The sequence below is a fragment of the Pteronotus mesoamericanus genome, unplaced genomic scaffold, assembly GCF_021234165.1.
Source record: "Pteronotus mesoamericanus isolate MK-2021 breed Mesoamerican mustached bat unplaced genomic scaffold, CSHL_Meso_final scaffold_36, whole genome shotgun sequence".
NCBI lineage: Eukaryota > Metazoa > Chordata > Mammalia > Chiroptera > Mormoopidae > Pteronotus > Pteronotus mesoamericanus.
Window position 1 is genome coordinate 6,737,126 of NW_026555313.1, and position 121,896 is coordinate 6,859,021.

The 121,896-nt window shown below is 35.9% G+C and overlaps 2 protein-coding genes and 2 pseudogenes across 2 annotated transcripts in view; 2 read left to right on the top strand and 2 right to left on the bottom strand.

Moving 5' to 3' along the window:
• ANGPTL5 (angiopoietin like 5) overlaps positions 1 to 2,592 on the bottom strand; it is a 20,229-nt gene extending 17,637 nt beyond the window's left edge. Inside the window, exons 1-2 of the mRNA XM_054592273.1 lie at positions 2,497 to 2,592; positions 429 to 573 (exon numbers count right to left, since the gene is read on the bottom strand). Coding sequence (XP_054448248.1) covers positions 429 to 573; positions 2,497 to 2,592 — 241 coding nt within the window. The remainder of the gene's footprint in view (positions 1 to 428; positions 574 to 2,496) is intronic.
• Positions 2,593 to 8,212: 5,620 nt separating this feature from the next.
• On the top strand, positions 8,213 to 96,542 carry CEP126 (centrosomal protein 126). The gene is made up of 11 exons (XM_054592607.1): positions 8,213 to 8,340; positions 14,704 to 14,823; positions 39,881 to 40,026; positions 50,501 to 50,612; positions 69,410 to 69,608; positions 73,367 to 75,521; positions 81,459 to 81,571; positions 83,934 to 84,009; positions 85,790 to 85,999; positions 91,880 to 91,944; positions 96,480 to 96,542. Exons 1-11 carry the CDS (start codon positions 8,213 to 8,215, stop codon positions 96,540 to 96,542), a joined length of 3,387 nt encoding a protein of 1,128 aa, XP_054448582.1.
• On the bottom strand, positions 34,352 to 34,450 carry LOC129086183 (uncharacterized; annotated as a pseudogene).
• Positions 96,543 to 105,396: 8,854 nt separating the features above from the next.
• On the top strand, positions 105,397 to 105,852 carry LOC129085892 (Golgi-associated plant pathogenesis-related protein 1-like; annotated as a pseudogene).
• Positions 105,853 to 121,896: the final 16,044 nt, after the last annotated feature.

Below are 121,896 nucleotides of genomic sequence, written 5' to 3' on the forward strand. Positions count from 1 at the left end.
ATTTTAAAACTTTTCATTTTTTTATGTTTTGTTACATAAGTTGTTGTGAATTTGTATTATACCTTGTAGCAGTTATTCAGTATTAATAAATTCCCCCATCAAAACTAAGATGAAATTTCCTATCGGCTCAAAAGGAAGTAAGAAAATAGCTCCAGGCAAATTGATACAATACTACTATCAGTGCTCTCTGGCTTGCCCTTTTTTTCTGTGGTCTCTTGATGCCATGGGGCTATATAGAGGGATTTGTTCATTTACCAAATATTTACTAAGTCCATACTATGCATCAAGCACATAAAACCTCTGGCCTAGGATGATCAGGATATATATAAAATGACCCAAACAAAAGTTAAGACATATTTTTTCTATGTCTACCCTAGAAATAATAAAATCATATACCTTTATAATTGTGGTTATTTTGTAATACTTACTACACATGACATGTTTTTCTTCTCGTGTAATTTTAGTTTTACTATCACTTGATTCCTCACAATCTTCCTTATAACTTGTATCATTACTTTTACTTTCATCTTTTGCATGAGACACATCTTCTACAACATTAACTACTGAAGAATCCTTTACATAAAACACAGAAATAAGAAAAATATATATGAATTATGATATATGGCTTAACAGACAATAAATAAAAAGACTAAATAGAAAAGATGAGATTTCATGACATAACAAGGATGATCATTCAGGAAAAAAAAAAGAATTGGTTAGTTCAAACTTCCACAGATAAACCCTATGGGCAGATTTTTGGGTATGAAAAATAGATATATGTTAGTTCAATATTTTTGCTTTCTTCTTTTCTTCTTAAATTCCAAAAGGGCTTGCAGTCATCCCTTGATATCCACAGAGATTGGTCCCCGGACACCTACAGATATCCAAATCCACAAATGCCCAACTACCTTATGTAAATGGCATAGTATTCGCATATAACTATAAATTTCTCCCTGTACACTTTAAATTATATCTAGATTACTTGTAATACCTAATACAATGTAAATGCTGTGTAAATAATTGTCATACTATATTGTTTGGAGAACAATGACCAAGAAAAGGTCTGTACCTGTTCAGTACAGGTGCAACCATCATAGACCTAACTACATGCTAAACGTCAGCAACAACATAACTTTTTCCAAATTTTTCTATCTGCAGTTAGTTGAATCTGTGGATACAGAACCCACAGATGCAGAAGGCCAACTGCATTTAGGCTCTGCTTTCTATAACTGTGGTTCTGTATGGCTTTAATTTTTGCACGTGTGTGTGTGACACAGTGCTAAGCCATCCATCTTCCGAGAATCTTGCAATTTGAAGCTCCTTGAAGATGGACTAAGAAGGTTCCCTGAGATATCTACAACATTGCTATGTCAAATGGACTTTTTGCCACTAATTATTAGGAATAATGTTCAGGGGTGGTGGGAGTGGAGAAATGTAGTAGAATTGTCACTTTTATATAAGCTAAACTATTTAGAGATTTAAAAGTAAAGCACTCATAGATTTGAAAGGTATCAGTAATAACAGGAAAAAAAGCATGGAATTTTGCTTTGCAAAATCAACAACAGATTTCACTTTACAAAGCCAGCTACAGCTGTCATTCCAACAGTATCTATTCTTGGTACTTTGGTTTCGTCAATGTTAAAATATTCTTTGATAGATCATATTGATTTAAATAACTTATTTTTTTAAAAATAATAATAAGCTTTGTCCTCCTTTGACCGGGATATTGAAAGGTAAAGAACTAATCATTTATAAAAGATACCCACCCAAAAAAGATAAACACATTTTGTTAGATAGATCTATTTTTAACTCTGGCTCTTTCTCTTCTACTATAAAACTGACATACCAGATGTTTTCAGAAACCTAGGTTACGAGTATGTTTTTTCAGATTGAAATAAGATTCTTAAATATTTAGTATTTTAGAGAGTTAAGTTATTAATATTTCTTTAGCTTCCCTAGAATTTATACTTCCTTAACTTTGGAACTTCAGAATTTGGTATCCATACAGTGGTAAATATTTAAATATGTAGCATACAAATCTCCATATACTTGTAGTATTGTATACAATATATTAGCTATTACTCTGACATTGCTTTGAATAAAAGTTTCTAATATCCTAGGTAATCACTCACAATACTATAGTTGAAATATGGAAGTTTATAGAATAGTTCTTTAGGTGAAGAGAATTTTTTAATTATCTACCAAATAGTTCATTATCAAAATTAATCAGGAAGTTGCTAGCTAATTTGTAAGTTAGGTCTGCAATTTATTTAAAATATTTTCACAAGAAACATATCGAGTCAATCTTCAATTTATGGTTTTCTAAATTTAAAAATAACATCATTTAAGCAAAGTTTCAGCATTTCTAAATAAACACCTTAATTTTTCTTAAATCATATTGGGTAGTATAATTAATCTTTTCAAACACCTAATATAAATCTTTAAAACCATATAATCATGCTTTCCTAGCTAAAATAATATTGCTAAAATTCTTACCGTAGATTGATGTACACAGTTAGCTTGTATAGTTTTTCCACAAATAAAAATACACATATATATGAACAAGAATGAGACTTGGGAAAGATACATCATATTTTTCTTGAAGAAATAAAAACTTCTTCAAATATCAGTCAGCTGTCTGTGGAAAGAACTACAGTGCATAGAGTCTTCAGTCAAAAACTTCTGGAAGGTGTACAACAAAAACAGAAGCTAATACTTACTGGTTTCCATGCCCTCATTTGAAACAACTCTCTTCATATGAAAAACAAGGTAGTCTCTAGAGATCCTGTCATTTGGAGTTATAAAAAGCCCCTTTTTTATCACTACATGCATTCATTATAAATATATGCCTTTGGAATATGGGCAATAAATAAATAGGTCATGAATTTACAAATCCATCTAGTTTTTATGTCAGAGTTTTTTTCATTTGAAAAATGCCTTTGATAATAAGTACCTCAATAATTATGAACTGGCTTGAATAAAAATAATAAGAAAGTAGAAATGAGTGATGTAGTGGGAATAGTACACATTGGAACTATTTCTACAAAATGGGAAGTAGAAATTTAATAAATGTGGACATCCACAACAGACAGATAATTCAGAGTTAAAATATGCATTTAACTGAACTTAGCTATCAATGATGGTCATGTTAACCTCTTAAATACCAAATTTCTAGTACTCTGATTTGTATGTTTTACACCTATATTTGTAAAAGTTAAAAATTTTTAAACATAAGGGAACTATTGTTACTGAAAATTACCACTTTCTGAAAGATGATAGTGTAACGGGACACAGGGCCCCGCAAAGGGTATTTGTAACAGGGTCTGGAGATGGGGGTGTCCAAGAAAAATATATTCTCCCCACCCCAGGGCAGGCCGCCATGGGGGATGGGAGCCTTGAGCAGAGCCATAGAGAGTCATTTTGTATGTCAATAACAGAATAGCTTCATTCCTCATATGCAAAGAGGGTTATTTTGCATATCACCAAAGCTAATCAGAAAGGTTTCAAAGACTTTATACAGAATGTAACTGGGAGAGAAAGAGGAGAGACAGGGGCCTGCAGGAGAGACAAAGGGACACAGACTCTGGGAAACTGTGTGAAGACCACGTGGGAAGAAAGAGGGGAGAAAGGACTCTTGCTAGTGGGCCAGGAGAAGGTGCCACATGGTTATGGATGAAGAGCTGGAGATCGTGGCGGCGCAGTGGATGGTGCTGAGACCTGCGAGAGGCCTGCCTAGCCGAGCCCTGGACTTCTGTTGTTTTTCTTGTGAAGGACGGTGCCCCTGACTGGCCTAACTGGGCAAAGCAGGGGAAGGCAGGACCGTGTGCATGCTGGTGATTGTTTTGAAGGGATTTTGAGGTTTAAGGGTGACATTTAGCCATTAATCAAACCTGTGAAACTTTTGAATAAATAGTTCCTTTTCCTTTTCACGAAACTCTGCCATTCAGAGCCATAATTCCAAAGGCGGCGGGCAAAGGACCCACAACCGAGGTGTCCCGGGAAAGGACGGTGTCGTTGTTTCGGTAATAGCATCTGTGCACCCCCTCCCCCCTGCAACGGGTCCTTTTGTTCAGTAACAATAGATCAATGTCTGTGACAGGTCTTCATTCTCCTATACAATGACTCTTTTTCTTCATTACATAAACATGCTAAGTCTTCACTACCTTAAAATTAAGAGTCAAAACAAAACTTTCCTGAGCCTTGCTTCCTATTCAAGGTATTATTTTCTCCATTTCCTTTTCTAGCCTGAGAACAGCAGGGCAGAGACCATAGTTTTTATAGAGTGATTGGTATACAATTGGCACTCAATAAATTAGTGAATATCCTAAATATTTTCTGACTTTATTTCTTCACTACCTATTACTTAAACCGAAATAACCTTTATCTCTTAACCTAGTGAAACTTTCTCAGTTTCTCCAATGAGGCAGTGTGGAGTGGTTTGGAGTGTTCTGGCACTGGGACCAGGCTGCCTGGCTTTGAATCTTGATTTTTCTCACTCTCTTGCTCTGGAAACCTGGGCAAAATTACCTAATATTACTGTAGCTTTATTCCTTTGCAGAATGGGAATGATTGTGTGGATTCAAATAGTGTAAGTCTTATGAAATTGAAATGAAGATGGCAGAACTTAAGCAATTTTTAAGCAGCCAGACATTAAAATTCTTTGTTCTTTCAGAGCTTGCCAAGAGACAAATTCAGAAGATTCTTACTTGAGGAAAAAAAAAAAAAAAAAAAAACTTCAGCAGAAGATGGAAAAAATAGTCTCCGCCAAGATGAAAGTGAATCCTCAATAAATTGTTCATCACAGGATGCCTTACTGTATAGCTCACAAGGTTATAGAAGTATTCAAATTAAATTATAGGACTATGCATTATAACAATACAGTACCATAAAGTGGGTACTATTAGGTTCTTTTATAAATAGAACATATTTAACAATTTATGTTAAATTGAGCATGTTAATAAAGTTGAGTGTCTAATAGACACCTCACATTTGTATTTGAAGCCTAAATGTTATTCCTTCTCTCACTTTCAGCCTATCCCTCCCTATCTTAGTAAAAGGCAATCAATACCTTTTATCCACTTGTTCGGTTCCAAATCTGAGAGTCACATTTGACTCTTTTTATTTCCCATTCATTTAACACATCTTATTGGCTCAAGGTTAAAATTTTGAATACTTCCTGCCACTCCCATTGCTACCATTGTAGTCCAAGTTTCCATAATCTCATCTAGCCAACTATAATAACATCCAAACTAGCCTTATTGTGTCTAGTCTTATCAACTGTAGTCTAAATTTCCCCACAGCAGCTAGAGTGACCCTTTTTAAAGGTTAAATTAGATCATATTACTCTCATTCAAAATTCTCCAATGACATTTGCTGCATTGGAAGTTGATTTTATATTAATTTCTTGCATACTCTGTAAATCCCCACTGAATCTGAAATACATCCCCCATGCACTTCTCCAATCTCATATACCAGTTACACTGCATATGTGCCTACCTCACTCTGTTCTAGATACAGTGGTCTTGTTGCTGTTCTTTAAACACATCAAATAACACTGCCCTCAAAGCCTTTTGCATTTGCAGCACTCTGCCTATAATATTCTTCATTCAGACATTTGAATGACAACCTTTCTTCATTCAGACTGCTGTCCTAATTTCCCTTTCTCAGAGGACTTCCCTGAGCACTCTACCTCAAATAGAACTGACATCAGTCTCTGTCCCCTTACACTATTCCATTTTTCCTCATAACAGTTTTCATTACATGATATATCCTAGTGGGGAAGAAAAGATAAATACAAGCTTCATGAGCATAGGGACTTGGAAGTTTTGTTCATCACTGTATCCTCAGCACCAAGGAAGTGCTTGGCACATGCTTAATGTATATTTCCTTAATTAAAAATTAATTATGGTTTTGGGAGTGTGAAAAATTAAGCATTATACTTCATTGGAATGTCACTTCTGAGAAAACAAAGATTTGATTATATTTTTTATTGCTTTAATCATATTTGCCTTTCAAGAGATAAATTTATGAATACTTCAAATTATCTTTTTATTATACAAATATCTAATCTTAAAGCCTTTTTTAGAATCAAGGACTATATAACATAAATAAAATGTGGAAAGCTTGCTAAATATTTTGAATAAAATAATTTAAAGGCCGAAAAATTAGTTCTTGTGATTTATTTAAAAAAAAAAAAGTTGGTAACATAGTGTTTAAAATTTTTGTTCTTGCCCTAGCTGGTGTGGCTCAGTGGACTGAGTGTTGGCCTGCGAACCAAAGGGTCGCGGGTTCGATTTCTGGTCGGGGCACATGCCTGCGTTGCAGGCCGGTCCCCGGTTGTGGGCAGGCAAGAAGCAACCACACATTGATGTTTCTCTCCCTCTCTTCCTCCCTCCCTCCTCTCTGGAGATAAATAAATAAAATCTTAAAAAGAATTTTGGTTCTTGCTAACATGAATGAAGAATGTTTATATGAGCAAATATTTGTAAGCAACCAAATCATTCCTCTTAATGCTAATATATCATGCAACAAAGCAGTAAGGTGCCTAGGAGTTATGAGATACAAACTAATAATATAGCAAAAGCTAGATTTTCAGGAAGCCTAAACATGCATGCCTAAATACTCCAAACAACCACAACCTTCTTCCCTTTTATTTTCACCTTGCACTGCCTCTCTCTCCCTCCCTCCCTCGCACCGCCCACCCCCGCCGCCCCCATTGCTCTAATTAGCCCTAGAGAAACAGATTTGTGATAATAGCTATGGGAATAGAATCAAGGTCAATGCTTGTGACCAGGCCAGTTAAAAACTTGTCAAGATAGTTAATCGTCCAAGTGCACACATTGAGCCTTTCTTTGCCAAAATTATATATTATGTCCTCTTGGCATAGACCTGAAGGGGGCTTATGTATTTCGTGTTCTAAATCAAACCTGATTTGTTGTTGCACTTTAAAATCTCGATTACCAGAGCACATTTCAATTTGTGTCATTGCATCCAACTTTTGCAAAAACTCCATTTTAAATAGTTTTAAATGAAAAAGCTTATTTGAACTCTAAAAATAAACAAATTGGTTCACAAAGGCAGAAACAGTTGAATGATGGGTGAGTGATCTTTATTTGGTTTGTACATTCGACTTCCAATTTGGGAATTTTTGCACCAAAACAAACAAACAAATAAAACCCCCTGACTGAAATAAAGTCAGAATTTATCTGTACTTTTACAACAGGCTCTCTCTGAAAGAAAGTTTCAGCCTTTTCAAATTTTCACTTGCGAAGTTATTAAACTGATGGCTCGAAATCCATTTAATTTTCCATACCTCCTGAAACAATTTCAATATGATTCCTTCTGGCATATCTTCCCAGGAGATTGCTAGGTTAAGTCTGGACGTCTTTCCAGGCCATCGATGCTGTGATGGTCTATTTCCAGAATCTGGCAGCAATGCAGGCACCATTAGGAGCCTCTGAAATATCAGGCTTTTTAAGTAGGAAATGTGCAGGAAGACGACTGCAGACGGAATGGCAGAAATATCATGGAATGGGTGAGAATGCAGAAAGGAAATTTCCACTTCAGAAGCAAGAGTGATGCCCCCAAAAGACAACTCAAACCCTACAGCAGGATTCTGTAGTTAAACTACAAACCCTACCCTGAATTATCCCCGAGACAATCGTTTCAGAATTCCCACGGCGGGTGTCTCTGAGGATTTCGCAACTCACTGTTTTCATCACTCTCAATACACCCACGAAAACATCAAAAAGGAAGGTAGAACTGAGTCCAGTTCTAGGCACAACTGAGCTCTCCATCGCTGCAAAGACTAAGTCCCTGGACACTCAGGGTTCCCACCCGTCACCGGCAGCGCACTTGGAGCAGTCGAGGGCCGCCAGAGCCTTCTATTGGCTGCCCCGCTCCGCCCCAATCCGACACCCTGGTTTCTGTTGCGAAGGACGCGGCGTCGGTTGGTTGTCAACATGGCGGCAGCGGGGTCGCTGCCACCACCTCTCCCATTGCCAGGCAAGCACGCCGCCGCACCTGCCGTTGCTACCGGAGCCGCCAGAGCCGCTGAGCGCGAATCTAAACTGCCGCGGTCCTTCTTTCCGCGCTCGTGAGTCGGCACGTGAGGGACGGAGTGTAGGGAGGGACCGAGGACCAAGACTAGGAAGCCGGAGCTGCTATGAGGGAGACGCTTGGGGCGAACCCGGAGGCGGCGCTGAGGTGAAGGATGCTGACCGGGAGGGCCGGAGCCCGGAGCGCCGTCGCGGGACTGGGCGCTGAATCCTCGGACACTCGCGACCAAGCCCCCCTCAACCCTAGGTTGAGCGGTGGGCGTCACCGACCTGGCGCTTACCTGTATCCTTCCTTCCAGGGGCAGCGTGTTGGAAGCAGGGCCCATCTTTTTTCTCATTAAATTCCCATTACCACTGACGGAAGGTAATAGAAACTAACCAGTCACCTTAGTGCGGATATTTGCTTTAGCACTGTTGTTGCTTCCCCTTAGAACTGGAATTATACCATTTTTCTCCTGTGACCGGTTCTCCCGCCACCTTGTTATCCCACCCACATTCTTCAACGTTCGTGTATCATTTTGGCGAATTTTAAAGTACATAAACTGTGTGTTCTACGGAGATGATTATCTTGCCTTCTAGAATTATGCCGTATGCCCTTCATATTATTCTCCTCCTGATAGATTATGCTACTTGGAGAAGAGAATTCCACAAATAAGTAAATCGTTTTGCTATCTTGAAAGAGTACATTTTAACAGTTAACCTAACACACCACTAATTCATTTAGCAGAGCTGCTAAAGCACAGTTGAGTATTTTGTTTTCCATCCTCTGACCAGTCTATTGTCAGACAGCAGAGAGAAAATTAGAAGCAAGGACATGGCTGCTTCATGCTGGATTATCTCTGACCTTTCCCTAAGAATTGGTGGAACCCACCGTTGGTGTAGCTGTTGGTTGCATTTAGGAAATTGAGTGTGGATTTTATTTTCACAATGTGTAAACCATGTTTATTTCTCCAGAAAATGTTTTGGTAATTAGCATTAACCTTTTTATTCTCAAAGGACTTGGTTGGCAGTGATGGTATTGTATATCACTTTCTTTATTCTTGTCAGAGAAGGGAGTTGTCTTTCCAAGTTAACACCATTTTATCCACATTGTGTCCCACATCTGGGACATTGCAATTTTAACAGCAAGTCAACAAATTTAATTTAGTGCCTGCTCTTTGGCAGACTCAGTTCTAGGTATTAGTGATAAAAATCTAGTGAGGAAGACATATATACAGAGCTTCATATCTGTTAAAATAGCCCTCCTCTGATCATGCTTTCCTCAAGTATTTAGCCCTTCTGTGTTTCCTTTCTATGACTAAGTTCTCAAAATGGTATCCTGCACTAGCATCTTCTGTTTCCTCTAATCAGTCCGCTGTGGCTTTTGCCTTTGCTACTTTCCCAAACCAGTCCTCTCAAAGTTGTGTTCTGAAATAAGCAATATTGTTCTTTGAATTGTTTTGATTCTGTTCCTTTAACATTATATTTTCTGGGACACTAAATGCCTATTACAGTGATGCTGATTTATCTCTAAATTAGAAAATAGGGAAACATTGTAAATGGCTCATTGACAGTGTATATTCTATCATTTTTATTAATGAAATGGTTGTAGACTGAATACTTTTATGTGGCTTGAATATTGATACAGATGTCAGAGAAATTCAGCAGTACCTTGAACAAACAAAATTAAAAAGACTTAATTCCAGAATTATAATAATGGCTTCCTGTAAAGACATAAATTACTAAAAATATGATTAAAACTTAAAAAGCTATAAATGGTCATTTCAATAGATGACCAAGAGGCTTTGATAAAACCTAACAACCTTTACTAGTATACAAACAAGTAAATATATATTTATATGTATATTTTTGCTAGTATACATAAAATATATAGAGTATATATATTTATATATTTTAGAAGAAAGGAATTCTTTTTTAATGTTATAAACACTGACTCTAAATCAAGAATATCATGTTACAAGTTAAAAAAACACTTTAAGCACCTTTTATAAATATTAATTTGGATTTTGTTAGTGTCTGTAATGCTTCCCATTGAATACCTGGTATAAAGTAGGTGTTCAAATTTATTTGAATTAATGACTAAAGGAGAAAAAAATGATGAAAGACCTGTAGTCTTAAAAAAAAAAAAAAGAAAGAAAAATCAAGTGGCCATGGCCAGGTAGCTCAGTTGGTTAGAGCATCGCCTGATATGCCAAGGTTGCAGGTTCAATCCCCAGTTAGGGCACATACAAGAATTAACCAATGGCCCTGGTTGGTGTGGCTCAGTGGATTGAGTGCTGGCCTGTGAACCAAAGGGTTACTAGTTCAGTGCCCAGCCAGGGCACATGTCTGGGTTGCAGGCCAAGTCCCCATTGGGGGCACTCAAGAGGCAACCACACAGTGATGTTTCTCTCCCTCTCTCTCTCTTCCCCTCTCTCTAAAAAAAAGAAAAAAACCTTAAAAAAATAAATATTTTAAAAAAGAATTTAACCAATGAATGAATAAATAAGAACAACAACAAATGGGGGTCTGTCTCTCTCTCTTTCCCGCTACTTCCCTCCCTCTCTCTAAAATCCTTTTTAAAAATTTTTAAAAGTTCAAGTGACTTGGTAAAATTTCTACATGTGGTTTTCAAATATTAATTCAATACTGAGAGACATCCAGCTTTCTACTTGAGTCAAAATTTCTTTTTTTAAGAATATTTTATTATTTATTGACAAAATCCACTAATTTATTTACTTTTTAAAGTATACTTTATTGGTTATGCTATTACAGTTCTCCCATTCTTTTTTCTTCCCTTTATACCCCTCCACCCAGTATCCCCATTCCCTCCAGCATTCACTTCCTTAGTTCATGTCCATGGATCATACATATAAGTTCTTTATCTTCTACGTTTCCTATACTATTCTTAACCTCCCCCTGTCTATTTTATACATACCAATTATGCTTCTTATTCTCTGTACCTTTTTCCCACATTCTCCCACTTCCCCATCCCTGCTGATATCCCTCCATGTGTTCTCCGTTTCTGTGGTTCTGTTCCTGTTGTAGTTGTTTGCTTAGTTTGTTTTTGGTTTTGGTTCAGTTGTTGATAGTTGTGAGTTTTCTTTCATTTTACTCTTCATAGTTTTGATCTTCTTTTTCTTAAATAAGTCTCTTTAACATTGTATATAATAAGGGCTTGGTGATGATGAACTCCTTTAACTTGACCGTACCTAGGAAACACTTTATCTGCCCTTCCATTCTAAATGATAGCTTTGCTGGATAGAGTAATCTTGGATGTAGGTCCTTGCCTTTCACGACTTTGAATATGTCTTTCCAGCCCCTTCTTGCCTGTGAGATTTCTGGAGAAATTGCTTGATAGTCTTGTGGGAACTCCTTTGTAGGTAACTCCTTTTCTCTTGCTGCTTTTAAGATTCTCTCTTTATCTTTAATCTTGGGTAATGTAATTATGATGTGTCTCAGTGTGTTCTTCCTTGGGTCCAACTTCTTTGGGGCTTCCTGGATCTCCTGGAAGTCTATTTCCTTTGCCAGATTAGGGAAGTTCTCCATTATTTTTTCAAATAAGTTTTTATTTCTTGCTCTTCCTCTTCTCTTTCCGGCACTCCTATGATTCAGATGTTGGAATATGTAAAGTTGTCCCAGAGGCTCCTAAACCTCTTCTCAGTTTTTTGAATTCTTCATTCTGTTCCGGTTGGATGTTTCGTTCTTCCTTTTGTTCCAAATTGTTGATTTGAGTCCTGGTTTCCTTCCCTTCACTGTTGGTTCCCTGTATATTTTTCTTTATTTCACTTTGTATAGCCTTTACTTCTTCCTTTATTTTCCAGTTGTACTCAATCATTTCTGTGAGTATCTTTATTACTAGTGTTTTGAACTCTGCCTCTTATAGGTTGGCTATCTCCTTATGGCTTAGTTCTTTTTCTAGAGTTTGGATCTATTCTCGCCCTTAGGCCTTATGTCTTCGTCTCAGTGCACCTGTTATAAGAGGCAGAGTCTTAGGTATTCACTGGGGGCGGGGGCAACCCATTTCACAGCGTTGTGCCATTGTACGTGGGGGAGGGGTCAGAGAGAACAATGCCACTTGCTTGGCTCACAGCATGCTTTTAAGAGACTGGCAGTTTCTCCTACTGCCACAACCTCCACAGGTCTTTACAGCCAGAGGTTCTGAGGCTTTATTTTGCCTGCACTGGGACCCTGGGTTGTGCGGTCTATCTCACTCCCTGGTTGTTCCTCCTGGTTTATCCTCACGTGAATGTGGGACCACCCAGTCCACCAGCCTCCATCTTGCCTACCCAATCTGCCAGCTGCGGCCTTGCTGCTTCCTCTCCACCCCCGCTGCCTGTCTCTGCCCCTCCTACCAGTCTGGATGAATGTTTCTTCTCTAGCTCCTTGGGCGTCGGACTTCCATACAGTTTGAACCTCTGGCAGTTCTGGTTGTGTTTTGTTCTTAAATTGGTGCTCCGTTCTTTTGGTTGTGAGGAGGCAAAGTGTATCTACCTACACCTCCATTTTGGCTAGTATTTGAGTCAAAATTTCTTGACTCTGCTATAAAAGAACAAAATTATATGAAGTTCACCTAATTAAAATCCGTTAAAGTGAATTGTCTCATCGCCCCTTCACACAATGCCTCTTTTTTTTCTCATTAATATCTCGTCCTTTCCCCTTTCATTTTTATCCCACCACTCACTTTGTCTGTCTTTCCTACCTAATTTATACCCTATTCTTGGTTACCTGCACGTATTTTCTCACTAACATTCTTAGTCTTTGCACCCTGAAAAGAGGAGTAGAGTTAGCCAAGCACATACCAAGAGATAATAGCATGTTCTGTTAACAAGTATCTTAATATGGTTGGGTAGAGGACTCATGCAGGGAAATGTTGAGAAATAATGTTGAAAATTATAGAAAGTATTATATTTCAAGAAATCTGTAATTTATAATAAAGATGATAGGAGCTTTTGGAGAACAACAGAAAATGAGAAAACCAATCAGATTTGCAATTAGCTGGCCTTATGGCGTTTCAAAAGAAAGTTGACAAGTTTAGAAGTAAACAAATGAGTTAGAAGACTACTGAGGGAGGTAGTCCAGGCAAGAGATTTAGAATGCCTGAGCCAAGGCCACCTGAGCCAAGGTGGTGGAACAGGTTACAGAAAAGAAAATGAATCAGGATAGCTCTAATAAAGTTGGCAGGAATATAGGGTATATGACACATAGTTGTTTATTATAGTAACATATTTAAAACAACAAATGAGCTCCAATTGGAGGACTAAACTGGGAGAGGGAGTGATAAGGATGAAGTGGAGTAGATTAGCCTATGCTTTTAAATTATAATCATTATGTGTTACTTATTCCTACAACCCATAGGGTTGGGTTTTTTATGTTAATTATATAAAAATTAGCTTTTTTTTTTTAACAGGTATTTAACAATGACCTTATGGAAATATCTTACTTCTACGGTACAGCTTATAAGAAAAACAAAAATTTAACCAACCATTAATATTTTTTAAACTTGAAGATGATACTTTGAAAAGATGCAGTGAAGAGGCATTCTTTGTAATTCAGCAGGAAAAATTGTGTATAATACACATTGTTATATTTAAATATATATTTATACATGTATATATGGAGCAGTTCATTTGATTAAGTTTAAGACTAATTGTCAGAACATTACAAACACTACATTTGTGATTTTCTTTATGTTCTTATGGTGAGATCTCAAACTTATTAAACAGAGAACAGAATTGACCCCACCTGCATCATAGTCCTGCATTCGTCTCACCTGAGCCAAATCAACTTCTCCTCCTACCACCCACCCCCACCCCCAGCCCATCAGTGTTGTTTTTGTGTACTCTGAAAGGAGCTATCACTTTCCTCCACTGCCACGTTGTGATTTTCAGTAGCTAGCTGGCTTGTTGAAGTCTGACTCCTAATAAAGTACTATATTAGACAAGAAAAAAGAGAGTCTTTAGCTAATTATGTGCAAGAAAACAACAAGAATTCCTTTTTGTTTCATTTTTATAAACCCTTCAAAAGAAACATTAAGTAAAAACATCTGTGTAAGCATGTGTAGGTGTATGTGTACACTGAGGTGGTGCAAAATTTTATAATAAAATAAATTATAGGCAATGATATAAAGATTGTTAAATAGCAATATAATTGAAAATGAATAAAGTCCCATTAGGAAAGTTTCAAACACCCAAAAATTCAAATAAACATGATTGTTTTGAAATATATAATAAAGTTTTTTTATAATGTCGATACTGAAAGGATCCTGAAATCCCCTGAAAAGTGTAATTCATCTACTGACTATTAGTGAACTAAACTATAACCTTCATTTTCCTATATATATATGCTTAATATGGTAATTCGTTCATCAGTACTCAAAATACCTTTGCAGTGACTAAAATGATAATGTGGTCTCCTTATCTGAGCTTATAATGTCTAAAAGTAATTTATATTTTTCCAGGGAAAATGTGATATATCTTAAGTTCTAATACCAAGTCAGACTTTTTTTTTTATGCTGATCATGTACTAACACTAATGTTTACACATACTAATTGTTCCACAAAAATCATTATGTCATTATTGTGAAGCTGTAATTTTATTTATCATATAACACTCACACTCATCCACTAAAAACAAACTATTGTCCTTAACTTTATGCTATCATTAGAGATATGAAAATCCATCTAGAGAAAAATTTAGAAGAAGAGCGCCAAATATTACTGCAGCAACAAAAAATATGTCGAAATCGAGCACGTAAATATTTTGTGGAGTCAAACCGGAGAAAAAAGTAAGTAACCGAATTTTATTCAGAGTGTAGAAATTCAAAGTCATAAATTAACACTTTCTCTACTTTGTAGCATTATGAACCTAAGTCATGCAAACGGTTTATCTGGTCAAGATTTATGTGGCTTTGTACATTTTATAACTGTTTTCTCTGCCTAAAGCACAAACATAGTGGTGTAGTGTCTAGATTATTGACTGTGACCATAATTATCTTTTCTTTTCATAGAACTCCTGATTACACTGTCATATACATTTCTTAAAATGACTATAAAATATATTATCTTTATTTTTTTTATCATTTCATGGTAAATTGAAAGATTACCAATTAGTATTTAGTCTCTAATAGAATATAATTTTAATATATTACTCATTTCTCTGTACTTTTCCATTATGTGCTATTCTCATCTATCTAGTCAGAAAAATGGAGGGAAATATGAATCATGGAAAGAATTTTATAAATGACTGCCATAAAAAAGTTTTCTAGGGAGTTCCAGCCAACATGAATCCAGCCAGAAACTCAAACTGAATAGAAGTCCAACAACCAAGGAGTTAAAGAAACATTCATCCAGGCTGGAAGGAGGGACAGAGACAGACAGAGAGGACACGCTGCAAGGCAAGGTGGTGGACCAGGAGCGATCCCACATTCATGCATGGGTATGCTGGGAGAAACAACAGGGGAGTGAGACGGGTCGAGAAACCCAGGGCTCTAGCACAGAAATCTAAAGACTCAAAACCTCTGGCTATAAAAATCTGTGGAGGTTGTGGTGATGGGAGAAACTCCCAGTCTCACAGGAGAGTCTGTTGGAAAGGCCCACATGGTCCTAGAACATACACAAACCCACCCACCTGCGAATCAGCATCTGAAAGGGCACAGTCCACTTGTGGGAAGCAAGGAAAGTGATGGAAAGTAGCGTGAGAGCCAAGCAATCAGCATTGTTCCTCCTCTGATCCCTCTCTCATAGACTGCACCACAACTCAGCAAGAGGGTTACCCAGCCCTGGCAAATACCTAAGGCTCCATCCCCTACAACATAACAGGTGTGCTGAGACAAAGAAATGTGGCCCAAATGAAAGAACAGATCAAAACTCCAGAAAAAGAGCTAAGCCACACGGAGATAGCCAACCTATCAGATGCAGAGTTCAAACACTAGTGATAAGGATGCTTACAGAATTGATTGAACTTGGTGGCAAAATGAAGGAAGAAATGAAGCTATACGAAGTTAAGTAAAGGAAAATAGGGAACCAACAGTGAAGGGAAGGAAACTGGGACTCAAATCAACAATTTGGAACAAAAGGAAGAAATAAACATCCAACTGGAACAGAATGAAGAAACAAGAATTCAAAAAAATGAGGAGAGGCTTAGGATCCCCTGGGATGACTTTAAACACTCCAACATCTGAATCACAGGGGTTCCAGAAAGAGAAGAGAAGAGCAAGAAATTGAAAACTTACTTAAACAAATAATGAAGGATAATTTCCCTAATCTGGCAAAGGAAATGGACTTCCAGGAAGTCCAGGAAACCAAGAGAGTCCCAAAGAAATTGGACCCAAGGAGGAACACACCAAGTCATACCATAATTAAATTGCCAAAGATTAAAGATAAGGAGAGAATCTCAAAAGCTGCAAGAGGAAAAGATAGAGTTACCTACAAAGGAGTTCCCATAAGACTATCAGCTGATTCTCAAAAGAAACCTTGCAGGCGAGAAGGGACTGAAAAGTATTCAAAGTCATGGAAGGCAAGGACCTACATCCAAGATTACTCTATCCAGCAAAGCTATCATTTAGAATGGAAGGGCAGATGAAGTGCTTCCTAAATAAGGTAAAGTTAAAGGAATTCATCATCACCAAGCCCTTATTATAGGAAATGTTAAAGGGACTTATCTAAAATATAGATCAAAAACTGTGAACTGTAGAATGACAACAAACACAACTATCAACAGCTGAACCTAAAAGACAAAAACTGAGCAAGCAACTATAACAGAAACAGAATCACAGAAATGGAGTTCATATGGAGGGTTATCAGCAGGGTAGGGGAGGGAGAGAATGGGGGAAAAGGTACAGGGAATAAGCATAAATGGAAGGCACAAAATAGGCAAGGGGAGGTTAAGAATAGTATAGGAATTGGGGAAGCCAAAGAACTTATATATATAACCCATGGACATGAACTAAGGGGTGGAGGATGCTAGAGGGTGGAGGGGTGCAGGGAGGAGGGGGATAAAGAGGAGAAAAGAACTGGGACAAGTATAATAGCATAATCAATAAAATATACTTTTAAAAAATAAATCTTTAAAAAAAAGTTTTCTAGTGTAAGCTAGAAACTAAAGTAAAAATGCAAACCATCTAATCACTGCTTAACATTTTTCAAGATTTGTTTGAATTATTAAATTTTTTTGTTAAACACAGTATAGTTATGCCATGTTAGCATTGTTGTTTTTGCTACCTTGTCCATATTCCTATAACATGCAAATGACAGAAAAGCCCTTGAGTTCATTAACTACATCATTGGGCTTATATTGCAAATCCCATTTAGGGAATACAAAATTGGTTGTGTATATATTTTTTTCTGGCATTATGTTTTGTTTTAGATTAACTTTCCCATTGCCTGGTGTACTTGGAATTATTCAATAAAACTTTTTTTTTGTTTTGTATTGTTTGCTTCTGTTTTTCTCCTACCTTTTGGCTTGTGAAACCTATAAAAAGGCACACAATAAATGTTCATTAAAGATGAGTAATCATGTTGAAAGGGTCATGGTCTTGGGGTCAGAGATCGAGAAAGTCCTAGCTTTATGAGCTAGAGCAAGTTATTTAATCTCTGAGTCTCAGCTTCTCACTTATGATTTGAATTAATACCACCTATTTTTAAGGGATAGGTAGAACCAAAAAAAAATGTAATTTTAGAAAGGGATAGTTGAGAACACATATAAAAATAATTATGGTGTTTGTCACATAGGCTTCTTTCCTATTAAGCTTATTTATTTTGTTGATTAATAAATTAGTACTTGTCCATTGTGTTTTCTGATAATTGACTTGCTCTCTGAAACAGCAGGCTGTGTATGTGGACTTGATATTTAAATTCCCTACCTGCCTTCTCTCATCAAACACTTACTGTATTTTACTTACTGTATATGTAATGTGCACCCATGTTTTTGTGCAAATTATACATGGGAACATGGTATGTAATCATTATACCCTTGTTTAATGTGCATCCTTGTTTATCCCTCAAAAATTTTGCTAAAAACTGTGCATTATACACAGCAAAATGCAGTATATGAATTTTGATTTAAGAAGTATAAAAAGAAAGTTTTGGTTCAAAATTCTAAAATTCTAAATTGTATTTTTCAATACAATTTCATTATGTTTCATTTTTCTGTTATCCTATAATGCTATGTAAGGACATAAACATTTTTTTAAACATCATTTTTCTCTATATTTCATCTTTTCTCTATATTTCATCTTTTATTAAGGGTCAAATTATACACTAATGAATTTTAAAATATGTATCATTATCTTCTTTTTGGCCTTACTAAATCTATATGCTTTATAGCATCTAAGTTTATACTACCTACTCTCATTATTGTCACAGATTTGTTGAATTTTTTAAAGTATTCTTTTTCCTAAAGGTATTGTTAGTGATATCTTTAGTAGTACTCAGAGTGCTACTAAATGAAATGGAAATGAAATAATTTCCATTGCTGAAAATCACACACATTTTTATTTTCTTTTTTACTTCCTTTTTGCTTTTCTATTTGCCAGTATTTTTCTCTTACGTTTTTATCACTTTCTAAAGTGTTCCATTCTCTCAAGCAGTGTCTATACAAGGGAATCCCCTTTGTTTGCCTCCAAGACCTCTTCCCATCATCAGTAGGTACTGGTTACATTTTAGGCCTAGTACACACTGGTATTCTGGGACTTGCCTTTATTACTATTAGAGGAGTTGGAGCCACAGTTTCTTGACTTCCATAGCATTCCTTTTTTCATTTTATCCTTTACCATTTGTCTTCAAGTAACTTTTCTAATACACTGCTTTGTAGACCAAGTAATTTTAAGATACACATGCATAAAATAAATAAACTTATTGCCTACATTTTTTCAATTTTAAAATTATCTTTTGATAAATAAATGAACAAGCATTTATTCATTCAACAAGCATAGTTGATTACCATTAATTAAACATTGTATCAGGAGAAAAAATTACGTTATTTTACCATTAAGCTTTAGAAATGGCAATAGATTAAATGTGACTTTATGAAGAAAAGAAATTGAGATAAATTTTTAATATGTTCCCAAAAGGAGCCTTCAGATACTTTTTAAACAATATGATATAAGCATATACAGGTGATTAGACAAAATTTCTGTTTAACTAACTTAAAGAATAAGAGAGGGGAAAAGACAGAATAAGGAAAATTGCCCAAATAAAGAGAAGAGGAAACACTACCAGATAACAGATGAGGGACAGGCACTTTGGAAAAATCACTAAAATCTATAATAAAAAAACCCATTCTTTTAAATGTTCTTAAGGCAGAAAAAAAATTACCCAGAGAATCATGGAATGAATTATTTGCTGAACATGAAATGGAGGGTAGCTACATTTTCTATTAGTGAGAATGATAGAGTTTGAAGTTAACCAGAAAGCAGAAAAAAATGTACCCTTTGAAAAAATAAGAAGGACTTATACTTTAAGCAATGTCATATTTATCAAACCTTCATATACGGAGATATGGTATAAGCTAAAAAATATAAATAGATTCAAATAAATTATATAAATATATATATCAGTAGGTTTAAATATTCATGAGTGTATTATTCATAGTACTCATGTATCAGAGGAAAATTTAAGAAACTTAGGATATTTGGAAGTTCTCTTTGACCATTTAAAATACTCAACTTTTACCGGGTTTACTATACTGGAAAATAAAAATAAAATGCAAGAGTTCTGCCTTCAAGCTGCTAATAGTGAAGTAATAAAAGATGGAAATGGTATGCAATGAATACTATGATAGAGTTGCCCACAAGGTACTATGGAATCATATTATATACACTAGAAGACAAGAAGGAGTAAAGGCTATTAGATAACCAAGAGTTAGCCAAGGAACGTGAGGAGTGTGTTGTAAGCAAAGGGAAGAATATGTGGGAAAGTTTAGTGTTACAAAATATAAAAGAAAAGTTTTCTGTGATTTAGGCACCAAAAAAAAAAAAAAAAAAAAAAAAACGTAGAAGAGCAACAGGAAGTAAAGCTATAAATTTGGTAGGAGACATTTCATAAAATAGCTTTTCTGTCAGTCTAAAGAAGTTAAGCTATGCTTAGGACTCTGAGATACTGTTAACAGAGTAAAATCACAGAGTGTGAGGTCATATTTATATTTTAGCTCATAGCAACAAGGTAGGTGATGAACTGAAGCACAGGCTGGAGGCAGAGAACAGGTAAAAAGCTGTTACACTGATCTGAGGTAGAGTTGGGTTTGAGTAGGCAGGGTCAGTAGAAGTCAAAGATCAATTATGGGTGATGTGTGAAAAGCATCATAAATGGAATACTTACAGATTGTGCAAACTTTAACATTTTAATATAAATCTTTCTAAATTACAGTATACATTTCTATAATCTTTCATACAAATTACTGTGATAAATGTAGTTTGATCTTTTCTCCGTGCTCTAAATCATTACTGTGAGAACCAAATATTCTACCCTGATATATTATTTTCTTGCCCTTGAGCTATTAAGCTTATTTAGTTTATAATAGCAGCCGATGACAGGTAAGCTTGGTGAATTCTTCTGTTAAAAATTTTCTTTCACCCAGGCCAGGTGGCTTAATTACTGAAGCATCATCCCCTGCACCAGTAGGTTGTGGGTTCGATCCTGGGTCAGGATGTGTAGACGAGGCAACCAATCAATGTTTCTGACATCAATGCATTTTTCTCTCCCCCTACCCCCTTTCCCCCAACCCTTTCTTTCTCTCTCTCTAAAAGTCAGTAAACATATCCTCAGATGAGGATTAAAAAAAAAAGTCTTCTCCCTCACTTTTAGTTGTTAGCTGTAGTTTCTCTTTTTTAAATTAAAGTCTTTATTTTGAGCTAATTCTGGATTCACATGCAGTTGTAAAAAATGACATGGTGAGATCTCCTAATACACTTTATTCAGTTTTTCAGAATGCTAACATCTTCCAAAACTAGTTCAGTCTCACAGTCAGAATGATGACATACATAGTCAAGATACAGAACTTTTCCATCATCACTAAGTTTCCTCAAATGGTCTTTTTATAGCCAAACCTACTTCCTTCCCACACCCACTCCTCTAGAAATCACTAATCTGTTCTCATTTCTATAATTTTTTAAAAATTTCTAGAGTATTATATAAATGGGATTATACTGTATGTGACCTTTCAGAATTGGCTTTTTTCATATAACACAATTCCCTGAGACTCATCCAGATTGTTATTTGCCTCAGTTTCATTCCATGATATTTATGCACCAGAGTTGGTATAAGCATTTACCCATTGAAGGACATCTGCATAATTCCCAGGAGGGGATTTCTGTGAATAAAGCTGCTATAAATATTCATGTATAGGTTTTTGAGTGAATATAAATTTTCATTTCTCTGGGATAAATGACCAGGAATACAGTTGCCAGGTCTTACAGTGGTTGTATATCTAGTGATGTAAGAAAATGTCAAATTGTTTTTTAGGTTGACTGAACCAACCAGCAGTATAAGAGTAATCCAGTTTTCTAATTTTTACTAGCATTGGTGTTGTCACTGTTTTTTATTTTAACCATTCTCATAAGTGTGCGGTAATATTTCACTGTGGTTTTAATGCTCATTTCTTGATGATTAATGAAGGAGAATATCTTTTCGTATACTTATTTGCCATATGCCTATCATCTTTTAATGAAATTTCTTTTAATGTCTTTTATCCATTTTCTACTCAGAGTTGTTTTGCTTTTTTACTATTGAATTTTTGATAGTTCTATATAATCTACTAACCCTGCGTCAGATATGTGGTTTGCAAATATTTTTCCTACTCTAGAGCTTATCTTTTCATCTTCTTAATTTGGTCTTTCCCAGAGCAAGTTTTTAATTTTTAGTAAGTCCAGTCTATTTGTTCTTTTTTTTTTTATGGATTGTACTTTTGGTGTCAAGTCTAAGAGCTCTTTGCTTAGCCCTGATACTGAAGATTTTCTCCTGTGATTTTTCCTAAATGTTTATAGTTTTATAAACTTTTTATTGCTAGCTTATAGGTTTATAAACTATATAAATTTATAGTCTTATAGTGATACTTTTTAAATTAATTTTTGTGTAAGATCTTAGACTTAGGTCAAGGTTTTTTCTTTTCCTTTTTTTTTTTTGCCTGTGGATATCCAATCAGTCCAGCATCATTTGTTAGAAAAGCTATGTTTCCTCCATGAATTGTTTTTACACCTTTTCAAAAATCAGTTGAGCATATTTGTGTGGGTCTAGTTCTGGGTTTTCTATTCTATTAATCTTTATGTCTCTCTCTCCCTCCACCAATACTACACAATTTTGATTACACAGGTATATAATAAATCTTCAAATACAATAGAATGATTCCTCCCACTTTATTTCTCTTTTTCAAAATTTATTCTAATTTGTTTTCTTCTACATATAAAATTTAGAATTATCTTTGTATGCAAACAGTATTACCTGGATGTTTATAGGAATTGCATTATTACCTGAATATCTTTGGGGTGTAGGGAGGACTGACATCTTTTCTATGTTGTTTCCTAATAAATCTACTTTTTTTAAAAAAGATTTTATTTATTTTTAGAGAGAGGAAGGAAAGGGAGAAAGAGAGGGAGAGAAGCATCCATGTATGGTTGCCACTTTAGCATCCCCTACTGGGGACCTGGCCTGCAACCCAGGCATGTGCCCTGACCGGGAATCGAACTGGTAACCACTTGGTTCACAGGCTGGCACTCAGTCCACTGAGCCACACCAGCCAGGGCTAAATCTACTTTTTAATTCCGTTTGTGTTTTTCAGTTCTAGAATTTCCATTTGGTTCTTTTTTATTTATTTTATTTATTTTTGAGACCTATTTTTTCATTTGCAGACATGTTCATAGTTGCTTATTAAAGCATTTTTATCATGGCTGCTTTAAAATCTTTGTCAGATAATTGTAACATCTCTGTCATCTTGATGTTGGCATTTTGGATTATTTTTTCATTCAGTTTCATATGTTCCTGGTTGTGGAATGACAAGTGGGTTTCTTTGGAAATCTGAACACTTTCATGTTATGTTATGAGACTCTGGAGCTTATTTCAACCTTCAGCTTTAGCTGGCTCTCTCTGGCACTGTCATCAGGGGGAAGGATTAGGAGGCAACACCTCATTACTGACAGATGGAGGTGGAAGTCTAGGTTAACTACTCAGCATCTGTTGACATCATGTTGGGGGAGGGGCTCTTTGTTACTGCTGGTCAGTAGTGGGAGTTCCAGCTCTTTACAGAGTCTGCATGGATACCCTGATGGGAGTAGCCTTATTTAAAAATGTTATATTTTACTCTTAAAAACAAATTTTTATCCAGTTGCATTTTTAATTTGAAAGAGTGATAGTTTATTGTATTTTTAAGTTTGCATAATTCTTCATTATCTCAAAAAATAGTTGAATTTTCAAGTTAAATATGATCATATGTCCAGGAAGTTATGACTACCTAAATCTGAAATATGGTTCAATCCACAAAAAAAGAAATTGCATCATAAAAGTCCAGTTTTCCAGTTCTGTCTATGTCTCCTGTGATCTCAGATACTCTTAAATCTACTGCTTGGATTCTATTGTTAAAGAAAGTTGTGGCCATAATGGTCATTAGTTCACTTCTTAAGAGTATTTCCAGCAGAAGAAAATGATACTTCATAGTTATGGATTCCTAGGAAACCAGAACAAACAATTTGGCATGTAGCCATTGTTTGATGAGATGATTCACTGTGAGCCAAGGTAGTTCTTATGTTTCATGAGGCAGAATTTAACATGTTAAACAGATCCTTCAAAAGTTGCTAAGGCACATTTTTCACAGTACCCAAGATATGGATACAACCTAAATGCCAACAAATGAATAAATAAAGAAAATATAATATATGTAATGGAATATTATTCAGCCTTTAAAAAGAAGGAAACCCTCCCTGGCCAGTGTGGCTTAGTTGGTTAGAGCATTGTCCCATAAACCAAAAGGTTGCAGGTTTGATTTCCAGTCAGGGCATGTGCCTAAATGGCAGGTTCATCCCCAGTCAGGGCACATACAGGAGGCAGCCAGTCAATATTTCACATCAATGATTCATTCTGTTCCTCTTTCTCTGATTCCCTCTCTCTCTCTCTCCCTGTCCCCCCACCCCTTTTCTCTCTGGAATTAAAATAAAAGGGAAGGAAATCCTTCCATTTGCAACAACAGCGATGAACCTGAAGGACGTTGCGCTAAATGAAACAAACCACACACAGAGAGACAAATATCACATGATCTCACTTATATGTAAAATCTTTAAAAAAAAGTTTAACTCATAGTAGCAGAGTAAGAATGGTGGCTACCAGAGGATGGTGGGGAAAGGGCAGGAGAAAAGGAGAGATATTGATCAAAGGGTATAAACTCAGTTATAAGATAAATATGTTCTGGAAACCTAACATACAGCATGGTATAATAACACTGTATTATACACTGGAAATTTGCTAAGAGGGTAGAGCCCAGTTATTCTCATCACACACACAAAAATAATAGTTACTATGGGAGGTGATGGACATATTCATTTCATTGGGGTACTCATTTCTCAATATATACAGATATCAAAATCATGTTATATACCTTGAGTATATACAATTTTTATTTATCAAAATAAATTTTTAAAAATTTTAAGTTGCTGGGGCAGACCATGTTTCTTCTAGGAAAAAGCTTAATTCCAGGATTAATGGAAAGGAGCAAAATACTCTTCTAACTCTGATTTCTATAATCGCAGAGAAGCTTTCTCATTTTTGTCATCAGAACCTTCTATTCCCACAGCACTTACTATAGTGCCTAGCACATAATAGTGACAAGTTAATAAGTGAATAAATGAGGAACTGTATTAGTCATACTACAATTGCCTTTAAAACTTTTTTACTATTGGGCCTATCATTGAGTTTAGGAGTGGGAACTTCTCATTTCTTGGTCACATTCCATCCCTGCCTTAATTTGATTCGGTCTAGCACAGGCTTTATTTCTTACGGTCTTGAAAAGTACTGTGTGAAAGTATTGTTACTACTGCATACATTTTTGATCAGAGAACAGGACCACTATGGAACAATATTAAATACTAGTGATGGTAATTCTGATTATATTAAGGAACATATTACCTTCTATCTTTTGGCAATTCATCGTTCCTGCTTGGCAAACTTTGCTGAATTGGTGGTATTTTCTCAATTTCTCAAACATGCTAATCTCTTTTCCTTTCTCCCAGCTCAGGACTTTTGCATGTTGTTTTTTCTGCCTAAAGTACTTCTCCTTTCCCCTTCATTTTTTTTTTAATGACTGGCATCCTTATTCTGAATATGTTAGCTTAAATATCATGTCTCCAGAGAAATATTCCCTGTTTACCTTATTTAATGTCAGTTGCCTGGGTTCTCTTTCTCAGACTAGAGTTTCTTCATGGAACTTATGACAATTAGTAATTCTTTTGTTTACTTACTTTTAGCTTGCCTTACTAGATTATAAATAACTGCATAGACATATCTGTTTTGCTTATTGTTATATTCCCAGAAGGTAAATCATTATTAATTCAAAGTAGTAGAAAACTGCTTTTAATAGTGCTCTGATCTGAACAGACACTTCCCCAAAGAGGACATATAGAGAGCCCATAGAAATATGAAAAAAATGCTCAACATCACTAGCCATCAGAAGATGCAAATTAAAACCACAATAATATATCACTTCACACCAGTCAGAAGGGCTTTCATTAACAAATCAACAAACAAGTGCTGGCAAGGTTGTGGAGAGAAGGGAACCAACCCTACTGCACTGTTGGAGGGAATGCAGACTGGTATAGCCACTGTGGAAAACAGTTTGGAATTTCCTCAGAAAACTAAAAATGAAAATGCATTTTGATCCAGTGATTACACTGCTGGGATTATACCCTAAATCCTGAAACACTAATACAGAAGAATCTACACACCCCAATGTTCATAGCAGCATTAATCACAGTAGCCAAGGGCTGGGAACAGCCTAAGTGCCCATTAGTAAATGAGTGGATAAAAAACTGTTGTACATTTACACAATGAAATACTACAGCAGAAAGAAGGGACCCCTACCCTTGTCAACAGAATGGATTGAGCTAGAGAGCATTATGCTATGGGAAATAAGCCAGGTGGTGAAAGACAAATACCATATAATCTCACCTATAAGAGGAACCTAATCAACGTAACAAACAAATGAGCAAAATAGAACCAGAGACATGGAAATAAAGAACAAACTGACAGTGAGGGAGGAAGCAGGGGTTGGGGAGAGGGGGATAACGGGGAAAGAAGGAGAAGGGGCAAGTCAAGGACATGTACAAAGGACCCATGGGCATGGTCAACGGGGTGGGGATTGACTGTGGGAGTTGGGAGGGGGGTGCAGTGTGTGGCAGGGGAGAGCAACAGGGGAAAAAGTGGGACAACTGTAATTGAAAAACAAAAAACAGTGCTCTGACCTATTTGAAGTTGACATATGGTCAAGAATCTATTCATCTGCTGTGTATTAAGCATCTCCCAAGTTCCAGGCTTTGAGTTAGGCCCAGGAATTCCACAAATTAAAAGTCCCTGCACTTAATGAACTTAGAGTCTATTGAGGGAAGAGACAGTTAAAGTGCAGTTAACTCTTTCGTTCATCAGTTCTTTGGAGTGCCTGCTGTGTTCCAAGCACTATGCTATGTGCTGACACAGACACCGTCATTCTTATGATACTTAGAGTCTAATGGGCAATACAGAAAAGTAAATAGAGAATTACAATTTGTCGAGATAAACATGATAAAGCTAAGCTTTATAATAATTGGGCTCCACAGGAAGATAAATTTTATATGTGGAGGTTGTGGATAGAAGTGCTTTGGAAAAAAAGAAAATCATTTTAAAAAGGCTGTTACATAGTGTATAATGTAGTGGTTAAAAACCTGGCAAAATCACACTTACTAGTTTAGACTCCCAGTTCTTCCCCTTAGCAATAAGGAGAGGTAGTGGTGAGTGGTATAAGTGGATGGTATGTGCTTTAACCACAATGAGACATCACCTCACGCCAGTCAGAATGGCTGTCATCTATAAATTCACAAACAGCAAGTGCTGGTGAGGATGTGGAAAAAGGGGAACCCTTTTGCACTGGTGGTGGGAATGCGGATTGGTGCAGTCACTGTGAAAAGCAGTATGGAGATAACCTCAAACAATTAAAAATGGAACTGCCCTATGACTCAGCATTTCCACTTCTGGGAATATATCTGAAGGAACCCAAAACATTAATTTGAAAGAACATAAGCGCCCCTAAGTTCATTGCAGTGTTATTTATAATCGCCAAGATATAGAAGCAGAACAAGTGTCCATCAGTGTATAAGTGGATAAAATAACTGTGGGACAATTACACAATGGAATACTCCTTGGCTGTAAAAAAGAAAATTTTACCCTTTGCAACAGCATGGATGGACAAGGGGAACATTATGCTAAGTGAGATAAGCCAGTCAGAGAAAGACAAATACCAGATGATTTCACTCATGTGGAATCTAATGAACAAAGTGAACTAACAAGCAAAATAGAGACAGACTCAGAGAGCAGGCTGATAGTTCTGCAGGGCAGGGAAGATTAGGGGATAGAGGAATTGAGCAAGAAGAAAATAGAACTCATGGACAACAGAGTGGTGATTGTGGGGGTAGGGAGTTGTAAGGGGGATAAATCGTAATGGAGAAAATACAATAAAAAATATTTGTCTTTCTCTGACTTATTTCACTTAGCATAATATCTCTGCTTCCATCCAGGTTATTGTGAATGGTAAGACTGCATTCTATTTTATGGCCAAGTAATATTACATTGTATATTCGAGGTCTGTCCGGAAAATGTCCACCCATTGTTAATATAATGAGAGTGGTTTGTGCAACATCAATGTAACCTGGCAGCCAAGGAGAGTGGACTGGAATGTGCATGCGTGAATAATGACGACTTCACTGTACTAGATAGACAGTGAGGGCAGTAGATGCCATTCAGTGAACGTGTGTACTGTGTGGCCATCATATTCAAAATGACTGAGCAAGTAGAGCAATGAATCTGCAACAAATTTTGCATTATGCTTGAACATTCCTCCAAGGAAACTATTCGGGTGAATCAGAAGGCCGCTGCTATGGGCAGCTGGTGATTGGCAGCATTATCGTGAAAACACATCTGCTCATGCATCACATCTCATGCAGAGAACTAAAATCACCTTTGAAAGAGAAGAAATTTCAGACCGTTGATGAGATTAAGGAAAATACAATGGGGCAGCTGATAGAGTTTGAGAGAACTGTGTGAGGTCCCAGGGTGCCTACTTGGAAGGGGACTGAGGCGTCACTGTACTATGTACAACGTGTTTTGTATCTTGTATCTTCTTAAATAAATGTCTCTTTTTCATAGCACATGGCTGTATACTTTCTGGACAGACCTCATATGTACCACAGCTCTTTAACCACTCATCTATTAATGGGCACTTGGGTTGCTTCCATGTCTTGGTTATTGTAAATAACACTGACATGGTGAACAAAGTGAACAAAGTGGTGCATTTCTCTTTTTGGATTAGTGTTTTAGGTTTCTTAGGATGTATACCCAGGAGAAGAATTGCTGGGTTATAAGGCAGTCTACTTTTCATTTTTTGAGGAACCTCCACACTGTTTTTCATGTAGATGCACCAATTTTTATTCCCAGAAACAGTACGAGTGAGTTTTCTTTTCTCCACATCCTCACTAGCATGTCCAGCATGTTGTTTGTTGATTTGTTGACAGGTGTGAGGTGATATCTCATTGTGGTTTTAATATGTATATCTCTGATAATTATGACATTGAGCATCTTTTCATATGTCCATTGGCCATCTGTTTGTCCTCCTTGGAGTCATGCCTATTCAGGTCCTCCGCCTATTTCTTCATTGGATTGTTTGTTTTTTCAGTGTTGAGTTGTGTAAGTTCTTTATAAATTTTTGGTATTAACCCCTTATCAGATATATCATTGGCGAGTATGTTCTCTCATTCAATAGATTATCTTTTCATTTTGTTGCTGGTTTCCTTTGCTGTGCAAAAAGTTTTAGTTTGATGTAGTCCCGTTTGTTTATTTTTCCTTTTGTGTCTCTGTCCTGAGGAGATATATGAGAAAAAATATTACTAAGAGAAATGTTCGAGATTATACTTTCTATGTTTTCTTCTAGGAGTTTTATGGTTTTAATTCTTATTTTTTAAAATTTAACCCATTTTGAGTTTATTCCTGTATGTGGTGAGAGAGGGTGGTCTAGTTTCATTTTCTGGCATGTATTTGTCCAGTTTTTGAACACCATTTTATTGATTAGACTATCTTTATCACATTGTATGTACTTGCCTCTTTTGTCAAATATTAACTGACCAGAATGCCGTGGGATTATTTCTGAGCTTTCTATTCTGTTCCATTAATCTCTGTCTGTTTTTATGTCAGTACTATCTTGTTTTGATTACTACAGTCTGGTAATATAGTTTGATATCAGGTAGTGTGATACCTCCAACTATATTCTCCTTTCTCAAGATTGCTGTGGCTATTCAGGGTCTTTTGTGCTTCCTTATAAATGTTTGGAACTTTTGTTCTAGTTCTGTAAAAGACGCCATTGGTATTTTCATGGGAATTGCATTGAATCTATAGATTGCTTTGGGTAGTGCAGACACTTTAATGATGTTAATTCTTCCTACCCACAAGCACAGTGTATGCTCCCATTTATTTGTATCTTCTTCAACTTGTTTCTTCCATGTCTTATAATTTTCTGAGTTGAGGTTAAATTGATTTCTAGGTATTTTTTTAATGCAATTGTAAATGGGATTGTTTTTCTTGATTTCTCTTTCTGATAGTTTGTTATTGGTGTATAAAAATGCAAACAATTTCTGAATATTTCCTTTGTCTCCTGCTACTTTACTGAATTCATTTATGATATCTAGTAGTTTGTTTGTTAAATATTTGGAATTTTCTATATATAATATGTCATCTGCAAATAATGGCAGTCTTCTTTTTCCTTTCCAATTTGGGTGCCTTTTATTTCTTCTTGTCGGTGTGCTGTGACTAGGACTTCCAATATCATGTTGAACAAAAGTGGTGAAAGTGGACCTCCCTATCTTGTTCCTCATCATAAGGAAAATGCTTTTAGTTTTTCCCACTTGAATATGATGTTAGATGTGGGTTTGTTATATGCGGCCTTTATTACTTTGAGGTGTGTTCCCTATATTCCCACTTTGCAGAGAGCTTCTATTATAAATGAGTACTGGGAGTTCCAGTGAAGATGGAGGTGTAGGTAAATACGCTTTACCTCCTCACACAACCAAAAGAAGGAAAAAAATAATTAAAAAACAAAACACAACCAGAACTGCCAGAGATTCAAACTGTATGGAAGTCTGACAACCAAAGAGTTAAAGAAGAAACATTCACCCAGACTGGTAGGAGGGGCAGAGATGGGCAGCTGGGACAGAGAGGAAGAGGCAGGGCAGCGGCTGGCAGATGGGGCAGGCAAGGCAGAGGCTAGTAAACCAGGTGGTCCCACATTCGCCTACACATATACCAGGAGGAACAGCTTGGGAGTTAGACAGACAATGCAACCCAGGGTTCCAGCGCAGTCAAAATAAAGACTCAGAACTTCTGGTTGTAAAGACCTGTGGAGGTTGTGGCAGCAGGAGAAACTGCTAGTCTCTTGAAAGCATGGTGAGAGTCGAGCAAGCAGCATTGTTCTCCTTCTCACCCCTGCCCCACATACACCAGCACAACACAATGAAGTAGGTTGCCCTACCCTGGTGAATACCTAAGGCTCCATGCCTTCCGACATAACAGGTGTGCTGAGACAAAGAAATAAGGCCCAAGGGAAAGAACAGATCAAAACTCCAGAAAAAGAACGAAGCCACAAGGAGATAACCAACTTATCAGATGCAGAGTTCAAAACACTGGTAATCAGTACGTTCACAGAAATGATTGAGTACATCTGCAAAATAAAGGAAGAAGTAAAGGCTATACAAAGTGAAATAAAGAAAAATATTCAGGGAACCAGCAGTAAGGGGAAGGAAACCAGAACTCAAATCAACAATTTAGAACAAAAGAAAAAAATAAACATCCAACTGGAACAGAATGAAGAAACAAGAATTCAAAAAAATGAGGAGAGGCTTAGGAACCTTTGGGACAACTTTAAACATCCCTACGTCCAAATCGTAGGAGTGCCAGAAGGACAAGAGGAAGAGCAAGAAATTGAAAACTTACTTGGAAGAAGAATGAAAGAAATCTGGCGAAGGAAATAGACATACAAGCCCAGGAACCTTAGAGAATCCCAAACAAGTTGGACCTAAAGAAGAACCCACCAAAACTCATCATAATTAAATTGCCAAAGATTAAAGACAAGGAGAAAATCGTAAAAACAGCAAGAGAAAAGAACAGAGTTACTTACATAGGAGTTCCCATAAGGCCGTCAGCTGATTTCTCAAAAGAAACCTTGCAGGCAAGAAAGATGCTGGAAAAAAGTATTCAAAGTCATGAAAGGCAAGGACCTGCATCCAAGATTACTCTCTCCAGCAAAGCTATCATTTAGAATGGAAGGGCAGATAAAGTGCTTCCCAGATAAAGTAAAGTTAAAGGAGTTCATCACCAAGTCCTTATTATATGAAATGTTAAAGGGACTTAATCTAAGAAAAAGATCAAAACTATGACTAGAAAAATGAAAGCAAACTCACAATTATCAATGACTGAACCTAAAACAAAAACAAAAACAAACTAAGCAAACAAATACAACAGAAACAGAACTACAGAAATGGAGATCACATGGAGGGATATCAGCAGGAAGAAAGAGGAGGAGAATGTGGAGAAACGGTACAGGGAATAAGAAGCATAATTGGTAAGCACAAAATAGACAATGGGAGGTTAAGAATAGTATAGGAAATGAAGATGCCAAAGAACTTATAAGTACTATCCATGGACATGAATTAAGGGGGCAAATGCTGGAGGGAATGGGGATACTGGACAGAGGGGAATAAAGGGGAGAAAAAAGAATGGGAGAACTGTAATAGCATAATCAATAAACTATAAAAAATAAATGAATAGTGGATTTTGTCAAAAATTTTTAAAGGTTTTATTTATTTTTAGAGAGGGGAAGAGAGAGAGAAGGAGAAGGAGACAAACATCAATGTGTGGTTGCATTTCACACACCTCCTGATGGGGGCCTAGCCTTCAACCCAGACACATGTCCTACGCTAGGAATCAAACCAGCGACTTTTTGGTTCACAAGCTGACGCTCTTTCCACTGAGCCACACCAGCTAGGGTTCAAACGGTTTTTCTGCATCTATTATATGATCATATGATTTTTATCCTTCATTTTGTTTATGTAAAATATCATGATAATTGATTTGCAAATATTTAACCACTCTTGCATTCCAGGAATAAATTTCCCCTGATTATGGTATATGATCTTTTTGATGTATTGCTGAATTTTGTTTGCTAATATTTTGTTGAGGATTATTGCATCTACGTTCATCATGATATAGCTTATAATTTTATTTTTTGTAGCATCTTTGTTTAGTTTTTGAATCACAATAATGCTTGCCTTGTAAAATGAGCTTGAAAGTGTTCCATCCTCTCAAATTTTTTTGAATAATTTGAAAAGGATAGGTGTTAGTTCTTTGAATGATGGTAAAATTCACCTGTGAAGCCATTGGTTCAGGGCTTTTGTTTGTTGGGAGTTTCTTGATTACTAATTTTTGTTGGTTGTAATCAGTCTGTTTTAATTTTCTCAGTATTCCTGATTCAGTTTTGGAAAATTGTATGTTTCTAGTAATTTATTCATTTATTTCAGATTGTCCAAATTTTTGACATATAATTGTTCATAGTATTTATGTGTAATCCTTTGTATTTCTGTGATGTCAGTTGTCACTTCTCTTTCCTTTTTTTATTTTGTTTGAGCTTTTTCTCTTTTTTCCTTAGTGAGTCCGGCCAGAGTTTTGTCAATTTTATTAATCTTTCTAAGAACCAGCTCTTTGTTGCATTAATTTTTTTGTATAGTCTTTTTGTTCTCTGTTTCATTTAATTCTACTCTAATTTTTATTATTTTCTTCCTTCTGCTGACTTTGGTCTGCTTTTGTTCTTTTTCTAGTTCTTTAAGATGTAACATTAGGTTGTTTACTTGGAAGTTTTCTTGTTTTGATATAGGCCTGAAATGATAAAAACTTCCCCCATAAAAACTTTTCAATGCCTTTACCGCATCCAAAAATTTTTCTTATGCCTTATTGTCATTCTCATTTGTCTCTATGTATCTTTTAATCCCCCTTTTGTTTCTCTTTTGGCCTAGTAGTTTTTTTATTAGCATATTGTTTAATCTCCACATACTTGTGGGGTTTTTCCACTTCCTCTTTGCAGTTGATTTTTATTTTCAAAGAGTTGTTGTAGGAAAAATATAAGGCTGATTTTTTTTAATTGATTTTTTATTTGGATAATCTATTTATAGCTATCAGTGGGATATTTAGGTCACTGCTATGATTGTGTTTTTGTCCATTTCTCTCTTTAATTCTATTAGGAGTTGCTTTATGTATTTTAGTACTCCCTGATTGGGTGCATATATATTGAGAAGTGTTATCTCTTGATGTAATGTCCCCTTTATCATTATAAAATGTCCATCTTTGTCTGTTGTTACCTTTTGAATCTTGAAATCTATTTTGTCAGATACTAAGTATGGCTACACATGCTTTTCTATGGTTGCCATTAGCTTGGAGAATCATTTTCCACCCACTTTGGGTCTTTGTCTTTGGAGCTGAGATGTGTCTTATGAAGGCAGCATGTGTTTGGGTTTTGTTTTTTTATTCAGTCTGCTACTCTGTGCTTTTTTATTGGTGAGTTCAATTCATTTACATTTAAGGTGATTGTTGATATATGAGGATTTCATGTAGCCATTTTATCTTTTGTTTTCTAGTATCTTGGTGTCTTCAGTTTCTTTTCCTTGTGTATCTGACTGTTATTTTACTTTAGGGGGGTATTCTGTTTTTCTTCTGTTTCTTCTTTTTTAAGTTATATGGTTCAGTTTTGAATTTTTTGTGTGGATACCATTAGTTTTAAGCAAAAGAAAGTTTCATATATCAGTAGTCTTTTTTCTTCTGAATGCATCTTATTTCCATTCCCCTTTGCAAATTTAGACCTTTACCTCTATCCCTTTTCTGTTTGTGTTTTCACAAGTTACCTCTATTTGTGCTATGAGTTCATTTCCAAATTACAGTAGATATTGGCTTCTTTCTCTCTCTTTTTAAGTGTATTTACTTCCTTTAACCTTTATGTAATATTTAAGTGTATAGTAATTACTCTATTATGAAAAAGGGTTTAATATCCTGCTTCTGAAAAATAATATGGAATGCTTCACAAATTTGTGTGTCATTCTGGGGGCCATGCAAATCTCCTCTCTATCATTCCAATTTTAGTATATGTGCTGCAGAACAAACCCAGAACTTTTTGAGTTGACTCTTATCAGCTTCTGCCAAACAAGAATTTTTTCCCTTCTTCTAACAAAAGTGGAATATTCTATTAATGTCTCCATTTAACTGCCTCTGTTTCTTTTAATTTTTATCTCTTTTTCAAAGGCTGCATCTAGGAAGGAAGGAAGGGAGGGAGGAAGGACGGAAGGAACTGGTCTGCCATATACTTTTTTCCTCTCAACACCCAATTCTCTTTATATCTATGCCTAATTTAGATGTCTTAAGATTTACGTGCACCTTGAACCTGTGCATTACTTCCTCAAAGGTTATGTTCCTCTAATCTAGTAGAAATTGAGGGGTGGAGTAGGGAAGCGTTTCTCTTAACTCCCATCTTAATTGTTCGCCTAGTGTTATTTCTCAACTGACCTTAGCCATCCCCAACTGTGTTAGGGCTTACTGCTGGTTATTTTCAAGAATTTTTGGACCTAGTCCCCTTAATAAAATGCTGTTTAGTCTGCATGTGTGGCAGCAGAAGTGTAAATGTCTGGCAGGTCCACCATTCTCCAGGATTCCATCACACAAGGCTGTGGGGAGGTACATCATACTTTATTGAAAGATTTTCCAGTGGGTAAGCCTTTAGTATTTGGAGTAGAATAAATCTTTTTTCTATGGAATTGTTTCATGCCTTATATCACATTTAGCATCCCTGGTTGTAGGGAACTAAAATCTGGTATTCCACCTAATTATTGTGAAAATCAAACTCCTCCACCAATTCCTTGCCCTCCTAGGGCAGGAGAAATATCCCAGGTTGAGAACTACTGGATTAAAATAATAAAAGGAAGCAATTTAAAAACAAAAATTTTATAAAATTAAATAACAGCGATGTGCTTTCCTATGGTCTAAGGGAGAATTTACAAAGTTAAATGGATCCCTTTAAACACCGTCCTATTTTCTAACCTGACTTCTTTGTCGTCAAGTCTTTGCTTAACTGTAAAATTCTTTCCTCCAAAAAACCACACCACTCTACCAGCAGAGGTTCTATTCTATTAAGATAACAACTACTCTCATATGTTTATTGAGCACTGAAAATATGACTAATCCAAACTGAGATATATAAATATATTAGTACAAAAAAGAAAATAAAATATTCTAATATTTTATATCAATACATTTGATAATATTTTTGATATATTGAGTTAAGTAAAATATTGAAATTAATTTCTCTTGTTTTTTTAATGTGGGTATTAGAATTAGAATATTTAAAATCGTATATATAGCTTATGTTTTATTTCTAGTGGACAGTGCTGATAAGTTATGTCTTAGGGTTTCAGTCTGTTTGGATAAAGAAGCTTATAACTACACTTGCATTGCACATTATATAAGATTGGGGAAACATCCTCAAAATTAAAGACTTGGTGGAATTTTTTTTTTTATTTTGGTAAAATATATATAACATAAAATTTATCATTTTAAACATTTTAACTATATAGTTGTGGCATTAAGTGTATTCACATCATTATACAGTCATATCCAGAACTTTTTTATCTTCTCCAAATGAAACACTCTGTACCCATTAAACACTAATTCCCTATACCCACGCTTACTCCTGCACATGGCCACCACCATTGTACTTTCTGTTTTTATTAATTTGACTACTCCAAATACCTCCTATAAATGGAATAATACAATATTTCTCTTTTTGTAATTGGCTTATGTTATTAATCAGAATGTCTTCAGTGTTCACCCATATTGTAGCATGTGTTAGAATTTCTTTTGTAAGGCTTGGCAATATTCTGTTGTATGTCTATGCCACATATTGTTTATCCACTCGTCTATGAACAAACGCTTGAGTTGCGTCATGAATAATATTTCTATGAACATGAATACAAAAATATTTGAGCCTTGCTTTACCTTCTTCTGGACATATTCTCAGAAATGGAATTACTGGCTCATATGGTAATTCTAATTTTTTGTGGAATCACCATACCATTTTCTAGACTAGAACAGTAACTGCCCTTTTACATTCCTACAAGCAGTGTTATAAGGATTCTAATAATTGTCACATCCACTCCAACAGATATAATTTTCTGGTGTTTTTGTTTGCTTATTTGTTTGTTTTTATAATAACTATTCTCATGGGTGTGACGTTTCGTTGTGCTTTTGATTTGCATTTTCCTAATGTTAAGTGATGTTGAACAGCTTCTCATGTGCTTGTTGGCATTTGTGTATCTTCCTTGGAGTAACATCTATTTAAGTCTTTTGCCCATTGTTTAATCAGATTATTTTATTGTTGTTGAATTGTTAGGAGAACTTTATATGTTCTTGATATCAGTTGCTTACCAGATAATATTGTATGATTTGAAAATATTTTCTTTTGTTCCATGGGTTTCTTTTCACTGTTGATAGTGTTCTTTAATGCATAAAACCTCTTAATTTTTATGAAGTCCAACTTATTCTTTCTCCTGTTGTCTATGCCTTTGGTGGCATATCCAAGAAATCATTGCCAAATCGAGTAAATCTGTTCTTATATATTTCTTCCAGCTCTTGCATTTAAGTCTTTGATCCATTTTGAGTTAATTGTGTATACGCTCTAAGATAAGAGTCCATCTTCATTCTTTTGCATATGGGAACACAATTTTTCCAACAGTATTAGCTAAAAAGACTATTTTTTCCTCATTGAATGGTTTTAGCACCCTTGTGGAAAATAATTTGACCTTGTAAGGGATTATTTCTGGGCTCTTTACTCCATTGGTCTATGCATCTCTCTTTATGCCAGTATTACGTTGCTTTGATTACCATAGATTTTAGTAATTTTATAAATCAGGAAGTATGAGACCTTTGCCATTGTTATTTTTCAAGAATGTTTTGGTTATTTGGGGTCCCTTGAGATTACATAGGAATTTTAGGATGGAGTTTTCTGTTTCTGCAAAAAAAAACGCATTGGGATTTTGATAAGAATTGTTGCTTTGGGTAGTATTAACATCTTAACAATATTAAATCTGCTAATCCATTAACATAGACTCTCCATTTATGTATGTATGTGTTGTTTAATTTCTTCCAGCAATGATTTTTAGTTTCAGTGTACAAGTCTTTTACCTCCTTGGTTAAGTTTGTTCCTAAGTATTTTATTCTCTTTAATACTATTATAAATGGAATTCTTTAAAAATTTCCTTTCCACTTCCGGTCAAGATGGAGGTGAGGTAGACATGCTTTGCCTCCTTAAACAAACCATAAGAAGGATCACAACCAATTTCAAGATGAAAAACACCTGGAACTGCCAGAAAATTGAACCATACAGTTCAACTACCAAGGATTTAAAGAAGCTATATTCAACCAGATGGGTAGGAGGGGTGGAGACGGGGTGCCAAGGCAGAGAGGACATAGCGTGGCATAAAAGCAGCAAGAGAAAGGCAGAGAATTACCTACCAAGGAGTTCCCATAAGACTATCAACTGATTTCTCAAAAGAAACTTTGCAGGCAAGAAGGGGCTGGCAAGAAGTATTCACAGTAATGAAAAGCAAGGACCTACAACCAAGATTACTCTAGCCAGTGTAGCTATCATTTAGAATTGAAGGGCACATAAAGTGCTTCCCAGACAAGATAAAGCTAAAGAAGTTCATAATCACTAAGTCCTTATTATATGAAATGTTAAAGGGTCTTATTTAAGAAAAAGATCAAAACTATGAACATTAAAATGGCAACAAACTCACAACTATCAACAACTGAATCTAAAAAACAAAAACAAATTAAGCAAAACAACTAGAACAGGAATATAATCATAGATTTGGAGATCATTTGGAGGGTTATCAGCTGGGAAGGGGAAAGGGGAGAATGGTAGAAAAGCTATAGTGATTTAGAAGCATAATTGGTAGATACAAAATAGACAGGCAGGTGTTAAGAACAGCATGGCCACGGAGAAGCCAAAGGACTTACATGCACAACCCATGGACATGAACTAAGGTGGGAAGGATTGCTGGAAGGAAGTGGGGTACCCGGGCAGAGAGAGCAAAAGGGGAAAAAACTGGGACAACTGTAATAGCATAATCAATAAAATATACTTGAAAAATTTCCTTTTCAGATTGTTATTAGTACACAGAAACACAGCTGATTATTGTGTGTTTATTTTGTATTCTGCTGAATTTGTTTATTAATTCTAACAGAGTTTATGTGGAATCTATGTTGAATCAAGTGGTAAAAGTAGGCTTCTTTGTCTTGACATGGGGGGATTCTTGAAGGAGTTTGTTTGAGGAGGTAAAAATCTTCTTCCACCGATGGCACTACATTACTACCTCCTACTTACCACAGGAGTTACATCACTTGAAAATCTATAGCCCTACTGCCTGGAAGTATAGGTCTCCAAATCTGAGTTATTTAGACTGGAATAGTGCCCCATCCAGTCGATGTCTTTGGAAAAATAGTTAATCATAACCCATGACACTAAAAATCTTAAAGAGTTCTTACCAACTACCCCCCAACACCATACATTCTAAGGAGATCACTTGGAGATTTTTCCACCAGTAAGTTGCAGGCTTGCTTTTTTATTTTTCTAATTGTCCAGCAGATAATTACTGAAACACACATATTTTCCATAGATGAAATCAATTCTTTGAAACAGTTTAAACTAGTTTAAACTAGATAACATATACTCAAGTGCCTAGGGACAATCAGAAATAAATGAAATGGGAATGTTAAGAAAAGTAGGGAATGGTAAGGATTACAACAGGTGTTTATAGTCATAAGTGAAAAAGTGTCCAGGGTTGTCAAATCTTCCCATTTTTAAATGAGGTTGGAAATCAAGGTTTTTATGTAAATTGTTTGGATTTTTAGCATAGTCCAGACTTAACATGACGGCCAATTTTAAATTTTTGGTCTAAAAGAAAAATATACAATATCTCCTTGACTGCCCCATAATTTGCAAGACTGCTTCTTTCACCAGTGAATTAGTTCTTCATTACAGAAAATAAGATAGCTTTTTAGAAAAGAATTTTTCCACAGCAGGGCTTGGAAAATGGGAAATTAGAAAGAGCCTCATTTCAGAGACTTTCCCTTGACCTGGATAAAGTTCTGAAATTACCACTTAAAAAACATTTAAATTTTTTTTGCCAAGGACTTTTTAAAATTTAAAATGTGTTGTTTCATTGTGGCCACATGGCTTAGTTGGTTGGAGTGCTGTCCAATACACCAAAAGCCTGTGTGTTCGATTCCCCGATCAGAGCCCATAGAGGAAGCAGTCAGTCAATGTTTCTGTCGCATCAATGTTTCTCTCTCTTTCTCTCTCCCTCTACAATCAATAAACATATCCTCAGGTGAGGATTAAAATAAATAAAAATAAAATGTGTTGTTTCTAAGTAAGTAATTTTTAAAATATATAATGCATTGTTTTGAAACTATTTTCTGTGTTGAGATTTTTAAAACTTATTGCCTAATTCTGTTATCTTCTTTATGTTTTAAATATAGAGCTTTTGAAGATAAAAGAAAAGAACAAGAAGAAAGAGAACATCAAATTAGAGAACAAATACTTCAACAAAGAAAACAGAAGTTTGAAGAAGTTACTGAAAAATTTCAGCGTGCCCATATTCCTCTTTCACAGCGGAGGAGAGCAGGTATCTTAATTTCCAGAACAATATGAGAAGAATGAAAGTTACAATCACATTTTATTTGAGTAGACAATAAAATAATAAATTAAGAAACAAAGTAGAAATTCAAACTAAAAAGACTAGTATCCCTTTCTAAATAATAGGACTTTAACCAAGTGAAAAACTGCAATTTAATTTACGGTAGATTTGATAATATTTTGTTGGCTCTAAAAGTAAATTTTGAATTTTCACAAGTTTGATTCTACTTCATACTGGCTTACAATGTTTTAGTCTTTTTAAAATGATCTAGTATGTAACTTCATAAAGGGAAAATTTAACATTTATGTTCAGTAAATTAGTGTCACGTTTATTCTGGCACTTACATTTTGCTTCAAATTCATATTTGAGAGACTGGCAAAATAAAAGGAAAGTCTATAGAGTGATATAATGCAGCAATCTAAGATGCTAAACCAGTTAAAAATTTAAATATGATTATCGTTGATTCTCTGCTATCCATCTACATTTTATAATTACTTAAAACAGTAACACAGAAGTAACAAATGTCAAAGCTTCAAACAGAAAAGGGACAGGCAGTACCTTTATTTATTCAACAAATACATTTTGTACTTAGCCTTGGGCTAGGTGGAGATACAGAGAAATCTAATTGTACTCTACCATTAAAGATTTCACAGCTTATTCTGGAAATGAGAATAAAATAAACAATGTCAATAAATATAGTGGTAAATATAGTGGTAGCAGAATGTATAAAGTACTGTGAGAACACAGAAGAATGAACATGAAACCTATACAGGAACATCAAGGGCGTCATCCCTGGAAAAATAACTTAATTTCAGTCTTGAAGAATGAGAATTTTGCCAAGCAAAGAGAAAGAAAAAAAAACTTCCCAGACAGAAGGAATACTGTAGATTTTGCAAATAAATTATGTATTTCAGTATATCTCAAGCATAATATGGGGAAAAAGGAAGAAAAGTGGATTTGAGGCTAGAAAAATAAATTGCAACCAATTCTCAAAGAGCATTGTATGCCATGCTAGGGATTTCATCTTTATCCAAAATGCAATCAACCAAACATTTTTTAACTGGAATGTTTATTGTATCAGCAAGAGATAGTACTGTCAGTAAGGGCAGCTAGTATTACTACTAAAAATAATAATAGCTTAAATATAATGGGAGCTTACTTTTCTCTTGTACAATATGAAACACTGAAGCAGGCGGTCAAAAGCCATTTTGATGATTATGCAGTGTCACTGGTAACCCAAACTACTTCTCTCCCTCAGCACAACCATCCTTAGTATGTGGTTTATATCTTCACCCTCATTGTCACATGGTAGCTGCTAGAGCTCTAGCCATCATGTCCATGTTGTAGCCAAGGAATAAGGAAGAAATGTAAAGGACAAAAGGCTGTACCTCTGAGCTACCTTTAAATTGTTTATATATCTGTTTATATCTAATTGACAACTCGATGTGCAATAAATACTGAAAAAAATGTTTATGTGGTTAAATCACCACCCATAACAATATAGAGTCTGTTGCCAAAGAAGAAAGGAATTTGATATTAGGTAGGGAACTAGTGGTCTCTGCCCTAATTAGATTTGTTAGAAAGATCATTATACTTACCACATAGAAGATGGATTGAAGTAGAGACATATTAAAGTAGGTAGAGTAGTAGGAGATTATTTAAGTATTTGAGGTGAGAGGTGTTAAACTGCTAAATTAAAGCACTTCACTGTATATGATGATAAGAGGTAGTATATTCAGGAAATAGGATGCAGTACTAATTGTCAGAGAGCAATTGGAGAAAGGCTAGAACAGTGCATCTAGTACTTAGAACAGAGCCTCACACATTTTTAGCACTCAGCAAGTAGTTTTAGAATGACTTAATTATTTTGGTGGATGCTAATAATGTTAATCAAGTTTATAAGTATGGGAGAATTGGGTTAGACACGTGAAAGATTATTCATTAAGTTTTAAGTGCATTAAATTTGAGCCTCCCATGACTCATCCAACTGGAGAAATCAGCGACTAGAAATATGGGTCTGCAACTAGAAATATGGGTCTGAAATTTAAGAAAAAGATATGCAATAGAAATGTATATTTAATAGTCACTAATGAGTAGATATATAATTGATAAATGAAGCCATAGGAAAGATAAGCTAAGTAACAGAGTATAGACCAAAGACTGAAGATAGGGCCTAAAATAAAACATTTACGCACACTAGTGCTTACTGTTGGTAGAGCAAGAAAAATTAAAAATGGATTTTGAGAAATAGATACCAAGAAAGCATATGAGAATCAAAAGCAAGCAAAGAATATAATGTATACAAAAGCAAAAGAGAAGGTCATTTTAGGAAAGAGGATGTGGTCATTTGTGTTAAATGCCTCAGAGAAGCAGTCACCACTCGTGAACATTATTTGCCACAAAAAGGGTGCTATCAAAGGGTCTAAGTACAAAAGATCAAGTGTTTTAGCAAAAGCAAATGACATACACATCCACCCAATGGAATATTATGCAACTATAAAATAATAATAGTTCTTTATTACTGAAAAAAATAAGTATTGAAAAAAATATCAGTCCATACTGATAAGGAACTATTTCTAGCAGAGGCAGATTTACCATGAAGCTAAAGAGATTTAAGTTTCAGGAGCCCTCCCTATTATGACTCCTAAATATAATTTTATATTAGTAATCCTACATTATATTTTCTTTATGAGGGCCCCCAAATTGTAGATTTTATACTTTCATAAAGCTTGGATCTGCCCCTGATTTCGGGGGCTTTTTAAGTATAAAACCAAGGTCCAGATCAGTATACATAATATTATGCCTTCTGTGTGAGAAAAGGGGGGGAATTACAGTATGTATTTATACTTGCCTAAAGAAACGGTGAAAGAATATGTGAATGACCAATGAAAACAAGACTGCCAAGTGTGTATTCAGTATCATATTTTTTTTATTTCTGGATGTAAATATATTACCTATACAAAATATTAAATTAATAATTTAAGAAAATTTGGTAGAATTTAAAAAAAATTCAGTGCTACCAATAAAGAGCAAGAACAAAGCTATGTAAGACAACTATTTGTCTATTAGTTTAGTTTATTCTTAAATAAACTAACTCTAAATAAATAAACTAAACTAAACTAAAATAAAACGAGAATTAAAATAAAGATTCACCATGCATGCATGATAGCTGACTCTTCCCCTTGCTACAAAGAGCAACAAATTGAGGGTTCCAATGGGGCCAGAAAATTGTTATAGTATTAGAGTAAAAAAATGAGAAGGGTTGGAGCTAAGTGAATTACATGAAATGATAAAGCCCTAATACATAGTAAATACTCAAAAAACGTAGACTTAAATTGTTAATGAATGAGAGGTAGTTACTGGGAGGTCATGAGATAATAGCAACAAGGAATAGTAATGGTGGTTGTAAATTGACCTAAGTTAGTTTTTAAGTTCTCTTTGATAGGCAGGTGGTAGAAGTTAATAAAAGCAAGTATCAGACTATAATCTAGCATGACTAGATATGCATTAGCAAAGCAGATGTAAAACAATTTATATGCCTTATTCAGTAAGCTCAAGAAAATCCCAGTTGTCTGTCCTTTTAGGTTCTCTGCACCTTAAATAAAAGGTCCACTCAGACATACACAACCACATTCCAGAGACAGAATTCTGTGCCTTCTTGCATTGGACAATCAGAAATGTTCCTATAGTAATGGCTGACACCAAACTGGTTACAGATCAAACCCCAGATGCCATTCCTAAGTGTAAAAATATAGACCTCCCTAAATTCTCATTTTTTGTTGATGCAAGGGTTGGGAGTGATTAAAATATGTTTAGGCAAATCCACTTGTTTTAAATACCTTTAATTTCAACAAATAAAGCTGTATTGCTCTTTAGTATATATGGTGCTATTACCCCTTGATTAGAGAAATGGACTGTATTTAGAGTTCAAGTATGAACTAACCCATACAATAATATACTGGTTTTGCTGAAACATTTTAGGGTAAATAACAAACATTATAATAGGGTTTTTTTTTTAATATTTTATTGATTATGCGATTACAGTTGTCCCAGCTTTCCCCTTTTTGCCCTCCCTGTACTAAGTACCCCCCGTTCCCTCAGGTAATCCTGACAGCCATAGTTCATGTCCATGGATCATGCATGTAAGTTCTTTGGCTACTTCACTTCTTATACTGCACTTTCCATCCTCATGGCAATTCTGTAACTACCTATTTGTACTCTTAATCCCCTCACCTCTTCACCCATTCTTCCATACCTCCTTCCCATCTGGCAACCATCAAAACACTCCATATCCATGATTCTGTCTCTGTTCTTGTTTGCTTAGTTTGTTTTTTAGATTTAATTGTTGACAGGTATATATTTATCGCCATTCCTTTGTTCATAGTTTTGATCTTCTTTTCTGAAAGAATGCCCTTTAACATTTCATATAATAGTGGTTTTGTGATGATGAGCTCATTTTCTTTTTTCATGTCTGGGAAGCTCTTTATCTGCCCTTCAATTCTAAGTGTCTTTGCTGGGTAGAGCAGTCTTGGCTGTGGTCCCTGCTTTGCATTATTCTGAATATTTCTTGCCAGTCCCTTCTAGCCAGCAAAGTTTCTTTTGAGAAATCAGCTGACAGTCTTGTTTGAACTCCTGTTTAGGTAATTATCTGCTTTTCTCTTGCTGCTTTTAAGATTCTTTCTTGATGTTTAACCTTTGGCATTTTAATTATGATGTGTCTTGGAGTGGGCCTCTTTGCAGCCATCTTCTTTGGGACTCTCTATGCTTCCTGGACTTGCATGTCCATTTCCTTCCAAATCAGGGAAGCTTTCTTTTATTATTTTTTCAAACAGACTTTCAATTCCTTGCTCTTTCTCTACTCTTTCTGACACCCCTGTGATACAAATGTTGGAATGCTTGAAGTGGTCCCAGAGGCTGTTTATGCTGTCCTCCTTTTTTGGGGGGAGGGGAAGAATCCTTTTTTCTTCTTATTGTTCTGATTGTTCATTTTTTTGCTTCTGTATGTTCCAAATAATTGATTTGATTCTTGCCTTTATTCACTCCACTGTTGGCTCCCTATAAATTGTTCTTTATTTCAATTAGTGTATCCTTCGTTTCTTTTTTTAATACTAATTGGTCTTCTTTTATTTTTAAATCATGTTTGTTCTATTACAGTTGTCTCAATTTTCCCACCTTTGCCCTCCTCCACACATCCCAACCCGTCCCCTGCTCACACAGTCAATTCCCACTCTGCTGTCCATGTCCATGGGTCATTCATACATGTTCTTTGTCTAGTCTCTTCTCCTTCTTTCCACCATTGTCCTTCTTCCTCATCCCCTCTGGTCACTTTTGGTCTTCTCCATGTTTCTGTACCTGTGGTTTATTTTGTTCATTAGTTTATCCTATTAAATAGACTCCACTTATAGGTGAGATGTTATGGTATTTGTATTTCCAACTGGCTTATTTCATTTAGCATTACATTCTCCAGTTCCATCCATATTGGTGCAAAAGGTAGGAGTTCTTTACTTCTTTCTTTTTATTTTATATGCAGATTTCTTTTATTTATTTATTTGTAAATGTCAAAACACATTATAAAATATTTAAAAAATTTAAATCCCATTTTAAAGTCTCAGCAATTAAAACATGACACCAGCATGGAGATATCAAGTAGATCAATGAAATAAAATGAGTATTCTAGAAACAAACATATATATCTGAGAACAATGTAATATATGATTAAATTGATATTTTAAATCAATGGGGAAAATAAAGCTTATTCAATAAATAAGATGCATGGACCACTATTCCTTGAAATAAAACAAATAGAGAGCCCTATTTCACACATTATACAAGAAAATATTCAGGTGAATTCAAAATCAATATGTAAAATCTAAGGAGATTTAGGAGAAAATACAAAATAATATTTTTCCTACCCTGAAGTCAAATATTGAAACCCAGAAGCTATAAAGTAAAATATTGACAATATTACTATATTAAACATTTAAGACTATACAGTAATATACATATTAAAAAAACTTAAAGGACAAGTAATAGAATAGGAAAGTATTTGCACATATCTTAAAAAGGGTTAATTGTTTGTTTTTGCTTTATTTAGGGAAACAGTTCTACTAACATTTAATCAAAAAATGGAAAAAGAAAGCCAAAAAGTCATTTAAAGCTTTTTTAAAATAATAGATATAGGCAAGAAATACACAAAAACAGGTTTAGTTTCAACAAATAAGTAACAAAATAACACATCATTGTCACAATCAGATTAGTAAGTATTAAAAATATTGGTAATGTCAGATACTGGTGACTGTGAAAGGAACTGGGTATTCATAGACTCTTTTTCTTCATCTTCTTAAAGCAGTCCCTTTAGCATATCTTGCAGTGCTGGTTTGGTGTAGGTGTATTCTTTTAGCCTTCTTTTGTCTGGAAAACTCCTTATTTCACCTTCCATTTTAATTGAGAGCCTTGCTGGGTAGAGTAATCTTGGCTTCAGGCCCTTGCTTTTCATGACTTGGGAGTATTTCTTGCCATTCCCTTCTGGCTTGTAGTGTGTCTGTTGAGAAGTCAGCTGCTAGCCATATCAGGGCTCCTTTATGTGTTACTACCTGTTTCTCTCTTGCTTCCTTTAGGATTCTCTGTCTTTGATATTTGCCATTTTAATGATGATGTGTCTTGGAGTGGGCCTCATTGGGTTCCTCTTGAATGGGACCCTCTGTGCTTCGTGGACTTGTGTGACTTTTTCCTCTCTTCCAATTAGGGAAGTTTTCCATCATTACTTTTTCAAACAGGTTCTCTATCCCTTCCTCATCCTCTTCTCCTTCTGGTATCCCTATTATACGGATATTATTACGTTTCAGGTTGTCCTGCATTTCCCTCAAAGCCTCTTCATTCTTTTTGAGTCTTTTTTCATTTTCTTGCTCTTTCTGGGAGCTTTTTTCTACCTTGTCCTCCAGCTTGCTGATTCAATCCTCCGCTTCATCTAGCCTGCTTTTGATGCCTTCTACTGTGTCCTTCAATTCAGAAATTGGATTCTTCATTTCCTCTTGTCTCTTATTGATAGTTTCTATGTCCTTTTTCATGCTGATATGGTTTTCAGTAAGTTCCTTGTAGTTTTCCTGTAGTTTTTTGTAATTCTCTCTGAGCTCACCGAGCTCATTGAGCTTCCTTAGAACCATTGTTTTGAATTCAGTATCTGATAGTTTCCTTGCCTCTATTTCATTTAGTTCTCTTTGTGGGACTCCTCCTTTGCCTTTGATTGGGGGGTGTTTCTTTGTCTTCCCATTATTTGTGAGACTCTTCGTTTTTGCTTCTGCCTCTTCAATTGATCTGCCTTGATTTCCTGGCTTTGTGGTGTGAACTTCTATGGTAGGAGACCACTGTTTTTTCTTTCTGGATCTGCCTCTGATAATGTCAGATGCTGTCTGACCTTAGGCAGTCTGTTCGAGACTTCCAGGAATCTACTGTCTGTGGCTGTCTCCTTCAGATGTTAATCTAGTCACTGTGCACTCAGCAATCAGGCTTAGGCAACACACGGCGGGCAGTGCCTCCTGAGGGTGGGGCTATTGTATTCTTACAGGCTGCTGCCACTCAGGGTAGTGGTCTGTCTGAGCAAGATGGAAGCTTAGCAGTCAGGGAGGAGTCAGCAACAGGATCCCGCCAGCTGCTCTCTCAGTTCTTTCCCCAAAGCCTCCCTCCCCAGTCTCTTCTCAGACATCTCTAGCCCACTCTGCCCTCGCCTTTGCTCAGAGACCAAAGAAGGTGGCTGCCACTGCAAATTTTTGCATTGGTCCTTTAAACAGCACTTTGCGTCCCCATCTGCCTGTCTCTGGCAGAGAGCAACCCTGCCACTTTTCACAGCTGGCTGTTATCTGTGTACTTTTTGGGCTCTGGCGCTGTAGTCTGGAGATCCCTGCTTATGGTTTAGACCCCATTCTTCTCAGGGAGATCCAACTGGCTGTTTCTGTATCCTTCTGTTGCTGCCACCCGTGGGCACCCCACCCGCCTTCTCAAGTCTTTACTTCACTCCTTACCAGTTAGGTTGTGCTAAAGCTGATTCTTCTGTCTGTCCAATGTCCTCTCTCGCTGTTCAGTTGTTTCTTCCAGGTGATTTCTCCACAGTTTAGTTGTAATTCCATTTTGGTCCTGGGAGGAGGTCAGTGTGACTTCCATTCACTCCTCTGCTCTCTTGATTCTCTCTATCTTTCATTTCTGACTTGATTTTTTTTGTGTGCTGTTAAGGTCCTCACTGAGTTCCTGGAGCATCCTTATAACCAGTATTTTGAACTCTGCATCTGCTAGATTGCTTATCTCCATTGTGCTTAACTCTTTTTCTGGAGTTTTGATCTGTCCTTTCATTTGAGCCATGTACCTTTGTCTTGTCATTTTGGCAGTCTCCCTGTGTTTGTTTTTATGTTTTACATAGAGCTGCTATGACTCCCTGTCTTGGTATCATGGCCTTAATATAGTAGGTGTTCTATAGGTTCCAGTGGCACAGCCTTCCCTATCACCCAAGCTGGGTATTTGAAGTACATCCATTGTCTGGGCTGAGTACACCCTCCTCTTGTAGTTGAGCATTGGTTGCTGTTGGCAGATCAATGGGAGGGATTTACCCAAGCCAGTCAGTTACAAGGATTGGTTAAGACCACTGATCACCAACCTCCACCCTCCATGGAGGATCAGCTGTGGAGGGGCAGGGTGGTGGAGCTACAGCATGGCCTGTAGCTGTCCACTGGGTACACTGGCCCTGGGGTCTTGGGTTATGCAAGCCAAAGTCAGCCCTCATCAGTGTTTTGCCTAGGGCCACCCTGCCTGAACTAAAGAGTAATGTAAAATGGCTGCTACTTTTTCTGGGCTTGGAGATTCCCAGGTAAAGCGAAGCTGTCAATCTAGTCTGGTTGCTGCTAGTACCATGCCTAGGGCCACTTAATAAGAGGTATGGGGACTGGGAGTTCACTGAGGTCAGCTCTTGTTTGTTTGAAAGGATTTAGGAATTGTGAAGCTTGAGCCAAGAACAGCCATTCATATAAAAAAGTTATGGTTAACAGCTGTAATTTGGGTGGGTTGGAGCCTAAGGGAAACTACAGGGTGGGGCAAACAGTGTTGGCCAGGTTGATGAAGTCTCAGAGGAGACTCCAGGTTGATGGGGTACCGTTCCTGCTATGTGGCTCTGCCTGCCTGTTTTGGAGAAAGCTGTCCCCCAGCTCTTGCTTTCATGCCAGACACTTCAGTTCCTCCCAAATGTGTGCCATTTGTGCCTTTCAAGCTGCTACCCCAGTGCTGGAGCTCAGAGGGAGTGAGTCTGAGTAAGTTTGTGTGTGGGTCCCTTAAGGGGAACTGCTTGGGACTCCAGAAGTTTCTTCCATCCACGCAACCCCTGCTGGTTTTCACAGCCAGAAGTAATGGGGACTTAACTTCCTGGCACTGGTACCCTGGGCAGGGGGCCTGGTGTGGAGCTGGGACTTCTTGCTCCCAAGATTTCCCTCCTGGATTTTTACCCACCATATGTGTATGTGGGACTAGCCCGTTCCACGTCTCCCCCCACCATCTACCTGACTGGATGGATGTGGTTTCTTTAATTCCATCATTGTCATACTTCCATTTTATTTCTGCTGATTCTACATCATGGTTGTTTTATAATTTAGTTGTAATGTTGATGTGGCTGTGTGTGAAGGTGAACTGTGTTTACCTATACTGCCATCTGGACTGTAGACATTCTGTACATTCCATACAGATTACAGAGCCTGTAATCTAGCTCTAAATGTACTTAAAGTCTATAATAGGGGTTTTTAAAGGAAAAAAGGAGGAAAGACAGTTTGTAGATGTCAGGCCTTGAATTATCCGTAGTACGTAATCAAAGGAAAATCATGTCTCCAGGTTAGAGCTCTTCAGGAAAAACAATATCCTTAAAAGACAACTGTGTTTCAACTCAAAAAAGAAGGTAAATTAGAGGTGCAAAGTAGTATGTGGATGAATGTCTATATAATGTATGGCTTTGAACAAGTAACTTACCTGCTATATGTCCCAGTTTCCTCAGTTGCAAAATGGAGATTCAAATAGCATCTGCGTCATAGGCCATAAAGAGTATTAAATTAGATAATACATACAAAGTGTTTAAAAATAGCTGTCATAGTTTTCCCTTTTCTTCATAAGAATATTTATAGATTTTTTCAGAAATTTATGGAACCCTGAGATGAAATACAATGAGTTTTGCATGCCAGAACAAAGAATCTGGACATTTCTCAAAGTTTCTTTCTTTCCAAATAAATATTCTTAAAATTGGTGATAAGAATTTTGAGGTAACAATTTCTCTTTGAGGATTAGATATCTAAAGTTAAACTATTTAGACTATATTAAAAAAAATTTTCTTTTTACCAAAGTTTTAAAGTTATATTTTATCACTCACCAATTAAATTATATATAAAAAGATCATTGAAGTGATTCTTTACTATTTGATCTTTTTTTATTATCCCCTTAGTTTTTCAAAAACCAGTGCCTCCATTAGAAGAGGCCCTCAAACAAATTCAAGAATCCAACTTAAAATCAAAAGTGAACTTTTCTTCTTCCCACAGAACAGCAGTAAACCAGAGGTAAGTACTTTATGATTATTATGTATAATTATTAATAGTTTTTTGGTTGCTGAATTTGTAGGCCTTTTCATCAGTTACTCCTTACTCCTGTTTTAGTTACTATTTTACTTTTTACAGATTAAATTAAGTTAGAGTGGAATATAAATTGCTTCAAGAATAAAGCAAACTTAAATCTGTTTTCTTTGGTATTACAATGCTGCCTACATTGAATTTCTATGGAAACTATCATCAAAAAAACTATTTAAAAATATTGATATTGTTATTTATCTTCATCACGGTGAAAAAATTATGTTGAATTATAGTGATATGATTTTAAGTAAAAAGAGTAATTCTGTGGTAGAAATGAATTTTTCCTCACAGAAAGCCTTTTCTTGGTGCTTTGAAAAAGCTATAGTGTTTCCTGCTTCATCTTCAGATTAGCTAAATGAATCAGTCATCTGGAAGCAGTAGGATGGACAAACCAACTACAGAGGACACTCTGACATCCTATATTTTCCATTTATTTACTATAAATGTTTTTTTTTGAAGCTACTACATGCATAGCACTAGATTGAACATTATAAAGGGGATATGGAGAAGTATAACACTGTAAAATATAATCCCTCATATATGATCTAGAAGAGAAGTGAAATAATGCTTCAAAAGTATACAATAGTACCAAACAAGCAATACTAATAATATTTAATATTTATTTATATAAAAACAGCTACAATTCAGATGTAAATAATGTTAATATTTTACCTGTACATGTTATTTACTAAAGTAAATCCATTTTTTAGAATACCTGTGTCAAATAGTTTCCTTGATCATAGTTAAGAACAATTAAATTCATCATCTCAGTCTTCATTATAGTTCAGGAAAGACCTCATGGAATAGGAGGAGACTCTTCAGCAAAGCTTTGAAGAAAATAAGAGTTAATCATGAAGCAAGTGGGTAGGTGGCACTGCAAACAGAGGGATGAGCATGTGCAAAGGCCAGGAGTAATAGAAAGAAAGATCTGTTCTAGGAGTAACAATATGGCTGAATATAGAATGCAAAATACCAGTAGCTTGGGTAGATATGAGATTGGTTAGGTAAATATATCTGTATGCTTAAGTATATAATCTTCATCCTGAGAGTTTAAGAGATGCCAATGAAGCATTTTAAGCCAATGGGTGATAAGATCATCTTTTCTTTTTTAACATATCAGTCCAATTTATTGTGAACAAGTGTGGATAATGGATTGAAGAGGACAAAAAAAAAGCTATTTCATCCTATGTAATTGAAATTATATGTGTCTTGAGCTAAATAGAAGGATCTAAGCTTAAAATATTTGAAGCTAACACAATAAATGAGATCAACCATGAAGAATATATGCTGTGATGAGAAAACTAGGATAGAACACTGAAGAACAGCAACATTTAAGAAGTAAGAGAGAGAGAGAGAGAAGCCTGCATATAGGAATAGAATTGTTGATATAAGACTAGGAGAGAGAGGTATCATGGAAAATAAGGGAGGGTAGAATTTCATGGTGGGAAAAAATAACTTATGGAGATCTAATGGCTTCTAGGGAACCAATAACAAAAGATATATCCAGTAGGATCCTGGCAGGAAACAGGTGGTCCATTTAAAAGGGGTAACTAGAGAATTGCATATGGCGGAGGAGTGAGTGGAAGTCACACTGACTTCCTCCTAGCCCCAAAATGGAATTGCCACTAAATTGTGGAGAAATCACCTGGAAGACAATGGAACGATAGTGAGAGAGGAGACTTAAAACCCAGGACAGACAGTGGAATTGACTTTTGCACAACCTAACGGGGAAGAAGTGTGGTGGAGGCTCAAGAATGTGGGCTGGCTGCCCATGGGGGGAGCGCCAGGGAATATTGAAATGGCCAGTTGGATCCCCCTGAGAAGAGCAGGGTCCGAATCATAAGCAGGGACCTCTAGCCTACAGTGCCAGAGCCCTAAAAGCACACAGACAAAAGACAGCTGCGAAAAGTGTAGTGGCGCTCTCTGCCAGAGACAGGCAGATGGGGACGCAAAGCGCTGTTTAAAGGACCAATGCAAAAATTTGCAGTGGCAGCCACCTTCTTTGGTCTCTGAGCAAAGGCGAGGGCAGAGTGGGCTAGAGATGTCTGAGAAGAGACTGGGGAGGGAGGCTTTGGGGAAAGAACTGAGAGAGCAGCTGGCGGGATCCTGTTGCTGACTCCTCCCTGACTGCTAAGCTTCCATCTTGCTCAGACAGACCACTACCCTGAGTGGCAGCAGCCTGTAAGAATACAATAGCCCCACCCTCAGGAGGCACTGCCCGCCGTGTGTTGCCTAAGCCTGATTGCTGAGTGCACAGTGACTAGATTAACATCTGAAGGAGACAGCCACAGACAGTAGATTCCTGGAAGTCTCGAACAGACTGCCTAAGGTCAGACAGCATCTGACATCATCAGAGGCAGATCCAGAAAGAAAAAACAGTGGTCTCCTATCATAGAAGTTCACACCACAAAGCCAGGAAATCAAGGCAGATCAATTGAAGAGGCAGAAGCAAAAACGAAGAGTCTCACAAATAATGGGAAGACAAAGAAACACCCCCCAATCAAAGGCAAAGGAGGAGTCCCACAAAGAGAACTAAATGAAATAGAGGCAAGGAAACTATCAGATACTGAATTCAAAACAATGGTTCTAAGGAAGCTCAATGAGCTCAGTGAGCTCAGAGAGAATTACAGAAAACTACAGGAAAACTACAAGGAACTTACTGAAAACCATATCAGCATGAAAAAGGACATAGAAACTATCAATAAGAGACAAGAGGAAATGAAGAATCCAATTTCTGAATTGAAGGACACAGTAGAAGGCATCAAAAGCAGGCTAGATGAAGCGGAGGATTGAATCAGCAAGCTGGAGGACAAGGTAGAAAAAAGCTCCCAGAAAGAGCAAGAAAATGAAAAAAGACTCAAAAAGAATGAAGAGGCTTTGAGGGAAATGCAGGACAACCTGAAACGTAATAATATCCGTATAATAGGGATACCAGAAGGAGAAGAGGATGAGGAAGGGATAGAGAACCTGTTTGAAAAAGTAATGATGGAAAACTTCCCTAATTGGAAGAGAGGAAAAAGTCACACAAGTCCACGAAGCACAGAGGGTCCCATTCAAGAGGAACCCAATGAGGCCCACTCCAAGACACATCATCATTAAAATGGCAAATATCAAAGACAGAGAATCCTAAAGGAAGCAAGACAGAAACAGGCAGTAACACATAAAGGAGCCCTGATATGGCTAGCAGCTGACTTCTCAACAGACACACTACAAGCCAGAAGGGAATGGCAAGAAATACTCCCAAGTCATGAAAAGCAAGGGCCTGAAGCCAAGATTACTCTACCCAGCAAGGCTCTCAATTAAAATGGAAGGTGAAATAAGGAGTTTTCCAGACAAAAGAAGGCTAAAAGAATACACCTACACCAAACCAGCACTGCAAGATATGCTAAAGGGACTGCTTTAAGAAGATGAAGAAAAAGAGTGAGAGAAGAACACAGGTAAAAAGGAATAAAATAAATAAGCACCTATCAATAATAACTTTAAGTGTAAATGGACTAAATGCCCCCATCAAAAGACACAGGGTAGCTGAATGGATAAGAAAACATGACCCACACATATGCTGCCTACAAGAGACCCACCTCAGAACAAAGGACCTACACAGACTGAAAGTAAAGGGACAGAAAAAAATATATCAAGCAAATGGACAGGAAAAGAAAAACAGAGGTAGCAATACTTATATCAGACAAAATAGCTTTCACAACAAAGGCCATAAAAAGAGACCTAGAAGGACACTTTATAATACTCAAAGGAAGAAGCCATCAAGAAGACATAAACATTGTAAACATATATGCACCCCAACATGGGAGTGCCCAAATATATAAGGAAAATCTTGGAGGACTTCAAGAAAGATATAGACAGCAATGCACTGATAGTAGGGGACTGTAACACCCCACTGTCAAAAACGGATAGATCTTCCAAACAAAACATAAACAGGGATATTATGGAACTGAATGATGCATTAGATCAAATGGATCTAACTCACATATATAGAACCTTTCATCCCAAAGAAGCAAAATACGCATTCTTTTCAAATGCACAAGGAATATTTTCAAAGATAGACCACATGGTAGGACACAAAACAAGCCTCCTCAAATCCAAGAAAATTGAAATTATAACAGGCTCCACAAGGGCCTGAAACTAGAAACGAACCTCAAGGAAAAATTTCAAAAACATTCTAACTGGTGGAGACTGAATAACATTCTATTAAATGGATCAATAATGACATCAAAGAAGAAATCAAAAAGTTTCCAGAAACATAAAAATGAATACAAAACAGTCTAAAACCTATGAGACACAGAGAAGGCAGTCCTGAGAGGGAAGTTCATAGCAACACAGGCCTACCTAAAAAAGATAGAAACATTTCAAGTAAACAACCTAACTCTACAACTTCAAACAAAGCCCAGAGCAAGTAGAAGGAAGGAAATAATCAAGATCAGAGCAGAACCGAATGACATAGAGACTAAAAGAACAATCTGAAGATCAACCAATCCAGGAGCTGGTTCTTTGAAAAGATAAATGAAATCAGTAAGTCTTTAAGGAGACTCATCAAGGAAAAAAGGGAGAGGACCCAAATAAATAATATCGGAAATGAAAGAGGAGAAATAACAACTGATAACACAGAAATACAGAGGATTGTAAGAAATTACTATGAGCAATTATATGCCAAGAAATTTGAAAACCTTGATGAAATGGACAAATTTCTAGAAAACTATAACCTTCCAACACTCAATGAAGAAGAAGCAGAAAGCCTGAACAGACCGATAACAGCTTGTGAAATGGAAGCATTTATCAAAAAACTCCCAGCACACAAAAGAACTGGACTGGACAGTTTCACAGGAGAAACTTAAGTGTTACAAAACACTTAAGGAAGAGCTAGCCCCTGTCCTTCTCAGACTATTCCAAAAAATCCAAGAAGAGCGGAGACTCCCAAACTCTTTTTAAGAGGCCAGCGTCATCCTAATCCCAAAACCAGATAAAGACATAAGAAAGAAAGAAAACTACAGGCCAGTATCGCTGATGAACATAGACGCTAAAATCCTCAACAAAATATTGACAAACCGCATCCAGCAATACATTAAAAAGATCATCCACTATGATCAAGTGGGATTCACCCCAGGGATGGAAGGATGGTTCAATATTTGCAAATCAATCAACGTAATACATCACATAAACAAAAGGAAAGACAAAAACCACATGATCATCTCAATAGATGGGGAAAAAGCATCTGATAAGGTACAGCACCCATTTATGATAAAAACACTCAGCAAAATGGGAATAAAGAGGGCATTCCTCAACATAATAATGGCCATATATGAAAAACCTACAGCCAACATCACACTCAAAGGGCAAAATCTAAAAGCTTTCCCACTAAGATCAGGAACAAGCCAAGGTTGTCCGCCTTCACCACTTCTTTTCAACATAGTATTGGAATTCCTAGCCACAGCGGTCAGACAAGAAAAAGAAATAAAAGGCATCCGAATTGGAAAGGATAAAGTAAAACTGTCATTATTTGCAGATGACATGATAGTATACATAGAAAATATATACTCCTCCAAAAAACTACTCGACCTAATAAGTGAATTTGGCAAAATAGCAGGGTACAAAGTCAATATTTGGAAATCAAAGGCATTTTTGTACACCAACAATGAAATATCAGAAGCAAATATCAGGAAAAAGAAATCCCATTTAGCATAGCAACAAGAAAAATAAAGCATCTAGGAATAAACCTCACCAAGGAGGTAAAAGGCCTGTACACAGAAAACTACACAACGCTGAAGGAAATAAATTAATGAAGACACAAATTAAGGAAGCATATACCATGTTCATAGATTGGAATAATTAACATCATCAAAATGTCCATACTACGCAAAGCAATTTATAGATTCAACGCAATCCTTATTAAAATGCCAATGACGTATTTCACATAGAACAGACATTTCAAAAATGTATATGGAACCGTAAATGTGCCCCAATAGCTGCAGCAATTTTGAGAAAGAAAAACAAAGCAGGAGGGATCACGATATCTGACATCAAACTATATTACAAGGCCACTGTAATCAAAAGAGTCTGGTACTGGCACAAGAACAGACACATAGATCAGTGGAACACGATAGAAAGCTCAGAAATAAACCCATGTTTCTATGGTCAATTAATATTCGACAAAGGAGGCAGAGGCATAAATTGGAGTAAAAATAGCCTCTTCAACAAATGGTGTTGGTAGATCTCGGCAGGTACATGCAAAAAACTGAAATTCAACCACCAACTGACACCATACACAAAAATAAACTCAAGATGGATAAAAGACTTAAATATAAGTCACAATACCATAAAAGTCCTTCAGGAGAACATAGGCAGGAAACTCTCAGATATCCCACACAGCAATATTTTCACTGATATGTCCCCTAAAACAAGGGAGATAAAGGAAAGAATAAACAAATGGGACTTCATCAAAATAAGAAGCTTCTGCATGGCTAAAGAAAACATCAGCAAAATGAAAAAGGAACCAACCATATGGGAAAATGTATTTGCCAGTGATATCTTGGACAGGGGTTTGATCTCTAAAATATATAAAGAACTCACATGACTCCATTCCAGAAAGACAAACAATCCAATTAAAAAATAGGCAAAAGACCTGGACAGACACTTCCTCAAGGACATACACAGGGCCCAGAGATATATGAAAGGATACTCAGCACCACTAGTCATCAGAGAGATGCAAATTAAAACCACAATGAGATACCACTTCATACCAGTCAGAATGGGCATTATAAACAATTCAACAAACAAGTGCTGGTGAGGTGTGGAGAAAAGGAAACCCTTGTACACCGTTGGTGGGAATGCAAACAGGTGCAGCCACTGTGGAAAACAGTTTGGAATTTCCTCAAAACGCTAAAAATGAACTGCCTTTTGATCCAGCAATTCCACTGCTGGGATTATACCCTAAGAATCCCAAAACACCAATTCAGAAGAACCTATGCACCCCAATGTTCATAGCAGCACAATTTATAATAGCCAAGTGCTGGAAGCAACCTAAGTGCCCATCAGTAAATGAGTGGATCAAAAAACTATGGTACATTTACACAATGGAATACTACACAGCAGGAAGGAAGGAAGAGCTACTACCCTTCGCAATAGCATGGATGGAACTGGAGAGTATTATGCTAAGTGAAACAAGCCGGGGGCAAAAGACAAATACCGTATGATCTCATCTATAAGTGGAACCTAATCAACAAAACAAACAAGCAAGAGAAATATGACCAGCAACATTGAAAGAAAAAACAAACGGACAGAAACCAGGGGGGAAGAAGGAGGGGAATAATGGGAAAAAGAAGGGGAGGGGTTGTCAAGGAACATGTATAAAGGACCCACGGACAAAGCCAAAGTGGGGAAAGATTGAGGGTGGGAGGTGGTGGCGGGGGCAGGGGAAAGTGGTGGAGGGAAAATGGAGACAACTGTACTTGAATGACAATAAAAAGATAAAGAAAGAAAAATTAAAAGCAAGGACCTACAACCAAGATTACTCTACCATATCAAACTGAAGGAGAGATAAAGAGCTTCCCAGACAAGAAAAACAGAGTTCGTCACCACCAAATCAGTATTATATGAAATGTTAACAGATCTTCTTTAAGAAGAAGAAAAAAAATAAAGGATCAAAAATATGAACAATAAATGGCAATAAATGCATATCTATTAACAATCAAGTCTAAAAACAAAATAAGTGAATAAGCAGAACAGAAACAGACTCATAGATACAGAGAACATTTTGACAGTTGCCAGATGGGAGGGGATTGGGGGGATGAGTGAAAAAGGTGAAGGGATTAAGAAGTACAAATTGGTAGTTACAGAATAGTCATGGGATGTAAAGTACAGCATAGGGAATATAGTCAATAATATTCTAATAACTATATATGGTACCAAATGGGTGCAAGATTTATTGGGATGATCGCTTAGTAAGTTACGCAATATCTTAATCACTGGGGTGTATAACTGAAACTAATATAATAATGTATATCAACTGTAATTGAAAAATAAAAAACCAATAATTTAACGAAAAAAAATAGCTCTTGACTATTTTGTGGCCTGCCACGAAGAGTCCTTCTATTGAAGAATGTTGACTGTTGACATGCGATGTTTTCTGTCCTCTATTTGAAGCTAAACTCTGCTTATTGTAGTCCTGGGTAGCTAAGTCTTAGCTTAACCCAAGATTACCACTGGTGGATATTGAAATATGACTTTAGTTTCATCCATTAATTGGCAGCCAATATGGCCATATTTATGGCCCAGATTCCTTACCATGAGAAACTGACCAAAAAATCCTATAAGTGTCTCAAACCCACAATTTACTATTTTTTTCCCAGTTCCTCCCTTAAACAACTTCTTCTTTAATAGTCCTCATTTTGATAAATGGTTTCACTGTTCATTGATTAACCATACCTAATCTCCAGAGTCATCCTTGACTCTTCTCAGTCAACTTCCAGTTCTTAAGCAGTTGCCAAATCATGTTGATTCAACCTCCTAATAACTCTCAAGAAATCATCAATTTTGTTAACTAAAGCAAAAAGTGGGAAAAGTGATTTTCCCCACTTTTAGTCTTACTCTACTCTTTCATATTCTAGCAATATTTCTAAAATATGAATGTTGTACACTTGCTTTAAATTTTTCAGTAACTGTTTTAGGACAAACTCCATAATAAGGCTCTTTATGATTTGATTCAAATCTTCCTTTTCAACCAATCTATATTCTCAAAGTATATGCTATCCAAATTGAACTACTTTCAGCTACCTTAACACAACATGTCCTTTCATGCATTCCTGCCTTTTTGCATACTACTTACTTCCTCTGTCTGGACTTCTCAATGTTTGCCTTTGATGAATACCCTCATCTATTAAGTTTCAGGTCAAGTTTATACTCTCTGAGAAGTGTTCACTTATGTCAGTAATCCTTCTTCATTCAAAGTATTTGTTGACTATCTCCAACATGCATAGCACTGAGCTAAGCACTGTAAGATTTAGCTACTGTTCTCTAAAATATTACAATCTGGTTGGGGAGACATGAGTACATATAACAATTAAGCAACAACATACATAATATTGACTTTCAAATCTATTTCTATAGCCTTGACCTCTCATTTTACCTCAGGTCAATTTGTTTTTATACATTTCTACCTAGATGTTTATCTCAATTCAGAAGGCTCAAATAAAACTTAGCAATATCTTGCCAAATCTGTTCTTTTTCATTATGTTCCTTTTTACTTTTAAAGTCACAACTCCCTCCAATCAAAATTTCAGATTCTTTTGATTTTTTTTTTGCTTTTTCCCATTTTCCTCGTTCCATCATATACCAAAGTTATCATCTATTCCTTCCTTCTATTTTTCTTTTCTATTTCACTGCAATGCTTTTAATATTAGTCCTTTTAAATTCATAGTTGGATCCTTCTGATTTTCCTGCCACTGTTCTCTCTATACTCTAATTCTTGTACTCTTACTTGATATACATTTTTAAACTCTTATTTATGTGACTTCTCTGCACCGTGAAATACATTTTCATTCTTTCTTCTTTCTCATCTTTTTCTTGTAACTATTCAAAGAATTTTTATTCTTTATCAGATGTCCTTTCTTCACTATACAAAATAGTGCTATTGTAGTTTAGGCAGTAACAACCTATCCCTTGGATTATCCCACTATTTTTTCTGATCTCCTTGGTTCCAGTTCCTCTCCATCCTCTTCATTCTCCAACATTCATGCCACATATGTTTCTAAAATAATAAAGAGGATTATAACTTTCCCTGCTTAAAAATTTCTACTGATTGTCTACTAGTTATAAGATAAAGTTCTAGCTTTATAGCTAGACACAAAAGCATTTCAAGCCTGATCCCAATCTGCATTCAAGATCATTTCCTGTCCTACCAGCAACACATCCTATAGTCCTGCCACTCTGAACAAGTTCTATTTCCTTAGGGGTCTGTGCCTGTTACAACACTGTAGGCTTAAATATGCCTAAACTCAACACGTGGTGTTATAGTAGATAGTTCCTACTCATCCTTTAGGTCATCTTTGTAACTTTAAATTTTGTACGTTTTTATAATTATGCTAATATTTTTGAAAGTCATACAGCCTCCTTTATATGGTATTACATGTGTGTTACAATGTAACATTATAGCTGTATGGAGAAGCCACTGGAAACAGCGTGGCCCTGACTGGTATGGCTCAGTGGGTTGGGCGTCATCCTGCAAACCGAAAGGTCACCGATTCAATTCCCAGTCTGGGCACATGCCTGGGCAGGCCAGGTCCCCCAGTTGGAGGCATGCAAGAGGCAAGCAATCAATGTTTCTCTCATACATCAATGTTTTTCTCCCTCTCTTTATCCCTCCCTTCCCCTATCTCTGAAAAATAAACAAACAGAATCTTTAAAAAGAAAAGAAAGAAACAGCTTGGATGGGGACAAAAGTTGGTGGGGCAGGGCCTCAGAGAATCACCAGGGCAGAGCAAACAATGTGGACCACGTCAGTGGAATCTCAAATATGGCACCTGCCTGCCAGCGCTGTAGTTGAGAAAGCTCAGCAAAGAAACAATGGCCTCTGCCAGATCAGCTCTCGCCTTGATACCAGACAGTATCCATATGTCTCTGGTGACTTTCAAGCTATTGCCCCAGTACTAGAACTCAGAGGGAGTGAGCCCAATGAAGTCTATGTGTGGACCCTTTAAGAGGAACTGCTTGGGATCCCAGCTGCCCATTGTTTCCCTCAGCCTCGATCCCCACTGGTTTTTACAGCCAGAAGTTATGGGGGCTTCTCCTTCTGGCACTGGAACCCTGGGGTGGGCAACCTGTTGTGGGGCTGGGATCCCTCACTCCTCAGGGATGATTTCTGCAGCCTAGATGTCCCTCCCAATTTTTATTTGCCACACATGGGTATGGAATTAGCCCAGGCTGTGTCTCCACCCCTCCTACCAGTCTGATGTGGCTTCTCTAAATCCCTAGTTACAGGACTTCCATTCCTCTAGATTTTACATGTTTCTGAATGGTGGTGGTTCTGTAGTTGTGGGAGGAGGTGAATACCGCAGTTACCTATGCTGCCATCTTGACTGGAAGTCTCAAAGGGCTAGTCCTTACTATGCCCTTCTACTCACAAAGGACAGCTCAGCCTCAAGGAAAAGATAGCACAATGGGTGGGCATAGAGCCGCTCTAACTTAGAAATCTCATGTTTCAAACTCGACCAATATTTCTTGTAAAGGCTCCGTATGAATAGTTTCCAGGGCCATGAAAGAGATATGTCCAGTCAGTTATAAGAACTACCACTCTCAGAGAAACCCAAAGCTATAGCTTCCTACCAGAAACCTATGGTTTATTAATAGTCCTCTCAGTCCAGATGCAGTTTGCCAATGAAGTTTACTATCATAATCAACATGCCCTATAATACCATTGAAATCCTACTAATAATCCAGGGAAACAGATTTAACCCAAAGCCACATTGCTCCACAGAGAAGAACAGATTTTGTTAATTCTTAACTCACATGCAGATATATATAAGACCACACAGACAATATAAATAAAATTACACAGAAAGTATTATGAGTATACAAGCAAAGAAGAGGGCCACACATCTCTCAAAAATTGTAGCATATAAAGAACAAGCAAAGAAAGACCCTGAGAAGGAACAACAAGAGAAGTAGGAAAATAATCAGGAAAGCATGATGATATGGAAACCACAGGAATTAAAGTCAGGAAAGATAGCACTCAAAGGTGTCTATTTTTGCAATAATTAGGTTAATTAGTTAATCATTAACAAAATCAGTACATTGAAGTGGTAGAGGTAGAAGCTAGATAGCAGTGTGTTAAGGAACACATAAAAGTGTAGGCATTGCAGACAATATACTTCTAGAGCACTTATAGAAAAGCTTATCTGAAAAGGGAAATTGGCAGACTATTAAAGGGGGTTTTAGAGTCCATGGGGAATTTAGAGTGATAACACTTCCAAACCCTTTAGTGTAAAAGTACTGTGCATGTTTGTATACAGTTTTTCACTCTTAGGTTTCTTTTTCTGTGTATCAGTAGTTATCCTTTATGTTATCAGATATCTGTAATTAAAAAGCTCTTTGTACTGCAAATGAAAGGATAGACTTTTGCTTGATAGTTTACAGTTTCTTAAAGTCGTAGAAGAGGCAAAATATCAGAACAACTTTGATTTCCCTGTTGCAAACAAACATAGTTATCATCACACCAAATTTGTTCTAGGACCATTAAATAACATATATCATCTTAGTTTGATGAGAAATTGTCCTCATTCCAAATTAGAATATATAGTTTTCACATTATTATTGTAATATACTATATTGTAATAAACTGTTATGACATGACTTTATGATATCTCTATCTGAATATACACATATACACATATAAATGTCATGTATTTGGAAAACAACAGATATATACAATTTACAAAGAAAACATTATAGTTTACTTATTATAAAGTTCAACTTTTCTTCACAAATAACTAGCGATGTTAAATGTGTGAAAACACTTCATAAACTGTAAAATATACAAATGTGAGATATTGAAATATTAATGATCAGGTGTAAGGTTAATAGAAATATTTATATGTACTACTTATAAATATAATCAAGCTGCAAAAATATTCATGAGCTGTTACATTAAGAATATATTTTCTATGGAATACAAACCTAAAATGCATTGAGAAATAAAGTACAGTCATGCACCAGTTAACGACCAGGATATATTCTGAGAAATGTGTAGTTACTCAATTTTGTCATTGTACAAACATCATAGTGTTCATACACAAACCTAGATGCTATACCCTACTATATGCCCAGACTATATCGTGCACCCTATTACTCCTAGGCTACAAGCCTGTAGAGCATGTTACTGTATAAAACAACATGAAATTAAACCAAGCATAAGTGAAAATGATACAATCAATAGACACAGTAAAAGGCGAGATATACAAGGTTGCTGCCACCATAATATGGCACACATTTTACAGTAAATTTTTTGTAAGTAAAAAGATCATACTCTAAAATAACAATTAAGCTCTCCTCCAAAGACATCTGGTCAGGGTGGAGGCATAGGTTAACACGGCTCACATCCTCGCACAACCACAGCAAATATTACAACTAAACTACAAAACAACTATCTTTCAGAATTGTCAGAAAATAGAGCTGTATGGAAGTCTGACTGTTGGGAAATGCCCTGTCTGGCTTCAGGAACTGTAGCCCCACCAACAGGCGAGAGGGCGCCAACTGGAGCTAAGCAAGGAGGCCTTGGGAAAATAGGCCACTGAGGAAACAAAACCTTTCTCCCTAGCAGGGGCAGGCCCTTGCCTCCCTCATGTCAAGAAAATGGAAGTCCAACAACCAAGGAATTAAAGAAGTCATATTCATTCAGATAGGTAGGAACGGCAGAGACACGCAACAGGTGGTCCCACACCCACATGTGTTGGATAAAAATCAGGACGGATATATCAGGAGTGAGAGATCTCAGCCCCACACCAGGCCACCCAGCCCCGGGTTCCAGTGCCAGAAAAATAAGCCCCCATAACTTCTGGCTGCAAAAATCAGTGGGGTTTGGGGCAGCGGAAGCAACTGCAGGATTCTCAGGCATCTCCTCTTAAAGGGTCCTCAATAGACTTAGGACTTATGCAGAATCACTCCCTCTGATCTCCAGCAATGGGGCAGCAGCTTGAAGGGCACCAATAACACAGGGGGAGAAACTGAAGTGACTGGCATCAGGGCAGGTGCAGGGGGACAGCTTCCTCCTGGACAAAACTCCAATGGACAGGCAGGGACCATTGTCCCTTTTCTGAGCCCTCTCCCACACAGAGCCACATGTCTGAGAATCCATCGACCTGGTTCACACAGGGTGCCCACCCAGGCAATTACCTAAGGCTTCACCCCATCCAACTTACAGGCATGCTTTCCTACACTAGGCCCTGGTACTTAAACTAGGAGTCAAAGCAGCTCTACCTAACACATAGAAACAAACACAGAGAGGCTGCCAAAATGAAGAGACAAAGAAATATGGCCCAAATGAAAGAACAGAAAAAAAACTTCAGAAAAAAACTAAACAAAATGGAGATAAGCAATCTATTAGATGCAGAGTTCAAAACACTGGTTAATAGGCTGCTCAAGGAACCACTGGGTACTTCAACAGCATAAAAAATACCCAGGCAGAAATACAGGTTATGCTAAGAGAAATAAAAATTTACAGCAAATCAACAGTGGACTAGATGAAGCTAAGAATCAAATCAGTGATTTGGAACACAAGGAAGAAAAAAAAGTTCAATCAGAACAGGAAGAGGAAAAAAAATTTAAAAACAAAAAAGAGGATAGGATAAGGAGCCTCTGGGACAACTTTAAACACACCAACATTTGAATCACAGCGGTGCTGGAAAGAAAAGAGAAAAAGTAAGAAACTGAAAACTTATTTGGAAAAAATAATGAAAGAAAATTTCCCTAATTGGGGAAATAAATAGACATACAAGTCCAGGAAGCACAGAGTCCCAAACAAATTGGACCCAAAGAGGACCACACTAAGACACATCATAATTAAAGTGCCAAAGTTTAAAGATAAAGAATCTTAGAAGCAGCAAGAGAAAAGCAGATAGTTACCTACAAATGAGTTTCCATGGACTATCAGCTGATTTCTCAAAAGAAACTTTGCAGGCAAGAAGGGACTGGCAAGAAGTATTCAAAGTGATGAAAAGCAAGGAGCTACAATCTAGATTACTCTATGCAGCCAAGCTATTATTTAGAATGGAAGGGCAGATAAAGTGCTTCCCAGACAAGGTAAATTTAAAGGACTTCATCACCAAGCCCTTATTATATGAAATTTAAAGGGACTTATTTAAGAAAAAGAAGGAGATCAAAGCTATGAACATTAAAATGGTAGTAAATTTACAACAATCAACAGTTGGATCTTAAAAACAAACTAAGCAAGCAAGCAGAATAAAAATAGAATCATAGATATGGAGATCATTTGGAGGGTTATTAGCTGGAAGGGGGAAAGGGGAGAATAGAAGGAAAGCTGCAGGGATTAAGAATTACAAATTGGTAGGTAAAAAATAGGCAGGAAGATGTTAAGAATAGTATTGGAAATGGAGTAGCCAAAGAAATTATACGCATGACCCATTGGCATGAACTAAGGGGGCGATTGCCAGAGGGAATGGGGCGGGGGGGTACCAGGTGGAGGGAGGCAAAGGGGAAACAATTGGGACAACTGTAATAGCATAATGAATAAAATATATTTAAAAAATAAAAATAAATAAAAGAATGCTTAAAAGTATAGTTTAATAAATACATAAATAATAGCCATTTATTATCATTATCAAGGATGATATACTATACATAATTGTATGTACTATACTTTTATATGTCTGGCAGTGCAGTACATTTGTTTACACCAGCATCACATGAGGGATGTGTTGGGCTAAGATGATAAAATGGATAAGACATCACTAGATGATAGGTTTTTTTATTTCCATAATCTTACAGGACTACAATCATATATGTGATCTGTTGTTGATCAGAACATTATTATGCAGCGATAATTGTAATGCCAAGAAACAAGGAGCTCCAAAGAAATGGAGATATGTCAGTATATATAAACAATTGTTCAATTATGAAAAATATTAATATTAGACAAAAATAATTTAAGATATTAGTAATGTGGTTATCTAAAGGAAAAATGATATAAAAAAATGAAAGGCGTTCAAAGCTTAAGCCTCAAAAAAAGCAGAGAATGTGTTCATATGAAAATCAAAGTTGCCTCAGGAAATAATGAGATACAAGAAGGATAATCAGAGACTTACATTAAACATATAAGTAATCAGCTTTCTACCACATGCCAATTTTTATCACAAAGATAATATACTTAACCTTTCTGGTAGATGTAGGGTAAAAGAAGCTATATTTACTCTCATGTTAAATTTTTATTATTTGATGTTGTTAGATATCTATCTCCAATATCCATGTATTTGTGATAAGATCATAAATATTAAAACACACGCTACACTGAGAAATCTGGCCAGACCTGAGAAGTAGTCTATTTGACCACTATTTTCCCTTTTTATTAGTGCATTAAACCAGATAATTTAGCCTATATTCATTATCCGTGTGACTGTCAGACTTCCAAGTGGTGAAAATATGCTAAGAGCAAGGGATGAGAAAAATGGAACCTGAATAAGCTATGTACATTTCTTGGCCCATATGAGAGCACACTGATTGAACAAAGATCATGCATGGACCCTAAGGACAAAAAAATAATATTAATCAAAAGCCTAGAGTCAGCCCAATATACCAAAAAGCCATCTTAATAAGGCTGTCTCTCTACCTGCCTGTCCAAATGCTTTTCCACCTGTGCAGATCCATTCCTGCCTGTCCAGCTGTCTCCACACCTTATCCCTACTTACCTGATCAGCTGTCTCATTCACGGGCCTCATTGCTATCCCACCATTCCCAAATTCTTCCAAGCTATCCAACTGTTTCTCCCACTCGCCAGCCCTCTATCCTGCCTATCCGTCCATCTGTCCCCTCTACTCTTCAGAAGACCTTTTTACCAGCCCCATTATTGTCCCACTCAATTAAATACCTTCCTCGCCCACCAGCCCCAGTTACTCCCAGCTTTCCTAGGAGTTTCCCTTTTCTACCAGCCCCAATTCCTTCTGGCCCACCTGACCATTTACCACAGCCACCCCAAAGTTCCCCAACCATTCCTGATTCTGACTCACAGAGCAAGTTATTTTACAAAACATTCAGGCGCAAACGTTTCCTTCCAGCACAGCATTGTACCCCAGCCACCCTAATGCCTGCCCTTGTTCACCATTCCCTTCCAGCTCAACTGGTTGTTTCCCCAACCCCTTTGGAAGCTTGCCCAGTTTTGAAGCCTTCCAGTTTATTCAGTCATCCCTCTCATCAACTGGTCCCCACTCGTTCTTATAACATTTCATTGCCTGAACATCCTGCTAGCTTAGATCCTTTTCAGTCAGTCCAGCAATCTGTTCCAGACACTACATTGTCAAATCTTCCCCAGGCCTTTGCAGACCACCCACCTGCCTCAATTCTTTCCCATCCATCTCCCTGCCATTCTCCATCCTCTTCTTTGTCTTCATCTCCTTCTCCTTCTACATCCTCTTCTTCAGCATCTGTACAGCATTCTTCTTCGTCCATTCTTACTTCTCCTTCACCTTCTTCCTCTACCTCTCCCTCCTTACCTCCCTCATCTATCCCTCTTTTTTCCTCACCTTTACATTCAACTCCGTCTCCATTTTTTCTTCCAACTTATTTAGATTTCCCCTCTCCAATTTCTCCTGTATCTTCTTCCTTTATGATTTCTTCTTCCTTTCCCCCCATGCTTCACTCCCCCTCTCTTTCTGCCTCCCCGTCTCCTTTTATTCCCATCCATCCCTTTAATCCTCCTCACTGGGGGAAGAAAGTAGAGAAGAGAAGAGAAGCAAGTGGAGTAGCGAAGAAAGAAATAGAGAAGAAAAAGTTGAGAGACGACAACTTTAAAGGTAAATAAATTGAGTTTATTAGATATTTTGTAGATTTAGCAATATTTTGTTTGGGAAGGGTGACTGAAGGAAGGAATATGTAAGAGTAGAAAGGCCTAAAAGGAAGAGACAGAATCATACTTTTCAATGTTCAGAAACTTGTGTTAAATAACTTCTTGCTCACCCTTATTTCCCTGTGGTCACGAAAAGATCGTAAGGAATCTAGTACTCATTGACCCAGACTATTTCAGTTTGTCCAAATAAAGATGTATATGGATATTGGAGATAGGTATATGTCACATACCTCACCTTCGAAAACATTTTTATCTTCATTGACTTGAGTAATTGACTTCAAATGAATTAGAAATAAATGTCCTTGGGATTCACACTGATGGCCCCAGTGCAGCAGCAGTCAGCTTTTTCATATACCTCATCCCCATCCCACCCCACCCAAAATCTTCCATTTGTTCTTTGTTTTTCACTTTGTACATATGCTGAAATGTAACATGATGTAAGTTTCTAGAAGATGCAAATTTCTTATAGATGATACCATCCCTTGATGATTTTGGGGTGGCATTTTGGCACTAAAAGTAGACTCTACATTAAAGGTACCCTTCTGTGACATTTAAAAAACACGCTTATATATGTGATACAACTGAAAACAAATGTATGCAAGATTCCTCCATGGAGTAGGATCAAAGCACCCAAACCCAGTAAACTAAAATGGAAATTCCTGCCTACCCTGATAAGCAATTTTTATATTTTTCTACCTGCCTGAATCTTCAACTAACTTTATTAGAGTTATAGGAATACCTACCAGCCATGACATCAACTCACAGATAAGGGTAATGCAAATTATTATTATCCAGATAGGAAAGCTCTTGAAGAACTGAGGAGTCACTCTGAACATATGCACAAATTCCTCCTGTATCTGTCTTAAGTAATACAGAAATAGGATTTAATAAAGCCATGAATAACTAAGCATTCTTACATGAAGGTGGAGTCCTTTATTAGAACTATAATCCCACAGCCATTTTTCTTTTAATAGTGACTGCCTTAAATTCCCATTTTTTTTTTAATTCCCATTCTAATATGTGTATATATTTCTCCAATATCCTTATATGTGGTTATCTGGACTCACACTACATGAACATGCTATTTTTGTGTGTATAAAAATTAGTTAACTTTATTTAAATGTACTAAGCATTTTTTATGTATGGTTCACAGAACTATAGATAATACCTTACCTTCATCACTATCAAAAAATGATCAGAAGCATCAGAAACATCTCTTATCCAAAATCAATTGTGATAAAGAAATGAAAGAAAACAGCAGGACAAACTTGGCTCCTAACAAAGATGCATTCCAGCTTAAACTAGAGGAAACTCAGAAACTCCTAGAAGAACAGCATCTAAGCAGTTTGCAAGTATGAAACTATAAATATGGTATTAATATTTTAAGATCTAGTAATAATTCTGTCCATTTTGCAGTGTTCTCCACTGAAGAAATGTATGCCATTTGCCAAGTTTAGGCCATGAGAGAGAATGTCAATGAATCAGTACGTATTTATCACAGATTCCAGAAAAATAATTTATTAGTTTTTTGCCCTGCCTTTTACTCATATGTCTCTCTGCATCCTCTATTCTTTTTTATCTCATATTTAGAAAAATAGTCTTTACGAGTGTTATTTTCTGACAAACATGAAAGCTATTTGAAAGTACAAAATAATACGTCACTGTTCGAGAATGGGTTATAAAATGCAACCTAAAAATTATAACACATGTGGTCATTAGGTTCTTAATGAAAATAGAGCACAGTTAACTGGCAATAGTGTTCTATTCTGTCACTTAGGGCACTCTTTATGTTTTTACTCCACCAATGAGTGAGATTTCAGCTGACTTTCCTGAAATGTCCATGCACTTTATTTTTCATGAGTAATTACACACATTTATCAGATTCTTAGTAGGTGATATCAAGATTAAATTAATAAGTTTGGCCTGATATTCAATAGCTAAGCAAAAGTAGCAAGGCTAAAAAAGCAAAACAGGCAACTCTTCTGGCTATGGGAAACTGCCTTCCTGCCATAAATAAGTATAATTCTGAATGAAATGTATGAAACAAATGTTTTTACACATTAGATGATAGGTAGTAGTACAGGATATGATCTTCAAAAAAAAAAGGAAAACAAACGAGATAAACTGTATGATCATACAGGCTTTTCACCTGGACATATTCTCTGGATAAGCCTCAAAAAAATCCATAGGTTACCCACCTGCCTGTCAAAAAAGAAAAAAGAAAGAAAGTAACTTAACACTCTCTTAAAGAAGGCTGAAATCTAAACACAACATAATGTTTGCAATGTCCAACATTCAATCACAATTTCCTAGACGTGAAAATGCAGGAAAATATAGCCCATAAATAGGAAAAAATTAGTCAATATAATCAGATGCAGAAAGGATAGAGATGATGGAATTAACAGGCAGGAATTTAAACCCGTTTTTATAAATATTTTCAAGAAATTAAAGTACAAATGAACATAATGAAAAAGGATATTTTAAAGAAACCAAATAGACCTAGATCGGAAAAGCATAATACTTAAAATGAAAATTTTGCTGGATGGGCTTAACAGTATAGGCATTACAGACAAAAAGATCAATGGACTTGAAGACATGGCAATAAAAATCATCCAATTGAATCACTGATAGAAAAAGGCTGGAAAAAATAAACAGAACTATTGACCTGTGAGACCATATCAAGCAATATAACATATATTTAATTAAAAACCCACGAAGAGGGAATATTTAAAGAAACAGAGACTAAAAATGTTTCAAATTTGATAAAACTATAAATCCACATATTCAAGAAGCTCAATAAACTCCAAGAAGGATAAACATGTACATTGTGAACACACACACACACACACACACACACACACACACACAGGCAAACACATCAAAGGCACATTAAAATCTAATTAAGCCAGAAAAGAAAAAGATACATTATACATTACACCAGCATGAACAAAAATAAGGTGGACCACTACCTTCAAGCCAAAAGACAGTGGAACAACATTTTCATAGTTCTGAGAGTAGAAAAAAATGACCAACCCAGAATCCTGTATCCAAATAAAATATCATTCTGAAATGAAAGCAAAATAGGCATTTTCAAATAAACAACAGTTGAACACCAGTGCACTACACCAGCATGTACACTACAAGAAATGCTACGGGAAGTTTTCAGGCAGAATGATCTATAGTGACAAAAAGCAGATTAGTAGTTATTTTGATGAGTAAGGATTGACTACAGGAGGCATGAGGGAACTTTTGACAGATGGAGAAGTTCTATGTATTGTTTGGTATCGTGGTTATCGGTGAAAAATAGATCAAAACCTATTGAACTATACATTTAAAATAAGTCCATTTTATTGAAGATAAGTATTCTCAGTAAAACTGATTTAAAAACTCAAAGCATGTTAAGTCTAGTACAATTTATATCAGTAATTTACAAGCAAAACTTGAAGCTTACCATGTTTCATTGTTTAGCATTGATGAGAATTCTGGGAAAATGTAGTGAAATCAGAAGTTACTAAACTTCTTTTGAAGTTCTTTGGGAGATGAGGCCATTACAGTCCTATTCAAATGGAAATTTTAGAGACATGGACATCACACTCATTTAGAAGGACCTTCTAACCCAGATTTCGAGGAAGTCCTCCAGAATTTCCAGTTTCCTTATCAAGGAGCTATGCTCTGTTTTGTGCTCCTATTTAGGTTAAGTGACCAACACTTTATAAAGAGATCACTGTACTGAAGGATGTGATAGGCAGGGGCCAAATACTAGTAATAGCAAACTCTTGTGAGTTCATTTTCAAAACTCATTTCACAGTAATATATCAATCTGTAAACAGTAACTATACAAACCAAAATACTACTATAACTGATTTTCTTGATTTCTTAGTTTATTTTTCTGGGCTACAAAAATAATGTATTTTGGTTTAATATCAGGATATTTAACTTTTCTAAAATTTGTGAAAAATCTTAAGGGACATTAATTTTCTTTCTTTGACTCCATTTAACTTTTTTACTATATTTCCAATTTAAAGTCATCTTGAATTTATTTATATGTACGTAATACAAAAGTAATGCATTCTAGATATGTGTAAGAAATTAGAAATAATTTAAAATATTTGCCATACCTTGAAGTGATAATGAAATTTTATTAAAGACTGATAAAGTCCATGAAATTTCAGTGAAATAGTTATGAGAATATCTGTGGGATTTATGGAAATTATTACTCTGCTAAATCTCAAAAAAAGAGCCATTAAAAATCAAGTTTTTGCCCTGACTGGTGTGGCCCAGTGGATTTAGTGCTGTCCTGCGAACCAAAGGGTCACCAATTCGATGCCCAGTCAGGGCACATGCCTGGGTTGCAGGCCAGGCCCCAGTAGCGGGCAACCTGAGAGGCAACCGCACATTGATGTTTCTGTCTCTTTCTCCCTCCCTCCCTCTCTCTCTCTAAAAATTAATTAAGTAAAGTCTTTTTTTTTTTATTTTAATCAAGTTTCCAACCCTAAGTCCATGTTAGAATTACCAGGGGAATTTTTAAATAATAATACCAATGCATGGACCTCATCCAAGTATTAAATCAGCAGGACTTGGGCATAGATATTTTTACAAAGCTTCTTATGTAGTTCAAATATGCAGCCAGAGTTAAGAACTCTGCTGTGTAGGCCATGACATTAACTTATATAAAAAGATGTAGCGCTTCCAACAGGAAATTCACATCAAAAGATCATAGAGCTTTTAGGAACTTCATTCAAGTCCAGTGAATGTTTCAGGGAAAAATACCATTTGTAAATAGCTTTTACAGGGTTTCACATGCTGTTATGAAGTCTTTATACTCTGAATGGAATAGCCATAGCAAAATTATTTTCTAAGCTATAACTGGCTAGAATAACTGGGTAGTTTCTTTAGGCAGCAACTTTACTATTAAAGTCTTTATTAGCTCCCTCTTTTCCACTCTGAGGACTGTGCTAGGGATATAGACTATTTGTATGTTAAGCTGTTAATAATCATTTTACTGTGTTTTACATGCCAAGGAAAATGGGGCTCAGTAATAACAATGAATGATAAATTTTGGCATTTAAAAAATTTCTAAGCTCTAAAACCTTGTTCTTTTATCTTTCAGAAATTTTGTGATGAAGTTTATCAGATAACAAATTCTGAAACCCTCTCAAATGTAGACAGTCTTGAGGCTGGAGAACATGAAAATATCTATTTAACACTTATTAATGAGGAGCCTTCCACATCAATCCAGCAGAGTTCTATTTTCCTTAAATCAACAAATCTGCAATCCACTAATCTAAGCTGCTTTGATGAAGATAAACTGTCATTCTCTAAAACTCAACATATAAATAATTGGTTAATAAATTTAGATGATCTAAATACTCAGAATGTTAAACCTTTCTCAGATACTTTAAGTAAACCTAATGTTCTACATTCTCATGAATGTTTTAATAGTAAAGAACAAAATCCATCTGCTCTATATAGAACTGTGGAAAGAGCCACAAATGCTACCAATAATCTAGTAAGCTTTGTATGTAGTCCACCCCTATTTGTTCATGATAAAAAAAGCAAAAAGACCTCTGAAAATAGCACTATGAGGACAATGGACTCCTCCTCTTCTAAGGCATTCAAAAAGGAGAGACCTGTAGTTATTGAGAACCCAACATTTAAATTCAGCAAATCCTGGAATACTCCAGATTGCCTAACGCAAGAGATGGCTACAATTTCAGAACAAGTGAAATATTCTGAATTAACTCAAGAAAATAGAACTACTTCAATTCCTATTTCATTTGTACCTGTGGCAGCATCTTTATTTTTGCCACCTAATACACAATCATCTAAACCTTTACCAAAGAACAGTATACATATAAGAGAAATCAACCCAGTGCAGTGTTCTGATAAATTAGGAGAATTGAAAGATGCCAAAAATGAAAAGATCAAATATTTTAATTGTAATAAGGATGAATTGCCTATATTTTCAGAGAATTTTCTAACTGCCTATATACCTCACAACTCTGATTCAAAAGGTAAAAAACAGAAAATAACTAAAACATCTACATCATTGTCTGATATAATTTCTAATTATGACTTAGTTGGTCAGCACAAGAAAAGGAGATACAATATTCATGAGAAAAGCAGTGTGAGGTTTCTTAAAAGTATTTTAAAAAAAGAATCTAAATATGAACATGATTATTTCAAGGCACTAGTTATAAATCAAGGCTTTAACATAGGAAATCAAAAAGCAGGAGCTATCAGAGATAGTATTGAATTAACAAAAGAAAAAGGAAAAAGTGCGGAAATTCCAAAGACTATTAAAAAACTGAGGTGGTTTGATGAAACTGGAGATATTACAGGGAAAAATTATGAAGATAACCATTCACTGAAAAACAGAATGGAAATATCTCAACAGTGGTCTCAACCTCTCCACATTCAAACTAATAATGGTGCTACCAACAACATAAGTAGTGTTGCTGCTTGTACTGTAAATTCTACTACTACAAAAAAGTCCAATGATGATTCTGTCTCTGGAAATGTTGCTGCTTTAGGAGGATCTGGAACTAACCCTGCATCTTTGAACTGTTCTATACCTTCAGATTTTAACATTGCTAAGCAAGCCTGGTCAGCCTCAGAAAAAGAGGAAAGTAAATCTCCTATACACAGCGGTAATTCTAAAACTCAGAAAGCTAATCTACAAAGAGATAAAACAAAGGTAATTAGAACAACATCTGCTAAAGTTCAATCAGGGTTTGTATATCCAAACAGAAAAGGCACTGTTATTCGAACACAATCTGCAAGCAACGCCAACACATTTTTACAAGCTCAGGGTAAATTAATTGTACCTCATCCTCCTAAACCTCCATCAAATATTAGGAGTGATAAAAATATACAGGTATCTCAGTGTCAATCAGAAATGCAAGATTCTCAAAACATTAGTACAAATAACTATTTTAATTCAAAATATGTGCTTCCAACTGAACACAAGTTGAATCAGTGGAATAAAGAAAGTAATCTTCCACTCTCAGATGTTTGTTCTGACTCAGCCACTGTGATGCCATTTCTACCATATTATTCTTCTGCATGCCAAACTTCGGCAAAAATAAATCATTCAAATGTCACTGAAATCATTGCCCAGCAAGATGGGGCATTATATGGCACCCAAAGGTGTCCTGTTTATCAAGAAAGTCATCACTCTGTGGCTTTTAGACCTATTAAAGAAGAATCTGTTCCCTCATGGAAGAGACAGCATAATATTCTGGGTCAAAATGAAAAGGCTGCTGGTAAGAATAAATTTATATTTTATAGACAAAATGTACATTTAAAATTCATGTGAAATTTTTTTTACTGTGGTATAGCAATATATACCTTATAGATATTAATGTTAAATAACTTTATAGAAACAACTTATCTTCCTTATTATTGTATCCTTGTCTGTCTAGCAGCTGAAATTTTTAAAAGAATTATCCAACCTTTCCTCAACTAAAATTAGAAACTTTTGCTAGCCTCCAGTTTTTCCATGACTTTTCTTGTTAGTTTGAAAGTGAGAGGACAAAGAATGGGGTCTAATTCTTATCCCCTGTCATTCTGTCGTTATCCCTAATATTGTAGTCAAAATGTCTATCAAATCAAAGTAAAAATGTTGTTCAAATTATTCTAAATAGATGAATAAATGTTATAATACTTTCCTTTATTTTTTTAAATGTTTATTAAATTGAGTTGTTATAAGCTAATGATAGGTGTGCCAAACCCTTCTACCCCCTTTCCAAAAGAGTGGCATTTCTACTGTTATGTTATATATGTTGGTTTTCACGTAGAGAAAAAAATGATAGCATTTCTTTAAACATTTTTGGAAATTATTTCCCTACAGAATATCATTGTCCTTTGTAGCTGTTTGATGCCTCATGAAGCTACTTTCCTCTAAGGGAATGGACTAAGCGCCCATAAATTTTTCTACCAGTGGGAATCAGTTGCCTATTGTGGAATAGATAGGACTTGGGGGTACAGGGAGAATCAGAAAAGCAATGCTTTCCTTTTCCCAAAGGTATGAATAAATATTGAAAAATATAAATTGGGAGTTAATTTAAAATTGAATATTTAAAGCCTTCAATTATACCATGAGATTTTAAGAACAAGGGAATTTTTTTTTGTAATTCATCACTGAATCTGCAGGTCCTGACTGTGCATGGAACTTAATAGACACCCAAATTTTTCTTGAATGAATGGGCACAAGCCTTATTGGCAGATGAAAAGCTAAATGCAAAGACTTTAATTGAAAAAATCTTCAATATTTATCTACAAAAACTTAGATTTAAAAAAAATTGTTATCTCTCACTAGAGTAGAATCACGAAAGGACTCTTCCAATCTCACATATTTGTTCTCACTGTGATGCCATCACTTTTTATCCAGGAATTTCAAATGTAACTTTAGTTTTCACACTGCCTCCAAAAGATGAAAGCATGATACAGATTTGACATTCTAAAGTGATAGTGATAGATAAATTACGATGCTTACCTTTTTGAGTTCCTTCTCTGTGCCAGTTACAATGCCAGGTGCTTTATACTTACTGTCTCATTTATAATCTCACAACAATCCTGAGCAGTAAGTATTTTTATAACACCATTGGCAAAGAAAGAAGTAGATTGCTCGAAGGCAAGCTAGTAATAGCAAAATTGATATTTTAATCCAAATATACATAACTCCAAGTTTTATGTTTCTTCTATTAAAACTATATAATAAATATAGTTATTAAGCAGATATATTTCAGAGTCTAAGCTCATCAGAAAAAAATATTAGGCAACATAGTTTGCCAATAGTTTAAGCATAAAAGGGTAGCATATTAAAGTTATATTTTCATTCTCTGATAAAAATATAGATGTTCATCTGGAGAAACCAATATTTAATCAAATGAGGTAGTTCTTAAGGATGTTTATATAAGGGACAGTGGAAAATGTAATGAATTTTAACATTATTCAGCCATGTTTTTAAAGAGATAGACATATTCAAACTGCTGTATATGTCAATACTTCGTAATACAGTGATTATACTTAGAAAATCTAATAACAATACAAATACTTCATATGTTCAGTCATTCAAACTTATCTTTGAAAACAATTTAAATACTAAACATTGTAAATGAAGACTTTACTAATACTGAGTTATAGTTCAATGAGTATCTGTTCATTTTTCTTCCTACTCTCCTACTTACCAGGTCATTTTTATTCTTACACTCAGTGTATCCGGGGTTGGAAATTATGGAGAGCATCTTCCTCTCCATTAGCATTTCCAGAACTCTCAAGCAAAGCTATCCAGTAAAAACTTGATTCCCCTGAAGCTCAAGCCATTCAACTATACTACCTCCTGACTTCTCAAGTCATTCCTTCCCTCAAAGATGTCTTCTGGTTCAGTCTTTTTATGCAGTCTTTGCCAAAATACTGCGATTCAGCATTTATGTGGATGAAAAATCCTACACTGATCTCTATCAATTCTTTCTCATCTCTAATGATTTTCTGTAACATTCTGCCTCAAGTACCCATTCCCTTTGTCATACCCTGGATCTTGTCAACACTCATAACTCCTCTACATCTATAATCAGTAATTCAATTTACTTATCCCCTCTGACTACAATATGGTATCTACACAAGCATATCTAGACTATGGAATAAAATGCAATCTACAGACAGGCCCACATATTTTAGACCCCAGTGCCTAATTTTAGGCAAAAGTGGTACTGCATAACAGGGAGAAAAGACCTGTTTTTTCATTAAATAGTGCTAAAGTCATTTAGATGATCATATGGTACTAGTAAAATGCTCCTTAATTCATGCCATATGTAAAACTCAATTCCAGGTACACTGTAGATATAAATATGAAAAGTGAAAAAGAAATGCTTCTAGAAGATAACATAGGCTTTAGAATGGGCAGAGATTTCTTACCCTGGGTAGAGATTTCTTACCCAGACATAATAACACTAACCATTAAGGAGAAGATTAATAAATTGTACATTAAAATTAAAATTAGGTGTTCAAAATACCAACAAGATATTGAAAAGGCAAACCATGAAGGTGAGGGAAGATATATACAATGTATAATACTGCCAAAGAACTCATATCCCTAGTACATAAAGAATTCCTATAATTAATAAGGAGCAGACAACCCATTTATATTAGTCAGAGTTTGACCAGAGAAACAGAACCAGTAAGATAAGATTTATTGCAAGGGATTGGTTTATGTGAAAATGAGGGCTGTCTAGGAAAGTCTGAAATTTTTAGGGCAGGTCATCAGGTAAGGCGCAGATCAGAACTCAGAGGGGTAAACTAAATTGCTATCCACAAACAGAATTTTTTATTTTCTCAGTCCAGCTTTTAAGCACTTTGAACTGATTGAATCAGGTACATGCACGATTATTTAGGGTAATCTCCCTTACTTAAAGCAAACCAATTATGGATTTAAATAACATCTAAAAAATACCTTTACAGCAACACCTAAATTAGTGTTTGATTGAATGAGAAGTGTAGACTAGGTGACCCATCTGAAACACCATCACACTGATCTCTTTAAAGCCAAAATATTTGAATGAGTTTTCCATAAAAGAGGATAGCCTAGTGAACAATAAACATGAGACGACCTCAGCCTCAGTCCTCAGGAAAATTGGCATTAAAACAATTAAGATAGAGTTTTATTTTGAGGTTTGGTAGTAAAACTATTGTATCTAGAATTTTTATTGAAGGCTAGAAATTTGGCCAGTGCAAACTATATTATTTTTGCAAAAATAGCAAGTTTTTCAGCTATGATAGCAATTAGTAGATAATATTTAAGTTCATGTACGTGAATGGAATATAATTTTAGAATCAGAATATTCTAGAATAGAAATTACCGGAGTGCATCATATGTTGTAAGGATAAATGTTTCACAAAACTGTATTTGCATCCTGGGTCACAATGCAAAATATATTTCTTTCTATGAGGCAGTCAAATCAGAATAAAAAATACTAGCATGGAGAGCAAGGGCTAGAATTTTAGATTTTAGAGATTTAACTACTTGAAGCTAAATCACAGCTTTTGCCCTTGACTAGCCCTGTAACCTTAGGCAAGTTATTTATTCTTTCCTGTGCCTTAATTTATTTGTAACAATAATGATGATAATAGTGCCTATAGCTTTAGAACCACCTGGACAATTATAAATGCTCAACAAATATTAGGTAGAATTATGTTATTATTTCTTACTCTAAAAGGTCAAGTGTTTAGTTTTTAGCCAACTTTCTTAAAAATTGAAAGCTTTTGTGTCTTTGTTATATAGATGAGATTGACATAGTTATATATATAGTTTTATATGTAGTTATAATATATGCATAAAACTATATATATACATATAGCTACAATATAGAAAATATATATATTAGCTATAGTAACAAATTGGATTCAGTATTCAAATTCACATTGTCCAGTACATAATTTAGGGCTAAAAATACTTTCATTTTTTATCTCCTACCTGAACTTTTATCACAGAAGCACACACATATGCTCCCATAATACTTTTCAGGACATTTGTGTGATTACACACATACTTATATTCTGTGCCCCAGACCAATTGAATTTTCTACCTTTCAGCCCCCTAAAACTTCTTAACGTCTTCATCACTGTTAGTTTGTGCCTTTGCACATAATGTTCCTTTTGACTCAAAAAGTCCTTTTCCTTAGGAAACTACTCCTCCTTTAAGACGAAGGTCAGGCATAACCTTCCCTGTGAAACCTGTCTTGATTCTTACAAAGATACTCTATCCTCTCAACTTTTACTTACTTCCGTTTATTGCTCTACATAGTGTATGTGTATTCATTTTACTGTAATAAGCCATTTAAATCCTTCTAAACTAATAGACTCCAAAATTTTTAAGTACCGCTGTTAAAAAATATTTTGAGCACATATATTTATGCCATATGCATGTATTACTATACTAATATCTATATTAAGCACCTTAACCAGAAAAACTTTTAAACACTAAGATAAAGTACAGACTGTTTAAATAATTTTGAAATTTTGTGTTTTATAAATAATACGCTAATTATAAAATAATTTTATATATAAAATATTTTTTCTATTATATCTCATTAATAATCCTCTGAAAACTCAGTTTCAAATATCTTATCAGTTTTGATGACTATTTCATATACCATTGTTAGTTAATGCATCCAAATACAATACACATTTAGGGTGAAGTTTATTATTATAATTTTGGGGTAATTTTATTTGTGATCCTATCTTTGTTATAAACATAATTATACTGTCATTTGCCATTATGTGGCAAAGAGTTGGCAGTAATAATAAGAGATGTGTCAGCTGTGCCTTTCTTATTCACCTGTGTGTGCATTATTTCTACTATCTTTGATCTATGATTTTGCAAAATATATTTTAATTAGTTATATACATAGAAAAATAATACAAATACTCATATACCCACCACTTGCCTTAAAAAATAGAATATCACTCATGTAGTGGAAGCCCTACAAAAGCCTCTTTTAGGCTTTTTCTCATTTTGTAAGAACTCATTCAGATACTACAAAATACCCATAATCTACTTACTAGAGCTCACATAAAATTTAGCACGTTGAAGAAAGCAAAAACACATTAATGAATAACACTGCCAACCTCATACACTTAGAATTTCTACTCTTCCTTGAAGATAACTTTGTTTCTGTGTGCAATAAATGAACTTGCAAACTGATAAGGGTGTTAGTGTTAACCACATACAGATTTCCAGTCTGCAGTTGGAAATCCGGGTGTGCTAAGAGCCAACTTAAACTATACAGGATTTTTGACTGCATGGGTAGTCAGTGCCACTAACACCCCCGACCCTGCATTATTTAAGGCTCAACTGTGTCACCACAATATAAAGTTTAATTATTAATTTTTAGGTCATAAATATAAAGTAAAATTCTAATATGTTCTTCCTGCACAGAAGTGATTTATTTTGGTGTCGCACCACACTCTGGAGGTCACTGCTCTATACTGTAAACCCCTCAAAAGCAGATTTTATTTAACTCATTATTGTAAATGTGCCATGCATAATACATATTAAGAGAATAACATGTAAAATAATAAAAAGTTGCTGACTGAATGAAACAGTTTTCTGTGATGTTTGAAGGTAACTGGAAAGTTTGTGTTGGCTACATTACTACCTACTCAATTTGTATAAATTTGACACTGTGCTGGCATTTTTTAAGATTCTACTGTTATGAGAAGAAAACGAATTATTGAAAATAAAAAGAGGACTCTTTTAGAGCAGAAAAAACAAAACCCTGGATCTGTAGGACAGAAGAGCAGTGAGCAAATAAATGTAAGTACATTGTTCATAAAAATCTCTATTGAATGGTGGAAAATTACTTGGACAACAGAATGTTCTTAAAGGACTGTGCTCTTGCTGTAAACTGTGCACCACAACACAAATATAAGTGTATCCAAAGCTACTGTGAAGCAGCCTCGGAATCCATGCTAGGAGCTTGCTGTACTAAATTAAATTATTTGCTCTACAGCCAACTCTGGGGAGAAAACTGAGGTTATTCATAATAAAGTTATTTAAAAATACATTAAGAAAGAAAAAAGAAAAATAAATCCATGGTTAGAGGAAGGAAGTATGCTAATCATACAGACTAACATAACTCCCTATGTTTAAATATTCTATTTGGATCTGAGCTTCCTGGAAGGCATGGTAAAAAGGAAAATAAGGTCGTATATAGGTCTCAGTGGATACTGATAATGATTTTGTTTGAGGTACACTATTTAAAAGACATTTCCCACTGAGGACCTTAAAGTTCATAATGGACACATCCATATTAACAGTCAATAACAAATGAATCAGGAGTTTCATATGGCTGTTTGAAGTAGAGATCTTTAATAAAAGTCAAAAGCATAATACTATTAATTTTAAAATTAGTGGAGGTACTTCTGTGACAGCCAAGTAAATGTGACCTAAATATGACATTTTCTCAGAGTCTAATTTGATCCAAGGATTGAATTTAAAATAATAAAAAATTCTAGATAGGTGAGTGAATAGCATTTCACTTGGAGTTTCTACTGTAAATATCACTTCTGATATTTCTAATTGAACTGACATAGTGCCTTATGAAGAATTTATATTCCAAGTTGTAGGTTAAGGATTCTATTATTTGTATGTTATAGAAACTATTGATTTTTATATGAACAAGATTGTTAGTATGAAGAGCAATCAACCACAATATATCTTATCAGCAAAACATGTTATTTATGTAAATTAAGTTCTATTACCAGTATATTCTTAAGCTTTAATACCAAACATAGTACTTATTATAAACATAAGTCCTTTTTTTAACTTCCATGTTGTTCACATCAAACATCTCAAAATCTATAAATTGAACAAAATTTTTTCTTTATTTTTATTAATATATTTTAAATTTAAAATATGTAGTTGTTATAACAAAAAAATAAACACACTAAATTTTAAATGGCTATTATTAGTGCCCTCTCTAAATTCATCTTTATTTTTCTGGGTCTTATTCTGTTCTTCTTTGTCTTCCTCCTTTACATTCTATATTATGGTCTTTAGAATTCCATTTTTGTCCTTCTTTCCAGAAGCCATACTTCTGCTTTCACATACACATCTTCTACTCACATACCCACTTCACACATGCTCCAAAGTTAGCTTTAAAATATAAGTTAGTGTGTTCTTGTATCAAAATCAAGTTTGAAGTTTGTTTTTTTTTTAATTTTATTGTTTTGCTTTGATTTGGGGTTGAGGGGGTGGTTTCTGGTTTTTACTCGAACTGTGGGGTTCAGTTACTATAGCACTGGCCTGTCACCTTGTATTAGGAAATGTATTTTATCACCCCAGAATTCTCCCAGCCCACTACTTCTATGTGGAATCTAAGAGATCAATGAAAGACGGTAAAAGCACAATTACCACTTTGTGCCAGGGTCTCAAGCCTATAGTAGAGATGAGGCATGAGACAAGGCTATGAGTGCTACTGAAGGAGGGCTATTGCAGAAACCCGCATCAGTACTCTTCAGATCAGACTGAACAAAGGCGAGGTAGTCATAGCCTGGCAGTTTTATCGGTGAAAAAGTCGGTTCTTAAACTGGAGCAGAATGGGGATAAGGAAGCAAAGTAGAACATAGCCAAGGAAGGAGAGTTTGTATCCCTCAGGGAGTGCCAAATGGGTATACTAATTGCCAGTGCTCTGAGATTGCCCATTTCCCTGTTCTATGCAACTTTGAGGCAGCTATTTTTTATTTAAGTTTTGTCATCTAAGATACTTGACCTATCCTTGGCAATAGCCATAATCTGAGGCTTTAAGCTAGTACGTGTGATTCACCCTTACTGTGATAAATCAACTAGATTATAAACCTTAAGGTAATTTTTTTTAACTTTTCTTTGATTAACACTTTTGATTACTGCCCAGCTTCCCAAATATCCAAGACAACAATGCAACCTGAAAAGTTTTCAAAGTTGACATAAAGCATTTTTTTAATATTCAGATATCACGGAAAGGCCTTATCTCAGTAATTCTTGATGTCTACTTCAAAAAGAAAAAAGAAAATATACAAGTTACATGAACAGTGCTAGCTGAAAATATATATAGCAAATAATACTTTTTAAAAAGTCAGTGTATAAAACATGAATTTTAAATACAGAATTATGTTGATTTAATATTTTATTTTTATAGAATTTTGGACAAAGTGTCCAGCTAAGTTCAAGTCAGCCAAAACAAACTACAAGGGGTACTTCTAATACTGAAGAAGGTATGTTTTAGTTTAAACGTTTTCCTCTGATCTTTGTTCCCGGTGATTTTTTTTCTTATATCTATTTTTCTCAAATACTTACATACTATGTGAGTGTTAAACTACATTGGGACTTAATTCTACTTACCCTGCACATTTAAATTGTTGCATTTTTCTTTATTCTAAGTAATAATTTACGAAATATCTTACTTCATCAAGCCTTTTCCTGACTTTCAATTATTTCCATAAAGTAGATTCCCAGAATTAAAATTACAGTAATTGGCATATAATTGGTACCTAACAAATATGTATTGAATGAAAATCTGTGTATTAAGTAAAGCCTGGATCAAAGCATATCATTTTTATAGTTTTTCATACATATTTCTGAAGTATTTTCTTGACTGCATTATTATTCAAAATTTTTCTGGGGTGTGTGCTAACTTCAGGTAAATCACTTCTATTATTTGCTTATATCACAGGAAAAGAAATGGTGTTCTATTAATTTTGATTTATACATCGCTTATTAATGTGCTTAATTGTTTTTGTATGGATATTTATTTTTGGTGAGTTATTTCTTCATATTCTTTTTCCCAGTTGATATTGGAGTTTCTGTATTTTCTTACTTATTTCTATAAATTTCTTTTTTATCCCCACCCAAAGACATGCTTATTGAGTTTGAGAGATGGAGGAAGGGAGGGAAAGAAACATATGTGAGAAACATCAGCTGGTTGCCTCTCCTATGCACCCTGTCTGGGGACCAAACCTGCAAACTAGACATGTGCCCTGACCGGGATTCAAACCCACAACTTTTTTATTTACAGGACAGTGCTCCAAGCAACTGAGCCACTCCAGCCAGGGCTATAATATTTTTAAATACCAAGAATTCTAATTTTTATATTAGCTGAAATTATTTCTACTATTTTATTATTTGCATTTCATTGCACTTTTATTTTTACATAAAGAATTCTTTTTTTGTATTTTTCAATCAATAAATGATTATTGAGAGCTAATTTCCTGCCTGCAACCAAACATTGGATATACATAATGAACAAAACATAACAACAGTCTTGTCCTTCAAAAATTTAAAGTCTATTAAAGAAGACTGGCTAGCCTTAAACATGTTGTTAGTCTTTTTTACTGATTTCTTCATTAGTTTTAAGCTCAAAAAAGTCTCAATATAGAAATTTAGAATTTTTTTCTTCTAGATTGCTTAATAGTTTGATTCATTAAATTTAATTCTTTAATTTCTTTAGTATTTGTTTAAATGGATGGTGTGGAGTTAAACTCCAAAATCTTTTATAAACAACAAACTAATTTATTGCATCATCTTTTTTTCTTTCATTTTTGATTGTTATATTCTTATAATTTGATCTGTTTCTAGGCTATCCTGTCAGCTGATCATCTAACTTTTCTAGTCTTTCTATAAGTTTGTTTTCTCTCACTCTTTTATTTATAAATCATCATAATTGCTATTACAATGGCAATCTATCTTCTTTTTGTACTACCAGTGAGTGACAAAAATAATAATAATTTAAACAATGTATTTTTTTCTTTACTTCAGACAACACTCTAGGAATTCTTATTACCTCAATGCCATCATTTGAATATCTTTTTTTTTAAATTAGTTTTGGAGAAATTCTAGGTATAGAGGATTCTGATAAACAAAATGCAAAGTTAGAGAAGATTCACTGGGTTTCTGTTAGTGAAATGCATATATACAGACATGTCAGTTAAGTATGTATAAGTGCTGATCCTGAAGACAAATAGGGATCAAAGAATCATTAATGTAAAGTTTCTTTAGTTTCAGACAGTACTGCTGAGTTTTTGACAGCTGAAAACCTAGTGAAATCTTCAGTGCCTGAGGATGAAATTCTAATTGTCATGAGTAGCAAGCAGCTGCAGAAACCAGATCTGGCTTTAAATAAGACCCAGCAATTCAACATTTGTGCACTATCAGCTGAAGAACAGAAGATTCTACAGTCCCTTGATCGTCTTAATGAAAGGTTATACTGTAAGTATGGAAGAAGTGTTATATTTTGTACTTAGACTATTTTAATTTAAAATTTAATTTAACTAAAAAATTGAAAATAAAAATTTAAAATGTATCTAGATTATCATCTCTGAATGTACATAACAAAATATATTTGAATGTGCTATTATACCATATTCATATTCTATTTACAAACAATATATTTAAAACGTAAAATAATGGAAAAGCTTAAAGTAAAAAAGATAGAAAATATGGAACAAGCAAGTTTTAACCAAAGGAAACTGGTTGAGATGTATTATCATCAGGCAAAAATAACTATAAAACAGCATTACTGTATATACACAAAAAGTAACTTTGTGATAGTCAAAGTTTTAATTCTAGAGAAATATATAAAATATTTTCACTTTGTATGCATATAAGAACATAGCTTGAAAATACATAAAATGTTGTTTCGCCATGGTGAGAGACTTTTTTTACATTGTTAGTGATAGACTAGGTCAGAAAAATCAAATAGATAATATAATAAACATGATTAACAAACTTGATCGAAGGGACATGTTTTGGGGTTTTTTATATCATTTACAAATCCGCTTCAAAATATCTGAAATTTTGGGTTTGGAATGAGGTTTATGCTCAATTCGGCATTTTGCTTTAAATTTGAAGCCATTTTTTTCTTATGTCAACAATGTCACCTGCAGTATCAACTCATTTTCTGAAAATCTTCTGTAAATTCAACTCTGGATTCAAAATTTTTCATCACTTTTTAAAAATTATTATTGTTTTTCCTACATGTCCCTTTCAATGCTCAACTAAGGCCATACTCTGCTGAGCATTTGGCAAATCAGTCAAAGGAACATATTCTTTGCCAGCCCACACAGAACATTTATAAAAATGGACTTTATATTATACCATAAAACAAGCTTTGATATATTTCAAAGGTTTGAAGTTATACCCGTCGTCTGACAACAATGCAATTTAACTAAACATGAATAGCAAAATGAGAACCACATTTCTAAATAAATCATGGTTCTGAAAAAATACTATAATGGAAATTTCAAAATATTTAGACATGAACAGTAATAACAGTATTTTATATATGAATGTATTTATCCTGGTCTCTTAACCTTGACACTACTGGCATTTGAGACAAGATAATCCTTTCTTGTAGGGGGCTGTCCTGTGCATTGTGAGGTGTAGCAGCACCTCTGACCTCTGTATCCACTGAATGCTCTGGTACCTCCCAGTCATAACAAGGGTCTCCTGACATTGCCAAATGTTCCTGGAGTAGCAAAAAATCAAGTATGATTAGAACCACTGGAAAAAAATTCCAACACATATATATACGCATATATTTCTGTATAATGCATATACAGAAATACATGTGTATGTATGTATTGTATGTGGATTTCACTTCTACTTAAAATGTAAAAAACTGTCATGTGTCAGTCCCACCCTAAGACTAAGAAAAAGTAAATAAACAACAAAAGCATAGCTTTTCTTGAATGAATTAGAGAGCTGAAGTCACAGCCCAACCAAGTAACCTGACACCCAAGGAAAGACTGGAATTTCCAGAGACAGGCTGTGATTACTGGCTCACCTGTGGCAGAGTATGAGAGAAAGAAATGCCAGGTTTCATAAAAGCCAATATTAGGAATTCTGCTTAGATTTTTTTAGACAAATTACAAAAGGACAAGGGTGACCTATTGTGAGAATAAAAAATCCCTAGGAATCAAAGGCAAAGAAGAGTTCACAACCACTCAGTGTGTTTTCCATGAATCTACGTTCATGAGAAGATTAAGGGGCAGAGCAGGAAATTAGAGAAATCCTTCCCTCCGTGGGGCAGCCTGGAGGAGGGGAGCAGCTATTGCTTTAGGAAAGGCAGGAAGCCCCATGCAGAACCTCCTTTCCTACAGAATAAAGGCCAAAAGGTCTTAGAACAAAGGCAGCAAACATTGCCATCTTCCCCCAGGGCACAAGTAAAGACAGAGTAGCGGGGAAGGTAAAAGGAAAAAAAAAAAAGCCTTTTCCTGTGGTAGAGTAGCAAAAGACAGGCGTGGGTCCAGATCGTTAGAGGCATCCTGCTGCTTAGAGGAGGGGCACAAAATGTTCTTGCACAATACCAGTGAAAGCTCAAGGAAAGTTGACTGCCAAGAGAAGGAGCAGGATGACTAGGCAGGTACAGAGAATATTCCTAAAACCAAGTCTGGACCAGGACAACAGAAAACCCCTCCTACTCTCCCACCACAAGGCCAGCAAGTGGTAACAAACAAGTGAAAAAAATCTTCTGGAAGAGAAATAATAACACAGAGAGCCTCCTTTTATTGTGCGGACACACGGAAAGGCCAAAGCTAAGAGTAGAGACCATTGAAGAAGATAAAAAATAACCTCTATGAACCCTGCAGAAACAAACAAAAAACAAAAACAAAAAACAAACCAACACCAAAGGAATTTGAAACCAGTAGTGTACTGAAGGTAACCATAGCAACAGCAAAACCCAAACCCAGCTCAATTCCTAAAGTGACTAACTACTGCACAAAAAGGAGTTGCCTAGCAGAAGAGGCATTCCCATTTCCAGGCTTAAATGCTATTTACCTCAGTACCTACTATTCCATACATGAAGTCGAGCATTCAGACAAAATTATCTCACACACACACACACACACACACACACACACACACACACACACACACACACAAAAGAGCAAAGGCAAAACACAATGTCAAGCGTCAGGGGAATATACAGACACAGAGATGACCCAGATGTGAGAACTGAGGTAATTTTTAATTATAACTAATAACAGATTATAGTGGAAAAGTGGACAATATAGGACAGATAGACAACATGCATGAACAGATGGAGAATTTCAGCAGAGATAAAAACTAGAAGAATCAAATAGGAAAGTGAGAAGTAAAAACTGTAACAGAAGTAAAAAAATGTTTTCTATGGGCTAATCAGTAGACTCAAAACAGCTAAGGAAAGAAGGATATGAGGAAAAATAATAGAAATTTTCCAAACTGAAACACCAAGAGAAAACAAAAAAGTAGGGGGGAAAATGAGAACAGTTAATCTGAGAGGTGTGGAACAATATAAACTAGTCTAACATGTAATTGGAATCCCAGTGTGAGAAATTGCAGCTTTCTTTTGCTGAAGAAGGAGCTACTGATTTCACAAGAAGTTGTGTTGCCGAACAAATGGACCCACGGGGCGGGGGGTGGATACCCAGGTGCTATTACCGGAACAACGACACCCCTCTTCCCTGGGGTCCCTCGGTTGTAGGTCCTTTGCCTGCTGCCCTTGGAATTATGGCTCTGAATGGCAGAGTTTGGTGAAAAGGAAAGGAACTATTTATTCAAAAGTTATACAGGTTTGATTAATGGCTAAAGGTTGCTCTTAAACCTCAAAATCTCTTTAAAACAATCACCAGCATACACACGGTCCTGCCTTCCCCGCTTTGCCCAGTTAGGCCAGTCAGGGGTACCGTCCTTAAGAAGAAAGAGAACAGAAGTCCGGGGCTCAGCTACACAGGCCTCTCAAGGTTCTCAGCACCATCCGTTGTGTCGCTGCCATCTCCAGCTCTTAATCCATAACCATGTGGCACCTTCTCCTGGCCCAGTAGCAAGAGTCCTTTCTCCCCTCTTTCTTCCCGCGTGGCCTTCACACTGTTCTCCAGAGTCTGTGTCTCTTTGTCTCTCCTGCAGGCCCCTGTCTCTCCTCTTTTCCTGCAGTTACATTCATTATTAAGTCTTTTAAACCTTCCTGATTAGTTTTGGTGATAGGCAAAATTACCCTTTTTGCATATGAGGAATGAAGCTATCCTGTTATTGACATGCAAAATGCTCTCAATGGCCCTGCTCAAGGCTCCCATCCCCCAAGATGGCCCGCCCTGGGGTGGGGAAAATATTTTTCTTGGACACTCCAATCTCTAAACCCCGTCACAAATACCCTTTGGGGGGCCCTGGCTGTGCCCCGTTACAGTTGGATTTAAGCAGAGCCCCTCTCATATAGGGGGAAAACCTGTTCTTGGATGCCAGCTATGAAGACCTTATGGGGTAATTTTGAGACAAGCTGTTTGTCACTCAATATTGAAATAATTGGATACTAAATAGAAAGAAATTAAATTGAACTACTAAATACCACACATAAAAATAAGTCCCAAGGTGATTAAGGATTAAATGTGAAAAATATATATATAAAGCTTTTAGGGGATAATATAAGTAAGTATTTTCTAGCCTCAGGGTAAGGAAGGATTTTTTAAGCAGAACAAAAGGAACATAATCCATAGAGGAGAAAATTGATAAATTTGACTATATTAAAATTACAAACTTCTGTTTATATAAAAAAATCATTAAAAGAATAAAGACAGGCCACAAATATGAGAAACTATAACACACTGAATAAAGGACTCATTAACAATATGTAAAGAACTCCTATAAATCAATAAGGAAAAAAGAACTCATAAAAAGAGGGCAAAAAAAGACTTGAACAGGAATTTCACAACAAAGGAGATGCAAATTAGAACAATGAGATACGGTTATATCCTCATCAGAAAGACCTAAATTTAAAAGCCTGGCAATGCTAAGTGTTGGTAAAAACGTACAGCAATTGGAGCTCACGTATAATGCTGTCAGAACATAAACTGGAACAACCTACTTAGGAAATGTTTGCCACTACCTAATAAATTGAACATGAACATACCCTACAACCAGCAATTTCACTTCTAGATCCATATCCTAGATAAAACCCTGCACATGTACATCAGGAGATTTGTATAAATATATAAAGGTTTTCATTGTTTAAAAGCCAAACTTTGAAACCTTTAAATGTACTGGAATGCTATTCAGCAAGGAAAATGAACACACTACATCTACACACATCATCATGGATGAATCTAAAAATATATAATTTTGAGCAAAGTAAGGAAAATCACAGGAGAATAAATACAGTACAATTTATGTGAAGTTCAGAAAGAGAGAAAATGAAACAATATACTTTGGGGAATGTAAATATATGTGTTGAAACTATAAAGAAACAAAGTCAGTATAGCGGGTTACCTCTGTGAGCAAGGGAAAAAGTACAGTCCACAGGGCAGTGTGGAGGTAGGGCGCCCAAGGAGCTTCTGAAGAAGGGATAACATTCAAATGTATTGACCGAGGTAGTTACACAGACATTAGCTTTATTATTCTTAATTAAACTATGCATAAATGTTTTATATACTCTTGTGTTAACTCTAAAATTAGTTTTTTAAATAATATATTAATAAAAGGTTGCTACAACCACAAAAGCGAGATAGAACTAAAGCTGTAATTTTAAGGTGCAAAGTTATGCAGTTAAAAAGAAAAAACCCTCAAGTCAGTTTTCTGGAGGGGTTTTTTTTTTCCCCTATTATATAGTTGCACATATTTAAATGCTTCCTGTAAAAATATCTGCCTGAATTTTTCTTTTCTTTTACCAAGACTCTTGATATCATATGGACAAAAGCCTAAACATTGAAAAGGCAAGAGTTGACCAAATTACTCAACTTTTTTGTGCCTCAATAGCTAAATAAACCTCTCCTGGGTTGCTCTAAGATTGATATTCACATCTTTGTTTAAAAAAACAAAAAACAAAAAGAAAAAAAGGAAAGAAAACCTAAGCATTTGAATAAAGATTGTTAAAGAATAGTCAAGTATTAGATATTCCTTTTATATCAACATTAAGTTTTATGTATTGTTTTTAATCAAATTACTTCTATTCCCTAACCTAATATAAGTGTGAAGACTACTTCTGGGAACAATAGAAAAAAAGTCTTTTATTCAATTTTGAATGTTTTGACACATCAGAATTTCATATTTGATTTAGTCATTCTTCTCTTTCAATATGCATAACTAAATTATTTTTGTATCATGGTGTAATTATTTTAGATGTGCAAGAAACCATTTGCAAAAATCCATCCATCAAAAATAACTTACAAATGATACCATTTCTGGTAAGTATTTTAAGAAGCTTTTTTTCTTTTTTAGGAAACTTCTTGATTTTCTGTATAAGAATCTTATATTGATATTAATTTTTGAGATTGGTTTTTAGGGGGCTTTTCTCCCCAATCAACTTTTAATTATGAGGTATTCTGTTAGAATCAAATAGCCTCTCATTTAAAAAAATTACAATGTAAATATTTTTATATTCAGAATATTTCATTAGTCATGGGAACAGAAACAGGTATCAGTGCACTACTCTTCAAATAATTTTAAGTATGTAGCCTAATTGGAAGATTGATAAGAAACTTACGTTGGCAATGATACCATCCTTGAGCATATCCCTTCCATGTCTTCAGAGTTCAAAACTAGACATTACTATTTTGAATTTTGGTTTTTTTGCCTTGACAATAAATTCTGGTAAAGATACACATATAAATGAAAAACAGTGATTGAGAAATTTTCAGTCTGAAAGGGAGAAAGATACACAAGGATTGTATATCCAAATAACTGAGAGAAGGTAAGCTAACACTGTGGTGCACAGTCTGAGGAAATCACAGAAGTCATGTCTGCTGGAGGTGATCAAGAGACATTCTGGTTTATAGAAAGGGCACACCCCTTTTTATATTATGTTTTGTTAGAGAATTCATTGCATGTTTGCTCAATTGTTTTTTCATTATGTGCCTTCAATTCTGAAGTCCTGACAGGAAAAAGTAAGATTATGCAACTATACTTCATTTCTTATTATTTGCTTTTACATGAAGTTATATATATCTTATCCCTGCTTCAGATTTTTGCTATGCTCTGAGTTGATAGTGAATAACAGTGAGTAAGAAAAAGACTGTCCCTGCCCTCTTGAAGCTTATTATGGCTATGTTTCTTTAAAAATGGGCTTTTTGGTGTGGCATTTTTGATGCTGTGATTTATAGACACAACTCCTTTGGCAATGGTCACTTAGACTCCTGATATATTTTTTCATGGTTACTTTTTACATGCTAGTTTGGTTTTTGGCTCAAATTTCATCATCAATTCAGCAATTTAAGTAATTTTTCAGTGATAATTTTTGTGTCTGAATTTTAACAGTGACCATTTTCTGTTACGACATTTATGATTCTTTACTTTCGTGAGCTAAGACCTCCAGTGACTGAGATCATTCTATACACTTGAGCTCAATTTGAAAACAGTGTACTAACTGCAGAAAACTAACTGATCATGAATTGTAAGTTCTACTCAATAGGAAGAGAATCAGCATACTCCTCTACTGTACACATTGGTGCACTGTGTGACTATATTGCTAAAGTATCTGATGAATAACTGAAAAGGTAATGGTATGGATTAGGGACCAGTGGTAGACTTGAAATCATATTTATCTTACATCTTTTTCATTCTTTATGATATGTAGTAACCATTAGCTTTATTCAGTCTCTTTATCTCCAGACGTATTAGTCTTCCTTATTTTGACATCACTAATGTAAGTCAGAACTCTTCCATTTATTTTTCATGGAAATGGTATAAAATCACAGAATTATCAGCTGCCTATTTAAACAGCTAACATCTCCCTTTCCCATGAAAACTCATTTGCCATATTCTGCATGAGGATTTGAACATTTTATTCTTGTTTTCCCTTCCTTCCTGCTATTTTTATTTTATGTTATACTCTTCGTTTGGATTCACCAATTGTTAACATTTTGTCACACTTGCTTTATCTGATAGATGGATGGATGGATGAATGGATGATGGGTGGATAGAAGAATAGAATAGAACAGAACAGAACAAGAAACATACATACACACAAATATATATTTTAATGAGCTGTTTGAAAGTAATTTGCAAATATAATGATATTTCCCCTCTGAATACATAATCATAAAACCATCATCCCACTCAAGAAATTTAATATTGATAGAGTATTATCTGATACATACTCCATATTCAAAGTTCCTTAGTTGTCTGAAAAATAATGTCTTCTGTGGCTATTTTATTTCTCTGATCAAGATCAAACCCAGGATTATACATAGCATTTGATTGTTGTGTCTCTTAGCCTAGAAAAGTCTCTTTGCTCTTTTTTATCTTTCATGCACAATGACACTTTTATAGAATCCGTACCAGTTGTCTTGTTGAATACACCATGATCTGGATTTGTCAGGTTGTTTTCTCATTATTAGATTCAGGTTAACATTTATGGTCAATTTATAGTTTCAAAGTTTATATTTTTATTGCCTTTATGTTTTCTTTTTATTGCCTGGAATTATTTCTACCTTTCTCTTGTCTTCAGGCCTTCTGTTTAGCTGTTTGTAATTTATTTTGAGTCCAGAAAACATATGTCCAAACTTTTGGAGTTCTGTTTAAAGCAAGAATACATAGGTACTTAAGTGCCCCCTCTGGGAATAAAGTACATGGGCTTTAAGTATAGTTTGGTCTTCTAAAAGCTCTCAAAATGTGTTCCAGGATCCCATTACATTTCAAATAAATAAAATTATTTCATATGAGAGTCCTCAAAAGTCAATACATAACCTTAATTCAAAATATTTTGTATGTATGATCTAAGAGACCACCAAAACTGTACTGTATTTACCAGGACAATTGTGGTATAGCCTAGTTCTTCAATAGGGATGTTTTTTAAAAAAGATTTTAAAAAAGATCTCTCCATAAAATGGCAGAAATATCTATTTGGGAGTATTCGTTGTTTTGGAGATGTTGCAGGTAAGTTTGTTATTAATGTTTTTATTTTCTTTTACTTTTAGCTCCAGTGTTTTTATATCCGTATGAACTTATAAAATTTTGTTTTGAAATTGTGATGTGTCATATATCTAGCTTTACAATTTACATATATTGTGTAATTAATTCAGGAACTAAATTTCTCTGCCCAACAACATAATACTGGATTCCTTCCATTGAAAAGTACTATGCCAAATGGTTTCATACATATTCTGTCATTTGATCTTCTAAACTAGGGACAACAAGTAATTTCCTCAAATCTTAAAACTGTTCACTGGCAGACCCAGGATTTACCCCTCTCCCCCTGCAAACTGTGTTCTACTTTTTGTAATTCTTACTTTATTTAATGACACCATCATCCACCAAGTTTCCCAGATAAAAATTTATGTCTCATGCAGACATAAATTTCCCATAGCCCTCATAGCTTCTCATTTTCCCATAGCCCTAGAAATAATTCCTTCTAATAGTACGTAACCAGATGCATCTCAAATCCATCTACTCTCCATTCCTACTGACAATGTCTTAGTTTAAGAATTCATCATGTCTCATCTGGACCATTTCAACAGCCTCCAGGCTTGCACTCTCCAATGCATCACTCATGCAATTATTACCAGAGTAATTCTTTTTAAAACACAAATATGAACACATTACTCTCCTGCTTAGAACCTAACCTCAGTGGTTAACCATTACTGAAAAGATAAAACTCTGGAGAGCTGCATTCAAGACCTTTCCACCCTCACCTCCATTTTCTCCTCACCTCTTCACTTACATCCTGCTGAGTACAGGCTCATCTCCTCAGCTCTCCTTGCGTGCTTCCAGGGCCCGCACTGCTCCCACTGCCTCACAGGAACTGCTCTCTTAAAAGCCTTCCCCTTACTTACTCTTTGAGAATTTACTTTAGTGTCATCCCCTCTAGAAAAGAGTATCCCCTTTAGAAAAGAGTATTTAGTGTCATCCCTTCTAGAAAAGAGTATTCTAGAAAAGGTAATAAAAAGAAAACATAAAGACAATAAAAATATAAACTTTGAAACTATAAATCGACCATAAATGTTAACCTGAATCTAATAATGAGAAAACAACCAGACAAATCCAGATCATGGTGTATTCAACAAGACAACTGGTAAAGAGATTTAGGATGTCTTCCTTTCGGCAGCCATAGCAACCTGAATTTTTTTTTTTTTTTTTTTTTGATAGAAGATCATATTTGTCTCTTCATTGAACAGATTGCCTAAATCTTACCATGTGTCAGGCACTCTGCTAGAGCTGGGACTAGGAAGAGGAAAACACTTTCCTGTCCTCAAGCAGCTTGCATTCTAGTAGAGATAATATACTAACAGTATAGTATAATAGGGTTACTATAGGACATCCTCAAGACAGCTGCCATGATTTTTTTAATGCCAAAACTATGAATCTTAAAAGTAGAATTCTCACTTGGAATATTTTACTTTTTTAAATAAAATAAAAATAATGGATTTTTAACAATTACCTTTCCAAGCAACTTCTTTAGGTCAACATGTGTTGTTAAACTACTCCTAGGGGGTTATAGGAGTTCCAAGTACATCCTATAAAATATAAAATTATTAAATTTCAATAATTTACGCATCAGATTATGATTTTAAAAAGCTCTTAAGCACATTTTAGCAATAGCAAAGAGTGAGAATTATGAATTATAATTAGTAGTTTACATGAAGTACTCATATTAAGATCGCTGTATATGTAACATTTGAGAATTTGAATTGAATTTAATCTTATTAAAATCTGTAATCTATAAGGAAATCCACCTTAAGTATATAATACTACATTAAAAGAATATTCCAAAATTATGTTACAGAATATCCAGACAAGGACCAGTCAATCTCCTGATGTTGGATCTGGAGTGCAGAGAAAATACTGATGACAGACTGTAACAGTAACTATTAAATGGAATCATTATTTTTTATAATCTCCTGTAAATATGTCAATATATTTTTGCAATTTGTTAACGATTAAAACACTATAACGATAAAATAAGGTAAATTATAACATGGGTAATGGAATAAATTAACTAGTTTACATTTATGCTACAAATTATACTTTATTATGTATTTTATTGATAAATACATTTTTAATGAATGGAAATAATTTGTTATTTTTAATGGGCATGGTATTGGAAATAAATTCATTGTATTTAAAAACAAAATGAAGGTTATTTCATTATTTAAATTATGTATTAGCTGCTGTTGAGAAGTTGAGAAGCTTTGTTTTCCTGAAATTCCTAATAGAGTCTATTGAATTTTTGTGCAGTGGTGTAAAAAGTTTATGATTAATAATATCGCTCACAAATAGTTTAAGACTTTGAAGGATCTCCATACTTTGGAGATGTTACCAAGAGGTCTTGCTCTCAATTCTGCATGTTCAGAAATTAAAGTTATCACTATATACAGGGGTGATTGGTCTCTAAAGAACTGACTACACCAGCAAAACTCACAAGGTAAACGGTAAATACAAAAAAAAACTGCAATCCCCACTGGATTACTTGAATTGCCTGGTCAGTATGTTCTTTTCCCTGTAGAAATGGCTACCGGGGAAACCAAGTTTATATTAGGAAGTTGTTTTTTAAAGTATAGAAACAAAGTTAAAAGTTGTGTAATTACAAAAAAAAATTATAGAATTAGACAGTCTTATACATCCTTTTATTTTCTCTCAACTGTTTCTACTTCAGGCTCTCACTGTTAACACAGGGACCAGCCCAGAGCAGGTCTGCCTCAGGCCAGCCTATAGTGTTGACTTCATGTAGGAAAGATTTCGCAAGTCCACATGATTTTGAGAGTACATTTGTTACAGTTGGGGACAGCAAAACAAAAGAAGGCCTTAGGATAGAAGAAGCAAAAGGACAGAGCCTAGGCGAAGCTGCTTTGGTTGTCTAGAAATGTTATAGGAAAGAAGTGAGCCAAGATGGGGCTGCAGGCAGCTCACTAGGAAATCACAGAAAAGGAAGGCCTTGGAAACAGGATCAGAGGTTAGCCTGGGATGAGCTGCCACTGTCCACTGCTCTCCTGGTTGCAAATCTTGTGGGGACTCATAGGATTTATGAGGAAGTAAATAGTTCGTGCCCAAGACAGGGCATGGGCATGCTCTAGAGGAAGCCCCACACCCCATCTTTGTCCTGAGAGCTTTTCTTTTCCGCAAGTAAGAATCTTAGGGCGAGTTTTCAGCAGAATATTCATTAGCATTCCAGGTGCATTTTTAATATGTTGATGCATCAAAATGAGCATATAAGGAGCTAGGGATTATTTTTTGGTCTGCTTTACTGTTTTACCTTGGGCCTATTTGGCTGTAACAGGATTTTCATTATTTGTACCCAGGGCTTCATCTGTCCTTGGGTTTAGCTGGCATAAATGATGTTAACTGGGTCTCTGTTCTCTATTTCCCTGACCAGAGTGACTTAAGCTATATATTATCTGGCTAGGGAGGAGACATATAAACCATTTTCTCTCAAATGTCCTTGGTTAAGGAAAAGAAGGTCTTGCAATTCACTAGCTAGCTATAAGTTGTTTAAATTGTTTGGCCTTGTTTAATTTTCATGTCTGTTTCCCTATTCTGCTTGCCTAGGACTTGTCCTAGATTCTTACATTCCTGTCACATTATTATGTTGCATATGGACTTTTTCAAGCTTAATTTCTTAACTTTGGCACCAATAAGACTGCTAGAATGGCATTTCTAAAGTGTGAGCAAAATGACCAGAGTGAAAATCTGTCTTATCAAGTTCATCTTAAAAGTTTTCAGAGCTTTCCCGTCAGCTGCTAGAAAAAATTTGTACTCCTTAGCATGGCACATAAGGCTTTTCATATTCTGAGTCCACACCACTTACCCAGCATCATCTTCACCACCTTTCCCACCACAACACTTAAACCAACACCAACTCTTTATAGTTCCCCAAATAACACCTGCTGTTTCCTGCCTCTCTGCCTAGACATACACTATATACCTTTAGCTTGGAATGCCTTCACTCTCACTCTACTACACCTTCCTAATAAACTTCTAGTTATTATTTTAAATTGTGCTCGTGTTGAACTTTCTCCAGTTTTTCCTGATAATCCGCTCTACTACTTCCTCTATATAAATTACATTCTTTGTACTCTGCATCGTAATTTTTTTTTGTGTGTATATATATCTGTTCTTCTAGATTAAAAGCTCCTGGAAGGTAGAGATTGTCATTCATTTCTGTAACCTATGGAATTAAAATATGGTACATAGTGGCAGATCAAAATAACGAAAAAAGGAAAAATTCATTTGTTCAATTATCAAGCCCCTATTATGTGCTAGATACTGCTCTATGTGCTAGGGATTCAATAAAAGATAAAACTAAGTATCTGTCATCTTGGAGCTTAAATTTTAGTGGCAAAGAAAGATTTTTAAACATAAAAATATATCATAAAGTATATACCATCAGATAATTATAAAGTATACTGAATGGAAACCAGAGCATAGTAAGGGGACAGTGAATGATGGCAATACTATCAGTAGAGACATAAAATGTCAAAAAAGGTCTCTGAAAGGATAACATTTTAGCAAATACCTGAGTGGAGTAAGAGAGCTAACTTTGGTGGCAGTGGGAGAATAGCATTCTACACAGAAGGACCCACAGCAAAAGACCTTATACAGAAACATGCTTAATATGTTTAAGGAATAGACAAGCTAGTGTGGCTAGTGAACAACAAGCAAGGCAAAATTAGTGGGAATGAGGTTAAAGAGGTAGCCACAAGGATGGAGTAGGTCTTGTAAACCATAGGAGGGACTTTGGAGTAAAGTGAATGAATCCCTTGCAGGGTTTAGAATAAGGGAGGGATGTGATTCTCTTAAAGGATCACTATAGTGTCTGGAGAACACACTTAGGGGAGGGAAAGTGGGGCAAGTATTTAAAAAGCAGAACCAATTAAAGAGTTTTTGCAATAACCTAAATGAGAGAAGTTTATGGCTTGGATCCGGTTAGTAACCGTGGAGGTAATAAGTGGTCAGATGAAGTAAATATTCCAAAATGCTTATGATGGATTGGATGTGAAGTATAGAAGAAAAAGAGGAATCAAGGATAATTCCAGTGGTTTTTCAGCTTGAATAGCTATGTGAATGATGGAACCATTTACTGAGATGGAGAATACAAGGGGAGAAGTAGGTTTTGATTGAAAACCAATTTTTAGATGTAATATGCCTATTAGCTATGCAAGTGGTGATATTGAATAGACTATTAAATATGCAAGGCTGGAATTCAAGGGTGAGGTCCTGGCTGAACATATAATTTTGGAATTATCAATGTGTAGGTGGTATTTACAGTCATGAATTGGGATAAAATTACCTGGAGAGTGTTGATAGAGAAGAGATCTGAGGAGCCAAGCAAAGAAGAAGGGAAAAATTAACTGGATCGAAGTTGATAATAAGTTTGACATAGATTAAGACCAAGAAACTCCCATTGGATTTGGCTACCTGCAGTTCACTAATGATTCCAGTGGCCAACTGGGACAAAACCTAATTGGAATGGGTTCAAGAGAGAGTAGAAAAAAAAGATAATAGCATATGATGAGCAATTTTATGGTAATAAATTGAAAAGTTAGACAAAATAGAATTGCTAAGCAGAATAATGGTCCCCCCAGATGTCTATGTTTCTCCTTGGAACTTGTGAATATATTGCATAACTTTACGTGGCAAAAGGAACTTTGCAGACATGACTAAGATATGGATCTTGAGGTGGGGATATTATCCCAGATTATCAGGGTTTGCCCAATGTAGTTATAAGAATCCTCATAAGTTAAATGGAAGGCAGGAGAGCCCGTGTCACAGTCAGAGCAAGATTTGATTATTGCTAAATTGCTGTGGATAGAGGAATAAGTGGGGAAAGGCGAAGAAACACATTGTCCTCTAGAGTCTAAAGAAGTAACTATGCCCTGAATTTAGTCCACTGAAACCCAGCTTACATTTATGACCCTCTTAACTCTGAGGTAATAGATTTGTATTGTTTTAAGCCCCTAAATTGGTGGTAATTTGTTATAGCAACAATAAGAAACTAGTTTTCCATACATGAGTTCTGGGGATTAGAATGTGAACATCTTTGGTGGGATCATTATTTTGTCTACCACAAACCCCAAAAGATACATATCCATCCCATATGCAAAATATATTCACCTCGTCCCAAGGTCGCCAAAGGCCTCATTAGATTACAGCATTAATTCAAATTAAAAAGTTTCATCTAAAATCTCAGCAGATGAAAAAAAAAAGTCCCAAATCTCACCATCTAAATTAGGTATGGGTGAGATGTAATTCCTCTCCATCTGTTTACCTGCAAAACTCAAAACCCGAGTTATCTGCTCTCAAAATGCAATGGTAAGACAGGCATGCTATATCAGTAGTGGGCATTTTCATTCAAGGGGAGAAGAAGGGAAAAAGGTCACTAGTCATAAGAAATTTCAAAATCCAGCTGGACAAACTCCATTAGATTCCAAAGTCAGAATACAATCCTCTGTTGTTAAATCCCTACCCCCTTGCTCTCCGCTCCACACTCTGGGCTATCCTGTCTCTCTCACGAAAGGTAGCACATGTTTGCTGCTGAGTAGTCCCATCAGCCTGTTTCATGCCTGTAGAATTTAGGATATCAGACAGCCTTCTTCCATTTCATATTCTCTCTGTCCCTTCTGGTCCAAGTTGACACTGTTTTTGCTGATATAAAATTCTCAAAAACCCTGTGGGTCTCCTGGGTATGTTATAGGAATTCACTTCATTTGAGAGTCTCACCAGTATTTTTGGTTTCTGCTGAGACAATGGAGGGAACTACAAGTAATACACTTAATCTCTTTACGGACGGTTTTTGTGACTGAATCTTCTTTCATTTTCTTGTGACTTTAGGGAAAGATTGTACAGCTACATCCTTAGCTTTTTCTATTCTGACTGTAAATCTCTTAAATTTAGTATCTTTTAAAATCTGGTCAGGCTGAGAATTTCTCAAATCACCAAGTCATATTTCCTTTTTCTGTAACAGTTCTTCCTTAAATCTGTTCCTTTCCCCTGGCATTTTACTACAAGCAGCAAGAAATTAGGTTGTGCCTTTAACACTTAGAAATCTCAACAGAATGGTTTTCTATAGGCAAAGGGTCAGACAAGGGTGCATTCTTCATCTCCCTATTTATGTAATCTATACACAAAACGTTTTTTATTTTTTTATTGTTGTTCAAGTATGGTTGTCTCCATTCTCCCACTACCACTTTCCCCTGCCACACCCACCCCCACCTCCCACCCTCAATCCTTCCCCGCTTTGGCTTTATCCAAGGGTCCTTTATACCTGTTTGTACACAAAACATTTCATACAAAAATATGGACTATGTTCAGAGGAAGAAGGAGTGAAAACTGGTGGAAGAAATATCAGTGACACAATATATACAGATGACACCATTTTACTGGAAGAGAGTAACAATGATTTGAAACAACTTCTGATGAAAGTGAAAGAAGAAAATGTAAAAGTAGACTGCACTTGAACATCAAAAGTCAAAAATCATGACTACAGAAGAAAAACAGAACTTTACCATAAATAATGAAGACATTAAAATTGTAATTCAAATGAAGACTGGAGCAAAGAAATCAAGAGAAGGCTGAGACTCAGAAAGGCAACAAAGAGGATGTGTCATTAGAGACCAAAGCTAAGTTCATCCACACCCCCATATTTTCAATTACTATGTACATATGAGAAAGTAGAGACAGTGAAGAAGGCTGACAGAAAAACATTATTCATTTGAAATGTCATGTTGGAGGAGAGGTCTGCAGAAAACCTGGACCGCCAGACACAAATGGGTTCTAAGCAAATTAAGTCTGAAACATTGCTGCAAGCAAAAATTACAAAATTGAAGCTGTTCTACTTCGGGCACATCATGAGAAGGTGGGGTTCTCTGGAAATGACATTCATGCTGGGAATATAGAAGGTTTCAAGAAAAGAGAAATACCAAATATGAGATGACTGAAGTCATAAGCCTGAGTTTATAGCTGCTGAGCAGAGCTACTGAGGACAGGACATGGTGGACATCACTCTTTCGTAGGTTTACCAGGAGTCAGAGCCTATTCAACAGTATGTACCACACAAGTTCCACTTTTCCATTTAACTGCAAGACACAATTCCTCTAAGCTTTCTGCCAGTCTAATAACAAGGATGCCCTTTCCTCAAGTTTTCAATAACATATACATATTTCCATTCTGAGTCTTCACCAGCAGCTCCTTTAACACTCCACGTTTCTACCAACAATCTGTTCATGATGATTTAGGTATTTTCCAAAACAATATGTTTTCTCCACCATGCTCTTCACTTCCTTCTGAGTCCTTTCTGGCAGAGTCATGAACATCCATTATTCTTCTAACAGTCTGCTCACATCACTGTAGGCTTTTTCTATCTTGCCCCTAAACATTCTTCCAGCCTCAGCCCATTGCCACTTCCACATTTCTAGGTATTTATGATAACCATGCCCACATTTCCAGGTTAGAATTGGCCAAAAATGAAAGGTAGAAAGACCCAGAAGCCACTATTCTTAGAAGGTCAGTACGGTCAGTCACAATGATAGACACGGAGGTGCCTAACAGGTCCCAATTTGTCTTTTCTGTATTCTATAGCATCTTCCCAACTATGGACCCTGCTGACCAACAGCAGCCCCCAGCCCACCATCAGGTGCTAGGCTGCAGACCCACAGAGACAGCTTCTCCAAAGCAGAGTTTTCCTCACATGAGACAGTTTCCATAGATTTCTCCAAAGTCCCTCTTCATGTTTCTACTTTGGTAGCTGGACATGCTTGGATTATCAGATATTCCTGCATGCTACAACTTGCCTACTGGCACCAGTTCTTCAAACAGGCTGAATACTGACTGTTTCTCTGATCCTCACTGGCATTCCTCACTAGTGCAGGCTAGACTTTGCTCTCCCACCCCCTGTACAATGGTCCCCACATTCTCCCTTCCAGACCTTCATTTTCCCAGCTCCTTGCATATTTAGCAAAATGTCATTCCTATAATAAATACCTTAGCTCCATAATTCTTATAATGGCTGTGTTTTCCTGACTTACAGTCTGATGGAGGAGACACACAAATAAGTAGGCACTTGTAAATCAGTGTAAAAAGTGCTAACTTCACAGGCTATACAAACGCATGAGAGATGAATGACATTCTGAACTAAAAAAAAGCTTCAGAGTTTGCCAAGCGATTACTGCTTCATAAAATAAAAAGAAGAAAAGAATGTCCCAGGCCTGAATGAGACAAAAAGCCAGGCAAGAGAGAAAAAGCTGGAAAGGGAAGCAGGGGCTAAAGTACTTTATAGGTTTCCTTCTCAAGCACCCCAGCTGCATGAATTTGGATGTCATTTAAAACATGACATTCCAAAGGGAGTAAACAGGCCAAAGACATGTGCCATAACATTTTATGAAGAATCCCAAGCACCTCAAATAAAAACTCACCTTTATTTTTTTAAGATGATTTATATTTATATGCTATTATAGATGTACTCAGCAGCATCTTGCATTACAAATCATCTCCATAGTTAATAATCTCTACTCCTTTTATTAGTACACCAAAGAATGTCTCTAAACAAAGGATGGTTAAAATTAGTTAAAATCCGAAGTCAGGCTAGGCCAAAAAAAAGCTTAACTAGTAAACTGGTAGAGCAGGACAAGATTTGTATTTAATTAGTACTTGTATTTTATGACGGGGTCCTTTTATGAAACTATGGTATGATGGGAATCCCTGTGCAATACTGTCTGTAACTCCAGAAAGAGATGTTAGAATTTTAGTAGAATCAAAGTGGGTTGATTAAAGTGACAAAAGTAGAAAAACAAATGAAGAGTACAGATTTCTTGTGAAATGAAGTGGAAGAGAATAACATGCTATATATAAAAGTGAAGAGTAAGTGAGGATGTGATAAAATACATATATAACAGTTTAAAATAATATAAGAAAGAAAAATGCCTTATGCAATCAGTTTTAAGGTTTAGGGAAAAAAAGAATTCCCTTTCAAATTGAGAAGTTAAGTTTAGAAGAAGTCAAAGAAAGCATCAATTTCCTTAATAAACATAATTATAAAATTCATTATAAATGATAGTAATCTCTTGGGCAAAAGATATCAAAAAATCAAAAGAAAAGTTTGGATACATTTGTGAGAGGCAGAGCTTCGAAGAGCTGACAAGAGAAATTTAGACAGGTTTATCTTTAAAACTGGAATCAGAGGTTTATTGCTTGCAAGAGACCATGAAAACATGTTTGGATGTTTGAACTATCTAAGGATGTGTCCTGGAAATTTTTTGAGGTAAATGTTTTAATTAAAGTACAACATATATTAAAGGGTGAACAAATAATATGCATATATAGCTTGACAACATTTTATGAAGTTGACACACCTGTGTAACCAACATCCAGATTAAGATAGAGAAAATCACTAGCACCTCAGAAGTGTCACGCGTTACTCCCCGAAGATTACTGCTATTCTAACTCCCATCACCCAGGGATTTGAATGTCTGCTTTGGTCCTTTAGATAAATGAAATCCTACTAGGAAATAATAAAATAGGCATCAGAGATGATTACTATGACCTCATTTTAAATCCACGTTGACAATAAAATGCACCAAAACCATTCAATAAAAAAATACTTAGAGGAGAGGCTGCCTCCACCTGGCCTCCTCCTAGGCTACCCTCCAGCGTGTGGCTGACCAGGGAGCAGAGGCAGTGAGAGCCCAGGAGCTTAGCATACCAAGCCAGCCATGGGAAAGTCAGCTTCCAAACAGTTTGATAATGAGGTTCTGAAGGCCCACAACAAGTACCGGCAGCAGCATGGTGTTCTCCCCTCTGAAACTGCAAGATGCTCAACCAGGAGGCTCAGCAGTATTCACAGGTCCTGGCCAGCACGAGGATCCTCAAACACAGTCTGTAGTCCAGTTACAGCTAGTGCAGAGAGAGCCTGGCCTGGGAATCCTATTATCAGACAGGAATGGCTGATAGATGGTACAGTGAAATTAAGAACTACAACTCCCAGCAGCCTGGCTTCAATTCTGGGACTGGACACTTCAAGGCCATGGTATAGAAAAATACAAACAAGGTGGAAGTGGAGAAGGCATCTGCAAGCGATGGCTCCTCCTTCATGCTGGCTAGACACCCCAGCAGGGAATGTCGTCAACCAGAACTTCTTTTAAGAAAATGCCCTGCCTCCAAAGAAGTAACCTGCCAAATGCAATGGGCAGGTGGCAGACGTAAGAATGTGGATATGAAGTGCCTAGAACAACAAAAATGCAGCTGTGTGGCTCTCTTTGTGGGTGTATGTGTTTGTGTGTATGTTGCATGTGCACGTCTCTTGTGCACACTCTTGGATATACAGTTTTGCATGAACTCATTCTTATCAAAAAACTGAGCTGATGAAGCCTTTACTCTGATGGTTAGACCACAATTATTTGAACTTTGGGGAAAATTCAATTTTTAAACCTTTTTGTTATTTTTTTAAGCAAACTTCTTTTGTACCTTTACTACTTACTCATATAGCATCCATCCCTGGACTTTTTGTATTCCAAATGTTTGCGATGCTGAGAAGTAAAGTTCATTTCCTGTGATCTTCATGCTTTGTAACCTACTTGTGGTAGATATTTGATATTAAGCCTTCACTTAAATGTGACGTAAAACACAGCTTTAAACACATAAATATAAAGCAGCTTCCATCAGAAACACAGTGCAGACAGGAGTTCCACTTCACAGAATTACTGAGATGTCTCAGTTGTAAGACATGATGTCATCTGCATGCCTCCTGGAATTCTCTAGTGGGATTGCCAAAGAATAAATAGAGGAAAAAAGCTTTACTTCCTTGCAAATAAATAAATGAAACTTAGAGACAACTTTTTCAGATCTCATTAGGTTAAACCAGAATGGCAATGCCTGTGTTCCTGTGACTTGACACTTTTAGAAAAAACTATATTGTAAACATATGTAAATAAATGTGTGTATATTTCTATAAATTATTACATGCAACTTTAATTTTTTCCAATAAAAATAATTCTTTAAATGAATTACTAAATATAATTTAGTGTTTATATCTCTATCAATCTTTTATGTAAAAAATTCCAAAAATGTTTATTCTCCTTTTTCTTTGACATTGAGAGACCTGGCTCTCATTATTCACAATGTGTGCACTAATTTGTTTAACCCTAGCATAAAATAAAAAGTACTTTCAGATTTGCTAACTTATACACCTATGAGAAGCAGATTTACCAACTAAAGTACAGTATGTATACCATTCTTTTTGCCTTTAGCTTTATTGATTCACTCCATAGGCTGTTTTCCAAAATTACTTAGGTCAGCCCCTTTCTTCCCCATCCCCTTCAGTGGGATTATGTCATTAATTGTAATACAGTTAGATGTATTCATCATAATCCACATTCCATGTTGAGTCCAACATCTTGACTAATCTTTTTTAATTTACATACAGTAAAATTCACTTTTTATAATATACAGTTCTATAGGAATTGACAAATGCATAAAGTTGTGCATATCATCCATGACCACTGTGTCATGAAGAATGGCTCCATCAAGCCAAAAATTCTCTATGTAGTCCTGGCCAAGAATTGATTCATTTTTTCCCCTATAAATTTATCTTTTCAAGAAAGGGAGAATTCTATTGTGGAATAAAACCTGTTAGACAAACGGCAAACAAAGCACTTTACTCACTTGGCCAAGTAAATAATACGAGTGTAAGGAAGGGATACAAGAACAAGGATTATTTAGTCTCAGTAGTGGATTTCTAAAGTGCATACCATCCCCCAAAGTGTCAGGAAGAAATATTATGGAAACTTCAATCCTCCAAAATTCCCTTTCCCTTTCTTGTTTAGCAAAGCTTAACTCTCCCTCACCATCAGCAAGTGAAAACACTCTATCAAGTTAAGGAACATGGACAGGGACAATGGGGTGGAGATCGTCTTTGGGAGCGGGTTTTGGACAGGGCAGGGAAGAGCAACAGGGGGAAAATGGGGACAACTGTAACTGAATAGCAATTAAAAAATAAAAACACTATCTTTGGTTTGCTTTGGAGGTTGATAGTTGCTTTTTAGTGATGTATGTGTGTCAGGAGAGGGTGGAAGGATCAATGGAGAGATTAGGTAGGAAGTTATCTCACTGCATCTGTTCATAGCACTTTTATTTGCTCATTTATTAAATATGTAGTTTAAGCACAGGCTCTACTACAGTTAGAGAAACAAAAATAACACATCCTCTGCCTTCCAGTAGCTCAGTTTCCGGGAAAAGAGACATAAGTAATCAACTGTAATAGAGCTAAACTTGGTCCCAAAGGAGTGGAGTGGAGAAAGCACCTACCTTCACTTATCTCTGCCTGGGAAAGTCAGGGCATTAGGGTTTGAGGTGTAAGTTGGAGTCCACCAGGCAGAGAGACACACAAACGATATTCCAGGAAGAGAGAATAGTATGTTCAAGGCAACTGCACATAGTTCAGCATGACTAAAGCTCATGTTACAAGTTAAGCAGTGGCAGGATATGTGGTTAGAAAGGTAGACATAAGCCAAAAACACATGGATAACTGCCTTCTTTTATCAAAGGGTTTTTTTTTTTTTACTAAATTATAGAACATGTTTTAATTCATCAGTATATTGCTAACTCTGTGTATGTCACATGGTAGGTCCTCAAATAATATTAAATTAACATCCAACTGTTTCTAAGTGTTATTTTATGTCTATCATAATGGGTTGTAAAACTAGGTCATTATGTATTAAGGCTAAGCTATTATGTCTGAGTTTTTTTTAAAACTAATGTGATATACTGCCCTCTAGTGGATATATAACAATGGCTTTTCCTATCACGGTCAATACCAGTAGCTTTATACCTGGCTGTTTCCTTATCTTGTCTATAGGAAATAATGCTGCAGGGAACATAGGGGTACAGATACCTTTTTGACATAGTACTTTTGTTTCCTTCAGATAAATATTCAGAGGTGGAGTTGCTGGGTCATATGGTAGTTCTATTTTTAATTTTTTAAGGGATTTGAAAGTTGCTTGGATGTTAGCTAAACTTCTTGCGGTAACGATCTTTCAACATATACATATATCAAATTATTATGTTGTAAAACTAAAAATAATAGAATTATATATGTCAATTACATCTCAGTTTTTTAAAATTTTGGTTATAATCAATAGGATATTTTCACTCATTAATAGCTTGCCACCAGGTTTGAAAATCAGTGGTCTCTGACACTTGTTTCATTTTAAAATATTGTTTTATACCTATATATGAATATGTTTATGTCACTTAGACTATAGTTCATAATATAATTCATTCTGAAAGTAGACATGATCTAACCTTTTCTCAAATAGTAAGTTGGTTAAGTTTAATAATACAAATAATATAAATAAAATTTCCCATATACTAATATAAGTAATTAAACAGAGTAAATATATAATTTTTCTAATTTATATACGTTTCACATGTATTATGTTAAAGAAGTCTCTACTACAAAACTCTACTTTTATTATTCAGAGTTAAAGACTGAATATCCTCAAGGATAGCAAGACAAATATATGTAATAAAGCTTATTGTTATAATAAGAAAAATTAATAAAGCATTCTACAGGACAATAGAAAAATTGTTAAATTGGGTACATTCAAATGATGACCATTACACAACCATTAGAATCATGTTTTTAAAGAATACCTAATGAAAGAGAGAAATAGCGATGATTCATTTTTAAGTGGAAGAAGAGGGCTATTGATCTGCACTTTGAGTGTCTTAAGCAAGAAAGGAAACAAACAGAGAAAGAAAAGCCAGGAAAATTAATGCAACAGATAAGTACTATAAAGATTCTTTCAGTTCCCTAAAGGAACCGATGGCCATTTAATTGCATTTACATTAGATATTTGGGACAAACCAAATATTTAAGGAATATTGGACACAGCCAACTAGTGCACAGTGATCTTAAGCTACTAGAGGGTGTGATCTACAAAATCAAGAGAGTAAACTGAGAAAACAAAGATATGAAATCTAAGAAACAAAGTGACTGTGGTGACCAACAGAATGTACTTTGCAGCCCTCTAATTATAGGAGTAGAATTGACCAAGGGCCCTAGCTGCTGTGCTCTGAAATCCAGCCCAGTCCACACTTTCCATGTATTGGTCCAGTGAATGACTCTGTTACCAAGGAAGGCAAGATACAAGTTTAGAAAGGCGGAAGACACAGAACTCTTCTGATGGGCCATGTGAACACTTGCATTATTTTCATCAGACTACACAAGCATCTAAGACACTTCCATTCAACCATGTCTACCCTCAGAGTCAGACTGGCCTTGTGGTCTTATGGGTTCCTCAGCCACTCCCAGTTCCCTGTCCATTTTTGCTCACAGGCATTTCCCTAATAAAATCTTTCCTCACTTAACCCTATCTTAGTATTTGGTTCTTAAAAGACCAGGCACCAACACAGAAAATGCTAAAAAACAAAAAAATTGCCTTGGATGATGGTAAAGGAAGATTCTAGGCACTAAGCTTAGAAAGCAACCAGCCAAGGCAAATACAGAGGGGATGACTACATGAACATTAAAATGATAGGAAACCTACTATGTTTGAATGTTATTGCTTACTCTGCACTCAGACAGAGTAGGACTTAGCAAAAAATTATATTAAAAACTAAACTGAAAGATCATAATTTTTAATAAAAACCAAAACAAAAAGTTGAACAAAGAAAACATATTCATAGTATACTAGATGACAACAACAAAAATTATATTTACATAGTCATAATAATGCAATTATTCATATTAGTATAAGGAAAAACACATTGGTAAGTACTTTAGTAGGTCAAAAGACAGGGAAGTGTGGGGAGAAAGAGTAGAGAATGGTATATGAAATAATAGGTTAATATATCACATATGAAACTGAAATATCAAGAATGACAGTATAGGATTATTGAAAGAATCAAGATGGTGGAGAAGTGAATGAAAGTCACACTGACCTCCACCCAGAACCAATGTGGAATTACAACAAAATTGTGGAGAAATCACCTGGAAAAAACAACTGAACAGTAGCGCAAGAGGAGCCTTATAACCTAGGATAGACAGAAGAATCAGCTTTAGCACAACCTACCTGGTAAGGAGTGCAGTAGAGACGCAAGAAGGCAGGCAGGGCACCCAGGGGCAGCAGCACCAGAAGGATATTCAAACGGCTAGTTGGCTATCCCTGAGAAGAGTGGGGTCTAAACCATAAGCAGGGATCTCCAGCCTACAGCACAAGAGCCCAAAAAGTAACAGCCAGGGGTGAAAAGTGGCAGGGTTGCTCTCTGCCAGAGACAGGCAGGTGGAGACACAAAGAACCTTTAAAAGGGCCAATGCATAAATTTTTATTTGCAGCCACTTATCCTGGTCTCTTGCAAAGGCAGGGGCAGAGTGGGCTAAAGATGCCTGAGGAGAGACTAGGGAGGGAGGCTTTGGAGAGAGAACGGAGAGAGCAGCTGGCGGGATCCCAGTACTGACCCATCCCCCATACAGCAACAGCCATCTGGCTCAAGTAGACCACTCCCCTGAGCGGCAGCAGCGTATGAGGACCCAATAACCCTGCTCCCAGGAGGGACTCTGCCCCGCCCTGTGCTGTCTAAGCCTGACTGCTGAGTGCACAGTGACTAGATTAACAATTGAAGGAGACAGCCACCGACAGTAGATTCCTGGAAGTCTTGAACAGACTGCCTGCAGTCAGACAGGGTCAACATCTGATATCATCAGAGGTAAATCCAGAAAGAAAAAACAGTGGTCTCCTACCATAGAAGTTCACACCATAAAGTTAGGAAATCAAGACAGATCAACTGAAGAAGCAGAAGCAAAATAGAAGTCTCACAAATAATGGGAAGACAAAGAAACACACCCCAATTGAAGGCAAAGGAGGAATCCCCAGAAAGAGAAGTAAAGGAAATAGACTCAAGTAAGCTATCAGATACTGAGTTCCAAACAACGGTTCTAAGGAAGCTCAAAGAACTCAGTGAACTCAAGAGAATTACAAAAAACTATAGGGAAACTATGAGGAACTTACTGCAAACCATACCAGCATGGAAAAGGACATAGAAACCATCAATAAGAGACAAGAGGAAATGAAGATTACAACTTCTAAATTCAAGAACACGGTAGAACGAGTCAAAAGCAGGCTAGACGAAGCAGAGGACTGAATCAACAAGATGGAAGACAAGGTAGAAAAAACCTCCCAGAAAGAGCAAGAAAATGAAAAAAGACACTTAAAACCAATGAAGAGGCATTGAGGGACATGCAGGACAATCTGAAACCTAATAATATTTGTATAATAGGGATACCAGAAGGAGAAGAAGAGGAGCAAGGGATAGAGAACCTGTTTGAAAAAGTAATGATGGAAAACTTCCCCAATTAGAGGAGAGAAAAAGTCACACAAGTCCACGAAGCACAGAGGGTCCCATTCAAGAGGAACCCAATGAGGCCCACTCCAAGACACATCATCATTAAAATGGCAAATATCAGAGACAAACAGAGAATCCTAAAAGCAGCAAGGGAGAAACAGGTCGTAACATACAAGGGAGCCCTGATAGGGCTAGCAGCTGATTCTCAACAGAAACACTACAAGCCAGAAGGGAATAGCAAGAAATATTCCAAGTCATGAAAAGCAAGGGCCTGCAGCCAAGATTACTCTACCCAGCAAGGCTATCAATTAAAATGGAAGACAAAGTAAGAAGTTTCCCAGACAAAAGAAGGCTAAAAGAATACATCTCCACCAAACCAGCATTGCAAGATATGCTAAAGGGACTGCTTAAGAAGATGAAGAAAGAGTCTATGAATACCCAGTTCCTTTCAGTCACCAATACTTGATATTACCAGTATTTTAATGCTTAGTAATATAATTGTGATAATCATGTTGTTGTTTTATTATTTGTTGAAACTAATCCTGTTTTTGTATATTTCTTTCCCATTTCTATTATTTTAAAAAAGCTTTAAATGACTTTTTGGTATTCTTTTTCCATTTTTTGATTAAATGTTTGTAGAATTTTTTCCCTAAAAAAAGCAAAAACAAACTATTAACCCTTTTTTAGATGTGTTGCAAATACTTTCCTGTTCTATTACTTGTCCTTTAACTTTTTTAATATGTATATTACTGTATAGTCTCAAATGTTTAATATAGTCATATTGTCAATATTTTACTTTATAGCTTCTGGGTTTTGACATTTGACTTCAGGGTAAGAAAACTATTATTTTGTATTTTCTCCTAAAACTCCTTAGATTTTACATATTGATTTTTAACCCACCTGAATATTTGTTGTATAATGTGTGAAATAGGGCTCTATATTTGTTTTATTTCAAGTAATAGTGGTCCATGCACTTCATTTGTTGAATAAGCCTTATTTTACCCATTGATTTGAAATATGAATTTAATCATATATTACATTGTTAGATATATATGTTTGCTTCTAGAATGCTCATTTTATTTCGTGATCTACTTGATTATTTCTGTGCGGGTGTCACGTTGTTTTAATGGCTGAGACTCTAATGGATTTAAATTTTTTAATATTTTATAATGGATTTTGACCATTAAATAAATAAATACAATCTACATTTAAAAAAAAAAGAAGAAGAAAGGAACTCCTACCTTTTGCAACAGCATGGATGGAACTAGAGAATGTTATGGGGAGTGAAATAAGCCAGTCAGTGAATGACAAATATCATATGATCTCACCTATAAGTGGAATCTATTCAACAAAATAAACTAACAAACAAAATAAACCACAGGCATGGAAACATGGAGCAGACTGAAAGTGACCAGAGGGGATGGGGAAGGAGGACAATTGTGGAAAGAAGGGGAAGGTACTAGACAAAGAACGTTTATGAACGACCCATAGACATGTACAACAGTGTGGGAATTGACTGTGGGAGTTGGGGATGGAGGAGGGCAATGGGGGAGAATTTGAGACAACTGTAATAGAATAAACATGACTTAAAAAATAATAAAGTGATTATTGATAGGTGCAAAAAAAAGAATGACAGTATAAGCATGTTGTTTAGAAATATGGAGATAAACACTAAAAGAAAAAACTAAAAGAATTAAAAGATATCTCTGGGGGGAAGGAATAAAGATAGATCCTTCTAATTGTAGATTTTTTTAAATTTATTGATTTTAGAGAGAGATAGGAAGGAAAAGAGAAAGAAAAACATTAATTTGTTGTTGCATTTATTTATGCATTCATTGGTTGTTTCTGACCAGGGATCAAACCCAAAACCTTAACATACGTATTGGGACAAAACTCTAACCAACTGAACTACCTGATCAGGGCATAGTGTGTAGATTTTTAAGTTATGTCTAACTTTGGTAAAGTTTAAATTTGAAATAATTATTAAAAAAACAGAACTCCCAGCCAAGATGGAGACATAGGTAGACACATTTTGCCTCTTCACACAGCCATAAGAAGGATCACAACTAATCTCAAAACAAAATACAACCAGAACCGCCAGAAAACTGTATGGAAGTCCGACAACCAAGGATTTAAAGAAATTTCCTTCCAAACAGATAGGAGGCACAGGGCAGGCAGCCAGGGTGGAGAGGATGTGGAGTTGCGGCAGCAAGACCGTGGCAGCAGAGACAGCCCCCAGAATGGGTTGCCCACATTCACCTGTGGTGGATAAAAACCAGGAGGCACACCTGGGGAGCCGGCCATCTCAGTCCAGGGCCCGACTGCACATCCTAGGGTTCCAGCACCAGGAAAATAAAGCCTCATAAGTTCTGGCTGTAAAAACCAGTGGGGGTTGGAGCAGCAGAAGAAACTGCCAGTCTCTCAAGAGAGTCCATTTAAAGATCCCACACAGCCCTAGAACACGTGCAAAACCACCCACTCTGGGAATCAGCACCAGGTCAGCAGCTAGAAGGGTGCCAGTTGTGCACAGGAAGTGGAGGAAGTGACTGGAAACAGGGAAAGAGCCAAGCAAGAAGCATTGTTTCCTCTCAGACCCCTCTCCCACATACAGCACCACAAAGCAGCAAAGCAGATTGCCCAACCCTGGAGAATACATAAGTCTCCATCCCTTACAATGTAACAGATGTGCCAAGATGGAGTCAAAGCAGCTCTACCCAATGCAGAGAAATGAACACAGGGAGGCTGCCAAAACAAGGAGACAAAGAAATATGGCCCAAATGCAAGAACAGATCAGAACTCCAGAAAAATAATTAAGCAAAATGGATATATGTATCAGCCAATGTATCAGATGCAGATCTCAAAACACTGGTTATTAGGATGCTTAGAGGTCTCACTGAGTACAACGAATGCATAAGGGAAGAAATAAAGGGTACACTAAATAAAATAAAGAAAAATCCACAGGAAACCAACAGTGAAGGGAAGGAAGCTGGGGTTCAAATCAATGATTTTGGACATAAGGAAGAAATAAACAGTCAATCAGTATATAATGAAGAAACGAAAATTCAAAAAAACAAGGAGAGAAGACTCTGGGACATCTCCAGAAGTGCCAACATTTGAATCATAGGGATGCCAGAAGGAGAAGAGGAACAGCAAGAAATTGAAAACTTATTTGAAAAAATAATGAAAGAAAACGTCCCTAATTTGGCAAGGGAAATAGACATACAAGTCCAGGAAGCACAGAGAATCCCAAACAAGTTGGACCCAAAGAGGGCCACACCAAGACACATCATAATTAAAATGCCAAAGGTTAAAGATAGAGAGAGAATCCTATAAGCAGCAAGAGAAAAGCAGAGAGTTACCTACAAGGGAGTTCCCATAGGACTGTCAGCTGATTTCTCAAAAGAAACTTTGCAGACAAGAAGGGACAGGCAAGAAGTATTCACAGTGATAAAAAACAAGGACCTACAACCACGATTAGTCTATCCAGCAAAGCTATCATTTAAAATGGAGGAGCGATAAAGTGCTTCCCAGACAAGGTAAAGCTAAAGGAGGTCATCATCATCAAGCCCCTATTATATGAAATGTTACAGGAACTTATTTAAGAAAAAGAAGGTCTAAACTATGAACAGTAATATGACAAAAAACTCACAACTATCAACAACTGAAACTAAACAAAACAAAAACAAAAACAAACTAAGCAAACAACTAGACCAGGAACAGGGTCATAGAAATGGAGATCACATGGCAGGTTATCAGTGGGGAGGGGGAAGGGGGAGAATAAGGGTGAAGATACAGGGATTAAGAAGCATAAATGGTAGGCAAAAAATAGATGGTGGGGAGGTTAAGAATAGTATAGGAATGGAGAAACCAAAGAACTTTTATGGACATGAACTAAGGGAGATGATTGCTGGAGGAAAGAGGGGTACTGGGTAGAGGGGGCAAAGGGGGAAAAATGGGGACAACTGTTATAGCATAATCAATAAAATATACTTAAAAATAATAATTATTAAAAATCAATGAGATTGCAACAATTTGACAATTATAGAAATCATAAAAAGCAAACAGCATTTTGTAAATATAGGCAATTAAAAAGAGCTAAAAATGTGAATAAGAATGTAAAATCATTTCATTTCAGAATTAAGTGAAAGTTAAACAAACAATAAGACTACTAGATATATACCCAAGAAAATTGAACATATATGTCCATGCAAAAACTTGTACACAAATGTCCATATCAGCATTATTTATAATAGTTAAAAAGAGTTGATGGACCCAAATGTTCATCAGCTAATAAATGAATAAATACAACACTGTATATCACATAAGGGGATATTATTCAGTAATAAAAAATAATGAAGTTCTGATACATGCTATGAAATGGGTAAATCTTGAAAACATTATGCTAAGTGAAATAAGCCAGTCAAAAAAAAAAGCCACATGTTGTATTATTCCATTAATATAAAATGTCCAGGGTAGGCAAATCCACAGAAGCAGAAAATAGTTTAGTAGTTGTCAGAGGCCGGTGGAGGGGGAAACAGGGAGTGACTGCTAATGGGTATGAACATTTTTCATGGGGTTATAAAAATAGTCTAAAATTAGATAATGATAATTACTCCACAACTCTACTAATGTATTAAAAAACCACTGACTTGTATACTTTACAAAAGTAAATATGATATGTGAATTATTTCTCAATAAAGCTGTTGTAAAAATTGAAACCACAAAGAACATTAAAAATACCAAAAAAAAAAGCAACAAGAAGCGTAAAGCAGAAGAAAATAGAGACATTAAAAAAGAAAGAAAGAGAAGAAAAGCCAAAAACAAAAACAAAAAAACACTGTTCAAATAAATGTATTTCATTGTTTAAAAATGAGTGATGCATTGTAGAGATCCTCACTCATGGGGTCACACACATTAAAGTTTACATCTCCAGTTTGCACACAATAAGTATAAGGGTTATATTCCTTTTGGTGTGTAATTTCTGTATACAAAATATTTCATTTTACATTCCAGTTACCACACACACACAAAATTCAGATAGTTCCAGATAGTTTTCTTTTAAGGGCTAGGGATTAGGGATCACAGAATCTATTTCATCAACAAAAGAAGTAGGGTTGTTTTCTCCTTGGCTTGAGAGAAAAAAAAAAGGATAAGTGGAATTTTTAAAAAACGAACTATTAAAGCCACAGGTTTAGCAAGCAGATACCATGTTTCTAGGATAATCTAGCTGATCTAACCCAATAAAAAATATTCCAGTGTATTTATTTAGGTTTCTTTCTAGATGTGTGTATTACCTGAAGTGAGTAAGGTTTCCAAATGGCTTTTTGCCAAATGGATTTGGAAGGCAAAAATATCATCAAAGACCTAGAGATGCTATCAGAGCATTACAAGAAAAGACTTGGAAGGTGTGCATGGCTAGGAAGCCAAGAGGACCTTAAATCCAAATGAATCATGAGCCAAAAGCATCATTTTAAATGGGAGAGAATGAAATCAGTTTCTTCCATAAAATCAACTCCTCAATTTCCAGTTTATTTTCATGACAAGCTAGAAGTTACATGCAATTTATAATAATTGGCAAGGTTAGTTTTTTTAATCATTTAATTCATATTTATAAGTCAGATATGAACAAAAGGTAATCTCCTAAACACATCTGCTAGAGTCTTTCTCTTACGTGGAACTTCTGTTGACACATTTTCTCAGTCAAATCAATTCTTAAATAGTTCATGTAACCTCATCTTTCAGCTTGAGTACTGAAATAAACATCAAATAAACACAAATATATATATATATTTTTTTAATTTTTAAGAAAAGAAAAGGAAAAAAGGAATCCTTTTAAGGAATAAGGTATTTCAGATATTTGGAAAGCAGGACTGTGTGTGAGCCTCTAAACCTACCTAATACATTTATGTCAAGCCTGTTTTTTATTGTTATGAATCAGAAATGTGATAGCAATATTAAAATTTGCATATTATGTCCACACTTTTGTTAAAATAACTTTAAATGTTTCTATTTAGGTATATCATTTTGAGAATTTTTCTACTTTCAAACAGAAAGACCATTTTTGTATTCTATAATTTCCAGAATACATTTAATTTTAAGGTAAAATTCTAACTTCCTAGTAATGAAATATTTTCACATTTTTTTAAAAGGTAAAGCAATCAAATAAAAATAATTTGAGATAGTTGTTTTAACATATATGACCTAGCAATAGATTCGGGTACCCCATAGACAGAAAGATAAGAAAGATCCAACTAAATTTCAGTCAGCTTTCATTGAGGACCCACTTTATGTTAAGCCCTCATAAATTAAGATATTCTAGATAATTTTTCAGAAATGAACAGTAGTGTGTAGCCATGGGAAAATTTTGAACAAGTTACAGTAATAATTTATTTACATTGATATTGACATAAATACTTTAATGACAATTTATTTAACACTTACCAAGTGTTTATAGGCACAGTACATGATAACCTCAATCATCACTCTCAGAACTGTACAGTGTAGGTGGGACAGTCTTCCTCTTCCTTTTAACAGATGGAAACTATAAAGTATAGAGAAGTTAAACTTGCCCAAAGCTACACAGAAAGTATGACAAGCTAGAATTCTAAATTAGGTGATCTGACTGCAAGACTTATACCTCTATCTCTTGAAATTCAAAATGAATTTTCCTTTGGAACCATATGTAACTGTAATTAGTCTCACAAGATAGTCTGTAAAAGCCTAGAAACAAGCCTAGGCAATAGACTCTACACACTTAACAGAACTTGAATGACTGGTGAGCCAATTCAGATACAGAAGGGATTGGTAGCAAAAGGACATTTTATACCTATTTTTAGCAATGGTCATTACTTGAAGAAAAAGAGCTTTAAAACATTTTGAAGCCAAGAATCCTCTTTGCAAGTAAAACGTTTCCCAGTACTTCAATGTCTAAAGCAGGTAAGAGTAGGGCCATTCTAACTGAAGTGGGAAAGAAAGAGCCACATGCTCCTTTCTCCACTCTCTAGAATTGAGCCTCAGATACTTCCCCCAAAATTCAGGGTTCCAAGGAAGACAGATGGAAGGAGCTTGAAGTAGACAGAGAGCTTACCATAGACCTAGCAGATCTTAAAGTAGGTTCTCATAGACAAAGTAGATAAATATAAGTTGTAAGAGTATAGTTATTTGTAAAAGTGAATCTGCCCATCTAATGGAAGGTCTTTAGTGTCATGCCAGAGGACTTTGTATCTGGTCCCATCAATGTTTTTCATCAATAACTTAGAGGAAGTCATAAGAGGTATGCTTATGAAACAAAATGCAAACAGTTGTAAATTATCTCCAAACATGATCAGAGAAAGTGTAAGCTACACAGTTCAGAAATATTCATTTTAAATTGCTGAATATTTTCCACAGAAATCTTTTTTGGTGAGATCTAAGGTGCAGCAATAGACCCTTGAAGGGGTCAAAGCATTTAAGATTTCATCTCAAACATAATAAACCCAAAAGTTCACTTACCTCCTTCCTTACACAGAGTTAACTTTCCAGTTGTATGAATTCCTGCCCTCCCCAGTCTGCAGGGATGGATTGCTCACAAGACTGCAGGGAATGCCAAAATCAAAAGAACAGAAAATTAAACTTCAAGAAGCCAGAGTGAACTACAAATTAAATGGTCTAGAAACAGATACTAAAACCAGTGTAAGGCACCAAGAAGAATACAAAAACCAGAGAAACAGGCAATAATTGATCCATGGATCACAAAGAGAGGTCTGGGTCAAATGTTGTTCTTTTGTTTTGCTTATATAAACTGGCCAGGGAGTGGAGCAAAGGTTGACAGCCAAGATTAAAGGTCCAGAGTCAAAATAGACACCATTCTCTCCAAGGCAGGGTGGAATCAACATTTTCCTAGTTATCCCAGTGGAGAGCTGTAATAAGTTCCAGGATATTCTTGAGGTGAATACGTATATTTATATGATCCCTTTCAACTCCCCAAGAACCATTATAAATGTACTGAGTACTTAGCTGAGTTGGTGTCAAAAGCCATCTGATGCTTTTCCAGTCTGCAATTTAATTTCCCATCTCAGACTAACAGAGTGTGGGCTACAGTTTCAGCTGGCCAGGTGAAGCAAAGAGGTGGTGAAAGATGGGGTAGGTAACCATCGAAGCAAGGGATTACAGTGGGAATAGTATGGTGTTAGTGAATTCCACAAAGATGAATCAAAGAAGACCTAATCCTCAATTTTCTCTGTCTTCATTGTTGTTCTTTATGGGAAAGCAACACATACATGTTGGAAGGAGAGGCAAAGAGTGTCTCCCTCATTGCCCAGTAATAATAGGTCTATGCTTTGTACTATTAGTAATAACCACATAACAGTGTTTTTGAGAGATTTAAGTGATAAGCCATGGATGATCTTTAAAAAGAAGGCCTGGTAAAAATAGTACATGCTAAAAAAATTAGCTATTGTTTTATTATTATATTATCATCATTATGATCATTATCATGGCACCTATCAGTCCTCTTCAGCAATCTATAAATCCTTTAGTTACTGGCCAGTTACTGGTATAGAGAGATCATGGGCACCATAAAAAAGGAGTGTTTCAGCTCAGAGCTGGGATAAGGGCAAGGCCAAGTCTAGATGGCATATATGAATGCCATCTTAAAAATTGATTTCAAGCCCTGGCTTGTGTGGCTCAGTGGATTGAGTAGCAGCCTGTGAACCAAAAGGTCACTGGTTTGCTTCCCAGTGGGGGCACATACCTGGGTTGTGGGCCAGATCCCTAGTTGCGGGTATGCAAGAGGCAACCCATTGATGTGTCTCTCACACATCGATGTTTCTCACCCTCCTTTTCTCCCTCTTATTCCCTCTCTCTAAAAATAAATAAATAAAATATTTTATAAAAATTTTTAAAAATTTCTTTCAACTGTCTGAGGTGTGTCTTCTATCAAGTGCCCTCTCTGGACCAAATGAGTGGTGAGGCTTCCTGTAGGCGTAGGCTCTAGCAGGAGTGTCCAACCTGTAGCCTATGGGCCCCATACAGCACAGGATGGCTGTGTATGTAGCCCTATACAAAATCGTAAATTTACTTTAAACATCATGAGGTTTTTTTGTGATTACATATCACAGTGTATTTAATATGTAGCCCAAGACAATTCTTCCAGTGTGGTGCAGAGATGCCAAAAAGTTGGACACCCCATCAAGAGTTTGTCTAGGTTGGAGATCAGAGTAAGTAAGAGCAGAGGATGATCTAGAGTGCTCATTAAACTAATGTCTCAGTAATCGTAGCACAAAAAGAGTACTAAGAAGGTAGAGTGTCTGATGAAATCCCTACAAGTTTGCAACTAGATAAGGAGGGACACACTTTGTTTTGGTAAGGGAGGGTCTGTCCCACACAGTCTTCCCAGCCATAACAGATAAAGAAACAAACTGTACCAGACATGATTTGTCTGTCAGGAAAAGGGGGAGATTCCCTCTAGTGGAGAATGCCCTGAACCCTTCTCTGAAATGGCTTTTATTGAGAATGATATACGCAGGGGTATACAGCATGCATGCAAAGCTTAACAATCCATATCAAAAGGCTAAAGATATTTAGATCAGGGTCTGTCCAACATGTGGCCCCAGATGGGGCTCAGGAAGTTTCTCCTTGCTGTGAAGTCAAACACCTGGTTTTTCCTTATCAGAGCAATCCGAAACAGAGTAAGCTTCAGTAATTACATTGCATTCTTTAGGCCAGATCTCCAAGGGTACCCTTGATGTCAGTATTGGGGCAGCATTTCTAGTTTTCTAGTCAAGGCTTACAGTCCCTTTTCAAGGCCTAACTTGCACAGGTCTATAGTTCCTGATACCACACAAAGTGGTCCCCAACATTTTGGGCTTGGACAGGGAATTTACAACTCATAC

Excerpts from the sequence above, each read along its gene's own strand:
- CEP126 (XM_054592607.1), top strand. The coding sequence starts at position 8,213 with ATGCTGACCGGGAGGGCCGGAGCCCGGAGCGCCGTCGCGGGACTGGGC. Across the intron at positions 40,027-50,500 it reads TTCACAGCGGAGGAGAGCAG|TTTTTCAAAAACCAGTGCCT; the intron begins GTATCTTAATTT and ends TTATCCCCTTAG. Across the intron at positions 86,000-91,879 it reads TCTTAATGAAAGGTTATACT|ATGTGCAAGAAACCATTTGC; the intron begins GTAAGTATGGAA and ends TAATTATTTTAG.